We start from the raw sequence: 121896 nt of genomic DNA on the forward strand, positions 1-121896 counted from the left end.
GAGCCTGTTTCCGATTCTGTGTCTCCCTCTCTCTCTCTGCCCCTCCCCCGTTCATGCTCTGTCTCTCTCTGTCCCAAAAATAAATAAAAAACGTTGAAAAAAAAATTAAAAAAAAAAAAAAAACAGAAAGCTTTCCCCAACAATTTCAATCTTAATCCAAAGGTCATCTTTTCCTTTTGCCTACCAACACCACCATGAGTACATTTGGTTATGAGAAAGATGAGGGGGCATTATTTGCTGAGTCCTGTTAAAGATACTGGAATAAGACAAAATAGCACATTAGTTACCAATTTCATTCTTTTGATTTGATTAGCCATAATTATATTCAAATACTTTCATTTTCAGCTAGAAACCTAAAGTAACATTTGGAAAATATCTTTTCAAAAAAAATTTAATCATTTATTTTTGAGAGAGAGAGAGAGAGACCAGGAGAGGGGAAGAGAGAGAGGGAGACACAGAATCCGAAGCAGGCTCCAGGCTCCACGCTGTCAGCACAGAGTCCAACGCGGGGCTCAAACACATGAACTGCTCATGAGTCAAGTCAGATGCTCAACCGACTGAGTCACCCAGGTGCCCTACATTTGGAAAATATCTTGATGGAAATTGTTTGAAATGTTTCACTCAAGTGTCCCCTGCAGTGGAGAAGGCATGTAACATTGAGAATTAACTCCTCACACTAAATTAATTCCATGTCCTATGTTTTATGTGCACTGTGTGTTCTCATCAATAACTTCTCTGTGTAATTTCGATAGAAAATAATGCTTAAGGGATTTCTGGGTGGCTCAGTCAGTTGAGCGTCCAATTTCAGCTCAGGTGATGATCTCACAGTTTGTGGGTTTGAGCCTTGAGTCAGGCTCTGTGCTGACGGCTCAGAGCCTGAAGCCTGCTTCAGATTCTGTCTCTCCTTCTCTATGCCCCTCACCCACTTTCTCTGTCTCTGTCTCTGTCTCTAAAAATAAATAAACGTTAAGAAATAATACTTAAAATTATTCACTGCCTAAATTCTGATGGAAATATTCCTTAAGAATATTGATGTTCTCTTTATATATGCCTAGCATGATGCTACATACTCAATTTGGGAGGAAAATGGTCTTGATAAGAATTATCTTCATTTTTTTCCCAAACTGTTGTAAAAAGGCCACAATAAGGTGAACCATTAGCTATTAAATCAAAAATTAAAAATTTAAAAGTGTCATTTATCTGAGAAATCTATTATTATAATATGAGAAATTCTTAGTATAGCATTTGGGAAACAGATGCTTTTCACACCTGGATTTCCTTGCACGTTGCTGTGAATTTGATACCCTTACTGCTTTCCCAGCAGACTCAAATCAGGTGTCTCTTCTCTTCCATGAGAAAGTCCTAGATTATAATCTTGCCCTTTAAATTTACCTAACCAGCTGCTATATTTATTTTTTTTAATTTTTAAAATGTTTATTTATTTTTAAGAGACAGAGTGCATGCAAGCAGGGAAGGGGCATAAAGAGAGGGAGATGCAGAATCCAAAGTGGGCTCCAGGCTCCGAACTGTCACATTGGGGAACAGAGCCTGATGCGGGGCTTGAACTCATGAACTGTGAGATCATGACCTGAGCTGAAGTTGGATGCTTAACCGACTGAGCCACCCAGGTGCCCCAACTGCTATATTTCTTTAATTTCTGCAATTTGATAGGTAACCTATCCAATGCATATGTCCCTCATATTATGTCATGGATGTTCTTCAAAAGAAAAATCCTACCCTAAACAAATGTATACTCCTCCTGTGATATTATGATTTATAATAAGAAATATATGTTTGGGCTTCTTCCTTGTTTCTAGCACAGAGCTCCTAAAACTGTTGGGATTTGTTAAGTGATAAGAATGATGAAGGTGTTGGGATGCCTGTGTGCCTCAATTGATTGAGCGTCCAATTCTTGATTTCAGCTTAGGTCATGATCCCAGGGTTGTGGGATCGAGCCCCACATCAGGCTCCACACTCAGTGGGAGCTTAGGATTCTCTCTCTCTCTCTCTCTCTCTCTCCCCTCCCCCTCTGCCCTTCACCCTGGCTCATGACCTCATGTACTTTCTTTTTTAAAATTAAAAAAAAGAGAAGAATAATTAAGGTGTTTTGACATTCATAACAAGCCCCTTTCAACCACACCTGAATTTATGTTAATGAGGTGACTTTTGGACAACTACGAACAGGGCTGGTGACTCAGGGAACTGACCTTGTGATTAGAAAGTTGGAACTTTCAACCCCACCCCCTTGGTCCCTGACAAAGGGCATAGAGCTGAAGACTGAACCCATGGCTAATGATTTGATCAATCATGTCTATGTATTGAAACTTCCATAGAAACCCAAAATGACAGGGTTCAGAGCACTTTCAGCTTGATGTACCAAAATGCGTCCTTATGCTGCTTTCTTGGGCCCTAATCTCTATAGAGACACAAGTTCCTTAATTTGGACCTTGTCTTCTGTATTTCTTCTTCTCATTTTTGGTTTATATTCTCTAATATCCTTTATAATAAACTGGTAATCTAGTGAGTGAACTGATTTCCTGAGTTCTGTGAGACACTTTAGCAAATTAATCAAACTTAGGAAGTGGGTTGTGGGAACCTCTGATTTATAGCCAGTTGGTCAGAAACACAGATAACAACGTGGACTTGTGTTTGGCACCTGAGGTTGGGGCAGTCTTGTGGCACTGAGCCTTTAATTTGTGAAATCTGATGCTATCTCCAGATAGATAGTATCAGAATTGAATTATTAGACACCCATCTGGGTCAGAGAATTTCTTAGTGGGTTGTTGTTGTTGTTGTTTTGCTTGGTGGTTTGTTAAAAATGGACATATCAGAATTGGGTACAGAATTTTCCCTTCCTAAATACCTCTTATTCGTGGCCCTTCTTCTCCACTTTCATTGGTACTTCTCCATCACAACCAGCTCTTTGCATCAATGTCCTAACTGCTGTCTCAGTCCTCAGCATTCAAATCTATCTGCCATGTTGCTGAAAATCTAATCACACTATTCATTTACTTAAAATCCAGGTTCTTAAAACTACAGGAAATAATTTAGATTATTTATGGAATCATACACACCCCTCCATATTCTGGCTTTGCCTTCCACTCTTGTCTCCATTATTTTCATAGGTTGTATTTTTCATTCTGTTTTGTGAAATACCATGCTGCTCTCCCCACATGCTAAATGCACTAATTCCTCAAGTCTTAATTTCACTGACTCCTTCTCTTGCCTAGATAAACCCATCCTTATCCATTTCTCAGTAATATGTGTATTTCTTTTTTTTTAAACATTTGCTCTATATTTAGGTATTTTTAAAAATTTTAATACAAGTATAATTAATATACAGTGTGTTATATTAGTTCCAGGAGTACAATACATTGATTAAACAATTCTATACATACCAGTGCTTATCACAGTAAGTTTACTCTTTTTTTTTTTTTAATTTTTTTTTCAACGTTTTTAATTTATTTTTGGGACAGAGAGAGACAGAGCATGAACGGGGGAGGGGCAGAGAGAGAGGGAGACACAGAATCGGAAACAGGCTCCAGGCTCCGAGCCATCAGCCCAGAGCCTGACGCGGGGCTCGAACTCACGGACCGCGAGATCATGACCTGGCTGAAGTCGGACGCTTAACCGACTGCGCCACCCAGGCGCCCCAGTAAGTTTACTCTTAATCCCCTACCTGTTTCACCCCTTCTCCCCTCGGTAACCAGAAATTTGTTCTCTATAGTTAAGAGTTTGTTTTTCTGTTTGACTCCTTTTCTATTTTTTTCTCTCTTTTTTTTCGTTTATTAAATTCCACATTTGAGTGAAATCATATGATATTTGTCTTTCTCTGATTTATTTTACTTAGCATTATATCCTCTAGATCCATCCATGTTGCTGCAAATAGCAAGATTTCATTCTTTTTTATGGCTGAGTAATATTCCATTGTACATATATACCACATCTTCTTTATCCATTCATCTCTCGATGAATACTTGGATTGATTCCATAATTTGGCTATTATAAATAATGCAGCAATAAATGGAGCAATATCTATCTATCTATCTATATAGATATATCTATCTATATAGATAGATAGATAGATAGATAGATATCTTTTTGAATTCAGGTTTTTGTATTCTTTGGGTAAATACCCAATAGTGCTATTACTGATCATAGGATAGTTCTGTTATTTTTTTCTTTAGGTTAGATCTATTTCTAATTTTTTAAGTAATCTCCATGCTGCTTTCCACCAGTTCTCATTCCCACCAACAGTGCACAAGGGTTCCTTTTTCTCCACATGCTCACCAACACTTGTTTCTTGAGTTTTTGATTTTAGCCATTCTGACAGGTGTGAGGTGATATCTCATTGTAGTTTTGATTTGCATTTCCCTGATGGTGAATGATGTTGAGCATCTTTTCATGTGTCTGTTGGCCATCTGTATGTCTTCTTTGGAGAAATATCTGTTCATGTCTTCTGGCCATTTTTTAATTAGATTATTTGGGTTTTTTGGGGGGTCTTGAGTTATATAAATTCTTCGTATATTTTAGATACCAACCCTTTATCAGATAAGTTGTTGGCAAATATCTTCTCTCATTCTGTAGGTTACCTATTAGTTTTGTTGATTATTTCCTTCACTGTGCAGAAGTCTTTTATTTTGATATAGTCCCAATAGCTTGCTTTTGCTTTTGTTTCCCTTGCCTCAGGAGACATATCTAGAAGGATGTTGCTGAGACCAATACCACATATATTACTGCTTGTGCTTTCTTTTAGTATTTTTGTGGCTTTAGGTCTCATATTTAGGTCTTTAATCCATTTTGAGTTTAGTTTTGTGTATGGTGTAAGAAAATGGTCCAGTTTCATTCTTTTGCATGTAGCTGTTCAGTTTTCCCATCACCATTGGTTAAAGAGACAATCTTTTTCAGTACTTTGTGTATTTCTATTGAAGCATTATGTCATTATATACTAACAGACAATTCCTTAGTCATCTTTTGCTGCCAATACCTAGGATAGTGATTAGTGTATAATTTGTTTTTGCAGAGATAATACCTTAAACCAAATAATGATTATAATCATGGAAACTCCAGATTATATTCCAGGTGGGAAGGAAAATAAATATTTTTCAACTCTTCACTTGTGTTTATGGCAGTATTAATCATTGCTATTCAACTACCACATTTAGAAAACCTGACCACCTTTCGCTGATTCATTTTCTGGGTCCTGGCTCCCATAATGAGGCCATGTGGACATCTAAGAAAGAAAGAGGATGGAAGGAAAAGTTTTCAGGGAAGAATCGAGGAAGCTGCTACTTGGCTCCTATAACCTCATGCATAATGACTTCTGGAACTACAGACAGCTGGGCAGGGAAAGCACTGGCTCTCGAAGGAGATAAACAAATGCCAACCATTTTAATCCTTGCTGTGACTACGCAGGTAAAAAATACAATAGCAGTAACAATAAAAACCCCACATCTTAACAAAGAAGTAACATTGTTTCCTCTGAAGCAAGGAAATTTCAGCAGCCATGACAGCTACCTTTATCCCGCTATTGCTTTTCCTAAACACAAATATTAGACCATCCCAGGAATTCTTGGCAGCCTGAGGAGAGTGGCATCTAGGCTCACTGTCTACTCAAGCTAACCATCTGGAAATGGAATCTGCTTGCTAAGATGAGCCACCTTGTGTGTGTGACATCCAGACAGACTGGCACAGTAGTCCTGGCCCCAAACCAGGGTCCCCATATAGTAGGTCCAACTGTTAGAGCTACAGAAAGTGCTCTAAGTTTCTGGAATGAAGCCCTAATACCTGTGCACTGATAGACGACTGAATCTCATTTGTTAAAGGCACAAATTTAATTTCAAAAATGAAGCCATGATTGTTATTTCAAAATAATGTTAATTCAAACCATTAACAAGTATATAAATTATAAATCCTTTTTAATTTTTAAACATATTCCTTATATTTTTACATAAACCAAACTTCAAACATATTATCCACAATAAATCTACTTTTAAAAAACATAATTCTAGGGGCGCCTGGGTGGCTCAGTCAGTTAAGCGTCCGACTTCGGCTCAGGTCATGATCTCACGGTCCGTGAGTTCAAGCCCCGCGTCGGGCTCTGTGCTGACGGCTCAGAGCCTGGAACCTGTTTCAGATTCTGTGTCTCCCTCTCTCTCTGACCCTCCCCCGTTCATGCTCTGTCTCTCTCTCTGTCTGAAAAATAAATAAACATTAAAAAAAATTTAAAAAAACCATAATTCTATCTTACTAGATATCTTTTTATTTCTATTTTTATATATAGCAAAGTGATATACCTATAATATGATCAACAGTTCCATATATTAGAATAAAGAAGCAATGAAACTATTCTGCTAAGAGTTCTATTGTAATCTCCCCTCATGAGTATTTGAGGGAACAATGAAAAAAGACAAAATGTTATCCTAGATTCAGTGATTCCATTTCTCCTTTCCCATCCAGTATTCCAAGTGGCAACATTTCTAAAACATACTTCATACAAGATCTGAGAAAAATAAGAGGGGCATGAATATAATCCATATACATAAACAAAATAGAATATTACTTGATCTTTAAATTTTGCCTGTCATCATTTATAAGTTTGAAAATGAGTCTGTGCAGTTCTAAGAAACAAAATTTAGATTAGAATTACCAAAGTATTACCCAACAAAAATAGAACCAATGAAGGAATATGTTATCTAAAAATGACCTAGCTCTACTCCACTGGAAAGGAAAAGATCCATTGTTGGCTCTTGTCCTCAATATTTTATAGAACCTGCTTCCTTCCAAGAGTCTTCTCTATTTTTAAAATCTGGGGATTATATTACAATATTATATGGTAACTATATTTCCATTTTGTGTGAATAGCTTAGCATCTATACATAGTAGTCGAGCCACACTTTTCTTAATAAAGAAGGAAGAAAGGAAGGGGATGTTTTGTTTGAGGCAAATTATGCTCACACACTGAGATTGTCTTTGCCAATAATTTATTTAACACAGGGTCACTGTGGGAATTGTAATTTAAACAATAATATTTTACAAGCCAATAGCATAGAGAATAATATCTCTAATAAGCCAATAGCATAGAGGACAGCAGAGAATCTATTGCTACAGAGATCAAGGGACTAAAAATAGTCATGAGGAGCTAAAATATGCTATAAATGAGGTACAGAATAAAATGGAGGTGGTCACAGCACAAATTGAAGAGGCAGAGGAGAAAATAGGTGAATTATGGAAAAAGAGGAAGCTGAGAGAAAGAGAGATTAAAAAAATCCAGGAGTATGAGGGGAGAATTAGAGAACTAAGTGATGCAGTCAAATGGAACAATATCTGTATCATAGGAATTCCAGAAGAAGAGAGAGAGAAAAGAGCTGAAGGCGTATTTGAAAAATCATAGCTGAGAACTTCCCTGATCTGGGGAAGGAAACAGGTATTGAAATCCAAGAGGCACAGAGAACTCCCTTCAGACGTAACTTGAATCGATCTTCTGCACAACATATCATAGTGAAACTGGCAAAACACAAGGATAAAGAGAAAATTCTGAAAGCAGCTAGGGATAAACATGCTCTAACTTACAAAGGTAGACACATAAGTAGTGGCAGACCTATCTACTGAAACTTGGCAGGCCAGAAAGGAATGGCAGAATTCTTCAATGTGATGAACAGAAAAAATTGCAGCCGAGAATCCTTTATCCAACAAGTCTGTCATTCAGAATACAAGGAGAGATAAAGGTCTTCCCAAACAAAAACTGAAGGCATTCATCACCACTAAACCAGCCCTGCAAGAGATTCTAAGGGGGATTCTGTGAGTGAAATGTTGCAAGGACCACAAAGTACCAGAGACATCACTACAAGCATGAAACCTAAAGACATCACAATGACTCTAAACCCATATCATTCTATAATAGCATTGAATGTCAATGGACTAAATGCTCCAACCAAAAGACATAGGGTATCAGGATGGATAAAAAACAAGACCCGTCTATTTGGTGTCTATAAGGACTCATTTTAGACCTGAGGACACCTTCAGATTAAAAGTGAGGGGATGGAGAACTATCTATCATGCTACTGGAAGTCAAAAGAAAGCTGGAGTAGCCATATTTATATCAGACAAACTAGACTTTAAATTAAAGGTTGTAACAAGAGATGAAGAAGGGCATTATATAATAATTACAGGGTCTATCCATCAGGAAGAGCTAACAATTACAAATGTCTATGCGCTGAATATGGGAGCTCCCAAATATATAAAACAATCACAAACATAAGCAACCTTATTGATAAGAATGTGATAATTGCAGGGGACTTTAATACCCCACTTACAACAATGGATAGATCATCTAGACACAGAATAAATAAATAAACAAGGGCCCTGAATGATACATTGGATCAGATGGACTTGACAGATATATTTAGAACTCTGTGTCCCAAAGCAACAGAATATACTTTCTTCTCGAGTGCACATGGAACATTCTCCAAGATAGATCACATACTGGGTCACAAAACAGTCCTTCATAAGTGTAGAAGAATTGAGATCATACCATGCATACTTTCAGACCACAAAGCTATGAAACTTGAAATCAACCACAGGAAAAAGTCTGGAAAACCTCCAAAAGCATGGAGGTTAAAGAATACCCTACTAAAGAGTGAATGGGTCAACCAGTCAATTAGAGAAGAAGTTAAAAAATATATGTAAACAAACGAAAATGAAAATACAACAGTCCAAACCCTTGGGATGCAGCGAAGGCAGACCTGAGAGGAAAATACATTGCAATCCAGGCCTATCTCCAGAAACAAGAAAAATCCCAACTACAAAATCTAACAGCACACCTAAAGGAGGTAGAAGCAGAATAGCAAAGACACCCAAACCCAGCAGAAGAAAAATAATAAAGATCAGAGCAGAAATAAACAGTATAGAATCTAAAAACACTGAAGAGCAGATCAACGAAAACAAGTGTTGGTTTTTTGAAAAAATAAACAAAATTGATAAACCTCTAGCCAGGCGTCTCAAAAAAGAAAAGGGAGATGACCCAAATAGATAAAATCATGAATGAAAATGGAATTATTACAACCAATCCCTCAGAAATACAAGCAATTATCAGGGAATACTATTGAAAAGTTATATGCCAACAAACTGGACAACGTGGAAGGAATGGACAAATTCCTAAACACCCATGCACTCCCAAAACTCTAACAGGAAGAAATAGAAAACTTGAACAGACCCATAACCAGCGAAGAAATTGAATCAGTTGTCAAAAATCTACCAACAAATAAGAGTCCAGGACCAGATGGCTTACCTGGGGAATTCTACCAGACATTTAAAGCAGAGATAATACCTATCCTTCTCAAGCTATTCCAAAAAATAGAAAGGGAAGGAAAACTTCCAGACTCATTCTATGAAGCCATCATTACTTTGATTCCTAAACCAGACAGAGACCCAGGAAAAAAAAGAGAACTACAGGCCAATATCCCTGATGAATATGGATGCAAAAATTCTCAATAAGATACTAGCAAATCGAATTCAACAGCATAGAAAAAGAATTATTCACCATGATCAAGTGGGATTCATTCCTGGGATGCAGGGCGGGTTCAACATTCACAAATCAATCAATGTGATACATCACATTAATAAACGAAAAGAAAAGAACCATATGATCCTGTCAATCAATGCAGAAAAATTATTTGGCAAAATTCAGCATCCTTTCTTAATAAAAGCCCTCGAGAAAGTCAGGATAGGAGGAACATACTTAACCATCATAAAAGCCACTTATGAAAAGCCCACAGCTAATATCATCCTCAATGGGGAAAAACTGAGAGTTTCCCCGCAAGATCAAGAACAGGACAGGGATGTCAACTCTCACTGCTGTTGTTTAACATAGTGTTGGAAGTTCTAGCATCAGCAATCAGACAACCAAAGGAAATCAAAGGCATCAAAATTGGCAAAGATGAAGTCAAGCTTTCACTTTTTGCAGATGACATGATATTATACATGGAAAACCTGATAGACTCCACCAAAAGTCTGCTAGAACTGATACATGAATTCAGCCAGGTCACAGGATATAAAATCAATGTACAGAAATCAGTTACATTCTTATACACTAATAATAGGTAACAGAAAAAAAAATAAACTGATTCCATTCACAATTGCACCAAGGATGATAAAATACCTAGGAATAAACCTAACCAAAGATGTAAAAGATCTGTATGCTGAAAAGTATAGAAAACTTATGAAGGAAATTGAAGAAGATACAAAGAAATGAAAAACCATTCCGTGCTCATGGATTGGAAGAATAAATATTGTTAAAATGTCAATACTACCCAAAGCTATCTACACATTCAATGCAATCCCAATCAAAATTGCACCAGCTTTCTTCTTGAAGCTAGAACAAGCAATCCTAAAATTTGTATGGAACCACAAAAAGACCCCGAATAGCCAAAGTAATATTGAAGAAGAAGGCATCAAAATCCCAGTGGGAGGTGTCAAAATCCCAGACTTTAGCCTCTACTACAAAGCTGTAATCATTCAGACAGCATGATATTGGCACAAAAACAGACACATGGACCAATGGAATAGAATAGAGACTCCAGAACTGGACCCACAGAAGTATGGCCAACTAATCTTTGACAAAGCAGGAAAGAACATCCAATGGAAAAAAGACAGTCTCTTTAACAAATGGTGCTGGGAGAACTGGACAGCAACATGCAGAAGAATGAAACTAGACCACTTTCTTACACCATTCACAAAAATAAACTCAAAATAGATAAAGGACCTGAATGTGAGACAGGAAACCATCAAAACCCTAGAGGAGAAAGCAGGAAAAGACCTCTCTAACCTCAGCCGTAGCAATTTCTTACTTGACACATCCCCAAAGGCAAGGGAATTGAAAGCAAAAATGAACTACTGGGACCTCATGAAGATAAAAAGCTTCTGCACTGTAAAGGAAACAATCAACAAAACTAAAAATCAAATGATGGAATGGGAAAAGATATTTGCAAACAACATATCGGACAAAGGGCTAGTATCCAAAATCTGTAAAGAACTCACCAAATTCCACACATGAAAAAAGAAATAATCCAATGAAGAAGTGGGCAGAAAACATGAATAGACACTTCTCCAAAGAAGACATCCGGATGGCCAACAGGCACATGAAAAGATGCTCACCGTCACTCCTCATCAGGGAAATACAAATCAAAACCACACTGAGATACTGCCTCTTGCCAGTCAGAGTGGCTAAAATAAACAAATCAGGAGACTATAGATGCTGGCGAGGATGTGGAGAAACGGGAACCCTCTTGCACTGTTGGTGGGAATGCAAACTGGTACAGCCACTCTAGAAAAGAGTGTGGAGTTTCCTCAAAATTTAAAAATAGATCTACCCTATGACCCAGCAATAGAACTGCTAGGAATTTACCCAAGGGATACAGGAGTGCTGATGCATAGGGGCACTTGTACCCTAATGTTTATAGCAGCACTTTCAACAATAGTCAAATTATAGAAAGAGCCTAAATGTCCATCAACTGATGATTGGATAAAGAAATTGTGGTTTATCTATACAATGGAATACTACTTGGCAATGAGAAAGAATGAAATATGGCCTTTTGTAGCAACGTGGATGGAACTGGAGAGTGCGATGCTAAGTGAAATAAGTCATACAGAGAAAGACAGATACCATATATTTTCACTCTTATGTAGATCCTGAGAAACTTGACAGAAGACCATGGGGGAGGGGAAGGGGAAAAAAATTTAGGAGAGGGAGGGAGGCAAACCATAAAGGACTCTTAAAGACTGAGAATAAACTGAGGATTGATGGGGGGTAGGAGGGAGGGGAGGGAGGGTGAAGGGCATTGAGGAGGGCACCTGTTGGGATGAGCACTGGGTGTTGTATGGAAACCAATTTGACAATAAATTTCATATCAAAAATAAAAAAATTAATAATAAGCCAGTAAAGAAATAACATACTTCAAACCAATGATGGATCAATCACACTGTTGTTTGAGCAAAGGGGAAATGAAAGATCTAAAATCCAAATTTAGTTGAGGTGTACCTTTCTACTAGTTGATAATCAGTAGATATGGCCCTTCCGATGACTAAACTCTGGGGATCTGCTACTGGCGTAGGACCCTCCCTGCTAGGGTACTTAGTCAGCGGGGGGTGGCACTGGAGCTGACAGGCAAAGTGGGCTGCTCTGAAGGTTATCACTCCAAGGACTGTCACACAGTTTGCACCACTGCCTACAAGGCGTAGCCTGGCCAGTCCACGAACAGATGTCCCTTCCCCTCCTGAGACTACTGCGTGGCTTAACACCACTGATGCACAGGAGCGTCTTGCCCCCTGCAGAAACAGGGTTGCAAGATCTTTGGAGACCTATTTAGATCAGCCAAAAGTAGACTGGTCCAGACTTAACACTGCCAGTAAGTCCTCACAAATTCTTGGTATTTAAAGTTTAAATGTCAATTACATAGTAGAAGCTCTTCCATTTATCATCGACAGGACTTCAGTGGTGCCCACTAAATCAACAGTTGGGCTACTGAGTGCTTATCAACAGCTAATGTCAGTGACAACATCTTGACACAGCTCCCTCAATGTAAACAAAGTCATCCTTAGATCAAAGCAATGTTGCTTAAGTCATAAACAAGGGGATTTGAAATCAACAAACCAAGAGACAACAGTGAGGGAGGAAGGAAGGAAAGAACGAAGGAAGGAAGAAAGGTAATTTAAATTTGAAACCGGAAAGGGATTTTTGCCATTGTGCTCCAAAGCCAAAGCCACAACATCATCTGTGGGCAATGGCACAAGTGTTCGTGTGGACAAGTCTAGTGTCGGCATTTGTGGTTTCTGTTGGTACCAGCCGCTTCAGCAGCTGCAGGAAGCAGTGGTGAAAGAGGTGATAGTAAGTGAGCAGTGGTGCTGACAGAGCTGATGAGGAAGTTTCTGATGGGTGACTCAGCAATGGAGGTCTCAGAATAGAGGACTTACATAAGAGCATTCAGGAAGGACTTCTTGGGGACTCTGCAGAAAAGTCTTTGAAGAAGATAAGGATACTCTGTTTCCAATGAAATAGTTTTACTTACTGGGAACATGGCACATTTTTTATACCTGGACGAGAGCAGCTAGAAGAAATGGAAGTTACGTTTGTTAACTTTTTTCCTGAAGAAACTGAAGCTGATAAAAATGAGATATATTTCCCAGAAGTGATTCCTTGGAACAATATTACGTTCAGGGAGGCCACAAAGCCCAAAGCCAAAAGAACTGATCTCTAATTTGAGATCTCATTCATTAGTAATCAGTGTAAGATATTTGCAAGAGATACAAAGACTCCTTGAGTACTCCTAAAATCAGTCTAAATTTTTCTCTGCCCTAACCCTTTAGTAAGTGTAATAGCCACATCAAGTCTACCAAAACAGCATTGCCTTTCCAGTTGACATTTTTTATAGACATTTTCCTTAGAGAACATGTATTCATTCTCCTTTTCAAAAAGTTTATAAGTAGTTGTAAGTTTATTAAATGAAAATCAAATCCTTCTTTCTTGAGAAATCTGATGGCACTGGTTAGAAGGAAACTGCACCCTCAAGAAGGGAGAAAGGACTGGTGAGAGCAGATGGAAACATTTTACCTTTTGTGAACTCATTTCACATCAGGTGAGTTTTATAGTAACTAAAAGCAATTTTATTTGAACTTCTCAGTGACCTTTATGAGATTAGGTATTGGCAGCTTGAGGCTACCTCCTAGAGGAACCTGGCCATATTTCAAAAGCACCAACCTAATTGGCACTCATTCCAATAACCTTTGGTGAGTCACAAGGTTAAGTGGAAACAGGGACGAAACCAAACATTCACAATGGTCTTTCTTGAACAAGGTGAAAGTCTTTTTCGTGGTGTGTGTGTGTGTGTGTGTGTGTGGTTGTTGTTTAGTTTTATCCTGTTTTGTGGTTGATTTTCATTACAGGGAGGTCTGTCTACAATTCTGCCAATCTAGAAACTTTTATAAATAGGGAGATAGAATAAAGTCAGCTGAACATTATATTTATTGCCTGTACTATTTACAATCACTGCAAGAGACACACAGATAAAAGTCAAAACCTGACCATAAAAATACCCACTTATGAAGTCTCTTCATAGTCAAAATACTATAGAATGCTATAGTTAAGTGCTGTACGTGAGAAAAATCACAACAGCTTTTTTTCTTTTCTCTTTTTCTGTGCTGGTAAATTGTACAAATGGTATGAAAGTCATAGAGTTGACAGTGTATCATTCTGTTCCTCCACAATTTGGTAATTAGTGGGATGTACCACAGTAAATTAATTGGAAGTATTTTTTTTTTTTTAATCCTAAGCATAGGGAAAGTTAAATTGCTCCTGCTTCTGGCCCAATGTGTTTTGCCATCTGGACTGCCACTAACTGCTGGAAGTGCCCCCTTCCTCCCAAAGAAAAAATAAAAGATAAATGCTTTTGAACACTACCTTATGCCTGTTTAAACATCAATTTCTGACTATACATAGTAGCTCCCTGTGTAGCTCCCTCCTCCCCTCCCCCTCATTCTCATTTTTCCTCCCTCCAACTATCCTGACAAGGAGAAAGAAAGGAGGAAATCTTACATGTAGAACATTTCCATTATGATCCCCAGTGTGGTGCCATTAAATAGTACCCTTTCTGAGTGGGTCTAATTGGCCAATATGTGGTGCTTTCTATTGATGCTTTTTAGTCACTACAGAGTTCGATTTACTTATAGGTATATAATTCATCACGTGAAGGTCACTTTCTTCACTCATTGTTCTGTTGTTTAAATTGTTATTCTATGTGGATTTCCACGTAATTAACTGGTTTGGTTGCAATTTCAAACACTTCAGAAAGACAAAGGGAAAACTGAAAAAAAAGCCACATTTGTGAATGGTTTACATTCAGAAGCGTTACTTGTCATTTCCCTAGACCACCAGATGTCAGCCTAAATTGAAGAATGGAAAAGAAACCGTGTATGGTGTGAGTTTCTAGTGTGCCAGATGGAGTTTTACACAGCCCTGCAGGAAGAGTTAGCCAGCAGCAGTTACAATTCAGTGTTAGAAACAGCACAGTGACCCTGCATGCACGGTAGCATTTTTTGATTATGGAACTTAATTATATCATAGATCACTGATAGCTTAATTTATGAGGATTGATTTTGTTAATTCAAGCAGTTCAAAAGTCACTGTTAAAGCTTCAGTCTGTTTAATTGTATCTGACTTAAGCTTTACTCATGCTACCAGAAGACAAATGGCTATACAGAGGTAATACATTTTTATTTTTCCTGCTGTTTGTCCATTTATTTCATTTATTTCTACAAGTATCATTGACTGCGATTTACATTTCGATGAGCAGTAGTTTTCTCTTTTTTTGCTTTTCACTGAGCAAAAGAAAATTCAAATATTAAACTATGTTAAAAGTGTATCACTTTTTATTTCACTACCACTGGAGTACCCACCACCTTAAGAAGTTAAGATTTTCCTCTCAATATTACCATCCATTTCAAATTGGGAGATTACAGATGTTACTTCTTAGGACCAAACTGTGCTTTGGGCTAATCTAACAGAAGTGGTTTGCTGTATTTTTTATTAATATATGCAACATTGAACATGTAGGGAAATTCTATTAAAGTATGCGGTAAGAATGGCAGTCAGGAATACATTTAGAATGATTTTACTTATCTTTTGAATTTAACATAGGAGGATGAGTAATATATTAAATTGAATAACAGAGGAGTGAATTTAAAAGATTGAGCCTGTGAGAGAAAAGAGAGAGAGCGAAAATGTATAATTTGCCCTGATAGTTTATTTAGGATTCAATCCTGCTCAAGCTAGCTCTCATTACTGATGTATCAATGAAACAGGGCTTTTCTCCCTGTCTCTTCACCTTCTCCTTGAATTTTAACCCTGACGTTTATTTGAACACCAGCAGCCAGGCTCTTATCTTTTTTCACCCCACAGAGCTATGAAAGCCAAATTCCCTTTGAAGCCAATGATAATGATAATAAAACCTCACATTTGCTTAACATTCTGAAAATAAAAGAGCTTAAAATACTCTGTGGACATGATCTTATTAACCTCATAATAAAGTCCTTTTTGACATAGTAAATGCGAATTTCAAAAAGGTTAAAGGCCTATTCCATGGTTGCGCAGCGTATCGACGGCAGAATCGAATCAAACTTCTTATTTTATCTCAACAGTAGCTTTGACATCTGAACTTCATTTTAAAATCAGATCAGCAGGAAAGAGGAACAAAATAAGAAGCTAGCTTTTTATTCAGTTTTTCCTAATCCTTAATAAGAAGTTCTTCTATAGTCACTTTGTAGAAAATAAAATCCGAAGATTTAGGTTTGATTATATCTTACATATTATGTTTGCATATTTTGAATCTCAAACATCTATATGGCTTTCAATGTTACCAAATATTGCAATACCCCAGAGCCTTATTAATCTCTAGCACATTACAAAACAGTTTATGATACAGATTTTGTATTATTTCCAAAATTAATAATCTTCAAATGGTAGAGATTCTGATATCCTAAAGAGGGGAGAATATTTTACTTTCCCAACATAACTGCACCATATGTTAAGGAAAAGTAAAGAATGGATTTGATTTGATATGTATAAATCCAGAAATAAATTGTGAAGAAAACTGAAGACATGATGCTTAATACAAGCACATTCAAATTATCTACACCAACAGATGTGGGAGTGACATAATGTGCTCTATCACCAGGGTTGTGTTTAGAGACTGAGTCTAGGGGCACCTGGGTGGCTCAGTTAAGTGTCCCACTTCAGCTCAGGTCATGATCTCATGGGTCGTGGGTTCAAGCCCCACATCGGGCTTTGTGCTGACAGTTTGGAGCCTGGAGCCTGCTACAGATTCTGTGTCTCCCTCTCTCTCTGCCCCTCCTGTACTTGCATGTGCATATGATCTCTCTCTCTCTCAAAAATAAAAATAAACATTAAAAATTTTTTGAAAAAAGACTGAGTCTGAACTTCTGCTTTCAGGCACAGAAATGTAACAGTACCCTCATACACAGTGGTTTTGTTTCTGGCGGGTGTTTCTGTTTTGTTTTTCTTGTACAAAGTGGTACAAGAAGGTTTGTTTGTTTTGGATTTTCCTTTGCCTGTCTATGCTCCAAAGTCTCAAGTTTAAATAACGAAATAACTAACTAACTAAATAAATAAATAAGAAAAAAAAAAAAAAAAAGAAAAGGTTCTTACTGTGTAGAAGCCACAAAAGAGTAGACAGTAGCAGTTGATGTATTCCAAGTTTCACCAAGTAATTGCTTATAGTTTAGGTCACAAAAAGCTTTGAGAATTTCCATGAGGACCTGTTTGCTACTCCACACAGCCTTGATGCAAATTGAAGCTAGGAATGTGGGGCCCCTCTGTCCCTTGAACTCAGATCAACAGCCCAAGTCCACCACAGGTAGAAAACGTGGGATGATTTCCCTCCCTCTCAATCTGCATTATAATCAAAGCTGTTTTTCTTCCAACTCTGTCAAGTCTCTCAGTCAAGCAAAATACTTCTCAGAATGGCATGCAGCCCCTTTGTTCTCTGCTCATGCACCTTCCCCATTATGTAGCTTTGAATATATAATCTGCAACTTTCTTCTTCCCCTTTCCATTCTCAGAGCTATTCAGCAAACGTGCTGTTAGGCACTGCAGACAGGATTCAAGGGGTCTTACTCTTCCTGCTGTGCACAGTCCGGCAGGCACAGCGGACACAGCGAACTTGGTGCTTTATCAGTGTGGTAAACCTGTGATCGAGGTGCTTAGCAAATGCAACAATCCGTTCTTCCCTAGATGCAAAGGTGGTGTTAGGAAAGACCCAGCCAAGTGGACTGGAAGCATGGGTAAGATGTGAGCAGTTTGAGAGAGGTTATTCTAGAAAGCAGAGGCACATTTACATAAAAATGCAGAGAATGTTTACAGAAAGGTGTGTGTAGAGTGTCCTGGGGGAATGGTATCCCTCAACACTAACTTCATCTAATTGTTTTACTTTAGCTCACAAACCTTCTTTTAAAATGCATTTATTCATTAGAACTCCTATTTAACACCTACTATAAGTGTTAGACTATGGGGGGCTACGTATAACCCACATATCGGAACTTTACAATTCTATTTTTTCCCCAATCCTTATAAACTTTACAACAGTCTGTTTATTACCTTCCACGTCATAGGGAAAGTTAGCAGCTCCAACCTTTAATGCCTATTAGAGTCACCAAAAGAGCTTTTTAAGATACCCATACCCAGAGACCTCTTTGGACAAATGAAAGCACATATTTCGGTGATTCTCATTGAGAACCTCTGGTATAGGTGATCTAAGGAGGTCTGGTCTTATGTGTTATTTATAAGCAGGGCCCCTGAAAAGAATTAGCCACACAGACCCTTCTACTGCTTCAGGGCTGTAAGTGTGCAACAGATTAGCCTCCCTCAATCTCTTGAAGTCCTAGTGCTTCTATTTTTCCTGAATATAATTCTTGGAATATCTTTCTTTGGGCCTCCATGGACTTCAGAATGAAGTTAAAATTCTTAACAGAGTATACAAGACCCTTCATTAATTGCTCATGAGATGCATGTTCAGTCTCATCTTCTGCCACGCACACATGCACGCATGCACACACACGTGTATGTGCACACTCACGCACACGCACACAGAGACACACACACATCCCTTTTTGCCCAGTAATATGACACACTTGACATTCTCAGCATATGTCAAGATCCCTCACAACTTCCAGCTTTGAACATATTTTTCCTTCTTATCCCAGGGTTATCCCCTCTTCCGCTTCATACCTGTGCAAGACTAACATTCTTTTAGACTTCATAAGCAAGTGTTCTTTAACCATGACCGCTTCACCAGGATGGATTAATTAGTCCTTTCTTCTCTCTACCCTCCATGCAGAGATCTGTTGCAGTACTTTTGTCACTATATTATAATTGCTAACTTTTCATTAGTCTTCTTACTAGAAGGCAAGCTCCTGCTGAGTAGGCAGGAGGTCATGTTTACTTCTGAAATCCTTAATATGTATGCTTGGCACAAAAAAGAGGCTCAAGTGTGTATTGGGAAAAAAGAATTATATGACTTCATTGAGACATGTTTCTCTTCCAAAATATTTCCAAATTTCTGCATTCTCACTGAATGGTTTTTAAACTCTTGGCGCATTGAAGAACCAAATTTGTGTAGCATATTTTAGCAAATGCTAGACATATGCATAACTTTCTGTGTATAAAACTCCTTAATTTAGGATTATGTTATTTGAAAGTTATTTGATACTTAAAAAAGACTGAAGGGGTCCTTGGGTGGCTCCATCATTTATGCGTCCAACTTCAGCTTAGGTCATAATCTCAAGGTCCGTGAGTTTGAGCCCCTTGTCGGGCTCTGTGCTAACAGCTCAGCCTGCTTTGGATTCTGTGTCTCCCTCATTCTCAAAAATAAATAAAATATATTTTTTTAAAAAACCTGAAAATGCAGACTCAGGAAATGCTAAAGAGTGTTGTGATTTCTTCTTTATATTAATAGCAATTACCAGAATATCTTTTCTTTATTTGGAGCAAAATTGCAAGATAAGAAGTAAAGATCTTTTCTTTGCACTTAATTCACTGTTTCTATTTCAGGCTTAATAGGATAAAGGAAACGTGAAAAATAAATTTATTTAACTTGGATAAGCATTGACAGATCAGTAAGAAAGAACCTGCCCTACAAAGATCCCTTTCCTTTGGGTTTTCCCCCATTAAAAGGGAAAAAGAACATTGAAATTGCATAAATAATGCTAATTAATATTTAATGAGTGATTGACCAAATGCCAGATGTAAACCTACCGTGACCAAACACAAGGAAATATCTTTTGATGGTTTCACAGCCAATGTCTTTTGGGAATCATTTTTGAAATAGGCTGTTAAAATATTCCTTGTTTTCATAATTAGGCATTTAACCTCTGCTGCTATATTTAGGCAAAGAGTAAGAATCTTTGGACTTGTATCAATGAACCAAAAATTGTCTCATGAAAATACAACATCGTGTACTTCAAAACTGCTGGAAGCACAAAATAATTTAAATCCCACTATGCCACTTTGACTACTATAGAGAAATATTCTTGTAGTAGAATGACACTTTTTAATACACATCATTTCCTTTCTTACTATTTTATCAGCATCAGTTGCTACTTGCTTTCCTGTTACCAGACTGATACTGCCAAGATGTTACAACTAAAATTTTCATTCTTAAGTGTTGCAAACCTTAATTATTCTGCTTCATACTCCCTCTCTTATCCTAAATTGTTTTTTTAGGTCTCTCCACACTAAGGTTTTCTCCATCCCTCTCCAACATCTTTATTTTACTTACTACATATTCCTAATAAGGCACTGTTGCATGTTGTGTTGTCCGGAAGCTGACTTTAAGATGAAAAATTCCATTTAGAAAGTTGATTAGAGAGTGGTCTTTGGAAGAACAACTATAGAAAAGAAAGGAGGAAAGCAGGGTTGAGGACAGGGAGGGATTGAACAGTAATATGATCAAAGCAAAGACTTCAGTTGAGACAGCTGGTCCCTCAGGGAGCACCAGGACTGAGGTGGCCTGTTAAAATCTCCTGCGTGTAAGTGAGTGGTTAGGCCTTTATATGTCTACTCAAACCAGTTATTAGTTCTGAGCTGCCCCTAGAATGGCAGCCTCACCCTGGCCAAGGAGATTCTCTATGACTGAGCCAATTCCAGGACCCACAGAGATATGACCAGTGGCTATGGAAGAAGTCCTTCTTGAAGGAGAATCTTGGTGGCACATCATAGTGCCCACTGCAAGATCAAACTGGCTGAACTACGCCTTTTGCCAAAGATCACTCAACCAAAGCTTCCTAAAGGAATTTAAAGACTTTTTCTGACCAACAACTTTAGATAATACAGTGATGCACAACACGAGAGGCCTCCCTTAGAAAACAATTAGAGGGACTGAATTAAGAAAACAAAACAGAGAAGATGTTGTGGAATGAGAAGAACTGAGTGAGGTAGTTTATGTATAGTCATTCCCTGGAATACAGTGCCAGTGAAAGCCACAAGTAGCATGATAGCCAGAAGAATCTTAAAGAATATGGTTGTCAGCGTCTATTTGGAAATGGTTGGTGTTGCTGCAGTGTAAATCTCCCTCCATTCCACCACTCCCACCAAAGTCTTTAATTAAGTTTACTTCAAGCATGGATCCTGAATGAATGATGGAATTTTAGTGAGGATTAACATACAATCTTGAGATTCACAAATGGGTTGACATAGCATGTGTGTAAATAAAACGCTGGAACTAGAACTGACCATTTAAATATAAACTCTTGAGAATTTTCTTGAATTGTAATAAATATTTTCAAATAAGTCTTTCATAAATCTTAGAGGGGTGCCTGAGTGGCTCAGTTTGTTGAGCGGCTGACTTTGGCTCAAGTCATGATCTTGCTCTCCGTGAGTTCGAGCCCCGTGTCGGGCTCTGTGCTGACAGCTCAGAGCCTGGAGCCTGCTTCAGATTCTGTGTCACCCTCTCTCTCTACCCCTCTCCCACTCATGCTCTCTCTCTCCCTCTCCCTCCCTCTCTCTCTCTCTCAAAAATAAATAAACATTAACAAATTTTCTTAACTCTTAGAAAATTATACATGTGCATAAAATGGGATTCAAGTTTATCTTAATAGGTTTGAAGGGGTGATGGTATACCAGGTAATAAATGCATTACACTTATGAAAACATATCTAGTACATTTAACATAGTAAGTGAAATACTGATAATTCAGAATTTAGCAAAGAAATGGCTTTTGAATTCATCTGTCTCTGAAATAGTGAAGATACACTAAATATATTAGTAAAAGACATTTTTATTAATTGTATGTTCAAGCCACACTTACACTTAGCCTAGAAGATGTTTTCCCCCACATAAGTTAGTACTGATAAAAACCCTACTGCAGCTACAATAGAAGGTATTTTGTGGGAGAAATATGTACCCAGTACTTGTCAATTGTGTGTACACACCTCACAGACCCTTGCTGCCAGAATTCCTCTTCTTACATGGATGTTAGGATTAACAATTTATTTAAGAAATAGAGCAATAAAAATCAGATTAGTAAAATCTGTTTGAGAAAGAAAATCATAGCAGGTTTGAGATTGAACCTAGAACAATTGGAGGGAGAAAAAAAATGAAAGAAAATAAATTTGCCATTTATCGAGTACTTATTCTGCACCAGACTCTGAGCAAGATGTCTCCAATCCTCAAGTGACTCTGAATGGTGAAGTCCCATTTTGTACTGAGGGGTCCACGGATTGAAGGGGTCATGTTACTTGTCCAAAGCCACAGAAACAAGATTTAAACTCAGGTTGGTCTGGCCAAAGATCCATGTTTTTCTCAATTGCTAAGTGGTTTTGGAATTTTCTCATCAATTCTGACAAAAGCAAATGACCAGTCTGACATTTTTCAGCAGAATCCTGTGTAGAATATAATTATCATGAATTCAAGGAACAAAAGCATCCTTACAGAACCGTCAATTGGGCTAAGGTGTCGTCAGGACTAAGTAAGAAGGTATTGGTGATTACCAAGAATTTAAATTGTAATTATACCTGCATAGTACTCAAATTTGTTATAAAACACTTATTCTGTTTAGTAAACTATAATCATCAATGAATGTCAACATTATTTTGTTGACCTTAAGAGAGGTGTCTGAATTCATGGGCCAAACATATCTGTAGTCATAAAACTGGTGTACCGTGGTGTGACCAGGCAAGGTGTGTTCTTTACCTAGTCTGAATTGAATCTGTCTATGCTTAGTTCTGCTATACCTTAAATTCACAGAGGTCAGAAATACCTTATTTTGAATGCATCTATTAATAGCTATAATAGAGTTAAACTAACTTTATGTGAATAGCTAGTCACACTACTTTATGGAATTGTTGTGACTTCATTGTGGACACGTTTTGTTTAAACCGGTTTATAAACAATGAATCCATGTAGTGTATAAATATAGGGTTCTATTTAAATTCTAAAGAATTAATGGTGGAGTTTCTGGAATTAGAAGATACCTCTTCAATTCTCATAACATTATTTTTCTAAAGAGGCAGATTAAATAGCTATTTGACACTCCTCATGCAAACTTCTTTTGACTCTAACATATTAATCATAACCTCCACATTAGTACAACTCTACAATACTTTTCCACCCTCTCTTCAAAGAACTATTCAGTCATTTTTTTTTTTTCTGTGTCCCTGGACTTTCTGTCTTTGTGACTTTATCTTGTTCATTCTGCACTCAAAAATGAGGTGAACAACTGTAACACTAGAATAGCTTCCTCCCACAAAGCCAGCTTCAGTGTCTTCACCAAAAGAAGATATTACCATACAGTTTAATGAGAACAGACATTTACCAATCAAATCAGGGCTGTCCCCTGTAGGTTCTAGTTCACAAAAGCTTGAATCTCCAATTACCCAGTGTCTGGTCTCAAATATGTTTTCCTTCTAGGCAGGTTTTCAGTAACAGATCCCATGCCCACAAGACTCTCCCTTGGGCAGAAGCAAGCACAAAGACACCATTGTCTTCTTCTTGAACGGGATTCAAGGCAACAGTCCCAGTTTCTTTGCTTGTGGGTTCTCCAAGCTGTTCAGTGTGACAGGAGGAAGTAGAGTTCTGCGGTCTTCCCACCTGCCACACCACTCCCAGTCAAATGGGAACAAAGCTTTGGGTGTCCACGTCATGCGTTTGAAGTCCAGCCCACAAGTCTTAACAGGACTCTTAAAGAAATAATCTTTCTTTTGGTTATGTTTATGATTTGCTTAGCACTATTTCTTCATAAGTACATCATAAAGACACATTATTCTGTCTCAGAGGAAGGACATATTTAAGAAATATCAATAAATACAAATTAATATGTTTTCCACAGGTTAGGAGAAAAAAATAAATAATTTTTTACTTTATGTATTACATACGTAAAAGTTCTACATAACATGCCATTCTTTAAGAACCAAAACGTATTGACTTTTCTTCCACAAGTGCACGGAAATGTGTAATGATGGGATGAAACCCCAAGCTTCACACAGGGAAGGCAGGTGTTCTATCAATGAACTACAGACTTTAGGAATTATTGCTTTGTTTGTATGCAACTTGGGTTTCCTTGCTTATTTCTGTTAAGTTAGACTTTATATCCTCTATCCTTCCAACTTAATTTGACAAAATTTGCCAAATGCTATATTTTCCCCTTTGTTATTTTCTGCATTTCTGTTTGCCGTGCATTTAATTTACCTTGTTCATCATGCTGTATGATCTATTTTACTTCTCTTTCTAATTCTGAGGCCAACTCATAATCTGTTTCTCTTTGGTGTGTCTATTTTTTATAATCTTTCAACCCTTATTTCTAGTTTTTAAAGATTTTAACCTGTGCTTAGTCACCTTCCCTCTTTATTTCCCTCTTTTTTCATTCTTGCTTTTGGGTTTACATTCCTAGACTGTGATCCCGCTGGGCCACCGCCTGTTACAAAACAGCACAGGAATCTCCCGGGAATAGCCTGTCAAAATTGTCTACTTGGTGATCGTTTACAATGCTTGGCAGGTGGTGTGTGACTGATCACTGCTTGAGCAGAAATGTATTAAACTGATATGTGGCCACATTAGAGTCACCTAAACAACCAATTCTAGATGATAAAGTAGCCATGGAGCAGAAAAATAAAATTCTATGAACAAAAAGCAACATTACCAACAAAATCAAATAAAATAATGGTAGAATGCCAAAAATGGGCCAAAATATCCATGTTTCTATTGTTCTGAGCCTTACATTTTCTTATGCCATGAAATAATTCTGTACACATATGTGAAACAGCATATAGTATGGATATAGCTGTGTAAACTGTGATTTTTAAAAACATTTTCCAATTCACATCTTTGTGTTTGTTCCCTGTTTTTTTTTTCTCAACATTCACTATAACTGACCTAGATACTCTACATGGAAAGCAGTTAGTAGAAAGGAAAACATATGGCATTATGGAAACAAAGGGGGAAGTGATAAAAACTACTAGGAATATTACCTGGGCCTCTAATGAATCCTGACATTCCATTTAAAGAAAGCAGGTCCCCACAGTATAATGATATGGTGTTCTACATTGGGCCTTAATAAAGCCAGAAACTATTCTTTTATATACAGTGAATGAAGAGGAGTAAGGAGTTCAATTTTGGAAAAATAGCAAAGCAACTATGTGAAAAAGAAAATTCATTTTTGAATAACTTCTTCCCTTATAAAACTAGTATTATATTTAATCACAGGAATGTTTGATTTAAAGACAGCCAGATGGAAAAATAACAGGTGTTGGTGAGGATATGGAGAAATTGGAACCCTCACACTTTGCTGGGGGGAATGTAAAATGGTGCAGCCACTGTGGTAAACAGTTTGGTGGTTCCTCCAAAAATTAAAAATAGAAATACCATATGACCCAGCAATCCCATTTTAGATGTATACCCTGGAAAATTGGAAACAAGTATTCAATAAAATATTTGTATATGAATGTTCAGAATGGTACTCTTTACAGTAACCCAAAGCGGAAACAGTCCAAATATTTCAACCAATGAACGGACAAACACATTGTGGTGTACACATTCAGTGGCACATTTTTAGTAATAAAAAGGAATGAAGTATTGATACATGCTACAGCAAGGATGAGCCCCAAAACATTATAGTGAATGAAGTAAGTCAGATGCAAAAACTCACATATTACATGATCTCACTTATATGAAATATCCAGAATAGATAAATCCACAGAGACAGAAAACAAATTAGTGGATGCCAGGGGCTGAGGAAAGAGGGTAGCAGAGAATGATGGCTTAGTGAGTACGGTTTTTCTTCTGGGATGATGAAAATATTTTGGAATTGGATACAGATAGGGATTACACAACATTGTGAATCTGGTAATAAATCCAACTGAATTATTCACTTTAAAGTATGTTTGCTGAATGTCACCTTAATTTAAAAAAAGAGAACCGAGTAAGTCTTTTTCTTGAGAACCAAGAGAAAGGTAAAAATTTTCCTAACAAAGTGTGGAAATATGTATTTTCACGAAATTTTAATAATTTTCTTATATTTAAATGAATGCAATGATAATTTTGTATCTTTTCTTGAGATTTTTCTCATAATTTATTTATTTAACAAATATTCATAGGGTCCTTAGTATGTTCTAGTTAATTTTGGTATTACTTGATTCCTCCTCTAGGGAACTTTTCTTTTTTTAAAAGCAATGTTTTATTAGTTTTGTGAATAAAAAGAAATAATCACATGCCAGTTAAAATCTATTTTCATGTTGTCCTAGACTTTAAGAATTGTCAATGAATATTTTACCTTGAGAAGGAATAAATTTGAGACTGGAATCCAGACGAACCTGTCTTCCTCCCTTCCTTTCATTTTTGCTTTCTTACTTCCTTTTTGTTTTAAGATACTAAATTAGGGGCGCCTGGGTGGCTCAGTCCGTTAAGGGTCTGACTTCTGCTCAGGTCGCCATCTCATGGTTCCTGGATCTGAGCCCCGCGTGGAGCACTGTGCTGACAGCTTGGAGCCTGGAGCCTGGAGCCTGGAGCCTGCTTTGGATTTTGGGTTTCCCTCTCTCTGCTCCTCTCCTGCTAACACTAGGTCTGTCTCTCTCTCTTTCAAAAACATTAAAAAACATTAAAAAATAAAGTTACTAAATAGACATATAAAAACAGTTTTTAAACTGTTTTTAAACTGTTTAATAATATTTAGTAAAATATTATTAAAATATTATGTTTATTGATATGTTATGTAGTATTTGAATGTAGCCATGTGGTATATTTTCAAGACATTTCATCTTTTCTATCATTAGAAGACCAATGATTTCCTAATTTACTGTAGAGCAGAATCCTGTTTTTTAAATTTAATACCATATAGAAGCTGAATGTAAAAACCAGTTAAAAATGGAGCTGATCTATTTGAACCTGCCTCTGCTTTGCTCTTCTGCGAGTGGCCTCTGACCTTGGAACACAGTTTGAAAACCACTACTTCAACCAGTTCAATACATTTAATGACATTTCTTCTTCCCCTATTTCTATGTAATTTGTTGGGCCTCTTACTACAAGAAAGGAATAAATTGCTTATTTTCAGTGATACATGGACTCAGGGATTCCTCCAGAATACATTTAGTAAATTACTCCTAGTGAAGTAAATTGTACTTTAGTGGCCTGAAAGAGATCATGAAATTTAGAAGAAAACAAATATCTATGTCTCATTCAATTCATTCTGTTAGGTTCCGGTCATTCTGGACAGTTTGGGTCTTTTAAGTTGTTTTGTTGTTGTTTGTTTGTTTGTTTGTTTGTTTCCCATTAGGACAGGTCAAGGATCACAGTCTCAGTCTCTCTGGTTTTTCACTGTTAACCTCACAGATCATCTGCCCACTGTATCTTCGTCTAAACACATAGGACTTCAAAACTCATTCTTGGGAAATGACCAGACATAGTTAATTGCATCAGGAAAAGACAGGGACTGCATTCATTGATCTAATTGCAGCCACCAAGAAGATTTAATTTTAGCAAGATTCATCTCCGTATGGGCTGGAGGAAGACAAAAAGTAAAGTTATCATAGCTGCTTGCATTATAATGTATTAAGGTATTCTACCAAGATAGCTATGTACTAATTAGCAATTCAGAAACTGACCAATGTTTACTCCTACAGAGTCCCAAGACATCTATCTTCCACAAGTATCAGAGACTGTTACTCTTTCCAAGCTGTTTTTCTTTCCAAAACTTAGTAGGGGCCAGGATATTACAAATGACATTCTTTGCTGCCCACCTGTTCTATGGTATAACCATAAATCCAATTAGTCAATATAGAACATGTAATTTTGGAAAGATCTAAGTCCCTCTGCCTTCCAATCTCTTCTCCCTCACCCCCCACCCCCAGCAGCATACTGCTTTGACTGGTAATTCTGGAAAGCTTGCATCCACATCATCCTTTGTGCTTCACATCCTCCGCTTCTGCTGCCCAGTTTTTTCTTGCCAACATTCATAGTCGTAATCTATTATCTTTTTGTTGTATTCTTTTGGCAAAATGACAATCCTAGATCCACTTAACTCCACCTTTCTTCTCCCACACAGGAGATACTGAATTGTCACAATTGTATAAATTGGTATGATAGCAAACTCACGGTGTCAAATCTTGATGGAACAGACTCCCAATGCTGACTGTTGGTCACTCTATGGTCCATTCTTTAGACGTTTATTAAGTCTTTATTATACATCAGGAGTCATTCTATGCTGTGTAGGCATAAAGATAACAAGAGAGGAGTTTCTTCTCTCATGACACATTACAATTCAGGAGACAGATTATAATCAAGTAACCAATATAAAAGATAATTTTAGTTACTGTGGAGTACAATAAATGGAGTCACCAGGATGATATGATAGAGATATAGGAAGAGTGTCACTTTTAGGTCGACGCTAGGAATGGCATCCTTCTTAGAGAAGGTGACATTTGAGTTGAGCCAACAAGACACAGAATACAGGAAGGCATCTCTATAGCAAATAACCAGATTTGCAATCGAACAAAGGTTTTCAAGCCAGGGAAGTAAAGCCAATGAGCTCAGAGCAGAGTATATAACAGCAAGAGTACAGCAAGCAGGACTTGTAACCCATGACAATAATATTATTATGAGTATAAAGGAAAGTCCTTTAAAGGTTTTCAGTATGTTTTTCACTATTAGCAAAAGGGGTTACAAATAAACAAAATCTAGAATGAAGCCTGTGATGTTGAATTAGGTTAGTACCAGTAGCAACTAATTAAAAATACAAACCTACAAATACATAGATGCATAAATAAATGGCAGTGTAGATGTGTGAGTAAGGGTTTAGTGTACCTGCAAAAATTTCCCAACTCCAACACTGAAAGAAGAGGATTGAAGCAGTCACTAGCTCAATTGCCCAAGAGAACATCTAGTGTCCAGGCATTGGTTTTTGAATGCATTCTCCAATAAGAGAAATAGAGAAACTGTCATTTCAGGGCTGTAGCAGAAAAAAAAATGCAGGAGGAGTTTAAAGCATTGTGTGGGACCAGAATGTACAAACATACTAAAAGAAGAAAAAAAAATATGGGGATCAGATGAAAGGGATACCAGATCCAGCCTGAAAGAGTTCCTTGTGGTCATATCTGGATCTATTTGGGAAGCAATATTAATAACCATAGTACTGGATTTTAATCCATAAGGATCAGGGCTGTATTCAGTACAAAGCAATCTAGCTTTGATGATTTTTTAGTCTGGCATGTGTTCAATGCTGATTTTCACTCCGGAACACTTTCATGAAGACTTGCATGATACGCATTTCACTTACATGGGTTATACACATCTGGCTGAGATCTTGTTACATCTTAACCCCACCTCTGTCCTTTTACGCCTATGACTCTTTGCCTTTGTTGGCCACCCTCTTGGGGAAGGTTCCTTCAAGATGACTCTGGCTCAGTGAAAATATTTATCCTCAGCCCTCACCAAAATTTGCATGCCTGCAGATATAGTTTAGTTTTTGTTTTCTAATAGAGCCACCTCAACTTATACTGCGGTCAGAGAAGCTAGCCATCCATAATAGTATCTCACCTTTATACTTTCCAGATGTTAATGGCATTGACTAAATACCTCCCAAAAACTCTGGATGACACAAGTTAAACTTGCTGAGTAGTCCTCTTGAGTACTTACTCTATAGGCTCATGGTAAAAGACCAATAACCTGATCTTCTCTTCCTTTGGGAGAAGGAAGAAGGGAGAAGGAGGGGGTGGGGGGTGAATGTGAAAGTACTTTATTAGCTTTTCTCAAAGAAACTCTCTCTCCTGTTCGTTCAACTTCAAACCTTTAGAACTCAAAGGGACGATGGTGTATGGGAAGATATACTCAATCAAGAATGAGGAAAGATATTTTAGTCACATAGGGTAACAAAGAATTATGTCTCTTGCACTCTTTCCAAGAGGCTGGAGAAAGTGATCCATTAAAATGAAGGACTAAACCTTGAAAGAGGAAAACAGAACAATTTCAATTTGGAAAGACATGAAGGGAATATCCACTATGAGAGTAAAAAGAGTCCCTGGCTAATAACTGACATCAGGCTGACAAGGCAATGAAAGTAGATTGGAGTAAAAAAATGAAATTGATGGAATGATTCATGGATATGATCATTTAGGAGAATGATTTAGACAATTGGCAAAGGGTTTAGGACTGGATTAATGATGAGTATAGAGAAAACTCAGCAAACAAAGATGATTATTAACTCCAGAGAAAACTCATCTGTGACTAGCATTTGCAAAATAATCATAACGTACACATAAAGTGTTAATCAAATAATTGAGCTATGTTGGGACGCTTGGTGGTGGGATGGATGTGTGTCTGTGGGACTTAGGAGAAGAAAGTAAATGCTCATCTTCCACAGCAGCAAATAATCAAATGATTTTTAAACCCGAAATATCCAGAAGTAGGAATACAAACATGTTCTTGGGAGCCATGAAATTAAAGACCACAGTCATCAGTTAGAAGAGGAAATTTTTTTTGTGATGGAGAAAGGGAATCAATTACAGCCAGTGCTGCTAGGGGGTGTGAAGTTAAAGAGAGGACAGAAATGCATCCCTTGTACTTGGCAGTAGGGAGGATATTAGTGACCTTGAGAAAAATAGTTTTGTCAGAATGGTGGAGGCAGCAGCCAGAGCTGAGCAGATTGAAGAGTGAGAAGGAGGTGAAGAATTAGACAACAGTGGAAAACAGAGAAAGAGTGAGTTCCTAAGAAGTATTTGTTGAGTGAATTGGGTATCCAAACAAACCAGCAGGTATCTCAGTAAATGTGAAATGTTGAGCAGGCCACAGAATGAATGGTAGGGTAGGAAATGACGATCGGGAGGGGCCCATATCATAAGGATCTAGAGTGTAAGTATCACAAACTGGCCATTAGGTCAGTTCCAGACTAACAACAAATGACTGGTTTTATTTTTCAAATAAAAAGCATTCACGTAAAGCTAACAAAATTCAAAGCCAATCTCTCTACCCCTCAGAGTCATAGACGTCAAGGAAGCTCTTAACTCCCAGTTGTACTTTAGAATTTTAATTAGCAAAAGTAAGTTGCTCTGAATGCCTACTGACTTTCACATCTTCAGTTTGTTTTTGTCAGTCATACAATTTTAAAGGATCCTGTCTTCATAGAAGGATCCTGTATTTCTTATGACTGCTGTAAACAAATGAATCACAAACTTGGTGGCTTTAAACACAGAAATTTATTTTCTCACAGTTCTGGAGATCAGAGGTCTATAATCAATATCATTAGTCAAAATAAGGTGTCAGTAGCAGGGCCATACTCCCTCCAGAGGCACCAAGGAAGGATCTGTTCCTTGCCTCTTCTGCTTCTTGTCACTCTGGTATTCCTTGGGTATGGCTGCCTCACTCCACAGTCACCTTGCCTTTTCCTCTTTTTTCAAATGTCTTTCTTCTCTCTCTTATAAAGAACGGTGGCTGCATGTAGGGCCCACGAGATAATCCAGGATCATCCCCACATCTCAGGATCCTTACCTTCCGTATTAGATAAACGTTACAGGTTCCAGGAATTATGTTTGAGGGAGAAGGGCATTATTTGGCCTACTCAAGTCCTCAGAGATCACCTAATGTAACATTTCTGATGAAGGAAAAAGATGCAGAGTTGAAACGATCTATTCAGTCCCATACTTAGTAACAAAACAGGGCTGAAGCCAGATGCCAGCCTCTTTGCTGCAGAAACCTCACATTAAATTAGAAGCTGGTGACGTGTTGTCCTGTTTTCTGAAACTGTTCTTGTACAGTCAAACGATACATGGAGACTGGGGATGAAAAATTTAAAAAGAAATCATAAATTGTGTGGTTCCATTTCAATGATAGCCTTAAAAACCATTTTTAACAGTTATATAGATAAAACTTCTCACTTATAGTACCAATTCATAATTTAAAGTGTTTTGTTAAATTAAGAGCTTAGTGTCTTCAATTAATGTTTATGAACTGGGATTTGTGGACAATTTTCTTGAGGGTTCTGGAAAATTTTCTTCTAAAGAAACAGTCTTTGGAAGCAGGGTGTAGATCCGTGTTTTAATGTATTAGTCATTCAGATAATTAAATATTATTTCCCCTCAATTACCTGGAGAAATAGAATTAAGCATTGTGTGGCCAAAATCTTCCCTTAGTGAGGGAGCCTGGAGAGTTAGCAGGTTTTTCATGCTTCCCAAAGCATTTTTACAGCCAGATCAGCACACTTTTCCATTTTATTTGTTTACACTCCACACATCAGATTTAAATGTGATGATTTAGATGATTAAATCCTACCACTTGAGGGTATTGGTATGGTACAATTACTGTTGTCAGTCATCATTGCAAATGTTTCCAAGTTTCACATCAGTCCTATTAGGTGAAAAACCATAAAATAAGAAAAAAAAAATTCAGATTGAAGTTGAATGTTCCAGTCACTCAAAGCTGTCATAGGGAAGGATGAGAAGATAAAATTGGCATATCTTGAAACTAATTGGGTCGGGCTTAATGCTATTTGAAACTGTCATATGTATCTCTTGAGGAAGCTTTCCCAAATGGTAGCATGTTCAACCCTATCACGCCACATTTGAAAGATGAGCTTTGACAAATACCGTGTTCTGATTCCTGTTTCTTGATTTTATACTCAGGAAAATTCTTGATTTCATTCCTTACCAATACTTGCTGTATTTGATCATTTTATTTTTAGCAATCCAGTGGTGTGTGCACTTATCTGGTTGCTCCTTCTTCTGCTTCTCTTTGCATTTCCTGATGTTGTGCCTCCTCTTAAATGTTCTGTGTGCATTTGAATATCTTTATTTTGTCAAGCTCCTGTGGAAGACTTATGTCCATTTCTCTCTTAAGCTGTTTTTTTCCTTGTTGATTTATAAGAGTTCTTTGTATGTTCCAAATATAAGTCCTTAATTGGATATAGGTATTGAAAATGATCTGCCATTCTGTAGGTTGCATTTTAGTTTCTTTTTTTTTTAAATTTTTTCAACGTTTTTTATTTATTTTTGGGACAGAGAGAGACAGAGCATGAACGGGGGAGGGGCAGAGAGAGAGGGAGACACAGAATCGGAAACAGGCTCCAGGCTCCGAGCCATCAGCCCAGAGCCTGACGCGGGGCACGAACCCACAGACCGCGAGATCGCGACCTGGCTGAAGTCGGATGCTTAACCGACTGCGCCACCCAGGCGCCCCAATTTTAGTTTCTTAATGTCAGTTTTGTATGTGGACCAATCGTTAATTTTAGTGTCAGATGAAATACCTATTTTTTTTTATTTTGATAGGATGTACACAACCTTCTTTAATGCTTGATATTAACCATGTGATCAACCAGCTTGAATGCATTTAAATAGCTATTTTGAAACACCTGGTTTACGGAATAACCTCAGCCTTAAAGTAATGAATCTTTAGGTGCAGAACCCAATTAGATTTAATTCCCAATTTTTTAAATGGGTATTATGTGTTAGTGTAGCCTAATAGAGAAGAGTGGATTTTGGCATCAGAAATGGTTCATATCCTCCCTCTAACATTCAGCACATAGTAGATAATCTAAACTTTATGAGTGTCTCAGTAACTTCTTTTCTAAAATAGGGATGACAATGTCTACATGGTAGACTCATTTTTAGTTTTAAATGTTATATATAAGATATCTTAATATGATGCTATTTATTTATTTACTTTTTGTTTGAGAGAACGAGTATGTGACGGGGAGATGGGCAGAGAGAGAGAATCTTAAGCAGGCTTCATGCTCAGCATGGAGTCCAATGTGGGGCTTAATCCCATGACCCTGGGACCATGACCTGAGTGAAAATCAAGAGTCAGACACTTAACTGACTAGCCACTTAGGTGCCCAAATATGATGATATTCTAAGATGCCACTTTTGTAAGCATTTTAAAAAATTAAAGTACCAAAATATCTTCAACCTAAACAATAGTAGGATCCAGTAAAATTTCTTACCGTCACTAAATGTACGAATCAAAATGTCCCTATAGCTGTGGAATAAATAAATAAAAGTGCCATTCAAGTGATGGATGGATGCTTACAATTTTACCTTACAAATGACACTCAGGCACTTAATCAATTTTTAAATTGCTTTTTGAGAGATGAAAAATAAACTCATATATCATAAACATAACAATGTCAATTGAAACTGCACTTCAGAATGATGGTCTTTTTTTTTTTTTTAATTTTTTTCAACGTTTTTTATTTATTTTTGGGACAGAGAGAGACAGAGCATGAACGGGGGAGGGGCAGAGAGAGAGGGAGACACAGAATCGGAAACAGGCTCCAGGCTCCGAGCCATCAGCCCAGAGCCTGACGCGGGGCTCGAACTCACGGACCGTGAGATCGTGACCTGGCTGAAGTCGGACGCTTAACCGACTGCGCCACCCAGGCGCCCCCAGAATGATGGTCTTAAAAGGAGAATATGACTTAGATTCAACAATTCCAAAACCACCTTTATTCAGCAATTAAATCCCACAGGTCTTAATGGTATGCTTAAAACAAATAGGAAAACGTTTAGCAATATGAGCAGTAAGGTGCTGTATATAATGCGTGAGTAAAGAATCAGGCTTATTTAAGGCCGTAACATATGCTATATAGGAATGTGTGGACCCGTGATCAAGTATGTCAAATATAATAGACAGGTCCAACAATGTAGAAGTTGACAGCATGCTGTTATCAGCATACCTGAGCAAATGATTGGTACAATACTCCAAGAGAGGCAGCCATCATGCTGTGGAAAGATCAAAACACAGATAGAAATTTCTCATTAAGGTTGTTAGGTTGGAGGCAATTGTATAAGTGTGTTGTCAGCACTTTTTAAAATGCTCTTGGCTGAAGAAGGCAAATTGCTTGGTGGCAAAGTAGAATTAAACTTCCCCTACAAGCTATCTATGAGAAATGATCTCTGCATTCTATTATTATTTTTTTTAATTCACAGTTAGTGTTTTTAACTATAGACAAATACTTATAAAAATTTGCTTGCTGACATAAATAAGTCATATAGAATTTAATATCTCCTCCTAGTGAATTCATCCAATTTGAACACTTAAAGGTATAGGTGATATGGCATAGATACAATGCTACCAATTTATGTTAACATAAATTAATGTTATATGTTAATATATGATATATATTACATGTTAATTTATGTGTCATTGCATATATTGTATATACTTAATACATGTATATATATGATTATATATAATATTACATATAATTATTTTATAATTACATACTATATATGTATTTGCTTGCTAGGGCTGTCGTAACAAAATTCCTTAGCCTAAGTGGCTTAAACAACAGAAATTTATTTTGTCTGGAAGCAAGAAATCCCAGATCAAGATGTTAGCAGGTTTAATTTCTTCTGAGGCCTCTCTCTTTGGTTTAGAGATGGCCATGTTTTCATTGTGCCTTTACATGGTCTTTCTTCTAAGAGTGCACCCTTCTAATTATAAGGACATAGGTCAAAGGATTAGGTCCACTCCAAAGACTAATTTTTAACTTAGTTACTCTTTTTTTTTTTTTGAGAGAGAGAGAGAGAGAGACCCCAATTTTGATCCCACAATCCTGGGATCATGACCCGAGCTGAAGTCAAGAGTTGGATGTTCAACCGACTGAGCAACCCAGGCATCCTTTCACTTAGTAACCTCTTAAATACAGTCACATTCTGAGGTACTGGCAGTTAGGATTTTAACATATGAATTTGGGGGGGGGTGCACAGTTCAGCCCATAGCAATATATTTTATATGAATTATGTGTACAATCTTATGATTCATAGAGTTTGGTTATATTAGCTAAATTTTACCATTAAGTTCAGTGTTTCATGTTCATTTATAGAAATACTCTAAATGATGTGAAATGGTTCTAGACTCATTTTAGATCTCAGCTGCCACACAAGTGGGGAAAGATGTCTATAGTCTTATCTCAAACGATCCTTGAGTGACACTTCCAGGGAAATTGGAAATGTTGAGGGGTGGACATTGGCAATCTCAGTGTCAAGAGCCTGATAACCCTGATAATTCCTGTTCTGAGTTTCCTCCCACATGACATTTGAATTGTTCCTTGGAATACAGCATTGCCTTCTGATGTGACACTCTGAAAGAAGCATTGAGGAACAATAGCAAGACCATGGAAATTATCTTCTATGTGACTCTATGTGTCAGACCTAAACTCACTTGTGACAATAATAGGAAATCTATTTTACCTTAATATTGAAAACAATATGTGTGCCTTAAAATAGAATGGACTTCTCATTATATAATAACCCCCACTGTCCAATAAAGTATTCAGAGGCAGGCTATCCCTAGACTGCCTTCCATGAAATACTCTTCTCTTTTAATTTCTACTGTTAGTGTAACTGGATTATTCGCATGTTATCTAAATTCTGTATGTAATTACTGATTTGTCTCCACCCACAGAAAAGACCACCCACAGAAAAGAAACCCGTGGATATGTACAAAGCTGCATAACCTTGGGGCGCCTGGGTGGCGCAGTCGGTTAAGGGTCCGACTTCAGCCAGGTCACGATCTCGCGGTCCGTGAGTTCGAGCCCCGCGTCAGGCTCTGGGCTGATGGCTCGGAGCCTGGAGCCTGTTTCCGATTCTATGTCTCCCTCTCTCTCTGCCCCTCCCCCGTTCATGCTCTCTCTCTGTCCCAAAAATAAATAAAAACGTTAAAAAAAAAAAATTAAAAAAAAAAAGCTGCATAACCTTTTAATATCTGAAAGCATTCAGGGTTTTTGGAAGGGCAAAGACTGAAATACAATAGGATAGTTATATTATTGTCCTTAATTTAATAACTTATTATTTATTTTTTAAGTTATTTATTCATTTTGAGACAGAGAGAACACGAGCAGGGAGGGGACAGAGAGAGAGGGAGAGGGAGAATTCCAAGCAGACTCCGCACTGTCAGCACAGAGCCTGACGCGGGGCTTGAACTCACAAACCGTTAGAGACCAAGAACCAAGAGTCAGACACTTAACCAGCTGAGCCACCCAGGCACCCCTAATAATTTATTATAAAATTATTGTTTGAAATAATTGATTATTAAGTTTATTATTAATTTATTACTATTATTAGTTTAATAATTTACAAATCAACATGAAAACTTCTTTTTAGTGACTTCTTTTTGCATGAAGCAGTTATGTTCTCTTCAATATAAAAGCCACTGTACACTGAGGCATTCTTTTTTTTCCTCAGAGAATTAAGTGTGCAGTCCATTGTGTGGCTTAAGAGCTATGATAAAAGAGCTATTTTATTACTATAAAATGCAAATGGATTTTTTGGGAATAATTTCAAAAATGTTGACCGCCCCTGATTGTGTGTCTACTCTCTGCATTGTCTCCTAATTCATGACAGATCAAATGACTAGACCAAATTGAGTGAAGAAATTTTTATTCTCAATGAGTTAGAAAAGCCATTGTGTGGGGGAGCTACTCTCCGAGAGAGAAGCAGGTGTAGGAAATAAGGAGATGGGGGATGAGGGTTGAGAAGTGTGATTGGATTATATCCCCAAGGGTATTGTGTTCCCTGCACAGGATCATGAAGTCAGGGGTTAGGTTTCACATGGGGGTGGAGGGAGCCGGTACTAGGAGGAAGGGAAACGGATTTGCCGCTGTTTGTGACAGACTGATACCTTCTACACCTGAAGAGTAACTTTGTCCCTTTTTCATACTGGATGTTCAGTTGAAATTTGTTCCCAATATTTTGTCACAGGCAAGTGAATACATATCATATAAAACGATAAAAAAATGTTACCATTGTGGTTTTTCTTAAAGTCAGGTATTTTTATATAATAAAAATAGTTTGAATCTATAATCATGTTGTAGTTAATGCCAGTGTTATTATTTTCAACTCCAAATGGAACAAAATATTTACTGTATACAACAGCATAAAGATAAGTGGGATTCTGAATTTTAGAAAATAATTTCCTATTACATTATTGTAATGTCTTGTCTGTGCTCTCATTTTAAATATCCAGCTTTTTCCTCCCAGATTGACTGTTTTACTAGAGATTAATGACACATTTACATTTCAGAACTAGATGGGACATCCAAACAAAATCGTTTTCTCTTGGTGTTTGTTTTCTCTTTCAGTATTTCAGTTTTTTTAGATGTACATGTATATATGTATTTATATATATGTGACCAAAACACCCCCATAATATCTGTTTTACTATGTTGTCACTTTTCACCTTGTTGCTTTTCTTTCTCTCTGCCAAATCAGTAATCTGACAGCGCAACTGAGTCAGTCTTAACCTAGTTAATTTTAACCCCATCTTGCTCTACCTAACTGCATTCATTCTCAGTGGGTGCAGGGTTGTTTTCATATGCTTATTCCTTCATCAAAGCTCCTTGACTCAGAATACATTTTTATAGTGGCCAACTACTATGATTTGTTTTTTATCTATACAGATACTTCTGACACCTAATGTGTGGGTTTTTCACACCAAGCAATTCTGTATTCTCTGAACACCAACTGGGACTCCTGCAACTTAATTCAATTCTGACACTAACTAATCAGGGTTAGTGTAGAGCGGCAGGGTAAGGGCTCAGTCCCACAAAACTGCCTTCCCACCTTTAGATGTCAATCACACATGATGGGTCCCCAGATTACCCACATTTCTATCCAACGGGGCTACAAACTGGGGGATCCCATGGCCTCCCCCTCAGGCTTGATAACTTGCGATAGTGGTTCACAGAACTCAGGAGAAAAACTCTACTTGCTATTATCAGGTTATTATAAAGGATAGAGATGAATAGCCAGATTTTGAGTTATATAGGGTGAGGACTGGAATGGTCCCAAGTGCAGGAGCTTCTGTTTCCATAAAGTTTGGGGTACACCATATTCCCACACGTAGATGTATTCATCACCCCCAGAAGCTCTTTGAACCACCTTTGTTTAAGCCTTTAATGGAGGTTTCCATTATCTAGACATGATTGATTTAATCACTGGCCTTTAATGATTAACTCAATCCTCAGCCCCTCTTCCTTCCTGGAGGTCCAGCAGGTGGAGCTGAAAGTTTCAACCCTTTAATAACATGGTTGGTGCCTCTGGCAACCAGCCCTCATCTTGAAGCTTTGTACAGTTCCAGCCACCAGTCATCTAATTAATATAAACTAGGCGTGGTTGAAATGTGTTGATGAATAACAAAAGACAATCCTCTCAACTGTATCACTCAAGAAATTACAAGGGTTTTAGGAACTCTGTGCCAGGAACCTGAGATAAAGACCAAATATATATTTCTTATTATATCACCCACGTCACATGTGGATTTAACCACTCTGTGAGATACCTAATCAGAACATTTCTGACCTTCTGCTTGAGTGACACATAACTAAGTCAAGCAAGCAGGAATCCAAGTGGATTAAGTTTGAAATCTGTGACTTACCTGTGCCATAGGGGAGGAAATTCATCAGCTAAAAGAAAGCTTTAGAAGGGCAACAGAGAGAGATGGAAATCATGAGTGGGAAATTCATTTTAGTATCTGAATGTTTCTGTTTTATATTGGCTCACTCTCAAGAGATCCTTTTTTTATTTAAAAAATTTTTTTTAATGTTTATTTTTGAGAAAGCGGCATAGAGAAAGAGAGAGACAGACAGAGAGAGAGAGAGAAAGAGAGAGAGAGAGAACATGAGTAGGGGAGGGACAGAGAGGGAAACACAGAATCTGAAGCAGACCCCAGGCTCTGAGCTCATGACCTGAGCTGAAGTCAGACACCCAACTGACTGAGCCACCCAGGCACCCCAGAGATTCTTTATAAAATATTTCCTATAACTTTGTTCTTATATTTGCTTTAGGCAAGATTTGGAGAATCTCAAAATATGTGTTTCAGGTAAAATCTTATTTTTTACTTTTATTTATTTTGAGAAAGAGAGATACAAAGCAAGCAGGGGAGGGGCAGAGAGAGGGAGGCAGAAAATCCCAGGCAGGCTGCACAGTGTCAGCACAGAGCCCAATGTGGGGCTTGAATTCACAAACCTGACCTGAGCCAAAATCAGGAGACCGATGCTTAACTGACTCAGCAACCCAGGCACCCTCAGGTGAAATCCTTTTGAAATTAGGAACTGATATTTTGTTAGGGAATAAATTGAACTGGATAGCTCTGAGCAACACTATACTGACACACAAGTTTGTACTACATTTTCTTAACTTCGAGGTTGTCAAATACTTGTTCCCATTATTATTATTATTATTATTATTATTATTTATATTAGAGAGAGAGAGAGCATGAGCTGGGGAGAGGGGAAGAGGGAGAGAGAGAGAATCCCAAGCAGACTCCATGTTCAGTGCAGAGCCTGACACGACGCTTGATTCCAGGACCTTGGGGTCATGACTTGAGCCAAAATCAAGAGTCTGATGTTCAACCGACTGAGCCACCCAGGCACCCCGCCATCATTTTTTTACATGAGGAATTCTAGAAACACTACTAGTGAGTACTCAAAGAGTACTTAGTATGTGCCAACCAGTATTCTAAATGTTGCCTATGATTTAGTTTAATCTCTGCACCAACCCTAAGAGTTAGATATTATCATTATTATTTATTTTACATACAATTAAATGAGGCTCAGAGAGAGTAAGTTAGTAACTAAAGGTCACACAACAAATAAGTGGCAGAGCCAGGTTTTGAGCTAAAGAATCTTGTGGCAATTATCCAATCTGCCTCTTAAATAATACCTTTTAGTTAATCTTTCTTTTTCATGTCTTTTCTAGTGTCCTAGAGTGGGGGATGAATATTTTTATCCAACATTCAAAAATTCTTATCTTAGTTCAATCAAGAAAGTACAGTGAACCATTTTACCAATACTGAACTAAACAACTTTAAAAAATTTATTTTTAATGTTTATTTATTTTTGAGAGACAGAGAGAAAGAGAAAGAGCACGTGCACACTTGATTGGGGGAGGGGCAGGAAGAGAGGGAGACAGAACCCAAAGCAGGCTCCAGGCTCTGAGCTATCAGCCCAACTTGGGCTCCAACTCACCAACCAGGAGATCATGACCTGAGCCAAAGTCAGACACTTAACCGACTGAGCCACCCAGGCACCCCATGAACTAAAGCAACTTTTAACAATATAAAATTATTTCCTTAATTTTCACGCAACATTGATGCATTAGAACAGCTTGTGAAGTTCCATTGCTTTAACTTCCTGTTCTATGTGATCTGTTATTTTTACATTTCTGATTCATATAATACCTAAAAGAATCTATGAAAACTATGATGAAACTGATTTTTTTTTATTTTTTATTTTTTATTTTTTATTTTTTTTTTAAATTTTTTTTTTTCAACGTTTTTTTTTTAATTTATTTTTGGGACAGAGAGAGACAGAGCATGAACGGGGGAGGGGCAGAGAGAGAGGGAGACACAGAATCAGAAACAGGCTCCAGGCTCCGAGCCGAGCCATCAGCCCAGAGCCTGACGCGGGGCTCGAACTCACGGACCGCGAGATCGTGACCTGGCTGAAGTCGGACGCTTAACCGACTGCGCCACCCAGGCGCCCCAAAACTGATTTTTTTTTTTAAATCAACAATCAAGCTAAAGGTAGATTTTAAAAATTTTCTTATGTGAACAATTTTATCTTGGCAATGATTTTTTTCATAGCCTTTTGTAGCTAACCTTTTTTTTTTTAACATCTCTGCAAAGTTAAAACGTGTTACTAAACATAAAGACAAATGAAGAATTAATGTAATTAATATAGCACCTGAAATTCAACAAGTAATTTTCTGTTGCATTTTCTTCTTCGTATATCTTCATTCCCTGTATCTCTTCCCTAAACATGGATGTGTTATGTTAGGCTATTTCATTTCAGAATTGTAACTGGGGCACGAGGGTACAAGAACACGTCGCTCTGGGGTGTGGGGGCAGACAGATCAGGTTCAGCCACTCACTACTGACAAAGCCGAAGGTAGACAGGAGTGGTGGAAAAACAAGAAAGGAATTTAACTCAGTGAGGCCAAAATGGGAAGATAGCAGACCAGCATCTCAAACACTGTCTCCCAAGTGCTGAAAATACTTCCAGGTTTATATTAAGAAAATGTGGGACAAAGATTGGTGGGTATGTGCAGGTGGGCTGTGGAGATCAAATCGATCACTGTCTTTGGGTCAATCACACGGGGGGGTTGGCTGAAGTCAGGGCTGTCCTCATTGCTTGAAGGGGTAGTTTCGCTTCCCATCACAGGATGCTTTGCCTGCCAGGTCTTTTGCCTGAGTCAAAAGATAAGCTGGAAAGAAGAACTTAATCAGTTAGAAAGTACAGACTGAGGTCGAAATGGAGATAGTTAAAGCCCGCTTTCAGATGTATGTAATCCAGTGTGTGCGAATATCTTATCTATTTTTTTTTTTTCCCTTCAGTTTCTCAGCCTGTCACATGATGCTTGTGCAAGTTTTTTCTGGTGACCTGATGTCTTTTGCCCTATTCATTTTCATGAGCTTTATTACTTTACTAATTCTGTTCATTTTGTTGCTTTTCTTTTTCTCTGTGAAAAGACTCCAACAGTAAAGCAGTTATTGAGACCTGGCTAATCGTCTCTTCTTTTCTGTGCATTCCCCTTCCCCTTCACAATCTTCTTTCTAGGGTGACAATGCTAGCCACTCATATATTTGCCAAGCGCCAGTCACTGCTTAATGCTTTACATGCATTGTCATCCACATAGGAATCTTAACAATAAGTAGAAACTATTTTTTATGTCTATTTACAAATAAAGAAAATGAGGCACAGGAAAGTTAAAGTCAAATGGCCTATGACTGAGGTTGGAACTCAGTCAATCCTTGCCCATCAGATCTCCCATCCTTTATAGATGGCCTCTCACACAAAATATGTGTGACCTTTGGGTCTGTCCAGCTGACAACTGATTTAATGCAGGCAGGCTGGTCTGAGTATCCAGAGTGGGAGGTCCCACAGGACCAGCCAAGAGGGTCCTTGGCTTTGCACAGTATGGAAATCAAACATGATCAGAGAGGAAGTGAGAGAAGAGTTTACTAAGGACATAAGAGTGCAGGTACAGACAGTGTCTGGGAGACTCAGAAAAGAAAGAAGGGCACACATATGGCTTAGTTGGTTAGGCGTCCCACTTCTCAGGTCGTGATCTCATGGTTCCTGGGTTCAAGCCCTGCATCAAGCTCTGTGCTGATAGCTCAGAGCCAGAAGCCTGCTTGGGATTCTGTGTCTGCCTCTCTCTTTGCCCCTTCTCCCCTCATGTTCTGTCTCTGTCACTCAAAAATGAATAAACATTAATTTTTTTAAGAAAAAAAGTAAAAAAGAAAGAAGAGTGAGCTGCATTCATCTTTGCTTGGAGTCTGGGGTTTTTACTGAGGATGGTGGTCTGGTGCACCTGTCCTCTCAGGCATCCAGGATCAAATACAAGTGTTTAGATGTTCTCCATAAGTCACTTATGCCCTGTAGCCAGGGGTTCTGATGAGTCACCCATCTTGGAAAACATTCATGCTGCCCCGTCACTCCTTAGATGTTATCTGTTGTTCTGGAGACTCCAAAGAGAACATTAAATCTTTCACCTTTACAACAAGGACATACATTATCTATTGTATAGCTATAGACATACATATCTATTGCATAAGGATTGTATAAGGCAGGGTTGTAGGACCTAGCAAGAATAGAAGCAGGGAAAGGGGCAAAAATACGTTTTTCATGGGGTCTTTTTAGTTTCCTTGTCTCATTTTCCAGCCTTGTTAATAAAGGAACACCTGATTATCTTGGCATCTAAATCTGTGATTACTTCTGGTCAGAATATTTGATATAAGGTAAAAAATAATGAAATAAAAACTTTTAGCAACATGCAAATAGTCGAACTGTAGTTTTTAAATGATTCGTATAGTCTTCTATTTGGATTTGGTTCAGTTCCATAGATTTAATTTGATTGTTATGCTGAACAGACAGAAGGTCGTAGGAACTGCAGTTATAGAAGAAAGATTGTTTTTTATACATATTTGATATGACTTTTAATATTTCACACACCTGTATATATAAATTATGCAATTATTTATGGCATCCTTCTGCTGAAGGAATTTTAGTTACTTTCTTAGGCAACATGATACATTTGTGCACAAGGAAAACATATGTCCTATGAATGTTTCACTCATATATTTATTTTTCAAGTCAGGCATTCAGTAAACAGATACTAAATAAATAAATGCCTGTTCTATGTTGGCCATGGGGCTGGACCTTGTGAATGTTGCAAATATCAAGGAAAACCAATGTTAAAGCCTTGTGAAATAGCTTTAAAATATATAACAAATAAGTAGGTATTTCTGCTTCTGGGATTCTTTTTCTTCCTTTTTTTTTTTTTTTTTTTAAATTTCTGCCATAGCTCTTCTTGAATATAAATACTAACTGCCAGTGTTTGTAACGAAAAGCAATATGTATAGGGTTTCAGAAATCTTCTCTTTTTAAAAATTTCCGTCATTTGCAAAGTAGGTTTGATTATTTAGAGAGGTCTATAAATTATCCTTTATTCAAAATGTCTATAATTTTAATCATGTTATTTTAATTGCAATAGGTTGTAAATTTGCAATAAAATAACAAGAAGGGAGGCTGTAACAGATGTTCTGTCAGCACATGTGATTTCGTCTGAGACAATCAAGCATTCATCATGCTTAATCTTCATCAATTGAAATGTACTGATTTTCAATAATGTGAGTTCTGTATACTCAAAAGGCTTCTGATACTTAGGAACAAATTTCTTGACGGGTACATATTTTTATATAATGGCTAATTTACCCTAAGGATTTCTTCAGCTGCTATTATAAATAATTTTATTTAGTGATGAATTATTTTCATATTACTTGATTATAAAGGTAGCTATTGTTCTTTATAGATAGTCTTTTTTTTTTTTTTGGTCATTCCATGTTTCTTTGCACATGGCAACTATTTCACCTACATAAGTAAAATATCATCTATGCTTAAACTGGATGCAATTTGTAAATAATGATGTTAAATTATTTCTTGGAGATATACTGCTCTGATGGCAGTTTAATTTATTTAGATAGCTGGAGAATCCTAAGAGTGGTACATTAGCAATAATACTTTCATAAAGAAAATACAATTAAGGTCCGCTTCAGTACTATGCACAATGAAATAAATTTCATTGAAAACATAGTACTTCCTAGGCAGTGTTTTGAATTATTGTTGGACCTTAGAAAATACAGGGTAAAAATAAAAGCGGGAAAATGAGGGGCGCCTGGGTGGCGCAGTCGGTTAAGCGTCCGACTTCAGCCAGGTCACGATCTCGCGGTCCGTGAGTTCGAGCCCCGCGTCAGGCTCTGGGCTGATGGCTCGGAGCCTGGAGCCTGTTTTCGATTCTGTGTCTCCCTCTCTCTCTGCCCCTCCCCCGTTCATGCTCTGTCTCTCTCTGTCCCAAAAAAAAAAAAAAAAAGCGGGAAAATGAACATCACGATTTTATAATCTGTACATTCTTTACACTGTGCTTTACAGGAAAGCGTGTAAGAAATGGAGAGTGGGAAGGAGAAAGGAAGAGGGAGGGAGCAGAAGAGAGACACAAAGAGAAAGAGGAATAGGAGATGAGCAGAGAAAATACAGGCCATTAGAAACAAGAAGAAAAAGGAGAAAGGAAAAGAGGAGGAAGAGGTGGAGTTGGGGAGGACAAGGGGAGAAGGTGAAAGAGAGGAAGGGAGTCACAAAAGGAGAAGCAGAATCATGCAAGTTAGAGACTAAAGCTTTTCCTTTCAGGGGCAAGGCCAGACATTCTCTGCAGACGTTCAGAGGCTCACGTAGAGAATCAAGCTGTTGGGTAATGGGAAGGTGATCTCCTGCCTTGAGGCTTGCTTTCATAGAAAAAGAGTGGAGGTGGGGGGAGAAATGAATAAAAGTTCCTGCCAAGGGGACCTGGGGAGAGGCAATTAGGTCTTGGCTAGTTCTCAGGTACTGCAAATGCCATTTGTCTGCACCTGGAAGCGTCTTGGTTGCTAGGGAAATGACAGTAGTTTGAGAGGCTCCCAGGGAAACCTGCCGAGTCGCTGAGAAACACAGGGAGTGACTCTGGAGGTCAATGTAAGATTTAAAATGGGCAGTAAAGGAACAGAGTTACTCTCATATCTTTGCCTTTTCCAACCAAACGCTTGGAAAACAAAACAGTGTAACTTCCAGAAAGTCTTTCCATTCATTCTGAAAAATTGTCACTTTAATCTTGCCTGGTGTTCTGTCTCAGGAAGGGAAGATCAGAAGAATGAGCCTCTGATATCTGTTTGGAGATTTCATAGAAACCTCCTCTTCCAAACTCCACCCCCACACTTATTTATTTTTATGTTTGTTTACCAGTATTCGCTCCTTTTCCAAAAGAGATGCAGGTGAAATCAATGAAATGGTATTTTTGGTGGAATTCTCTTATCTTTCGTCACGTGTTTTGGAGAGATTAATACATATTATTACAATCATTTTCTGATCAATTTTTATACAGAACATACTTTATATTAAAGGCAATCTGAATTCAGTACAGATTCACTTTAAAGCCACTACTCTAAGAAATTTTCTAAAAACTTCATAGCATTTTCTTCACTTTTGGAGCTCAAAAAAACATAAAAAGTGTAAGTTTGCTAACTTCTTACATTTATTCAGCAGCAATACCTGGGTAGAAACTTAGCAATTCCATTATTGGAGCTTAAGCTCTATTTATTAAAAAATGTGCCCACTTTCCCCATCCATACCTTTTATTTTAATGTACAGAGCTACCTCATAGGACTTCAAGAAGTATGAAGAACAGCACACTGATAATCATGTTATTAGGAAACAATTTTGGGATTCTATTGGAAGATATGTGGGGTGTTAAGTTTTTCTCTTGTTAGATGATTTGTCTGACAATCTGCCAAATTTTAAGAAATAGGGGAATAAAAAATAAGAGCACATTAACCACAAAGAATTTTTGGAGATAGTTATCCATGTTCCTTTCCTTCCTAGTTTTTGAGGCTAGTGTTAGAGTTATTCAGCAAATAGCATACCACAAAGTCCAAAGGGCAACGTATGTCTTAAAATTTTTTCAAGACAAATTCACAGGTTTTCAGGTAGCAGCTGGGGTGAGTAGAGACAGTAATAATTTCCCTATCATAAATATTCTCTGCTAATTTTTTATGTCATGTAGGCTAGAGAGAAGTTGATGAAGTGGTAGCAGTGCCTTACAACTCCACTGTTTTTCGCTCTTCTTCCTTGTCTCATCCTGTGTCTGGCCATACTCTCTTTCTCACCATTGACCAATTTAGCTCTTGTTTTTTGTGGTTTTTCTTCTTTTCCTTTTTCCTGCCTTCCTCCTCTCATTGACATCCACCACCTCCCACTCTTCTTCCTCTTCCTCCTCCTTATTTCTGATTTGCTCTTTTTCTACTTCTTCTTCCTCAAGTTTCTGCTGTCTATTTTCTGACAGCCACCAGAAGCCATAGATAAAGAAAATATACAGGCATTTTCTCCCTGAAGTTTGTGTTACTTTTGATTTTGTAATTGTAGGGGGAAATGATGTTATAACTTTTAAATGGTAGTGATATAAGGGAGATTATAACTTGGGGTTTTGTATACTTCAAAGAGAGAATGGCAAACCAAATTCTGCCTAATTCTTGAGAGCGATCACTTCCCTGAGGCGGTAACGGGCCCTATGGAAAATGGTTTTCCCACAAGGTCACTTGCCAAGATAATTTTTCCACTGATGTGAAGATGTATCTTGTTGGTAAAACTGCATGGATATATTAAGGTATATCTAGTGCATGCAGAAGCTGTTTGTTACAGCCCAGAATGGGAGCATTTTAAGAAAATCTGATGCTTCTCATAGACCTAAAACCTCTCCCTAACAAAGATAAGAACATTATCTAAGCATAGATACCACATTTAAATTTTCTAGATACAAAAAGTAAAGGGGTGCGTTGGTGGCTTTGTTTGTTGAGTGTCCGACTCTTGATTTCCGCTCAGATCATGATCCCAGGGTTGTGGGATCAACCCCAGGTAGGGCTCCCTGCACTGAGCATGGAGCCTGCTTTGGATTCTCTCTCTCTCTCTCTCTCTCTCTCTCTCTCTCTTTCCCTCTGCCTCCTCCATCACTTGCATACTCTTTCTTTCTAAAACAAAAAAAATTTTGAATAGTTTTGGAATTAATGATTATAAATTCAAGTCTGTCTCCATTTGTCTGAATAAAATGAATTCTCCTAGAAAATTTTCTAAATTTCTAAAATTTGATTAATTTAACACATTTAATTCTTTTCACACTCCCAGCATGTTCTATGCATTTAATAATCTCAATGACTCACCACTAGCTGCCATGCCAAGAACATTATTAATAAGCAACTGGTACCTGGCCTCATGGGATTCTCAGATGCTGTATAAGCATCCTAGTCTATTTTTCAAAATAGACTACAGAACCGGTTTTCAGATACCAATATTACTCATGATATCTATAATGTATTACTTAAATTTAAAAGGCTAGGTTTTTTTTTTTTTTATGATACTCACGAATGCCTTTAAGGTATATAGATGTTGTTTTCTCAAACATGTTCTACTTTGAGTATACAGCATGGGAAGAGAGAAGCCAAAATGTTACAGAAACTCAGTGATGGTCTTTGGTTATTGCTTCCATTCATTGCAGGGGGTAGAGTTCATAGTTTGCTGTTAATGTAGAGAGAGCTGTGCGAATGACTAAAACCTACTGATGACCTCTCAGTGTGCTGACCATTTAAAGGAAATAGAATTAGAGCTTATGAAATACAATCTTGATTCAAAAGATTTAATGACAAGATTCAGAAAGGGCAATGAAAGTCACATTAAAAAGACATGCATTCTCTGGAGTGTCTTTTAAATTTCATCTACAGAATAATTTCCACTATTTAGCTGCCTCCTCAGCAGGATTAAAGAGATCTAAATATGTTCGTTAAATAGCAAATCTGCAATGATGGGATAGGGAGTAAGGGATAGTAGGGAATTGAACGACGATTTGAGATGATGGGAGGCATCTCTGTGGGATATTCTTTGTTAACAGCAAGATAACTCCGTGACAAATCATGAAAATCAGTGCATGTGAATGTATCTAAGAAATCAAGATTAAAAAAGACATGTTCTTGGGGCGCCTGGGTGGTTCAGTAGGTTAAGCGTCCAACTCTTGCTTTCGGCTCAGGTCATAATCTCACGGTTCATGAGATAGAACCCCACACTTGGCTCCATGCTGACAGTGTGGAGACTGCTTGGGATTCTGTCTCTCCCTCTCTGTGCCCTCCACTGATTTCTCTCTCTCTCTCTCTCTCTCTCAAAATAAATGAAGAAACATTTTAAAAAGTACATGTCCTTGACATGTATTTGATGTATAAGTAGCCACTATCTTTGTCAAAGTTTGATATTTTTTCTTATTTATTATCCATCTAGCCAGCTCAAATCATTTTTGAAAATGGCTAGGTAATAAAAATAAATGAATTCTTTCTACACGTTTTCTAACAAATTACTGTCATCCTAATCCACAGACCTCATTATAGATAAAGAAATAGACATGTGGTCCTCTTTACGCAAACTATGCACAATCAAATGCTTTAGTGGTAATGATGGTGACAGCAAAGATACATGAGGGGAGTAAATTACAAAAAAATAAAATAAAAGTTTAGAGCTATCTGTAATCGTACCCTGGTAAGAAGAATCTAGTGAGTCATTTTGTTCATTAGTGGCTGCAGTAAGGAAAGTAGAATAGTATTTATAAGAACACCCACCCTTTGCACTGTGTCATGTAGTATTTTCACTCAACTTGAATGAATTTGATATAGTATTTATTTTAATCTGAAAAATAGGAAACTCAAATAAGTGTATGAATCCAAATCTTTGGATTTAGATTCAAATACAATGAAAAGACACTGAAAGAAAAAACGAACAAACCACTAACTCGTAGGTTGTATCAGATAACACTTTTACTGTGCTCTTCAGTGGGCTTGCTCTAAGTTTCTATTTGGATCTAATAGGAAAAATCACCTTACAACCAGGATCTGCTATAGACTGATATGTTTTCAACCATGATAGTAAGATTTTAAAATATTCTAAATATTACTACATTCAACACTTGGTAACCAGAAAATGTTTTGACTAAAGCCTTTGACAATTCACGAAGCAATCCATAAAAAAGAAAAGAAAAGAAAAGAAAAGAAAAGAAAAGAAAAGAAAAAGTAACAAAAACTCTAAAATTTGGACTCTTTCCGGAGTTTGGGATTGTTTAATTAGGATGTCAGGCCAGAGAAATGAATGCTACTTTGTTGTTGTTTTCTCTAAACACAAACGCGGTATAGCTCATTGAAAATTCTCACTGAGCTGTGGTAAAAGCTCTCAAGGGAAGGGATTTTAGAACCCTCCTCAGCTTGTTGATGAAATCCTGGGTTTGAAACCACTGGGGCAGCAAACATGTCTGCCTCCGACGGGGGAGATCAACGCCACACTCTAACGCGGGCGTGTTGATCATTCCTGCTTTAATGTGTCCTGCACGTGCCTTGCAAGGATAGAGGGTAGAGAGACGAACAGGTTTGAATAATACGGAAAATTTTGTTACATTAAAGATCGCCTTTAATGAAGACAAAGAATATTATTCAACTTGCTTCTAATATGAAAAAGTTGGCACTAAAAGCAATGTTTGTTTTTTTTTAAAGGTACCAAGTTGTCTGTACATTTTCTTTAGACTTGGATGAAAAGTATGTGATAAAAAACTTCAGTTTTATAAATATATATATTATAATTTATATGTTAGATGAAGATATATATTTATATTAGATATATATTAGATAAATGAAAATTTCAACTTTTTTATTATATAACTGAATGTATATATAATGTAAATATATACTATAAATAATATATTTACATATAATGTAATTGAACTTCTACAAATACAAATTCATTTGATTCAGTGAATTTAAATTTTGAAATAGATGAATAATAACAAAAAAATCCCCTCTAAGAAGATTAAATAGGCTAGTCAACCAAAAATCAACATGGCTTATTTTAATAAATTAAGCTTGTCACTTCTTAATGCTCAAATCTTATTAGTTCATTCTTCTAAAATAAGAGTTTTGACTTATGAAAGAGAATAAAGAAGAGTAATTTAGGCACACTTAGCTTTGAATCTGAACTTTCTCAGTTCTTGAGTGATCCAAAGGAGGTAATGGAAGCTTGGTCAGAGATGCAGAAAAAGAGGGGATGGTTATTAAATATACATTTCCCATTGTCACAGAGCTGCTCATGATTTTGTTGGTAGTAAATGCCAGCATGACTCTGGATAATGTATTTCATATGTAGCATCCGTCTGTACTGATTTATTTGGTATTTATTTTTATATTATTTAAAAATATCTATCCTGCCTTCATGAAGTAGGTATTTATTAAATAATCGGTGAATGAATGCATAGGACGTTGTCATGAGTAACTAGGGTCGTATTGTACTTCAGGAGCTTGCTGGGCAGGAAGGTCTGGTGACAGAGAAGGGCTCTGCAATTCAATGTACAAAATAATAGCCATGCAAGTTGCTGTCTCCATGGGAGAAATCAAGAAAACCCCAGTGCTGTATTTTTTATCCATGAGTAAGTTTGGTCATAACAATAACATAACATAACATACTAAATTAATTGTCTTACATTATACTGGCTGGATTAAAAAAAAATAGCCAAACAAGATTACAGCAACTTAAAAGTCACTACAATGACTCTTTGTCATTTATGTATTTCTAAAATATGTCTAAAAACAAAGGATTATATTAATAATTAAAATTCCAAACACCAAAGCATCATTTGATGCTAAATATTCTTAATTATCTAATTACAAACTTAATTAACCAAATTGTTCATGGCAATGAAAAATATTGTCAAATGATTTACTTCCTTCTGTTTTGCTACTATTAAAGTATGTTGAGATCATTAGAATCTATGTTGAAAGTGTCTCTGTAAGACAAAAATTGTATTTAATCTATGAGTACTTGAAAAAATAAAATGAAAAACAGTTTAGATTGTGATGCAATTTTAAGCAGGCACTAAAGAAACTATCAAAACATAATAAATATTTTTGAAAATGACCCATTTACACATAACAGAATTGTGAGTCACCAAGCCTCCACTTGTCAGTATCTAGCTCATACTCTTCCCTGACAGCCCGAGTCTATTACTGAGTGAGGCAAGGGTGTGAATCCCCAGCCATTTCAGCTCAACATGAGATTCTGATGGGCAATACTAAAGTTAACGATACTGGATTGTATATTTGAAAGTGGCTATGAGGGTAATTCTTAAGTGTTCTCATCACTAGGAAAAACTATTAGGTGAAGTGATGAATTTTTTTAAATGTTTATTTCTGAGAGGGAAAGAGAGACAGAGTGCGAGTGGGCGAAGGGCAGAGAGAGAGGGAGACACAGAATCCCAAGGAAGCAGTCTCCAGGCTCTGAGCTGTCAGCGCAGATACCGATGTAGGGCTTGAACTAAGGAATCGTGAGATCAAGACCTGAACTAAAGTGGGACGCTTAACCAACTGATCCACCCAGGCATCCCTGTGAAATGATGGATGTTAAGTAAACTCATTGTTGTAATCCTTTTGCAATATGTACATATGCCAATTCATCATACAGTATACCTAAAACCAATATGGTATTATATGTCAATTGTATCTCATTAAAAAAACCAAACAAACAACTCACTTTATACTTTCCTGCAGGGTTGGCCAAGTTTTATCAGGTTGCAGTTTGAAATCTTCTCCTACATTATTATTAGGAGTTTCATACATGTTGTTGCGTGTTCATTCCTTTTAATTGCTTGGCAGTCTACTGTATGGATATATAAGCGTGTGCTTAACCATTCATCTGTTGCTAGACATGTGGGCGGTACCTTGTTTTTGGCTATCACAAATAAAGCTCCCATGAACATTCATGTACAAGTCTTTGTATGGACATATGTTTTCAAGTTTTGGCCAATTTGAATTCTTCTCAAGTTTCTGCTATAAGAAAACATCATTTTCACTTTCAAGATTGGCAATATTTAAAAAATTGTGAATTTTGATGAGGGTGAAGAGGTGCTAAAGAATGCTGTTTTACATGAGCAAAAGGGGACTATGGATCAGCACAAATCTTTTCAAGGGCAATTTGATAGTACTTATCAAAATAAGAAAAATATGCTTGTCCTTTATTACAGAAATTTCCCATAGTTTGCTGTAGTTACCCTCTGTGAGCCTCAGTTTCTTAGCAGTAGAAAAAGGATGATAATACTTAATATGTATGTCATAGGTCTAATATGTATATATCATAGGATTCTAGTGAGCAATAAGTAAATTAATTCCTGAAGAATGTTTGCCAAGCCAGACTTTTTTTCATTATTATTTTTCTATTTACTTATAGGAACCTATTCTTCAGAAATACTTTATCAAACATGAAAAAATGCATATTTAACGGTGTCCACTACAATAACGGTGTTATAATAAAATACTCTAAACAAGCTAAAGAGGTCATCACGTAAATTGTGGTACATATATGGGAGGCAATAAAAACGAAGGGTGACTCTCCACTCTAGAGAAGACCCGGCCTGGTTCTAAATCCCGCCTCAGTCCTTGCTAGTTGTGGAGCTTGGTCCATCCTATAATCTCCCCGTGTCTGTTTCCTCAACTGTAAAAATGATAATAATAATACCCACTTTACAAGAGTTTTTGTGAGGAATCAAGGAGACATTCCATGTAAGTTCCTTAGAAGAGAATCAGGACAGAGCGAACATCACGTAAATCGTAGTATTACTCTGGAATCTTATGTCCCCTTTAAAAGAAGATGAGCAGGCCTGATTGCACTGCCTTGGAAGGATACTCATCAGAGGAAACTTTTATTTTTTTCCGTGTAGATATTGTATAATGGAGGCAGGTAAAAGAACCACTTATACATGCTTAGACATAGATGTAAATGTTCCACTATTTGTCAATTATTACTTTAACCTCTAAATTACAGAGAATGGTAGTTAAGCATATTTCAAGTTTCAAATACAACTTTCTTAAGTTTGATTACAAATGAAAATTTTAATATATAAAACTGATCAACCCAATAATGAAGAGTAAAAATCAAAGTTAAAAAGACAACAACAAAAAAACACTTCTCAGTCTTTCAGTAATTTATTTGAATTTTGAACTTAGGAAATGTATGTTATATATTTATATACATAGGGAATAACAAAAGCTAAGTATTTTATTGTAGAGACTACTGTGACTGACAAAATCGAGTGATTGCCATTTAATCATATTACATTATATTAAAACTACTTAACTGGAGAAGACAAAAATCATTATGTCAACAAATGCACTTCGTTTTCTGTGTCACTAAATCTCTTTACGAGCAAAACTTTTTCGTATACAGGTTATCCTAGAGATAGTGAAATAATTTTATGACATAAACAAACTTACAGGCTTACTCAGATTAAAAGAAAAGTTGATTTTCATTTCATGTAGAAAGCCAAAAACAGAGCAGATGTGCATGCAAAGATAAAGGAAAACTCTGGCTGCTTCTCAGTGAAGGTGATAGTCTGTCTTTCATACTAATTTATGTACGATATAACAAGTAACCACTAAATGTAGTAGCAGGGGGAAATTTGGCTGGAATTGTTCCTTTTACAAGTCGCAACCACACTTCCTGCCCATAATTTAATTCTAATAAGGCATCCCCAGTTAAAACCCTATCACAGCGTATTTCACTATTAATACTTTCAGATTCAAATGCCAGCTTGTCTCTTCCATCAACCACTAAAAATCCAGAGATATGGGCACTAAATGACTCAATGGTATACTTAAACACATACACCCCAAGATATGGAATTCTGAATTTTCCAGTTCTTGGAGTATACGAAGCTCCATAATTGACATCCAAATTATTAAATAAGATAGGACCAGGTGTAGTCATTCCATATGTGTGAGATGCAAAAAATGCCACCATCGGTGCATATCTGTAAGATCCTTTGGAAAAATCTGTTAGAGGAAAAAAAGTGGAGTCAGTTTTCATGTTTTTTTTAAATATTGTCTTTCCTCATTTCTTTATCATTTTATCTCAGTTATAAAAAGGGCTACCAGCAGGGAAAAGGTCATTCATCAGATTTAACAAGGGCATAGGCAGATATGCCTGCCTCTTGGCTGGCTTATCTCAAATCATTTGCACTCTGTGAGCCTCAGTTTCTCCATTCAGATCCGGCTAGAATGATAATAACGCTTAATACATCCCTCATAGAAATGCCTCAAAGATTAATTTGCGTGTTGCTTTGATCTCTCCAGAGATAAAGGAATTCAAAGCACTCTATGGTTCTTATGTTATGCGAGCATGTTTTAAAGCCCCTAGTAGGAATTGAAGCTGACATGATGTAGAAACAATTTTTCCAGCACCTTGTCAAACAGTTTCTAGAGGCTAAAACGGAAGCCAGACGAAGTCATATGCACTATAGAGAAGTAGACAAAAGCACATTTCTATGTAATTAATGCCAAATGTACTTACAAAGGCTGAGATTTAAAAATAGACTAAAACATTTACTCTTTGGCATGCAGCATATTATTGAAGAAAGCCTGAGTTAAAATATGTTTTTGCCATCATTAAAGAAAATATATTTTAAATGTTGCACATATTTTCTTTTATAAAAATCAGAAATGGTACACTCTTAATTTGTAACAAGCAATACTTACGAAGGTAAATGGACAAAAAAGGCATTTGGTTCTACTTAGTACGTCTGAGCATATTCTAAGTCTCATCCAGTCACAATGGCACTGTTAGCTTAACCTTCATAGAAGACATGCTGCTAATTACTTATTAAAGCTTCATTTAAATGACCATATCTGATATGAATCAAAGGTATATTTCTTTATCAACTTGTTTGAGAAGAAAGTTTATATCAATCAGGTATGTACGTCTATGTTTTCTTTTAAGATGTACAAGAAAAAGAAAGACTGCCTCTATTATATCAAAATTGAAAATTTCAACAAGGGTACATCAATATGGATTTACCTGACAGACATTTCCGCTTGTAAACTATGTATGTCATTCGGTAAATTTCAGAAGTAAAAGGAATTAATCCTCACAAGAGTCCAGATTAATCATTTGCGAATATTTTCAAACAATGTTTTTATGACATTGAGCGAATCCAAGGCTGCGTGCGCTTTCCTACCTGGAGCCAGAGCATTTTCGTCCACCAGCTTGACGGTGCAGTTACCACCAGTGAACGGATGTCGGCAGGCACAGATAGAGCTAGTCCTTCCGTTTATACATGTGCCTCCGTTCTGGCATGGGGACCTACTGCAGTCTGAATACCCCTCTGTTTCTGAAACAGAAAGAATCGAGATAAGAGAGGCTGAAAGTGACCTATTTTCTTGTTGATCTTAAATTATAGTTTGCAGCTGAATGGGAAAAACATTGAAGCAGAAATAAGAAAAATGGGTTTCCAGGCCCAGGTTGGCCGCCAGTATAGTCCCAGGACTTCATCAAACCTCTTAACTCTCTGAGCTCCTTTTACTGCTTCTTCGAAGTGAGAATCATTCTGTGATATTCAAAGTGGGGACAATCCATTGTGTGAAAATGTTAAGATTTTGCTTAACTGTAGAACAGAATAGGCTATCTGGACACAGATTTATATATATTGGAACTGATAAAGGTAGTACTTCAAATCATTGGAGAAGAAAAAACGTGGGTACATACATGATGCTAATACAAATTAAATATTCGTAAAAACGTACTTTCCACATACAAAAACACTAAACGTAAAAAAAATAAAAAATAAAAAAAACAAAAACAGGAACCCAAACAATCCATACAATGATATTACAATCAAGTGAAAAGAATATCTTTGTAGAACTGTAAGATTTTGGAGAACTCAAAGCAAAACAAAACAAAGATCCAGAAGCCATAAGAGAAAATCCTGACCTTTGACTACCCAAGAACAAAACACATTCGCAGTGAAAGTCAATCATCATCAGGTTCAAAGATGAGTGACAGATTAAGAGAAAATTTTTTTGACAAACACAAAGAACGAACGAACGATATCCATAAGATATGAAAAGCTCTGATCAATCCAAAGGATTGTGGGAAAAAAAGTGAAAAATGGACAAGTGATATGAACTGGCCAAATACTGAACAAAACCCACAAAAGTTCATTAACATTTTTAAAGCCTATTCAACTTCACTAATTAAGGAATAGTAAATTTTCACCACCATTTTTATATCAGGTTGCAACATTTAAGAAGACAGAAAATATTCAGTTATGGAAAAAATGGGCATTCTCATACAATGTTGGTTAGACCTTAAATTGTTAGAGCATTTGAGTGAACAATTTAACCATATTTATCAGAATTAAAAAGGCTCATGTGCTCAAAGCCAGAAATTTCTCCTGAAAGAATATAAAATCCAGAGACATTTGCCTATGTATACAAAGAGAATTGTTAAAAAAAATGTTCTCTGTGACATAATTTGCATTAGTGAAAAACTATAAGACACCTAAATGACCATTTCATTGTAAAATAAATTATAGGTATCTTTTCCCTAAGGAATATTAGACAGCAGTTAAAGAATGAGATAGATTTCTGACCCATTTGATTTACCGAAGGCAGAAAGTTCCAGTTCACTCATTAGATATAGAATAATTTCAATTATTTAGAAAACCTCAAATTATAAATATGGTTATAAAGGTAATTCATAATTATGTAAACACAGAGAAAAGGTTAGGGAATACATTACTGGCCACAGTTACCGCTATGGCGCCACCTTGTGACAAAAGTGTAAACAGCTTACAATTTACTCATTTCTAATCCTGATTGTTGATTTTTAAATTTAGGGTTATTTGCTTTGTTTAACCTTTTTCTCAAGAAGTGAGATCTGTAAATATCTTATATACATTATAATTCATATTGAAGTAATTCAAATTCACATATAATGTGACCAAACTACATGCCTGTATTATTAGAATTTTTTTGCAAAGAAAATATATATTACACAATTAAAAATAGGTTTAAATTATTTTGATATATTTTCTTCAATATTCCATAAACTGTTTTTCTCATTATGGAAAATGCTACATGTATGTATTATCTTTTTAAAAATGTCTCAAACTGGCCTACACTTTTTTTAACATCATTTCTCAACCAAGTGAATAGGTTATTAAACCCTTCCATTTACTGTTACCTATCATTCTAAAACCTAGCTCATTGCTTCCTAGCTTTAAAAACTTCAATGATTCTTCATTACCTATAGAAATGTGAATTCTATGTCAAAGCACTGGCTTCATCTGTTTTCATGTTCTCCGAATCTAGCCCAGTGATCGACTCACAGGGTAGTGTTTAATTACAGTGTAAAATTGTTCCTTTCAAATAAGGCTTATCCTTCCATTGCTCTAAAATTGCTTCATATGCTCCTTGCCAACAACTTAGAGAAGTGTATTTATTTGCTTGTATTAAGTTTCCAAACTCATTGTTCTAATTACTTATATTCTATCCATTGGTGGATAGATGGATGGAAATACTGTTTCTGACCATCTTTACTACTTTTCCTTCAAGTCATCAGTTTTTATTTTTGTTCTTCTTTTTAACTCACATCTGTTGTTCTTGATACTTTTTCTGGGATCTTTTTTCTCAGCCTTTCAAATATAGCTTTAAAACTCATTTAATCCTATCTGCTATCCTTCGCAAATGTATTCGCTCTGTCCCAGAAGACTTATTCTAACCTTGTCATTAAATTATCATTCACTTATCTTTTTTTTTTTTTAAATTAACACTTATTTACTTTTTGAGAGACAAGGACAGAGCATGAGCAGGTGAGGGACAGAGAGAGAGGGAGTCACAGATTCTGAAGCAGGCTCCAGGCTCTGAGATGTCAGCAAGAGCCCGACACAGGGCTCGAACTCACAAACCACAGGATCATGACCTGAGCCAAAGTCAGACACTTAACGGACTGAGCCACCCAGGAGCCCCTATCATTCACTTATCTTAAGACATGACCTAGGGAATTAAATGTTTCTATTTGATATCATCAACTGTTTTCACCTTTTTCTTAAAAGTCATAGCATTTAATCAAAAACAGTATTTAAAAAATGACAAATACATTAAAATGTGTTCAACACTATTAGTCATTAGGAAGATGCAAAATATAATCACAATTAGATACAACTACACACCTACTGAATGGTAAAATAAACAATATTGATGATACCAAGGGTTGGCAAGGTTGTGGAGAAATTCTTGTACATTACTAGTGGAAATGGCAAGTGGTTCGCCATTACTTATAAAAGTAAAACTATGCTTATTTTACAAGCAAGCTATGATTTTGCTATGTATTTATTCAAAAGAAATGAAAACTTGTGAGCACACAGGAACCTGTGCATGAATGTTTATAGCAGCTTTATTCATAATCACCTCACACTGGAAATAACCAAAATATCTTTCAACTGGGAAATGGATGAACAAACTGTGGTGCGTGCATGCAGCGGAATGCTGCTGGGAAATAAAAAGGCATGCATTCAACAACACGGATGAATCTCAAACCTAGTGTACTAAGTGGAAGAAGGCAGACTCAAAAGCCTACGTACATGCGTTTCATTTATGAAATATTCTGGAAAAGATAAAACTGTGAGGAAAGACAACAGACCACTTGTTGCCAGTGACTGGGAGTAGAGGTAGAGTCTGACTACAAAGGTACATAAGGAAATTTGGAGGGGGTGATGGGTGATGGACAGGTTCTCTGTCTTGATTGCTGTGGTGATCATATGACTGCATTTGTCAAAACTCACAGACTGTGCATCCTTCCACATCCCTATGTTTCTTTTTGTTTGTTTGTTTTCATTTTTTTTCTTAAAGATTGAGTTCTGTGATACATATACTTTCCTGATTATTATCACTCCTTCTCTTTTTTTTCCTTCATTGATCTCTCTCTTTCTCGCTTTCATCAAACATAGGATATCTCCATGTTTTTATCTTCTTTTCTTTTTCTTTAGCTTTCTAATTTACTTCTGTGTCCTTGAACATCACCTCTGTGCAAGTAATTTCCAACTTTTACCTGCAAACCAGTTTTTGATTTGAGGCTTACATTACTAATTAACTTATGAACTTTTGATAGAAATAGTAGATTTGTTTTAAGTTTATTTATTTATTTTGAGAGAGAGAGGGAGAGAGAGAGAGAGAGAGAGAGAGAGAGAGAGAGAGAGAGAGACAGGGAGCAGCAGAGTGAAAGGGAGAGAGAGAATCCCAAGTAGGCTCCACACTGTCAGCACAGAGCCTGATGCCAGGCTCCAACTCACAAACCATGAGACACGAGACCATGACCTGAGCTGAAATCAAGGGTTGGCCACTTAACTGATTGAACCACCCAGGCGCCGCTGCAGAAATAATTGATTTTTAAACTAATGTATCACAGGCTAAACTTCCCTTCTTGTATATATCTGTGCTTCCTCCTTAATGTTCCTATTTCCATTAGTGGAAATCTTTATGGGATTGATGCTTTATTCAAACTTTGCTGTTATTCTTCATTCTAAGTCTTTGTATTTTCAATTAGATAATTTCTACTAAATATATATTCACATTTAACCGATACTCCCAGCTTCCATTTTATTCCTGTCTTCATCTATTCATGCCAGAGCTGTTATAATGATTTTCTAACTGGTCTGTCTAAAGAACTCAAACTTAATAATGCACATACATGATTAGCCATATTCCTGCTTAAAAATCTTCAGGGTGCCTGGGTGGCTCAGTCTGTTAAGCATCCGACTTCAGCTCAGGTCATGAGCTCAGGTCATGATCTCATGATTCCTGAGTTCAAGCCCTGTGTCAGGCTCTGTGCTGAGGGTTCAAAGCCTGGAGCCTGCTTTGGATTCTGTGTCTCCCTCTCTCTCTGCTCCTCCCCAGCTTGTGCTGTATCTCTTTACGTCTCTCAAAAATAAATAAATGTTAAAAAAAAAAATCTTTGTTACCAAGAGAATGAATCTGAACATAGTATACTCAACACAGGATGTAAATGGTTGATTAATGAATGTTCAGCCCAAATCTCCCTCTTACATGAGATTTGCCCAAACACCCAGTTCTTAATAAGAAATGAAACCCTTATAATAATGAAAACATATAGCATTCATTTAGTGCTTAGTACATACTTTGGTATATTTCTTTCACATTCAAAATAGTTTTATAACTATGTAGTGTTCATCAGCATATGAAACATTTTAAAAATAATAAAAATACATAAAACATAACAACAACCAAATGCCACATTGCTCTCTAGGCACATCCTCTATGATCAACTTTTGTTAAAACAAAACTACAAAGTCTCTGAGCCAGAGTCTTGCTTTCAATTTATCTTTATATTCCCAGTTTCTTGCCGACTTCACTATTTTTCTATCAACTGAAGCCTATCCTATCATCTTATTTAATAATGTTGTAATCTGCTCCCAGCATATCCTGATGCATCCTGCAGTACACTGATTCCCTTACCTTCTCTGCTTTTCCTTTTATGCATAGCATTTATTACCTTTTAACATATAATGCAATTTATATTTTTATTAATTGTTTTTTCCTCTATCACTGCGAGAGTGTAAACTTCAGGAAGATAGCTTTTTTTGAAAAAAAAAAAAAAAACAACAACATTATGATGTGTCCAAAATACCTAGAACAGTACCTGATTCCACTTAGCACTCAGTTATATTTGTCGAATTGAATCGAACAGTTAGGAACTATTAGTATTTTCAAATAACAGTAATAATTCTAAAGATAGCTATTTGACCCTAAGAGAAAAACTGCTTAAATTAGTTTGAGCACAACACTTTGGGGTAATATAACACCGAATTATAAAAATTATCTGATGCTTTACCGCACCTTTAATCTAGGAAGGTATTTTTAAAGATCTAGAGGTAGATATGCAATTTGAGATTTTTAAGAACATTTCTTAGATTACAATAAAGTCACTGATTTTAGGCGATATTTGGAAAGTAGAGTTGATGCCATCTTATTAGTACCCAGATAACTATTTGGGTTACTTGGGTACTTTTCATAACTTCCAATAATACGGCAGTCTTGCAGAATCTTGCAAGAATCAGATGCTAACATCCACCTGAGGTATGCTTGTCCTACTTCTTGCTCTTTTCTCACTATTCTCTCCTCACTTCTCTTTCTCCACCACCCTTGGAGGATGTTGTTCCCCTGACTCTGCTCTATTTCCCATCTCTCTGTAGAATGCATACCTTCCCCTGGCTTATCCCACCCACACCCAGAGTTTCAAAACACTGTCTTTATGCTGATGCCTCTCAAATCTAAATATCCATACATATTTTAAAATTTAACACTTGCTTATGATTATAAAGTCTAGAAAAGAATTCTTAAAGGAGCATTGATTAACCATAAAAATGGCTTCCTTTTTTGGTAAAAGGTAGATGTATATTTTGGTTCCTCTATCATTCTGGCACAATGCCATGCAATAGCTTTCTTTCACTGATTTCTTTAATTCTCCATACACTGTGTAATGATATTATGGGTAATTTTTTGGAGGTGAAGAGTCTTGAGTTTAAATCGATCAATAATGTCGGGGCGCCTGAGTGGCTCAGTTGGTTGAGCATCCAACTTCGGCTCAGGTCATGATCTCACGGCCAGTGAGTTCGAGCCCCGCCTTGGGCTCTGTGCTGACAGCTCAGAGCCTGGAGCCTGTTTCAGATTTTGCATCTCACTCTCTCTCTGACCCTCCCCTGTTCATACTCTGTCTCTGTCTCTCTGTCTCAAAAATAAATAAACGTTAAAAAAATTAAAAAAAAATAAATCGATCAATAATGATATCAGTAAAGGTGACATGTCATATTTTCGCCCCCAAAGAATGGTATTCAACATAAACATATTTGAATAGTTCAAAGTAATCTTATAATAAAATACTTATTACTTCTTTTCAGGGTCACTTTTAAGCTATGTATAGTGAAATTGACAATTAAATGTTTCTCAAACTTCATGTGCAGTTAAAATTTGGTACAGCTATTATGTTTATGCTTCAATTTTTTGTCAAGATGTAACTATAATGTCTGCTCAGACAGTAGTTCACAATATGTGATTTAATAATCCCTACACTTTCCTTCTCGTGTTTGATAACTCATGTATGAAATCATACTATCATGTGCAATTTTCAATTTATAGTGTTTTTGATGCCAGTACAAAGACATCTATTCATTGTATTTAGTTATGGACCAGTTAATTTTTTTTTAATGTTTACTTATTTTTTACAGAGAGACAGAGCATGAGCAGGGGAGGGGCAGAGAGAGAGGGAGACCCAGAATCTGAAGCAGGCTCCAGGCTCTGAGCTGTCAGCACAGAGCCCGACTTGGGGCTCGAACTCAGGAACCGCGAGATCATGACCTGAGCCGAAGTCAGACGCTCAACCGACTGAGCCACCCAGGAGCCCTTAGTTATGGACCAGTTAATAATCAAATCTGTTTTCAGCTCTTGGGTGCCAAAGAATAGTCTATTGTAGAAATAGCTCCTGTGATTCAGGAGAAAGAACCTAAGCATGTTCGGTGTCTGTGTAAATGGGGACTTGGTATTCTGTCCCCTTTCCTTTTTTGTGTCAGACCATGTGTTACAAATTTTGGTTCAGATGTGAGTATCAAACACATGGGTTTCTGCCTGCTCACCTCAGATACCATGGACACTTTACTACAAGACAAGGTACAGGAAGGGCCTGTCAGTTTTGTCAGCATCCTCTCCTCAATTGTCATCCTTCCATCTGAAGGAGAATCACATGGAAACCTGGGGAGTCTTTTCTTCTCCCGGGATCCATGAACGAAAATAGTACATTTAATATTCTCTCCAACACTGGTATGTTTTATTGACACAAACTGGGGAGGCTATCCCCAGCAGACAGGCTTGCTAATCAATTCTGACATAATGAATATCTTTACGATCATGAACAGAAAAGAATTAATGGAGCAGGCCTGAGACTGCTAGCTTTAGAGAGGCCTGCTTGCAAGGTTTTGTCCTTAGCCCACATCTGGGCACTTGGCTTCTTGCCATTTCCTAATTGGTAAGCGTCATTCACCGTGCCCCGACTTTTTGTACAAATAATGTGGGTATCCTGAACATCTGTTTTCTTTCTGAGAGTCTGGAGTTGTGGTAGATGCTAGGCAGAGGGCGCCTACATGGCCAGTCCTGTTATAGATGGAATGTTTGTGTTGGCTAAGAATTCATACATTGAAATCCTGACCCCCACCCCCCAGTCTGATAGTATTGGTAGGTAGGGACTCTGGGGGTGGGGGGTGAGTAGGTCATGAGGGTGAAGTCCTCATGAATGGGATTAATGCCTTTTTTTTAAACAGACCCCAGAGAGCTCTGTCACTCCTTCCCTTTCTGCCATGGGAGAATATAAGACATGTACAGTCTGCAACCTGCAAGAGGGTTCTCTCCAGAACCCAACCATGATGCACCGATGTGAGACTTCCAGCTTCTAGAACTGTGAGGAATAAATTTCTATTGTTTATAAGCCACCTAATCTATCGTACTTTGTTACAGCAGCCTGAATTAACTAAGACAGCCCCAATAAAACCCTTGAGTGCTGACCATCTGAAGGACTTCTCTGGTAAGAAATATTGCACATACGTTACTGCATTTGTGTGTGTGGCGGGGGGGGGGGGCAAGGGGGACTAGAGAAAGAACACACACAAGCGTGCTCCTTTATAGGAGAGAGTGAGCATAAGAAAGCTGGTACAAGATTTCTCCAGACTCTGCCTGTATCATTTGCCCACTCTGATTCTATCAGGTATCTTCTCACTATAATAAACCTTAGCTCTGTGCATAACTATATGCCGAGTTCCATGAGTACTTCGGGCAGATCACCAAACTTGTGTGTGGTTTTGGAGACCTTATATATCATGAATTCTAAATTCAAGCACTTGTCCTTCAAAATTTAATTAGCTTACAGTTAACTATTTTGTACAGAAGTCAACATATTAGTTATCTTTTTTTTTTTTTTTTTTTTTTTTTTTTTTTTTTTTTTAGAGAGAGAGAGAGAGAGAGTACAATCCAGGGAGAGGGGCAGAGGGAGAGAGATGGAGAATTTTAGGCAGGCTCCACACTTAGAATGGAGCCTGACACAGGGCTCAATCCCAGGATCCTGGGATCATGATGTAAGCTGAAATCAAGAGTCAGATACTCAACCAACTGATCCACCTAGGTGCCCCAACTTATTCGTTATCTTGAGGTATATTTGAAAATGTTAATTTTTTTTATAATATGGAAAAACACATGAAGAGTACAAATTACCTTGGAAAAGACCATTATTAAACTTTTTGCAGGTATTTTTCAGCAATTGTTAACACAGATACATTTTTTTACACTTACACCTTTACATTTTGTATCCTATTCTTTTTGAGTTATCATTATATGATAGGCATTAACTCAGTTATAAACATATGTTGAAGTTATTTTAATATTTATTTATTTATTTTGAGAGAGAGAGAGAGAGAGAGAGCAAGCAGGGAAGGGATAGAGAGAGAAGGAAAGAAAGAATCCCAAGCAGGCTCCATGCTGTCACTGTAGAGCCCAATGTGGGCTCCAACCTCCTAACTATGAGAGTGAGAACATGACCTGTGTCATAATCAAGAGTCGGAAGCTCAAGCGACTGGGCCACCCAGGCACCCCCATATGTTGAATTTAAAATACAGTGACTTATAAAGATAGGGAATGATGGAATACCATGAGTCTGTAAATTATGTTGATATATGTAAGTGATTATATGTCAAGTGTTAATTGAAAATATTAGAGAAAAACCATAAACATCAGGTATGGCTAAAAAAATTGTGTCATATGGATGTAACTAATTTAATGAAGTATTGTATACAAGTTAGTTCCATGATCCTCAAAACAAACTTTTGAGGTAGATATATTATTCTATATTTTATAATAAGAAAGCAAGTTTTAGAAAAATAAATGACATGTTAGAAATAAATACATTGCCAGACAGGACCTGAATCTTGGTTTCCTGATTCCAAAATCAGTTCTCCATAGTCATCATAACTGTCTCAATGCACAGTCACAAAAATTAGATATGGTTATAAAGTGGTATAAAACAGTTAAATATCCAGGCTCCTATTTTTCTCTTCTAAATCACTTATATCCTCAGCAATAATTTTACGAAGTGTATTTAGTACACCAGCAAGTCTTATGTAGAATGTAATCTTTCTTAAGAGGAGTGGTTAAAGGGGCAATTATGGATAAAAGAAGTTTATGATGAGAGTTAAGTATATTTGGTAAGCACTGGGAAAGGGTCACAAAAAAAAGTCAGTGGTTTTATGAGGGCGTGCGCGTCCTCAGTGATGTTGCTGCTGACGTGTTGCAGCAGAATTCAGCTCCTCTTAGAAGGCAAGCAGCCAAACCCTCTCTGCAGGGACAAGTCTGCCAATTGCTGTACAAACAAATCTTCAAAGATGAAATAAAACCCTCTTGGTGTCTATGGGAATATTGTGTAGACACAATCAAATATTTAGTAATTCAACTGGAACAGCTTATCAGCACTGGCCTAGGAGGAATCATGATTAATGTAGGTGAATATGGGGATGGCTCACAAGGAAGTGATAGGGATGAGGACTCTGAATTTTGCCCTTCTATTGCATCAGTCAGAAAAAGATCTTGTGAATCACTGATGATGACTTTCAGTGACAACTGCCCACTGGCCATATCACAGAAAATCCAAACTGGAAAGTAGCACCTTTAATTCCTGGTAAGTGCAGGAATGGATGGCAATATTTGGATCTTCGAGAAAGGAAACTCTCTGTGAGTATCAATCCTGGCCATCTGGAATATTTAGGTATGGCCAGACACTGAGATAGATTTGATGCATTGAACAGAAGCAGAAGGAAGAGAAAGGCGGGTGAACGTTACTACACAATCTCTGGGCATAGTGGTTGAGGACTGAGCCCTGAGTCCAAGAGACCAGGGGCGAGGCTTCATCACGAACTAGTTGCACGAACTTAAGCAGAATAGGTCAGTTCATCTCTCTGAGGGTTAGTTTACTTATCGTCAACAATAACAACAATGACAGCTATTTCATAAGTATTGTTAAATGGGCTAATATATAGTATAATTTTTATAGTGCCTGTGATATACTGAGTGTTAATAAGTAGTATTCAATATTATATTATTATAATATTACTATTATTAGGCTTCAAAGGAAGTTATCAGTATGAAAATTAAGATTACATTTTTAAATGACATTTATATACAGTTTTTTCATTCTACTAACTGAACTTACTATTCTGCAAATACTGACTATAATCTGAATAATATTATTGTGACATTCATAAGATGATAAATTATCTTCTGATGTTGGTTAGGTAGGGGAACACTCTGGCTACATGGTATTTATAATAGAATAACAAAGGTCAAAGGACATACAGCCATATTTAGCCAGTGTGCCAGTCTGTCCCACCCCTAGTATGAAACAGGTTATGAAAAGGAGTAGTTAATTGCAATTGGTTTATTCTTATAGGAGAACTTAGCCTGAGTCCACTGGTTTTATCACCATGCGTAGACTTCACCTGCTCAGCCGTTCAGTGAATTCCATTGGTTTTATGGCCCATAGAAGCCGGCTTAATGAGCTTGCATATCTACGCATCCACTAAAAGAATCCTACGCGTTATGCTGCTGGTCCTACATAAAGTGAATATCTATCTACTCAGTTCACAAATTAGGCCAATATATCTTTATTGCCCTGACATTGTTATTGGCTATCTTTACTGAAATAAAATAAATAACTTTTAATTAATTATTAATTTTGGTAGATAAGCCTATAATTTTTTTTATTTCCAGTAAATAAAAGAACAGGAAGCAACTTTATCAAGGCATCATTGGAAAAAAGAGGATCAGAACTAAGTTAATTATTAGCCCATTAAGCCCAATACTGAGTCAGCTGCTATATAAATATCTAAATATAATTTTCCTAAGCTCCTAACATGCATTCTTTATACTATAAAAGTTTATAAGTTCTTAAGTTCTATTAAACATTTTACCTCAACTAATTTTGAAGCTATTCAAATTTTATACTTACTATATGGATCCAGGTATTTTTTGGTTTAAGAAAAAAAAAATGACATGGTTTGCCTGCTGTGTGATCACATGTACTATAGAGCTTAACTGAAACCCATTTGCAGTGTTCACAGGAAGACTGAAGATGGAAATAAAATGCAAAAAAGAACAACTAATTATTTTTTTAAAAATAATTATTATAGGTGTGCCTGGGTGGCTCAGTCGGTTGGGCGTCCGACTTCGTCTCAGTTCATGATGTCATGGTCCGTGGGTTCGAGCCCCACGTCGGGCTCTGTGCTGACAGCTCAGAGCCTGGAGCCTGCTTCAGATTCTGTGTCTCCCTCTCTCTCTGACCCTCCCCCGTTCATTCTCTGTCTCTGTCTCAAAAATAAATAAACATTAAAAAAATTTAAAATAATTATTATAAGAACATCTTGTAATGAAATACTACTACTTTTGCCTTGGAAACATGTAAGTCTGAATCGTTTATTCTATGATTGCACATGACCAGGTTAGTCTTCCTGGGTCAGACTAATTGGAAGGAAGTCATAAGTAAAATACAATAATTTAGGTAGTCAAGAAACAATTCGACTTTGTATTATTCTGTGATATTTAATATTATCAAAACATCCAGAGATTAAATATGAAGTCATATGATATTAGAATAATGATCACTCATAATTAGAAAGCTATAAAATAAAAAAATTCATCCAACTGGGCGTATAATTTAACAGCAGACTCATGTGAGAGGCACACTGGCATTTCTTTTAGTGAGAATCAGTAGCTATTCTTTTCACTGTGGAAAGATTATTTAATATTATTTATGTGCCAAACATATTCATAAAACACTTCTCTCAGAGAGACTATTAAGTAGTTTATATGCACTGCATTGAATTCCGCCTTCCTCCCAAATTTATGCTTCTCTATGGGTGTTTACAACTTTTATTAATGATATTGCTACCCTCTCATTTCCCAAATTCAAAACCTCAGAATATTCTAGGTTTCTCCCTCCCCAAGTGCCACGCATCCAGGCCGTAATTAGCTCACCTTTTTCACAATAATGCATTATGCAAATATTTCTACCAGTGAGCTCAACAAAACACCTAATGCCATCCCATCACTTAAAAAGAAGAAACAGGGACCCAGACAGGTGAACTTGAGTAAGGTTACAGAGAAACTTACTGAGACCACTAGGACTCGAGTCATGATTTGTTGCTGCCTTGGATCATCAATTTGTCCACTCTTCTGCTGTCTATTAATTTTATTTTTGCAACATGTCTCACATCTGTCCCCTCTGTTTCAACCACCTCTTTCTTAGATCTGGCTCTTATTGTTCTAATACTGTCCTAACTGGTATCTCTAGTTTCATGCTTTGCAGACATGTTGTATACTACTGCTAACTTCATGCTTCTGAGATACAGTTCTTACCACACCCAACCGATTGCTCCAAATTTTCAAAGACCACTTTTTACAAAATCGAGTCTAAATGCCTTAGTGTTGTGATCTGAATGTGTCTACCCAAAATTTATATGTTGACATTCTCAATCCCAAAGTTGATGATACTAGAAGGTGGAGACTTTGGGAGGTGGAGCTCTCATGAACAGGATTAGCATTCTTTTTTTTTTTTTTTTTAATTTTTTAACGTTTATCTTTAGTTTTGAGACAGAGAGAGACAGAGCATGAGCGGGGGAGAGGCAGAGAGAGAGGGAGACACAGAATCAGAAGGAGGCTCCAGGCTCTGAGCTATCAGCACAGAGCCTGACACGGGGCTCAAACTTGTCAGCTGTGAGATCATGACCTGAGCTGAAATCGGATGCTCAACCAACTGAACCACCCAGACGCCCCTAGCATTCTTTTAAAAGAGACTGCAGAGAGCTCTCTCATAACTTTCACCATGTAAGAACACAGCCAGAAATCCCCAGCTGTGAGCCAGGAAGAGGGCCCTCATCAGAATATGATCAGGCTGGGGCGCCTGGGTGGCGCAGTCGGTTAAGCGTCCGACTTCAGCCAGGTCACGATCTCGCGGTCTGTGAGTTCGAGCCCCGCGTCAGGCTCTGGGCTGATGGCTCGGAGCCTGGAGCCTGTTTCCGATTCTGTGTCTCCCTCTCTCTCTGCCCCTCCCCCGTTCATGCTCAGTCTCTCTCTGTCCCAAAAATAAAAAAAAAAAAAAAAATAAAAAAAAAAAGAATATGATCAGGCTGACACCCTGATCTTGGACTTCCCAGCCTCCAAAACATTTCTTGTTATTTGAGAAATACATTTCTTGTTATTTGAAAGCTACCCAGTCTGTGGTATTTTGTTATACCAGCCTAAATGAACTAAGATGCTTAGCTTGGCATTCATGGCTTTCTGTGATCTACCCAACTGAATTCCTGCTCACTTATGCAGTCATTCAATCAGACAGTCATTGAACAGATATTTACTGAGTTGCTATTGCATACCAGACATTTTGTCAGATGATGCCAAAATGAATAAGACTTAGTATGGTCACATTCATCCAGGAGCTCATTATCTAATAGGTTTCTTAATTACATATGCAAGTAAAAATGTCCTACAGGGGCAAATTTGATTGTATTATAGAGGTCTTGTCAGAAAAGAAGTTAAGAGGGGACCTGGGTGGCTCAGTCAGTTAAGCGTCTGACTTCAGCTCAGGTCATGATCTCATGGTTCGTGAGTTCAAGCCCCATGTTGGGCTCCGTGCTGACAGCTCAGAACCTGGACACTGCTTCAAATTCTATTTCTCCCTCTCTCTCTCTGCTCCTCCCATGCTAGTGCTCTCTCTCTCTCTCTCAAAAATAAACATTAAAAAAAAAGAAAAAAAAGAAAAGTTAAGAAACATGTAGACAAATATTTGCATTATAAACACTTGTTTTGTTTTGATGCTTAATTTACATCGGATGGAATCTCATTCAAATGGCACATCAGTGACCTTTGAATTACTTAACTATTTACCCAAGTTCAAGAAAGAGCCTTTTATATTTTATGGACTTGATAAACCACACAGATCTACTAAGTACCCTTTAAATTGAAAGAGATTAAAACTTATTTTTTCAGCAATAGCTTACCAGGAACTAGAACGTTGTCTGTGTTTCTTTGGGTCCGGCCTATCAGGACAGTGGTAAGATTCCCTGTTGGTTTTTTAAGTGAATTGGGTTTCTTCGGCAATAGTTTTATTTGCTTCTGAGACTTGACAATATTTGCAAGATTACCAGACAATGTTTGATTCACATACCAAGTTAAATTGGATATGGCAATTCGAGTTTTGATTTCAATTACTGATTCCACAAAGTCCTTCAGACCTTTCTGAAGAAGCTGAATATCTGGCAGGGAACCTTCTATCCACTTAGGTATGGTAGCATTCAGTTCTGATATACTTGTAGAAGCATTATGACACATCATTAAAACTTCATGCAGAGTTTTGTTAAGTAAAGAGAAATTAATTGAAAGGTGAATGGATTTTGCTTCCAGTGCCTTAAATCTGGAACTTAGTACCTGCAGTTGAATACCTTGGTCTCTCTCATTTGTAGCCGTATTGCCTTTTTTTAGTGAAACATAATAAGGTATGAGTGTCTTGGTCACTTTAGACTCAATTCCTTGCAACCTAGTTTCAAAATTTTGGGAAATCTTTGTGGCTGAGAGTATTTTCTCCTCTAAATGACTCATATTTTGCTGGTATTTTGTCACTTGGGAAGTGGTTTCATTGAACATTTGATAAATCTTTTGAAAGTTGGACTGACTTAGTTTCTCATCTTTAGTACTATCTGCAAGGACCTTGGCAACTTGCAAAACAAAGCTGTATCTCTGACTGTCATTGACCAACATCTGAATAGAATCATTCAAACGTTGGAATTGAGGAATAAATGTCAAAATAGTTTCCATATTTTGGGTGCATTTGTGATGGACCTCAGGATCATACTTTACGGTACTTAAAGTCTCTTTTAGCATGTAGTTATCTTGAATGAAATCAATGGCATTGTTTATAATAGTCATTGTCTTATTTAGGCCATCTTCCATTTCCAGGGCATATTCATTGATACGTCTGTCTAAGGCATCACTACGGCTCTGCACTTCATTCCTAAGTAAGTTGTGTCTTTTTGAAAGTTCTTTGATAAGAATATTTAGGGTGTTGACAGCAATAATCAGATTTTCCACTTTTTTCCTTGTAGCTACTGCTTCTTTTGGTTGCTCATATGTCGTTGTCTCTCTAAATGGTGCTCCCCGCTCAAGCAAGGGTTGAAGGATCTCCATATCGTAAGTCAAATCATTTAGCTGCTCATTCATTTTATCCACCTTATTGTCCATGGGAAAGAGAACCTCAGCCAATGTTTGGTTTAAAACTTGTAAATTCTCTTCTGTGTCCTTAATTTGAAATTTAAAATCATTTCTGCACTTGGATAACATGTCTTCACATTCACTTCTGACAGATTCTTTCTCTATCTCCAAAGCCATGGTGAGATTGTTAATCTTGCTGTCGTGGATGTGCAAATCATCAAACATTTGCAGCATCATCAAACCCTGCTTCTTCATATTCTCATGTAGAGCAGACATGTACTCAGTGACATTATTGCTAAGTGATTCAGCAGCTGGAACACCCTTCTGATCTGATACTTGTTCAGTTGATAAAAGCTGCTCGTGTACTTCCCTCATTTTAGAAAGAGTCTTGTTGAGGGATTCATAATACAGAACACTCCTTGAGTGTTCCTGTTCTAAAGCACCTTCTAAGTGAATTTGCTTTGCTTCTAATTCCTTAATAGGCTTTTCACATGTAAAAGTCATTTCTTGTCTTATATTCACAATGTGATTCTTTAGATCTAGTATATCAGTTAAACTGGGCCTGTTTTCTTGCATTAAAACAGACTTTTGCTGGACTGCTATTGAAACCACGGATTCATTAACTTGCCGAATTATTTGTCTGGTGTTTTCAAGGTCCTCTGATAGGCTGGATACAGTCTTGAAGAGCTGTGCTACAGTCTCTTGCATTTCATTTTGAAAAACTTTAAATTGTTCTCTTACTATATTCTTTACCAGATCACTAATGCTTTTGGATTTTAGACCTAAAGAAAGAAATATTAAAAAAACAATAAATGATACATGATTTTAATTATATAAACTTTAGATATCTCTAAACAGATACAGAGTTTGGGACTAAACCCTAATAACATATAATAATAAAAGTACTTTGCTACATTTACTTATGAAATTTTAAAAGTTACTATAGTTCATAGGAGATCACTTTCTTAATTGGTAAAACTGAAGGAAGAAATCAACTGTGGTGTAGAACGTACCAGAACCATAAACAAAAGATATGAAGAAACTGCTACTGATTTCAATTAATAGGCCCTTGTACCTTACTATTCTAACTCCAGGCTTAGTCTGGTATGAAAATAAATGGCTTTGGGCTTTCTGCCTCAGTAAATAATACCTGGTGTTATCTCATGACTATGTTATTAGGTTTCTAGTAATTAGGTTTCAGAGCTTGTGTTTTGAGCTCATAAAAACTAATAAACTGACTTCAGAGAAGAAATTTAATGACATTTCCAAATGAGGAACAATATCAAGTAACAGTCACAAGATTCAACGATAGCTTATAACAACAATATAATAATGAGGCGTTTGGGGATCACAAAACAAATCACATGAAAATAGGAATTCAAGATATCCCTCAATTGTCATAATATGACATTAATTCTTAACAAAAATAAGAGTAAACTTGCTACTACTGAAACACATATTAGTATATCCAGTATTAGAAAGCATGGACTGATCCTACATCAGAATTATGGACATCTCAAAGTGGTCTTAAAAAAAAAAGGAAAAGGAAAAGGGTCCTGAAGTACTCAGAACTCAGAACTATTCAGAATAGGAAATGAGTATTTAAAAATGTAAAAAACCAACCAACCAAACATGTTACATACAAAAACAGGGAAATGGGAAAAAATAAAACATATGCTTGTGGTTTACTTATGGTACGTAGCTAGGAAGCACATATAAATGGAAGATATCTCCACTCAAATTCACAATGTAGCAATGGCTGTAATGTAAAATATCGGCAACATACTACAAAGCATTTTGAACAGGAAGTGTACATAATTGTGAAATGTTATGGCTATCATAAAGCGTATTTAAGAAGGGTAATTATAAAATAAAAATATATAGTCTCTACATGTCTCTATTTTGTCAGCATGTTTTAAAAAGTATTTGAGATGCATAAGAGACTTATATAAAAAGTATGTGAAAGATCAATTATCGCAAATAGAATGATGTGTTGCTTAAGCATCTTGATATTAATCTGGCAAAAAGATAAAGCTGTAAATGTTGTTTACATTAATGAACATCTCCCTGGAAATCCTATACCCTAAAGGTCAATATTGCTAACTGATCTTTAGGGAATAGTATTTCTGCGGGGGGGGGGGGGGGGGAAGAAAAGAAAGTTATTTTACATTTCTAAACATAACAGAAACTGAAATACATTTAAGAGTCCAAAAAATATAAGTCATTGAAAATCGGTTTGTATGTAATTGAAAAATAAGTATTTTTATTTTCTAAATTTTACTTAGCATTTAACCAGTTGCCTACATATACAAAAAATCTACGTTGAGGATATTCTCTATGCTACACAGAAAATAAAATTTGGAAAGTTAGATTTCTCACACTAAAAATAGAATATATTAGCTTCATTGAGTGTAAGGTACTACTCAACAGTAAAGTTTTTTTTTTTTTTAATTTTTTTTTTTTTTCAACGTTTTTTTTAATTTATTTTTGGGACAGAGAGAGACAGAGCATGAACGGGGGAGGGGCAGAGAGAGAGGGAGACACAGAATCGGAAACAGGCTCCAGGCTCTGAGCCATCAGCCCAGAGCCTGACGCGGGGCTCGAACTCACGGACCGCGAGATCGTGACCTGGCTGAAGTCGGACGCTTAACCGACTGCGCCACCCAGGCGCCCCCAGTAAAGTTTTTTTTTTAATCGTACTTCCCACAATATCACTTAGTCATTTCCTGTTAGTTAAAATTGCCTTAAGTTTTCATGATGGCTTGATGAAATACAATAAAATATTTAAGGTTAGGGATCAGACATTCTTGGAATTTATAACCTTATCATTTGGCTTTAAAATATTTTTCAAGATTGAAAAGGTAAAATAAAACTGAAGTGTAAGTGAATTGATTAATTGTGGGCAGTAAAAACAGCTGTTTAAATTCAGTCAACAAAAACTATGTGATCTGAAAGTCAGGATAAGAAGAGTGAGAGGTAAAAACACTGAACAGGTAAAGTTTAGTTCAGAATCTTGATGAAGGTAACTAGGAAAAAAAAAGTGAATGATGAAAATGAAAATTGGGAGGTGCTTTAGCTATTATGTCTTAAATCTTTAATGGAAAAATATATTGGATTAAGGGCAAAATCAGAGCAGTGTCTGAAAAGAAATCAAATAGACTAATAGCTTAACAACAGATTATTGTTTCTAGAAAAGGAGCTTTAATATATCAAGAATTTGTTGCTAAAAATCATCTGTGTAAGAATCTGATTTTGTGAAAGTATGTCAAAGTGATTTATGTCAATATCTGAGTGGGAACATAGTTTTAACTCTATTTGATTCTGTTTCATGTGACTCATGTGCTTCTACCTCTTAAAAGAGGACATTGCGTTTGGTGACTTAACAGATAGATATGATATCAGACACCTTGGTTGCTCCTCTGTGGTTTTGAATGTATGGCCCATTCATAACATTCAGGTACCTCTTAAGGAACTGGGGCATTTGATGTTGAACATGTTCTATGGCTACTAGTAGATACACAGTGTTTCTCACCTTGGATGTAGAGTAAGCAAGAGAAGAGGATGTGGTCTTGTTAGGCAAGTGCAGTTCCGTGGGGGGGATTTAGTTTCTGTTGCCTAAATGACCATTCAATAACAACTAGCTCTCTGGTTTTCATAATCAATTGTGCTTAGTACACAGCTAATGCCTCCTATTGAGGGGAGTTTTTTTTTCCCTTTAATTATTATTTTTTATTTTTATTTATTTTTATTTTTTTCAATATATGAAATTTATTGTCAAATTGGTTTCCATACAACACCCAGTGCTCATCCCAAAAGGTGCCCTCCTCACTACCCATCACCCACCCTCCCTCCCACCCCCCATCAACCCTCAGTTTGTTCTCAGTTTTTAACAGTCTCTTATGCTTTGGCTCTCTCCCACTCTAACCTCTTTTTTATTCCTTCCCCTCCCCCATGGTTTCTGTTAAGTTTCTCAGGATCCACGTAAGAGTGAAAACATATGGTATCTGTCTTTCTCTGTATGGCTTATTTCACTTAGCATCACACTCTCCAGTTCCATCCACGTTGCTACAAAGGGCCATATTTCGTTCTTTCTCATTGCTACGTAGTACTCCATTGTGTATATAAACCACAATTTCTTTATCCATTCATCAGGTGATGGACATTTAGGCTCTTTACATAAATTGGCTATTGTTGAGAGTGCTGCTATAAACATTGGGGTACAAGTGCCCCTATGCATCAGTATTCCTGTATCCCTTGGGTAAATTCCTAGCAGTGCTATTGCTAGGTCATAGTGTAGGTCTATTTTTAATTTTTTTGAGGAACCTCCACACCGTTTTCCAGAGTGGCTGCACCAATTTGCATTCCCACCAACAGTGCAAGAGGGTTCCCATTTCTCCGCATCCCCTCCAGCATCTATAGTCTCCTGATTTGTTCATTTTGGCCACTCTGACTGGCGTGAGGTGATATCTGAGTGTGGTTTTGATTTGTATTTCCCTGATGAGGAGCGACGCTGAGCATCTTTCATGTGCCTGTTGGCCATCCAGATGTCTTCTTTAGAGAAGTGTCTGTTCATGCTTTCTGCCCATTTCTTCACTGGGTTATTTGTTTCTCGGGTGTGGAGTTTGGTGAGCTCTTTATAGATTTTGGATACTACCCCTTTGTCTGATATGTCATTTGCAAATATCTTTTCCCATTCCGTTGGTTGCCTTTTAGTTTTGTTGGTTGTTTCCTTTGCTGTGCAGAAGCTTTTTATCTTCATAAGGTCCCAGTAGTTCATTTTTCCTTTGAATTCCCTTGCCTTTGGGGATGTGTCAAGTAAGAAATTGCTACAACTGATGTCAGAGAGGTCTTTTCCTGCTTTCTCCTCTAGGGTTTTGATGATTTCCTGTCTCACATTCAGGTTCTTTATCTATTTTGAGTTTATTTTTGTGAATGGTGTGAGAGAGTGGTCTAGTTTCATTCTTCTGCATGTTGCTGTCCAGTTCTCCCAGCACCATTTGTTAAAGAGACTGTCTTTTTTCCATTGGATGTTCTTTCCTGCTTTGCCAAAGATTAGTTGGCCATACATTTGTGGGTCTAGTTCTGGGGTTTCTATTCTATTCCATTGGTCTATGTGTCTGTTTTTGTGCCAATATCATGCTGTCTTGATGATTACAGCTTTGTAGTAGAGGCTAAAGTCTGGGATTGTGATGCCTCCTGCTTTGGTCTTCTTCTTCAAAATTACTTTGGCTATTCGGGGCCTTTTATGGTTCCATATGAATTTTAGGATTGCTTGTTCTAGTTTCAAGAAGAAAGCTGGTGCAATTTTGATTGGGATTGCATTGACTGTGTAGATAGCTTTGGGTAGTATTGACATTTTGACAATATTTATTCTTCCAATCCATGAGCACAGAATGTTTTTCCATTTCTTTATATCTTCTTCAATTTCCTTCATAAGCTTTCTATAGTTTTCAGCATACAGATCTTTTACATCTTTGGTTAGATTTATTCCTAGGTATTTTATGCTTCTTGGTGCAATTGTGAATGGGATCAGTTTCTTTATTTGTCTTTCTGTTGCTTCATTGTTAGTGTATAAGAATGCAACTGATTTCTGTACATTGATTTTGTATCCTGCAACTTTGCTGAATTCATGTATCAGTTCTAGCAGACTTTTGGTGGAGTCTATCGGATTTTCCATGTATAGTATCATGTCATCTGCAAAAAGTGAAAGCTTGACTTCATCTTTGCCAATTTTGATGCCTTTGATTTCCTTTTGTTGTCTGATTGCTGATGCTAGAACTTCCAACACGATGTTAAACAACAGCAGTGAGAGTGGACATCCCTGTCGTGTTCCTGATCTCAGGGAAAAAGCTCTCAGTTTTTCCTCATTGAGGATGATGTTAGCTGTGGGCTTTTCATAAATGGCTTTTATGATGTTTAAGTATGTTCCTTCTATCCCGACTTTCTCAAGGGTTTTTATTAAGAAAGGTTGCTGAATTTTGTCAAAGACCTTTTCTGCATTGATTGACAGGATCACATGGTTCTTATCTTTTCTTTTATTAATGTGATGTATCACATTGATTGACTTGCGAATGTTGAACCAGCCCTGCATCCCAGGAATGAATCCCACTTAATCATGGTGAATAATTCTTTTTATATGCTGTTGAATTTGATTTGCTAGTATCTTATTGAGAATTTTTGCATCCATATTCATCAGGGATGTTGGCCTGTAGTTCTCTTTTTTTAATGGGTCTCTGTCTGGTTTAGGAATCAAAGTAATACCGGCTTCATAGAATGAGTCTGGAAGTTTTCCTTCCCTTTCTATTTCTTGGAATAGCTTGAGAAGGATAGATATTATCTCTGCTTTAAACATCTGGTAGAACTCCCCTGGGAAGCCATCTGGTCCTGGACTCTTATTTGTTGGGAGATTTTTGATAACCGATTCAATTTCTTCGCTGGTTGTGGGTCTGTTCAAGCTTTCTATTTCCTCCTGATTGAGTTTTGGAAGAGTGTGGGTGTTTAGGAATTTGTCCATTTCTTCCAGGTTGTCCAGTTTGTTGGCATATAATTTTTCATAGTATTCCCTGATAATTGCTTGTATCTCTGAGGGATTGGTTGTAATAATTCCATTTTCATTCATGATTTTATCTATTTGGGTCATCTCCCTTTTCTTTTTGAGAAGCCTGGCTAGAGGTTTGTCAATTTTGTTTATTTTTTCAAAAAACCAACTCTTGGTTTCGTAGATCTGCTCTACCGATTTTTTAGATTCTATATTGTTTATTTCTGCTCTGATCTTTATTATTTCTCTTCTTCTGCTGGGTTTAGGCTGCCTTTGCTGTTCTGCTTCTATTTCCTTTAGGTGTGCTGTTAGATTTTGTATTTGGGATTTTTCTTGTTTCCGGAGATAGGCCTGGATTGCAATGTATTTTCCTCTCAGAACTGCCTTCACTGCATCCCAAAGCGTTTGGATTGTTGTATTTTCATTTTCGTTTGTTTCCATATTTGAGGGGAGAATTTTGCTGTTTATGTTGTTATGAGTGTATGATATTTTCCATGTCATTGCCAGAAATTTTGTTAGTAGTTTCACAAAGAGCTGTTGACAGGCCTAATTCTTTAATTCTCTTTGGTTATGATAACCAAATTTTGTTAAACAAATTTCATTATGGTGGTTATAGTCAATTGTATACTGTTTCTATTTGTTTTCTTTCACATGCTATCACTTCAGGGAAAGTATATTCCTCTCTCATGCTTGCTATTGGTTTAAGTTTAGCCAACGAGGATATGCCAGAAATGTAGGGCGGGGTCTTTCTTTCAGGGGCTTTATAGCACTAATTGTTTATATAATTAAAAAAAAATCATGGTTGCTGCTATACTGGCAAATGTTACAGAAACCTCCACCTTATCTCTTTTGCCTGCAAACCACATGTGAAAAATAAAGAAAAACTAACATGTGATATGGGATTGGACAGTGAGGATGTTTTTATGTATAAAATAAAGTGAAAGGACCAGTAATCTTGAAGTTTGGAAACATACAATACACCCAGAGAAGTGAGACATTCCTAGTGATCAAATTACTTAAACCCCTTTGCCTAATTAATTCCTCTTGATCCATAGCTTATTTGTTGAGATAGTTTCTTTTTGTAGAAGCCTTCACTGGTGCCCTTAGACTCGATTTGTTGAAACTATCAAATGGTCCCATAGTGCCCTATGCATAAACTACCATAGCAATTATTCACTATCTATAGATTCCTGTGGTAGGCAGAATAATGCTGTTTCACTCAAAGTGTCCACACCTGAACTTATGAATATGTTACCTCACCTGGCAAAAGGGCCTTGGGAGATATGATTAAGGTTTAAGACCTTGAGATGAGAATATTCTGGATTACCCAGGTGTGTTCAGTGCAATCACTGAGCCCTTCAAAGGGGAAAAGGAAGGTAGAAGAGTGGGTTTGACACATGCCATGAGGACTCAACAGTCTTGCTGGCTTTTGAAGACAGAGGAAGAAAGCCATAAGCCAAGAAATGTAGTTGTGTCTAAAAGCTGGCAACAAGCTTCAGTTTACAGCTATCAAGAAAACAGGACCTCCGTCCTACAACTGCAAGAAAATGAATTTTGGCAACTGGAATTAACAGGATTTGGATTATCCTGTAAAGCCTCCAGAAAGGAACACAGCATGCTGTTTTAAGAGCACAAAACTTGGGCAAAACTAATTCACATTTATAAAGAAATTATTATTTCCATCATCTGAGATGTTTTAGGATATATTTTATTGATTATACTCCATAAACTAGATAATTTCTAGGATAATTATGTATTTTTGATTTATCTTCAATATCTTCATCAATATTATTGAGACAACCATATATCTAGTCCTTGATAATCATTTCTTAGCCTCATCTTTGTCTTGAACTGGAAACCATGATGGAAGTAAATTAAATACAGTTCATTTTACAAGTTAAGATGTAACCAGTACATAATGAAAATAAATTAGATAAAATATTCAGTAAAAGATTTGACTATACAGCAACAAAAAATTTAGATGTTTCAAATTATTTCAGAGATTGATTTACAAATATCTTATTCCAAAATCATAAGCCTTAGAGACTTACACACCCAATCTTAAGAAAAAATTCCAAAGCGATATGAGAAAAGATAAATGAGTCATTTACCTTTTGTCTTAACTCAATGAATAATGTATTTGACTTTACTTGTACCTTTTAGAAAAGATTGAAATTCTCTGCCTTTATCTTCATTGATTTTCCCTTCTAGGGAGGAGTATGTGTTTCTTACATCACTAACAGCCAAAGAAATATTGTCAATCTTCTTTTGCAGAAGGGTCAGTTTCATTGCCTGCTGGTTCATCTGCTCAGTCATCTTTTGTGTCACTGCTGCATGGAGAAGAAAGGAATATTGGAAGAATTTAAAAAATGAATATATATATATATATATATATACACATAATATTCAAATATTGTGATAGGTTTAAAGTATTTCAAATAAATCATGTTCATATTATATATTTGAAAACAGACTACCATATGTGCACTTAGCAAATGGCAGCCTGAACTTTACACTAAGGGTGAAAATTTATAATATATAAATATAAAATACATATAAATGTATACGTTTATAATATATTATATTTCTAAAATATTCTAACTTTGCTCAGAGTTTTCAGTCTTTTTTGTTTTGTTTTTAAACCTCAAAGAGTTCTTGTTACATTCTTAAGAGGTGACAAAACTGAGGTACAGAAAACCAAAGTAACTTGCTAAAGGTTGCAGAGCTAATCCCTTATCTTCTGTTTATTTATTTATTAATTTTTATATTAGAGAGACAGGTACGAGCCAGGGAGAGGGGCAGAGGGAGAGAGAGAATCTTAAACTCACGCTCATCATGGAGCCTGACTCTGGGCTCATTCCCACGACCCTGGGATCCCGACCTGAGCCGAAATCAAGAATTGGACGATTAACTGACTGAGCCACCCAGGTGCCCCTCATCTTCTGCTTCCAAATCCAGTGTTACAGAATTAAATATGTGTGGCTATATACACATATGTATGTAGTCATATCTATAGTCTAAGGATTTTATACTTTACTGAGCTTTTCTTTCATGAGTGCTAAAGATTCAGATTTACTTTGAATCATTTAACATAACTATGATAGTTTCCATACTTCTACACATGCACTTCACTAATTCAAGGAGGATTTTATAGTATTTTATGAAGATACTGAATTCTAATCCCCTTTAAAAAAGTACAGTTTCTATGATATATTCATCTTTATTCCTAAAAAGATCCCCTTAAGTCTCTTTATTCCTAAAGAGATCCCCTTAAGTCACATTTCTCAAGTTGAGTGCCCTAGTTTGTATGACTAGATCTATGGAAAACACATAGAGGTTTTCAGCAGTAACCAACCTCCTATTTCTAAGAAATAAAGTTAGTCCTAAAAGAAATGGTAAGGGGAGCCTGGGTGGCTCAGTCAGTTGAGCGTCAGACTTTGGCTCAGGTCATGAACTCTTAGTTCGTGAGTTCAAACCCCATGTCAGGCTCTGTGCTGATAGTTCAGACCCTGGAGCCTGTTGTGGATTCTGTGTCTCCTTCTCTCTCTGTTCGTCCCCTGCTCGCACTCTGTCTCTGTCTCTGTCTCTCAAAAATAAGTAAAGATTTAAAAAAAAAATTAAGAAATAAACAAAAATAAAAGAAATGGTAAAATACTTATGATTAGAAAGATGAGAAAATATGGGGCTTCCCAACATTGGATCAACATGAGGTTCTCAATTAGGCACAATGATTTTCCTGAGTCAGTGATCAATATCCTTGGTGATCCCTTGTCAATCAAAGGAAGGGAGGCTTCTTACTTCCTTCAAATGCTCACATCATTCCTTCCACATCAAGATACTTCCATGATTGCACTCTTTGGAGGACAAAAGTTTGACCTTACTTTGGAAGCCTGTGATTTCCTTACAACCTCGTATAACAGCATTTTTAATCGCCTTCTGTGTTTGCACACAGAGCTTTGAAATTATATGTGGTCCCTTCAGGCTGGGAACCTACAGCTCATCCATGGTTTCTCCCAACGTGGGGCACCAATAGAAAAGGATTGAGAGGTATGTTAATGTGGCACCATGAGACATTTGACAGACAAGGGATTTCCTGTTTCAAAGTTGTTATAAATAGTGTTGACAATAATTGGGTTAGGGATGTTAGTAATTACAATCTGTGACCTGGGTCACCACAGTCTTTCTGCTGCTCCTGCTTGGCTGTCTCTTTGCCAACAGCTGTGTGACTCTCAGCCTGGTTGCTGTGTATCAAGTGCTGCTGTTCCTGGGCTGGACAGACACAAAAAGAAGAGAGAGAGTTAAGCTTTGGGACTGCCTCATTTTTTCCAACCCCGAGCAGTGCCGTGGCTGCCGTTCATTTTCCCGTGTACAGGAGCATGATGGTCTGCGATGATTGCAGAGTGAGCTGCTCGCCCCCATCCGGGGCGGGGGGAGGGCAACGTGCGTCCACTTTGGGCTGGAAGCGCAGGGCTCTAAATCTGGCAAAAATAAAATTATTCAGGTCTCCTTTTAGGCACAAATGGATGGTACTTTGTGGCAGCTGTGCGAACCGGGGGACGTAACGTGCCTGCATGATTGAGGGACTTGAAAATCAGCTGTGTGAAAAGCTACAGTGGCTGTATAAATGGACTGCCACAAAGCTGCTTGTTTAACAGCGCGGTTTCCAACTGGTGTCTCTGGAAGTAAGGGGGAGCTACAGGTTCCTTAATGAAAGAATATCTGTAAATAAATGGGCAATTCCCAGATTTTTAGGAAATACAGAGACTCAGCATATAGGGAATACAAGTAAAGTAACTATTACATGACATGTCTCGAGGGGATAGACCTGTAAAATCAGTGAAATTTCAGAAGAATAGAAATGCTTATAAAATAAATCTACTCTGTTAAAGCATTGATTCCTCTTTCCCACGAATCAATATTTTTGATGGAAATATAGTTTTTCACTGAAGAAAATTTAGAGAGAAAATTTACTAGAAATATTGAACACATCAAGTAATGTAGATCTGTAATTTGCAGATCTTTAACCGCAGATTACTTTTACTTTTAATGAACGAATGTATTCATTGAAGTCTGCATTATCAGACATGAGAAAACAAGGGTTTGGTATCTGTGCTTCTAACTACGTGAAATTATGTACCACTGAAACCGCGCCTCTGGCACATGTTAATTATGCTCCTAAGGCATATGTGGCTGTGACAATAATGCTAAAGGATCTCTACTCCATAGTAAGAATAATATATTTGTCATTAATGTGAGTTAGTCTCTGTTGTTTGACTGAATTTTCCATTGTTTTTCTTCAGGACATCAAGCTAAACTAACAAATTTCCATTCATGTTCAAGGTTTTTGTTTTGATATTGTTTCTTTTTTTCTCTCCACTGTATTATAGACAGTCCTGTATAATTGATGATTTATTTGGAAGAAAACAATCTGCAGCTTGGGGAGATTATACTTATTTCCAGGCTGTAGTAAGTGGCAACAAGTTCTAATTTTCTGTTAGGTCCTAGCAATAAGGTTCTTAAAGCCTAAATTCAAATGAATTCATACAAATATATCTATTGAATAATTGCATAGATTTTTATCAATTTTCCTCCTTAGATGATGTAAGAAAGCATTTTTCTGGCAGCTAGAATCTAAGTCTACCCATGAGAGTAACTAGAAAGTGAAGTGATGGTTCTCAAACCGGGGTCACTAGATCAGCAGTATCAGCACCCCCTGGAACCTTTTTTTTTTTTTTCCACCTGCAAATTTTTGAAAGTAACAACTTCTAGGCCCCATCCCAGACCTACTAATTTTTAGAAAGTCTGGAGTGGGGCAATAATTTGTGTTTTAACAAGCGTGGCTGCTGTCTCCAATGCACACTGAAGTTTGAGAACCACTGAAGAAAGCATCAAGACCTATCTTCCTTAGCAACTGCCCACCTCACAGTCTTCCCGATTTCTCTTAGCAATGGAAGATGGTTCAGGATACAGATGTGCAAGTATTTATAGCAAAAGGAGCATGTGGCTTCAACAGGAGGAACAAATGCTCTTTTCATTTTCTTACTGCTTACCTTTTCGATCAAATCACTCACAAGAAAAGAAAACAAGACAAAACAATCATAGGAAAACAAAAAGAGCTGGTACATTTAAAGGTATTTCCATAATATGATAGGCAGAGGATAGTTTGTTATGAAGTAATGAAAAACAGAAGCTCCTGTAAATTCTGAAACACTAAAAGTGTCCGTGTGCTTTCCATTCCCTCACCTGAAGATTCTGATTCAGATCTGTTCTGGGGAATTGAGCATGTGTGTATATATATGTGTTTATATATGTATAAATATATATGTGTTATATATATGTGTGTCATATATATGTGTGTGTGTGTGTGTATATAATTTTAAACTCTATTAAGTGATTTTATAAGTACTGATTTATAACAAAATTTCTAATTCTAATATCTCATTGTTATAAGGCAGAAAATTGCAGATATTTTCATATTAAAATTGTAATCCAGAAATTTATCTTCAGAGATTTTTAATCACACCTGCCTGTTGATACCAAAAACTTGTTAAATACCTGATTTATTAAGACTCCAATACATGACAACATTGAGTCTCCTTTTATTCCATAGAGAAGTGGACCTTTATAAGGAGGAAGTAATTTTGATAAAAATAACTGAACAATTTATAGTAAATTATTAAAAACACTAGATAAGAGACAAAAGTTTAAATTTTAGAAGTACTTCTTATGAGTGTGATTTTTTTTAAAAAGAAAATCATAGAAATTTTATCAATAATGAAATTATTCCTGCATTATCTAATGATATAGTGCAAATCTGGAATGCCTTTTTATATGTAAAATATCAAAGTAAAAATGTCAAATTGATATAAAAAATTAATTAATATAAAACAATATTTCTGGAATGAAAATCAACTTGATTTGGTTTTCAATAAAAATTAGTGGATTTTACTTGCTGTATAAATGTTTGATTCAAATAATGCTCTAAACTTGTGTCATTTAAAATTAATATTAAAATTACTTAATTTATTTTTCATAATGACATTCAATTTCTGTTCAATTTCAGTTATAATCAAGAGAAAAATATTAAAGAACCTTATGAAATTAGTTTCATAAGTTTTTGAAATGAAAAGTTTCAAGTAAAGCAAAATTTTTGAAATAAAAAATTCCAAAATACTTTATCAAATAGTGTTATTAAAAAAATCAGTAAAAGAAAATGTTTAAAAGATAAAATTAGAATTTTAACATTATATAATTGAAATGGCAGAACATTTGAGAAAATAAAATATTATAGAACATACCTAAAATAATTCTGATATAGGCATATCATTAAGAATCAGTTTTAGGGCGCCTGGGTGGCTCAGTCGGTTAAGCGTCCAACTTCAACTCAGGTCACGATCTCGCGGTCCGTGAGTTCGAGCCCCGCGTCGGGCTCTGGGCTGATGGCTCAGAGCCTGGAGCCTGCTTCCGATTCTGTGTCTCCCTCTCTCTCTGACCCTCCCCCGTTCATGCTCTGTCTCTGTCTCAAAAATAAATAAACGTTAAAAAAAAAATTAAAAAAAAAAAGAATCAGTTTTAGGTTTAGCATTTGGAAAATGAGCCTTTTTAAAAAAATGGAGATGACATTCTAATAGAGATGTCAATGATTTTTTTAACTCTATAGGGGAAAAAATATTCACCTTGCTAAACTGGAGATAATTTGAAAACTTAAAGACATTTTAGATATGAAAAAAGTACATATACTATTTGAAACAAAAATTAATAAGAGATGAATTACATGAGAAACATCAATTTTTCTAATTATACAAAATTACATTTACACAACAAAACTCAAAAATATAATAAACGTTTACATTCCTGGATTTATGGTGCCACGAATTTGGCCAAATAATGTTTGCAAAACTCTATGAATTAAATAGGACATCCTTACAGGAATTTTCATGATTTAGTTAGTAACAAATATATCGAATATTTTAAAATGCACTTAGTTTTTAGGGGCTGGAAAGATTTGAATGCAATCATTCTTAATTCAGTAAACACTAATAGATAATTCAGCAGGATGGCACTATCATTTATGTTAATAGAAATTATCAACTTGCTGAGACCTGATATCACCCATTGACTCTAAATCTGATGGAGAATTCTTTTTTTTTTTTTTTAACATTTATTTATTATTGAGAGACAGAGACAGACAGAGCGTGACCATGGGAGGGGCAGAGAGACAGGGAGACACAGAATCTGAAGCAGGCTCCAGGCTCTGAGCTGTCAGCACAGAGCCTGACACTGGGCTCCAACTCACAAACCGTGAAATCATGACCTGAGCCTGAGTTGGATGCTTTACCGACTGAGCCACCCAGGTGCCCTGATGGAGAATTCTTTAAAGGAGGTTGAGGCAGGACTCTGTTTTAAATCATATACCTGATAGACACATCATTTAGCTGGTGTCATCCATGTCAAAAAAAGGAACACACCAGTAAGTTGTAGAAATTAATACATTATTTAGAAATTACTAGAATAATGAGATGAATGGTTTGTGTTATGGTTTCCATTATTTGGTATGCTTCATAATATATGTTATATTTATAAATATAGATTTATAAGTGTTCTCTTAAATTATTAAATATATTAAATATTTAATTATGTAAATAATCACAATATTTACACTTATGAAATACATTTATACATGAAAATATGTGCATTAACTTAAAAGTAATACATTTTTAACCATTGATTTGCATATTGATTTATATTTTAATTGATGTTATTAAATGAGTTATCTGTTTGAATATGGCCCTGCACCTTCATCCATCCTCAGAATCAAGAGACAGATTGGTTTGGTGCTCATGATCCTGGAGTGGGGTCACTGCAATAAAAATCACAAAGGCATTTGATAAACAGTTCATTTCTAGGGGTTCAAAATCTTTGCTAAAGGTTAATTATAAATAGTAAAGTGTTATTTTAAATTGTTTTATTACATTCTAATGAAGTCAGCTTTATCTCCATGGGTATTACATGTGACATATTTAATGTGGAGATTATAGCATTACTTCACCCAGTATCCTTCCTCATTTGAGAAGGATTGGTAAATTAGAAAATCACACTCACACACACACACACACACACACTCACTTCTACAGGAGGAAGTAGAGGGCATTTTAAGTCTTCTAGGGTCATATCTGACTGGAGTTTCTTCATTAAATCATAGCTCTCTCTGTGCCGCCTGGTCCAGGCAAGATCCTAAACGTGCAAGAAATAAAAACAATTCTGGATAAAAGATAAAGGGAGAAAGAATAGAAAGGAGGTAAATGAAAAGCACTCATGTCTGATTTTCTATTGTCTTTAGGGTCAAAAGTATTTCAGATAAACATCATTCATGCAATCTGGAAAAATGCTATTAATTCCATTGTAAGTAAGGAAATAGAAAGTGACAACTAGAGAAAGTCAGCAGATTAGAAATAAAAACTAAAGATTCAAGAAAAAAAAAAACTCCAGAATCAGTGACAAATAGAAGAGAAAGCAAATAAAACTGTCAGAGAGAGAGAGAGAAAAAGAAAGCTATTGAAAGGGACAGAGAATAATACACAGAAGTATCAAGTGAAAGTCTTTAGTTCTCTTGCATACTGATCTTTGGTAATTCACCCCCCATTATATGAAAACATATGTGAAATAAGAAAAATTAAACGTTCTCCATATATTTGAGAAGTTTTAAGAAGGCTGATTGGAAAGAATATGTAATTGGAAAAATACTTTAAATATTAAATGACAAAAACTAATGTGATTGTGTGTGTGAGTATGCATGTGAAACTTTCCATTTGCTTTCAGCTATAATTATTTTTAAATTAATTGCTTAAGAGGAACTAGGTGAGGAAATTGTACTCATAAAAGAAACAACTATTAACCATTGCACAAAGATCCTTGAGATCTGATTGTCATATGAACCTCTTTTCTCTGGAGTTCATTGGATAGGGTCCCTGCCAAGGCTGTTAAAAACTTGAAATGCCTGTTTAACAAATTCAGTGCTTTATGTTATCTTTTCCTAGCTCTGTTTGTTGACTGGAGTTCAATGCCTGCATTCATCCCAGTTGATTTCATAGGTTTTAGCCCAGGGAGAACGCTGATAGGGTCTCTCGCAAGTGGAATCAGTTACTTTCCTGTGATTGATGCTCTTTTATTTTTCCATGTAGCAATCTTTCTGTCTTCCCAAATGTATTCCCTACCACAAGGATTGCTATGAATTCTAGGTTTCCCAGGCAATCTTATCTTATCTTGCACTTCAGCACAGACCTTTGCTTTGTTCTATAGGGTGGATTTCTAAGTCTCTTTTTCTTGGTCCTTTCTGAGAGATAGGTGCTAGGACAGAAGGACATTTATTTAAGTCAAACAACTTTTAAAGAGCTTTATCACTTCAGATTAAAAAAAAAAAAGCAATATGGGGGCATCTGGGTGGCTCAGTAAGTTAAGCTTCTGACTTCGGTTCAGATCATGATCTCACATTTTGTGGGTTCGAGCCCCACATTGGGCTCTGTGCTGACAGCTCAGAGCCTGGAGCATGCTTTGGATTCTGTGTATCCCTCTCTCTCTGCCCCTCCCCCTCTTGTGCTCTCTCTTGCTGTCTCTCAAAAATAAATAAACATTTAAAAATAAATAAATTAATGAAAATTCAATATATTTAAGAAATCAGATTCCTTTTTTCCCCTTCCTTTCCCTTCCCTTTCCTTTCCTTTCCATTCTCCTCTGATTCCCCCACTCCTCTTCCTCCTTCTATTAGACAGGTGTTATCTATATTTTGTTTTTCTTCCAGACCTTTGAGGCTTATGGAGGAAGTCATTAATGGCAATTCAGTAATGAGGAAGCTTGCTCTTAGTACCAGAAAGCTTCCTATGTGACAAGACCAGTTTCTGGCTGATCCTGTGACATCACATAAATGCTTATTTGGTGATATTCAATACATATATAAAGATTTACTGACATTTGGTAGTTAAATCAAAGAAAGCAATTGGTGCAACAAAGACTTAAGGTACATGGTGACTTTTGACTAAATGTATCATAATTGAGCAAGATGCTTATAGGAGATAATGTTCTTTCTTAAAGGGGAAAGAATTAATCCCCACTGGGATGAATTAGATATGCAAGTATATAAGAAATATAGGGACTTTTTTCTGTTTAAGTATTTATATTAATTGAAGTAATATTTTAAAATAGTTTTACTGGAGAAGTCCCTTATTTAAAATGCTGGTTATAATAGCTTATAAAATTTATTGAACTATCTCACAACATTTATAAAATGAAATATTTTTATATATTCATAACAAATAGCAGAGGTCAATTTATTTCAATAACTGCATAATTGTATTTTTCAGCATTCGTAATATCTGTGGTACGTATTATAAAACATAATTTTATAAAATACCTTTTTCCTACATAAAGGATCTGACTAGAGCTGACTGGATTTTTTCTTAAACAGATTTACAAAGAAGCTTTTCTTTCCTCCGCTCTAATCTAACATTATTTGAACTTAAATTCCCGTCTTTTGTGTCATTAGAGCAAGCCACAATTTCCTTGTTCTACTTCAGAACATTTTAGAGACATCTACTGGAAAAGCACATTATTGCAAATTTATATAAATGGTTTAAAAACTATATTGTTGCTGACATTCTGAAAAAATGTCTTGGATCCCATCACAAAATTAGGTCCCTTTCTGAAGACAAACTCTTTGATCCTCAAAAAAGTATAACAAATGTAAAATAAATCAAAACTATTGCCTTGCTCTTTGACTTAATGCATCTACCTTTTTTCCCTAAAAATTTCTATTCATTTACACTTTTAAAAAATTGTTTTCCTCTTGATAGTATGACTAATATTATTAATAATCTAAACTAGAACTTTTTTTTTTACCAGATTTTTGATTATCGAAATTGTAGCAAAATGAGCATGTACAGAGGCTTAGTCATATTATAGGCAGCATATTGTAGAATAAGACAACGGGAAGAATTGCCTCATTGATTTTGAATCACAGCATCCCTTTCTTTTTTTCAAACATTTTTAATGTGGGGCGCCTGGGTGGCTCAGTCGGTTGAGTGTCCAACTTCAGCTCAGATCATGATCTTGCACTCTGTGGGTTCGGGCCCCGTGTTGGGCTCTGTGCTGGCAGCTGGGAGCCTAGAGCCTGCTTCGAATTCTGGGTCTCCCTCTCTCTCTGCCCCTCCCCTACTCATGCTCTGTCTCTGTCTCTGTCTGTCTGTCTGTCTCTCTCTCTCTGTCAAAAATAAATACACATTAAAAAAATTAAAAAAAAATTTTTTGATGTGTATTTATTTTTTGAGAGAGAGGGAGGGATTGAACCCACCTATGGCAAGATCATGACCTGAGCTGAAGTCAGATGCTTAACTGACTGAGCCACCCAGGCACCCCACAATACCCCTTTCTAAGAGGTTGGAAGTGAAGCTATAAAGGGGTAGGAGGAGAAAGAAAAAGAGAAAAAGGTATAGAAGTGGAGGAGGAGAAATAAAAGAGAGTACAGTTGCTAGCTGTTCCATTTTATTCCTGACTGATGGATCTTCCCTATATATTTAAAAATATCTCCCTACTGCAATCTAAATGAAAAAGAAATTGTTTTTGTATTATGAAGTTTATTTTATTTGTGGGGATGAAACTTTTGGGGAAGTAGGGGTTTGTAAAATTTACGTATTTTCTATGGATAGAATAATCTGATGTGAAGGGCTAGCACTGAAGTAATTATCACAGTAGCTACACGGGAAGGTTATTCTAAACCCTTGCAGGCTCTGAAGACATTTAAAGAATGGATGAGCCACACTGATTATTCTTGCCATATTTGGGGCTGCTTGTTAAATGAGATAGCGTGGAGAGTGTTGTCAAAGGAAACCTGACAATTTTTTCTTCCGTATAAGAATAAGAGACTATTAGCACATACATAAAGTGTGATAAGAAGAGGGAGAGTTGGAATGTAGTGGGGGAGAAATCAGAAGGGAAAAATGTGTTTAAAAAAAAAAAGGAAACAAAGAAAAGACAGGAAGGAAGGAAGAAACCCAGGATAGATGAGATAATGAAGATTGATTCAAGGGACAAAGGGACACAGTAGTTCTTGATACTATCAGTGCATCAACTGCACTAATAAAAAATTGAACTGCTTTTGTATACTGCAATACAAGTGAACAGAAGGATGGTCAGAGTATCATAGGGAGCAAGAGTAGGGGTTTTTGGAATCACAGTCAGATTGAATTGATTGTATGACATGACACAATGGGCATATCCACCATCGGAAAATTATTCCTATCATAGATTTCAATAGAAAGATGACCTTTCCACAACAGCTTAATCAGCAGATGCTTGAACTATGAGTAATTCTAATTATAGTATTGTAACAGAAGGTCATAGTCACGTCTGTTCTGGGACATTTTTGTTAATGAGGATTCAAGATAACAATTTGTAAGTCTAGTATTAAAAATATCCACAGGTGGCTTCCAGTTAGAACATGAGATGTCATTAAACAATCAAAGCAACAACAGTTCTTATCAGCTGCAGCCCATGACATTCTTTGACATAAAGACTTTGCTTTCTGTCACATATCGATATTCAGTCCCCTATGTGCAATAGGGTGTGTAATGACATTCTAAATTTCTAGAGAGGTATAATGTGAACTAACCCTTGAATCTCTAAGAAATAATAATGGAATTGACATTCCTAAGATACCCTTCTTCACTGAAGAAGAGAAATGTAAAAACTACTGTTAGACTTTAGAAATATAATTCTAAATATTGTTCAGAACTTTTAACCATCTGCCATTTATAGATTAAAAACAAATATGTTTTACCATATTTGTGCACCTCGCAGAAATCAGGGATCATTTGAAAGCAGCATGATATTTGGACTTCTTTAGAATATGCTAAATTGCCTCGTTTTTAAATACGTTTTGTATAGATGATGTTTTATTTAAAAGTTTATTTTACTTGATTATAAATGAAGTACATATCCATATTATACCCTGAAAATGTATTAAATTTTTATATCATCTCTGAAATTCAGGCCAGACCCAGAACAAATAGCCTTATAGTCAGATTCGCCTACAGATTCTCACCGGGTGGGCTGGAAAAACCATACATAATATCCCTAGCAAAACTGCAAGTTTCCTAGGCCTTTTTGTATTACAACTTCCTTTTTTCAAAATGTGAATCATAATGGTTTCTCCACACTTACATTAATTTTTAATCACAGTCTCTCATGCTGCTGATTGAATTCCTCACCATTGCTAATGGTCTTTCTCGTAATATTTATTCATTTAAAATACATATGCTGATGCCGTATCTTATTTTTCAAGGCTTTTGGCTGTTTTAAAGCCAAAAGCAAAATAATAGCCACATGGATGTTAGGCCACGGCAGGTTACCATGTGTTTGATTAGCCTTGCCACCAGAAAATCCTTAAAATTAAAGTTGATAAAATGGCTCTATGAGGATTTAAGGGGAAAAAACCCACAATTATTCATGCCTATTTGTATATTCTTTAAAACTGAATTTCATTCATAGACATTATTTCAAATAATTGAACTAGAACAAAACTAGAAATTAGTTTTATTATCACATAGGGTCCCTTCTAATGATTATTTAAAAGTATAAAATTAGGATTTCCGATATTTAAATAAGGCATGTCTCCACAGCATACAGTTAAGAAAAAGTGAATAATCAGATCTCCACTTACTCATGCCATAAAACTACCGTAACAATATAAGAATATATAAGATATCTCGTTAAGAGATTTAGGGTGCTAAACTCAGTACTAAGGAAGCCCTAGAGAGGTAACAGTTTTAATGATTTGGCTACATGTTAATTAACTTTGGTTCAAAAGGGAAAATACAACTCTTCACTGGAATCAGTTGCTTATTCTTCAGAAGTTTTATGCTTCTAATTGGTATTATAAAATTACTATTAGAATATACCTTTTAGCTGACATTTTGCTCCACTGAATCCAGGACAGCACTTCCATTCCAATGAGGTAACGATTTTATGTTGCATCCTGTAGACGGGATTTGGGATCTTCTGAGATCTGTAGAGGAGAGGAAGTATTTGTCTCTCATTAAATTATCAGTTGGGATTGTTAAAGTATTGGAGACATTGCCCCAAATATAATAAGCATTCAATAAATGGTATCTGTTATTGTTAATACTGTAATCCTCATCATCAATATTATTGTTAAACTTAGATTTGTTTACATTCTAAAAAGTATTAAGACTTCTGCTGTTGGGGATTTTAAGTTTATACCTATCGTTACATCTTCTACACATAGTAGAACATTTCCCTTGATAATTCTTTTAACTAAAGCAATGTTAAAACTTATTTAATTTTTTTTTAACGTTTATTTATTTTTGAGAGAGAGACAAACAGAGTGTGAGCAGGGGAGGGGCAAAGAGACAAGGAGACACAGAATCCCAAGCAGGCTCCAGGCTCTGAGCTGTCAGCACAGAGCCCGATGCGAGGCTCGAACCCACAACCCTGCAAGATCGTGACCTGAAACAGTCAGAAGCTCAACTGACTGAGCCACCCAGGTGTCCCTTAAACTTATTTTAAGGAGTGCCTGGGTGGCTCAGTACGTTAAACGCGGGACTCCTGGTTTTGGCTCAGGTCATGATCTCATGGTTTCATGGGTTTGAGTCCCTCATCCGGCTCTACGCTGGCAGCACGGAGCCTGCTTGGGATTCTCTGTCTCCCTTTCTCTCTACGCCTCCCCCACTCGCACTGTCTCTGTCTCTCTCAAAAATAAAATAAACTTAAAAAAATATTTTAATTCTAATTTTTAAACAGCTTATGAGGATAATTTATTTTATTTCAATTCTTATTATTCCTTATATCATTATAGTTAAAAGGACTTGTGTTTTCTCAGATCAACATCAAACAACTTAAACCGTGTATCAATGATCTAACTGAAATTATAGTAACCACTATGATTTTTAACCTGCACTTTCTCTTTTCTCAAGTTTTAAAAGCTTAATTTTTATTATTTCTCTCATATGGTATTTATCTCAGAGAGAGAGATGGGGTAAAGAGAAGGAGAGAAAGAGAGGGGGAGAGACAGGGAACATGAGAAAATATTTTGGAAAAGAAACTGCGCAAGGGAAATCAAGAAGTTATAACATTTTAACACGGCAATCAATAGAAATGGTGAATGGTCCTGAACTGTAGGCGCTATATATGTAAATGTCAATCATAAATACAATTTTGTCATATTTATTCTTACCACACGATCTTAATATTTAACTAATACTTATCAAGCAGGTCTATAAAATGGGTATATATTATCTTGTTTAATTTTATCCTATTTGGAAAATATTATTCTGACGTGCTGAGGAGCCTGAGGAAGAGAGAGATGAAAAAACTTGCTCAAAGTCTTGTATGTAAAAGTGATCCAGGTGGGATTTTACTCCATGCTGCATGGGTTAGCCTCCACTGTTATTATCTAGAGTTTGTCCCATGCAGCTTTGTGGAGACAATGGTCAATTTCATGGGTAAACCCTGATCATGTGGAAGAAAATGTATTGTAAACTGGGCTTTAGGAAACTTGCTGTGATGTGAAGGGTAATTCACTATGTGTGAGGTTGTTCCTCAATTTTAAAATGAGCTGTAAGATTCTTTCCATCTCAAAAAGATTGGCTAATCATTTGTCTGTGTTTATTCCAGTGAATTATATTCAGTAAATAAAACTCTGTCCAGTGAACTATCTCCAGTCCAATAGCTAAAGCCAAATAGAAAGGACAGCTGTTTGGAAAAGGACTCTTTAGAGTCTATTAGGATGAATCCACACAGTTGGTTGCATTATTATAGGAGTAAATGTCCCTGCTTTAGCAAACTGGATCCCTGGTATATGTGGCTCAGGCATAATAAAAGAAAAGTAACAAACATTGCATATATACTGAAATAGTGAATGAATGGAGAGACTCATTCAAAGGTAAAGAAAGATAAGAGATGAGAATAAAGATATTCATTTCTGGTTTGTTTAAAGAGAGAGAGAGAGAAAAAAAAACTCACCTTGAACTCAGAAGGGCAGTATAATAGGGGTTACTGTGGTAATATTTTCATTACTGAAGAATTAACAATGCATTCTTTGTTTCTCATGTCGGCAAGGAAATTGCCACAAAGGGAGTAAACTGAAAGCAGAACTGGAGCTCAGCTCTCCTAAATCCCTAAGATGTGCTTAGCTCTCTGGACCATGAACCTTAGCTATTCCTCTGGGGAGTAAGAAACACCTTGATTTTACAATCCTTACTGTGCACTGTTCCAGATTGCCAATGTGTCAGATTCATTGCCTGAGTTATTTGTATGACAATTTGCATAACATGAGCCATCATGGCCTGAATAATAATTTTAGTTTTTATTTCAGGCTCTTCCGAAACACTCTCAGATAAGCTACTGTGACTGTGTGAATTCAGAGCACTTATCAATTACTCAGCCCCACATTTGAGGACAATTTTTTAATGTCCTAAATAGATCTTTTAAAAAATTGAAAATTAAATAACATGAATCATTAAAATATACATGTAAAGAAAGGCCCTCCTTAGCCATTTTATTGTGCATAATCTCAATTAGTGGCTTGCCAAATTACAGACTTCTCTCTGACCTGGTAGGAAAGGGAAATTATCAATAAAATTTTAGAACTGTATGTGAATTTCATAAGAATTAAAAGACAGGATTATTGGTCAGGTTATAGAATAAAAATAATAGTAATAGTAAAAATGGAAATAAGCATGAGAATTAACATTTATTGAAGACTCTGTCAGTAGGCTAAGGTTATTACTGCATTGTCTCAGACATTCTAAAAACTCCCAATGAGGCATGTATTATTAGTATCTGCATTTTAATTTACCCAAGATCATGCGTCTCATTTAATGTAATGACCCTACTCTGACCTTATACGTATGTACCTGGGATGATTAGCTTTCTCTACATATTCCAGGACATACATGAATATAGCACAAGCAGTGGCTATTTTCAAACAATATCACATACCTCTGAGGACAGGATCTCCCGGTTGAGCCACAAGGCCCTCTCCCATTTGGAAGATAAGTGACTTGGTTGTCCAGTATCACTGTGGGTGATAATCTGGTATGTACATAAGCACACCAATTCCTAAGGAAGAGAGAATTTTTGTTAGAAAAAAATCATTGTCAAAAAGAATTCTGTTCCTTAAAATTATTTTCACAGACCTCTGTCTACGGCTGCAAGTATTATGGAGTAGATACTTTGTACATATGAAAAGTAAAGAAACACTACAAGATCAAAGTAAATTGAGAATAAATAAGACTTAAAACCAGAATCTGTATGTTCAGTTGTAAGCTAAGTCAAAATAGAAGATTGCCCTTATGTCAAATACCAATATTTTTTTTAATGTTTATTTATTTTTGAGACAGGAGAGACAGAGCATGAGCAGGGGAGAGGCAGAGAGAGACTGAGAGGGAGACACAGAATCAGAAGAAGTTTCCAGGCTCTGAGCTGTTAGTACAGAGCCTGATGCGGGGCTCGAACTCACAAGCTGTGAGATCATGACCTGGGCTGAAGTCCGATGCTCAACCAACTGAGCCATCCAGGCACCCCTGTCAAATATCAATATTAGTACTTAGATTGGAGACTCAGACCTAGGCCCATTACCTCTGATGAACAATGTGCAGTAAGACAAAAGCAAAAAAATACATGCTGTAATAATCAAAAAGAGGGAAAAAAACCTGTTACTAGGAGCAGATGATATGATTGTGAATAAAGAGAATATGAGTCTAGATGCAAATGATTATAAGAGTTCAGCTATGTAGTTAAAATTCATATAAATTTTTTATAACTAATAAAAAGTATGGCCACATAGTTGAGATCAGTTACAGACAGTTCAATGTACCAAAAAAAATTTTAAAAAGATACTATTTACAACAGCAAAACTACTATTATTTTTATTAAATCCAACAAAAGAAGTGTAAGACTAAATATATATAACTTTTAAGCTTTATTGAAAGGCCTGAAAGAAAATCCAATAAATACTATTAATGGATGGGAAGAGTCAATTTAAATATATCGATTCTCCTCAAGTTAATCTACAGATTTAGGGCACTTTTAAATCAAACCTTAATTTGATACAAGTTTAATAAGCTTATTCTATTGTTTATGTAATAAACTAAAAGTATGAATTTTAGAAATTTCTGGCTCTGGCCATAACAGAGCATCAGATGTACTTTCCCTTGGTAAAAAAAAAAAATCTATAAAGCTGGACAAGCTATATAAAGCAATAATTTTTAGAAGTTGAACAACAGACAACTCAGTGATATTATTTTTTGAGAAAAGGGGACAACATGATGTGAATTCCATACCGACTCTAATTTTCTGCCTGCAAACAATTTTCAAACTGCATCACAAAGGGGTGGGCCCCAAAGACAGAGAAAGCACTGGGTGAATGAAACAGAGATCTGAGTTTGGGGCTGCTGAGATGGTTAGAATATGTGGATAAAGTGAATAAAATGAGGATGATGACAGAGATGCCATTTTTTTGTGTGTTTTGTTTTGTTTTTCTCTTTATTTTTATTTTTTTAATATGAAATTTATTGTCACATTGGTTTCCATACAACATTCAGTGCTCATCCCAACAGGTGCCTCCTCAATGACCATCACCCACCCTCCCATCCTTCCCACCCCCCATCAACCCTCAGTTTATTCTCAGTTTTTAAGAGTCTCTTATGGTTTGGCTCTCTCCCTAACTTTTTTTTTCCTTCCCTTCCCCTCCCCCATGGTCTTCAGTTGAGTTTCTCAGGATCCACATATGAGTGAAAACATATGGTATCTGTCTTTCTCTGCCTGACTTATTTCACTTAGCATAGCACTCTCCAGTTCCGTCCACGTTGCTACAAATGGCCAGATTTCATTCTTTCTCATTGCCAAGTAGCATTCCATTGTATATATAAAACACATCTTTTTTATCCACTTGCAGTTGATGGGCATTTAGGCTCTTTCCGTAATTCAGCTATTGTTGAAAGTGCTGCTATAAACATTGGGGTACAAGTGCCCCTATGCATCAGCACTCCTGTATCCCTTGAGCAAATTCCTGGCAGGGCTATTCCTGGGTCATAGGGTAGATCTGTTTTTGATTTTCCGACGAACCTTCACACTGTTTTCCAGAGTGGCTGCACCAGTCTGCATTCCCACCAACAGTGCAAAAGGGTTCCTGTTTCTCCTATCCTCTCCAGCGTCTATAGTCTCATGATTTGTTCATTTTAGCCACTCTGACTGGCATGAGGTGATATCTCAGTGTGGTTTTGATTTGTATTTCCCTGATGAGGAGTGATGTTGAGCATCTTTTCATGTGCCTGTTGGCCATCTGGATGTCTTCTTTAGAGAAGTGTCTATTCATGTTTTCTGCCCATTTCTTCACTGGATTCTTTGTTTTCCGGGTGTGGAATTGGTGAGTTCTTTATAGATTTTGGATACTAGCCCTTTGTCTGATATGTCATTTGCAAATATCTTTTCCCATCCCGTTGGTTGCCATTTAGTTTTGTTGATTGTTTCCTTTGCAGTGCAGAAACTTTTTATCTTCATGAGGTCCCAATAGTTCATTTTTGCTTTTAATTCCCTTGCCGTTGGAGATGTGTCAAGTAAGAAATTGCTGCAGCTGAGATCAGAGAGGTCTTTTCCTGCTTTCTCCTCTAGGGTTTTGATGATTTCCTGTCTCACATTCAGGTCCTTTATCTATTTTGAGTTTATTTTTGTGAATGGTGTAAGAAAGTGGTCTAGTTTCATTCTTCTGCGTGTTGCTGTCCAATTCTCCCAGCACCATTTGTTAAAGAGACTGTCTTTTTTCCATTGGATATTCTTTCCTGCTTTGTCAAAGATTGGTTGGCCATACTTTTTTGGGTCCAGTTCTGGAGTCTCTATTCTATTCCATTGTTCTATGTATCTGTTTTTGTGCCAATACCATGCTGTCTTAATGATTTGTAGTAGAGGCTAAAGTCTGGGATTGTGATGCCTTCCACTTTGGTCTTCTTATTCAATATTACTTTGGCTATTCGGGGTCTTTTGTGGTTCCATACAAATTTTAGGATTGCTTGTTCTAGCTTCGAGAAGAAAGCTGGTGCAATTTTGGTTGGGATTGCATTGAATGTGTAGATTGCTTTGGGTAGTATTGACATTTTAACAATATTTATTCTTCCAATCCATGAGCATGGAATGTTTTTCCATTTCTTTGTATCTTCTTCAATTTCCTTCATACACTTTCTATAGTTTTCAACATACATATCTTTTACATCTTTGGTTAGGTTTATTCCTAGGTATTTTATGCCTCTTGATGCAATTGTGAATGGGATCAGTTTCTTTACTTGTATTTCTGTTGCTTCATTATTAGTGTATAAGAACGCGACTGATTTCTGTACATTAATTTTGTATCCTGCGACTTGGCTGAACTCATGTATCAGCTCTAGCAGACTTTTGGTGGAGTCTATCAGGTTTTTCATGTATAGTATCATGTCATCTGCAAAAAGTGAAAGGTTGGCTTCATCTTTGTCAATTTTGATGTCTTTGATTTCCTTTTGTTGTCTGGTTGCTGATGCTAGCACTTCCAACACTATGTTAAACAACAGCAGTGAGAATGGACATCCCTGTTGTATTCCTGATCTCAGGAGGAAAGCTCTCAGTTTTTCCTCATTGAGGATGATATTAGCTGTGGGCTCTTCAGAAATGGCTTTTATGATGGTTAAGTATGTTCCTTCTATCCCGACTTTCTCGAGGGTTTTTATTAAGAAAGAATGCTGAATTTTGTCAGATGCTTTTGCTGCATCGATTGACAGGATCATATGGTTCTTTTATTTTCTTTCATTAATGTGATGTATCACATTGATTATTTTGCGATGTTGAACCAGCCCTGCATCCCAGGAATGAATCCCACTTGATCAGGGTGAATAATTCTTTTTATATGCTGTTGAATTCGATTTGCTAGTATCTTATTGAGAATTTTTGCATCCATAGTCATCAGGGATATTGGCCTGTAGTTCTCTTTTTCTACTGGGTCTCTGGTCTAGGTATCAAAGTAATACTGGCTTCATAGAATGAGTCTGGAAGTTTTCCTTCCCTTTCTATTTTTTAGAACAGCTTGAGAAGGATAGGTATTAACTCTGCTTTAAATGTCTGGTAGAATTCTCCTGGGAAGCCATCTGGCCCAGGACTCTTATTTGTTGGGAGTTTTTTGATAACTGATTCAATTTCTTTGCTGGTTATGGGTCTGTTCAAATTTCCTATTTCTTCCTGTTTGGGTTTTGGAAGTGTGTGGATGTTTAGGAATTTGTCCATTCCTTCCACGTTGTCCAGTTTGTTGGCATATAATCTTTCATAGTATTCCCTGATATTTGCCTGTATTTCTGAGGAATTGTTTGTAACAATTCCATTTTCATTCATGATTTTATCTATTCCGGTCCTCTCCCTTTTCTTTTGAGAAGCCTGGCTAGAGGTTTATCAATTTTGTTTATTTTTTCTTTTTTTTTTTTTTTTTTTTTTTTTTTAATTTATTTTTGGGACAGAGAGAGACAGAGCATGAACGGGGGAGGGGCAGAGAGAGAGGGAGACACAGAATCGGAAACAGGCTCCAGGCTCTGAGCCATCAGCCCAGAGCCTGACGCGGGGCTCGAACTCACGGACCGCGAGATCGTGACCTGGCTGAAGTCGGACGCTTAACCGACTGCGCCACCCAGGCGCCCCCATTGTTTATTTTTTCAAAAAACCGACTCTTGGTTTTGTTGATCTGCTCTACAGTTTTTTTAGATTCTATATTTTTTATTTCTGCTCTGATCCTTATTATTTCTCTTCTTCTGCTGGGGTTGGGGTGTCTTTGCTGTTCTGCTTCTATTTCCTTTAGGTGTGCTGTTAGATTTTGTATTTGGGATTTTTCTTGTTTCTTGAGATAGGCCTGGATTGCAATGTATTTTCCTCTCAGGACTGCCTTCGCTGCCTCCCAAAGTGTTTGGATGGTTGTATTTTCATTTTCATTTGTTTCCATATATTTTTTAATTTCTTCTCTAATTGCCTGGTTGACCCATTCGTTCTTTAGTAGGGTGTTCTTTAACCTCCTTTGAAGGTTTCCAGACTTGTTCCTGTGGCTGATTTCAAGTTTCATAGCATTGTGGTCTGAAAATGCATGGTATGATCTCAATTCTTGTATACTTATGAAGGGCTGTTTTGTGACCCAGTATGTGATCTATCTTGGAGAATGTTCCATGTGCACTCGAGAAGAAAGTATATTCTGTTGCTTTGGGATGCAGAGTTCTAAATATATCTGTCAAGTCCATCTGATCCAATGTATCATTCAGGGCCCTTGTTTATTTATTTATTCTGTGTCTAGATGATCTATCCATTGTTGTAAGTGGGGTATTAAAGTCCCCTGCAATTACCATATTCTTATCAATAAGGTTACTTATGTTTGTGATTGTTTTATATATTTGGGGGCTCACGTATTTGACACATAGACATTTATAACTGTTAGGTCTTCCTGATGTATAGACCCTATAATTATTATATAAAGCCCTTCATCTCTTGTTACAGCCTTTAATTTAAAGTCTAGTTTGTCTGATATAAATATGGCTACTCCAGCTTTCTTTTGACTTCCAGTAGCATGATAGATAGTTCTCCATCCCCTCACTTTCAATCTGAAGGTGTCCTCAGGTCTAAAGTGAGTCTCTTGTAGACACCAAATAGACGGGTCTTGTTTTTTTATCCATTCTGATACCCTATGTCTTTTGGTTGGGGCATTTAGTCCATTGACATTCAATGTTATTATAGAAAGATATGGGTTTAGAGTCATTGTGATGTCTGTAGGTTTCATGCTTGTAATGATGTCTCTGGTACTTTGTGGTCCTTGCAACATTTCACTCACAGAATCCTCCTTAGGATCTCTTGTAGCGCTGGTTTAGTGGTGATGAATTCCTTCAGTTTTTGTTTGTTTGGGAAGACCTGTATCTCTCCTTCTATTCTGAATGACAGACTTGCTGGATAAAGGATTCTCGGCTGCATATTTTTTCTGTTCATCACATTGAAGAAATCTGCCATTCCTTTCTGGCCTGCAAGTTTCAGTAGATAGGTCTGCCACTAGTCCTGTGGGTCTCCCTTTATAAGTTAGAGTGTGTTTATTCCTAGCTGCTTACAGAATTTTCTCTTTATCCTTGTATTTTGCCAGTTTCACTATGATATGTCATACAGAAGATTGATTTAAGTTACGTCTGAATGGAGTTCTCTGTGCCTCTTGGATTTCAATACCTGTTTCCTTCCCCAGATCAGGGAAGTTCTCAGCTATGATTTTTTCAAGTACATCTTCAGCCCCTTTCTATGTCTCTTCTTCTGAAATCCCTATGATACAAATATCATTCTGTTTGATTGCATCACTTAGTTCTGTGGATTTAGTTCTCTTAGTACTCCTGGATTTTTTTTATCTGTCTTTTTCTTAGCTTCCTCTTTTTCTATAATTGTATCTTCTAATTCACCTATTCTCTCCTCTGCCTCTTCAATCTGTCTATGGCCACCTACATTTTATTTTGCACCTCATTTATAGCATTTTTAGCTCCTCATGACTTTTTCTTAGTCCCTTGATCTCTGTAGCAATTGATTCCCTGCTGTCCTCTATGCTTTTTCAAGCCCAGCAATTAATTTTATGACTATTATTGTAAATTCTTGTTCCGTTATATTGTAAATCGTTTTTGATCAATTTGTTAGCTGTTGCTACTTCCTGGAGTTTCTTTTGAGGAGAATTCTTCCGTTTCATCATTTGGGGTATTCTCTGAGGTGGCTCCAAACTGCAGGACACTTCCTCTGTGCTGTGCAGAGTAACTTGTGTTGGTGAGTGGGGCCACAACCAGACCCGATGTCTGCCTCCAGCCCACCACTAGGGCCACAGTCAGACTGGTGTGTACCTTATCTTCCCCTCTCCCAGGGGCAGGACTCACTGTGGAGTGGTGTGGCCCTTGTCTGGGCTACTTACACACTGCCAGGCTTGTGGTGCTGCTTCGATGGGATCTGGCATATTAGCCAGGGTGGATCTTCAAGGTGCACGGGGGCAAGAGGGGCAGACTCAGCTCACTTTGATGTCGGCGTCCCCTGCAGGAGGGGCCCTGCAGCATCAGGATGGAGGCAGGCCGGTCGGAGAGATGGATCCACAGAAGTACAGCATTGGGCGTTTGCACAGTATAAGCAAGTTCGTTGAGGAAAACTGGTTCCCTTTGGAGTTTCGGCGCCCCTCAGCCCTTCCTACCCTCTTCCGTGGGCCTCTTGTCTACGCTTGGCTCCAGAGAGTCCTCTGCTAGTCTTCTGGCAGTTTTCTGGGTTTTAGGCAGATGTGGGTGGAATCTAAACAATCAGCAGGAGGAGGTGAACCCAGCATCCTGCTATGCCGCCATCTTCCCCTCCTCTCCCAGAGATGCCATTTTAAACGTCAGCATAGGGTTTCTCTTAAATCTTGGGTTGAATACCACGCAGTGCTTGCAAAGCATAGTTTTTTCAAGGCCACCAGTGAACAACTATTAGAAAGCTTCATGAGCTGAACAGAGATTCCAGATTTTACCCAGTTGTGGAGAATTCTGACCAGCCAAAGAGAATAGTTCTCATTAAACATCTGAGCATTTGTCTGAACCTAACAAAGACTACATCCAGGAGAGTAAGGATAATCTAGACACACTCTCACAAAGCCTTAAAAAAAAATCCTTGATATAAATAACTCCTTGTCAGAACAGAGGTCAATGCTCTTTAATGGAAGACAACAAAATCTGTTCATAACATATCAGCCCAGCATAAAAAAATGAACAACAAGAAAAACTAGGCATCTAGGACCAATATGTGAGTAAAAATCCAATGAACAAAGACAATAAAACAGAGATGACATAGATGTTGAATTAGCAACCAGTGACTAAAATAGCTATTTAAATCTATTCGAGATTGTAAAAGACAAAATGACCATAGTGAATAAATTCATTGCAAATCTCAAAAAACCCACTAAATAGAACAAAAATACACAAGATATGAATAAAAATGAACTAGATTGGGTTTAACAGACATTGGGACCCTAGACATTAACATCAATGTACTTGGAGGCAGAACACAGGAAACCATCCAAACTGAAGTACAGAGGGAAAAATATTAAAACATAAATGACCAGAAACTCAAGTGGTCTAAAATATATGTGGTTAGATTTCTTATGCAAATCCACTGACTATCCTAAATACAGAGAATGACCAAATTCAACAGAAGCAGTTAAATAGTCTGTCAAATAAGCACTGGCTGCACGATGGTTGAGGATTGTGTGTATGAGGCAGGAAAAAAGTACCATCATCTATACATACTCCGGGCTTTGGAAAAAAAATGGTAGATAGATAGATAAATAACAGATAGGTAGTAGATACATACATAGATAATAGATAGATGATAGATATAGATATCGCTTATGAGGATAAATCACAGCGTTGCCTGCAGAGATCTTTTAAATTTCTAAACAGTAAAGCAATCTCATGACTAAAAGAGTTGAGCAGGCAAAAAGCAGACCAGCAGATTGCTCATGGCCCAGAAATCTTTGATCCAGTATAAACTGAAAGAACTATCCACAGCAAAAGAGCCCCTGGTGTGACTCATAATTAGGTTTATGCTACTGATGAAATAAGCTTATTAAGGGATGTTAAAAATGTAAATTGAAACTTTAAAACAAAATTATTGGCAAACATAAGTTTAAAACTAGAAAATTAAGCAAGATAAAATAGTGACGGGCAGTATAAAGGCAAAAGTAATGATCCCAGACAAATATTTGGCTTAAATCTAGAAGTCTTTTTACCTTTCCAGACTGATTATAGTGGATGGAGAGCAGTTACTTTGAAGTGTTTAGCTTTCCATGGGGTCGTAACCCTACAAATAGAAGACTGCATTTGGGATTCTCTTTAAGGGTAATAACACCGTTTCTTTTGTGCTGCAACATGTACTGAAAAAAGCTTGTATTGATTCTTTGGGTTTTCTTTTTCTTTTTTTTTTTCTTTTTAATTTTTTTTAAAGTTTATTCATTTTTGAGAGACAGAGAGAGACAGAGCATGAGTGGGGAAAGGGGCAGAGAGAGAAGGAGACACAGAATCCAAAACAGGCTCCAGGCTCCGAGCTGTCAGCACAGAACCCGATGCAGGGCTCGAACTCACAAACCACGAGATCATAACCTGAGCCGAAGTCGGACACTCAACAGACTGAGCCACCCAGGTGCCCCAGTTCTTTGGATTTTCCAGTTAATAGGTAAAGGTTTCTTCTAGGGAAAAGCAGGCAGCTTTGGTTATTTATGAACACCAGCCTAGCTTGCAGACCACACAGACTAGAAGGTAGAGAAAGGATTCTAGTTTGACTTACACAACTTGAAATCTTGTGGGTAAAGAATTAAGAGAAACATTGTAAATAAACAATTTATTGTACTTTTGATTGGAATTTTTTAGAAACCTAGTCTTTCAAGGAGCTAGTAAACAGACAAAATTAAAAAAAAATGTTTTTCATTAACTCGTGATTTGCCATTTGAAGCATATCCTGACCAAACCATGACTCGATCACATCCATTCTTATCCTGAACCAAGAGTGGACTGAAGCAAAAAAAGGATTTATTTAAATAATGACCACAATGAATATTTTCTTTAATAAATAAAAGACAACAATCTATCAGTTAACATTGTCCATTTATACTAGTCTTTAAAACTCAGGTTAATAAATTGCTTTCCATCCTATTCATAAAAGGTTGAATGTTTAAACTTGTATACTGATAATCTGTGGCTTGAGTTGACACAATAGCATGAAAATAATAGGTCCTGAGGATATTCACGAGACATCAATAAAGCCCCCACCATAAAGTTGCCAATGGTATGTAATTTTTTCTAAGAAGTTGGAGAAGATTTATGTTTGGGGAGACTTTCTGAACGGAGGGGCCTTTATGATTTTGTTTTCTGTCATCTCCTTATTGAGATGAATTTAAGAATTCAAAGAAGAACAAGAGGAAAATGAAACCAAGCAAGACAGACATGGCTACCTCTGAAAATTAAAACATTCTCAAAGAAAGAGGATTGTTTTGTAATTCTCATATCAGCTTCCCACACCTCACCTAACATCCACCTATGCCCCCCTGACTTGAGAATCATTCTTTACCTTGTGACTAAAGATGACTAAAAATTACATATGATAAAAATATATACATGTATGAATGAACTCATAAATGCTTCAGGGAAAGGGCTAAGTTGCCCATGGGATTTAACTTATAGATAAAAATATTAATTAATCTTCACAAGAGAATAATTCATTCATTCTGCCACTGATTTATCTTATGAAGAACACGTTTGTTTTAATTATAGGATGATGATTGTATGGAAATACATCCCAACAAAAACCTACCTGAACTGAGTGTGACCATTACTAACAGCAAAATTATGAATTGATGTACATCATTGAACGACACTAAACCCCTCAAATACATAACAATTAAATCCCCACCAAATTCAGTGATAAGTGAAATAGACATATTCTAAATATATCAAAAGTAGTCATGTGTTTTTAATGGCAAGTATTTGCTACTTTTGTAAATCCAACCTGCTCATTTCTCCACTCAATAACATATGTGGTCAACTCCTTCTCTTTCTATCTCTTTCTGTCATATAAATTAGTAAAAAGGAATTTATTTTAAAGGCAAGAATATATCCTAACAAGCCTAAAATTTTTGGTGTCAATAATTAGGAAGGAAAATATCAAATAAAGCCTTATTTAGTTCAATAGTCTAATTACTAAGTTCCAGAGGATAAATATGTGTTTCTAAGTTTGTAAGAAGAGGACAGATTTCAGATAACACCACTAGTCAGGGGAAATGTTCTCCCTAGTGCATTATCCTAATTTAAGAACATCGTTAAAATATCATGAATAACAATAGCCAAAAGGTGGAAACAATCAAAGGGCCTACAGACAGATGAATGGAAAAACAAAATGTGGTATATATGTATCTATCTATCATCTGTCTATCTACAATGGAATATTATTCAGCCTTAAAAAGGAAGGGGATTCTGTCACATGCTACAATATGAATGGATGAAAAGGGAAGAGAAGGGAAAGAAAGCATTTCTATCAGCTTCACAGCCATCATAAACACATGCTTTTCCCACCCCTGTAAGTCAGATTTGGAAGGTCATTTCTGATGATGAAGGGTGGCCTCCTGAACAATATTTTCATTCTCTTTTACTCCACAAATGCAGGCAAAGGAAGAGAATATTGAATTTCCTTTTTTTTTTTTTTTAAGTTTATGTACTATTTTTAGAGAGAGGGGGGTGGGCAGAGAGAGAGAGGGAGAGGGAGAGTCCCAAGCAGGCTCTTTGTGCTGTCAGTATGGAGCCAGATGCTGGACTCGACCCCACAAACAGCAGGATCATGACCTGACCAAATTCCAGAGTCAGACGCTTAATTGACTAAGCCACCCAGGTGTCCTGAAGGAGATTGCATTTCTGTGTCCAGAGTTTTGTTTCTGTGTTTTCCCTGAAGGAAGTGGAAGGGGAAGAGCAGTGGCTGGGCTACCTACATAATGAAACAAAATAATAAGGAAAAAATTTTCCTGAATAGAGAGGCATGTTATGTAATTGTTGACTTATGCTGAAGCCAGACTGCCTCCTTATACATTTTGACTCTACAACTATTAGTCATTACCTTGTTCATGAAATGTGCCGTCTTCATATATACAATAAATATAATAATATTACCTATCTTACAGGATGGTTGTGAGACCAAATGAATTAACCCTTGCTGCAGCTGCTGATTAAATGAGTCAGAGAGTTAGTAGGATTTTTTTATGAAGGGAATAGATATCTGTATATCTATTTATATATTTATGTATCTTCCAATTTTGCCTTATATAGAGAGACATGGCTCCTTTTTCACTTCTTTAATGACCTGATAAATTTATCTTAGCCACATATATATATATATATATGTATATGTATATATATATATATATGTATATGTATATGTATATATCTGTATATATAATTACGTATGTATAATGGGTCAAAATAATTTCCAGAAAGCCATTACAGAACATTATCATCATCATTTATATCCATTTCATATGATGAAGCTTAGCTCTTAGATTATATATCTATATATACTGATATCTATTAGTAAAGTATATACCTATATATACTGATACATAGATATATATATATATATAGATAGATATATATCTGTTCAAAATGTTTCTACAGTCTTAAAAATTATAACATAAATACTTCCCAAATGTTATTGTCTTTATTTTTTTAATCGAACTATAACAAGAACACCATTATGAGATTATTAATATGAGAGGCTAGAATTTACATGAGAACACCAGTCATCAATGAGAAAGTTCTCCAAAGGAAATGTACACAATATGAAAGAAGAAATATTAGAAATTGAAGGTAAGTATTTAGATTTAGTAAAAAGATTCTTTATATGTAAAACACACACGAATAAATCATTAAACTTTTGTATTTAGTTTTGGCTATTAATCCAAAGGTAAGTTCATCTAGATAATAATCTCCTTAAGAAAATAACTTATTTTCAAACAAACAAAATTTATGTTTGTGATTCATTTTATTTTAGTGGAAGTACCTTTATATAGTCCATCTTTTTCAAAATTCTACATAATATTTAAACTTGGATAGAAGTATTAGTTTTATTAAAATACCATGAAAACAAATTTTGAAAGGCAATCATACAAAGCTCAGATCATGGGGAATTTCTGATATTCTGATACTTTAATTTTCTGGTTAATTTAGGTTTTAAAAAGAAACTTTTCTTTATATGCCAATGTTTGCAATTAGAGCCTTTTGTCAGGCATCATCAATTTGCCTTCTACAGTGGACACATTACGATAAATATAATTGAGTTTTTGATGATAGATTATGGTACAGGGCCTCGGAGTCACAAATTATTGTATATATACAATATTTTCAGTGTAAAATTTTAGGAGAATGAACTGAATATGTCCCCATTCCAGGGACTGTATATGGGTTTGCTTTTTGATCCAACCTACTTTTTAACTTTGAAAGCTAATGATAGTAAATTTTTAAGAGATACGTTGAGTTAGAAATGTACAACATATATACATATATAAGTAACAATTCTTAAAAGTACTTAAATATAACCTTTTTTCATAAATTTGTTTTATTTTATCTCATTTTGTTTTATTTTTTGTTTCTTTTCCCCACACTGTGACTTCAGGCCATTCAGGGACATTGTCAACTGCTTCTATTCCAGTAGGTGTCAGGCTCTCCCAGTGTGCACACCAGAAGGCCTCAGAAAAGGCAGGCAAACAGAAACTATGATGCTCTATTCCATACTTAATCCAGTTGCTTTTGTAAACGGACTCTTGTAGCATTTCCTCTTAAATAATGTTTAAAATAATATTTTCATACTGAAAAAACTAAAATGTGTGGAAATACAAAAATTTCTCATTTAATCACCTAGACTATATAAGCAGTTGTTAAATTCCAGCATGTATAATTCGATATGTATTTATATATTCAGTAGTAATTTAGTGAGGAAAATATCAAAGAAATGATAAAAAGGAGATGATTAATTAGAAAAAATTAAGACAAAGAATATATTGAGTATCAGTTTTCACTGGCAGTAATCTAGGAGATGCATTAATTTCCCAAGGAACTTTTAAAAATATTCTTTAACATATGGTGTGTTTCTCTTGAGAATTTTACAGCTTGTGAGAATAATTTCCTTTGGATGCTGTTAGGTTGGATAATAAGTTTGCAAAATTCACACGACATCGATTGAATGTTTGTGTCTCCCTCAAATTTATATGTTGAAATCCAAATGCCCAATATGATAATATTGGGACTGGGGCCGTTGGGCGATGACAGTGTCCTCTTGATGGGATTATTGCCCTTATTAAAGAGGCCCAAAATCGAAATCTGGAAACCCAGAAAAGGGCTCTCACTTGCTTGTGCTGGCAACCTGATCTCAGATGCCCAGTTTTCAGAACTATGAGAAGTAAATTTCTGTTGTTTATAAACCACCCAGTCCGTGTTATTTTGGTATAGCAGTCTCAATGAACTGAGACAACATACAAATTTAATTGATCAGACTTTTCATATCCAGAACCTACTCGTAATTCAAAGAAATAAGCAGAAAAATGCATATTATGATAGAATTAATTTAATGGTTAGTTTTTGTAATTTTAAACATCACTTTTTAAAGTGTGGTGTTTAAAATTTTTATTTACAAGTGGTCTAGAGAAAGATTTGTAGAACTTACCATTTTAGACATTATATTAGAAATCATAACTCATTTAAAGTAAGCTACCTATTTGTACATCAAACAAATTACATAGCTTATATAAAAAAAATAAGTTCTAAAAGACACCTCATTAAACTCAGCAAATAAAATGTTCCTCTTGTTCAGTATTCAATTTTTTTTTCCTGTATGCCACCTTTCATTAACATTTTACCATATTTATGACCATTATGTATATAAAATAAGATAAAATAACAAAAAATGTAGAAAACTCTCTGACTAGCCCTGGTTTCTGCTTTGTTCTCTCCTCCCTTTCAATAAAACAAACAAACAAAAACACCCAAAAGGAAACAAACAAAAACACAAAAACTCTCCTCAGTCAAGTGTCCATATTTCTGTATTTTCCAGATTTATATCTCTAGTCTTAATCTCTGCCCTTAACTCAAAATCCATCCAATAATTAGCTGTTGCACAGAGTTTTGTTGAGCTCTCTTTCTAGGTGCCTGGCACTGTTGTGGGCAGTAAATACAATAGTAAATAAGAAAGGCAAAGTTTCTATTTTCATGGGATGTATGTTCTTTTATGAAAAGATAGAGAATACATAACTGCCTACAGAAATTAATCAAGTCATTTCAGGTAAATGCCATAAAAAAAATAAGGGTGAAAAAATAAGGATGGTAAATTTATACTAGATAATCAGAGTTCTCATTGAGGAGGGACATTAAAGATGAAGTTGCAGGAGGAAAAGAAATCTTTCTATACTGAAAGGAGAGCATTCTAGCACAAGCAAACAGGAAGTTTCCTTGAGATGCAAATTGACTTGACAAGTTCAGTACCCACACAGAAGGCCAATGCGACGGGAAGAAATGATGTTGAATGAACTTGGAGTGTGCTGAAAGATGAGATCATAGAGATAGGGGGAGTATCAAGCAAGACCTTGTGGGCTATGGTAAGGATTTAGGAGTTTATTCTAAATGGAATGGAAAGCTACTGAGTAATCTTCAGCATGTGAGCAAAATGCTAAATATCACAGATTTTAAGACAGTATCTCTGAAATCAAGAACATATTTTAAAGTCATGGGGCACCTGGGTGGCTCAGTCAGTTGAGCATCCAGCTCTTGGTTTCAGCTCAGGTCATGATCCCAGGGTCATGGGATTAAGCCACTCATCAGGCTCTACACTGAGCCTATGGGGCCTACTTAAGATTCTCTCTCTCTTTCTCTCTCTCTCTCTCTCTCTCTCTTTCTCTTTCCTTCTGCCCCCTCTCTAAAATAAAAAATAATAAAATAATAAAATAAAAGCAATGGCATCATTCAGTCACTATTGTAAGACAGTGGTTTTTGCCATTGCCTTGGAAATACCTTAACCAATTTCATTTACATTTTCATTTTCAGTATGCAATATATATATATATATATATATGTAACATATATATATGTCATATATATGACATATATATATGTTACATATATATGACATATATATGAAACATATATATGATAAATAAACCTAAACATTCTAAGAAATAATGTCATACTTTTCTTTCTTATTACTATGTAAAATAATGTGTCACAAAAGATGAAGTCTTACATCAAATGAAAGACATTAACCCAATTTAAAAGTTTAAACACCTTAAATATACACAATGACATATGTCAAATTTATTTATTTATTTATTTATTTATTTTAACGTTTTGTTTATTTTCGAGACAGAGAGAGACAGAGCATGAACGGGGAAGGGGCAGAGAGAGAGGGAGATACAGAATCGGAAGCAGGCTCCAGTCTCTGAGCCATCAGCCCAGAGCCCTACGCGGGGCTCGAACTCATGGACCGCGAGATCGTGACCTGAGCTGAAGTCGGATGCCTAACCGACTGAGCCACCCAGGCGCCCCCCCACCTTTTTTTTTTAACGTTTTATTTAGTCAAATTTATTTTTTAAAAAGTTATAGGATCCCTCACTTGTGTGGGACATGGATTACAGGAGGTGAGAGAGGTAACGTGGACAAGGTAGCAGTCTGGGGTAGATAATGGTTGCTAGCAAAGGATGGTGTAGTAAAGGTAGAGAGGGATTTGGGATATACTGGAGGGAGTACTAGGAAGACTTTGTGATAGGTTAGATAAAAGCTAGGAGGGAAAGAAAGGTGTCAAGGAGGCATCAAGGGTTTCTAGTTATGGAACAAAGCATTTACTGAGATGGTGAAGATTCATGCACATGTGTGCAGGAGTTGGGATTGTGGGAGATGGTAAGTAGGCAATCGATGTCTATCAGTACCTCATTTCAATTTCACCTAATATCCTCCTTTCAGGGATGGCTTACTGGCCTTCAGAGTAGTCCATTCACTCTGTTACATATTCTCAAAAGCTTCATGTAGAATGTTTATCACCATTTGGATTCTCCATCAGCATTTGTAATTCACTGTTTTACCTCCCCATGTCCTTCCCACTGAACTGGAGACTCCGTGGGGGCAGAACAGGTGGGAGGTTTCATTCACTATTTTACCCTCAGCACAAGCACACTGCTGAGTACAGTTTACGTCCTCAGCAAATATTTGCTCAATGCACAAATATGTTAATTCTAATTTCTTCTTTTTATCCTGCCTATTTCAAAGTGCTTGGTCACTGACCAACAACCACTCTGCCAGATAGGAAACCACAGCTTTGGTGTACCCAGGAGTTTCTACAGCACTAGGACAAGAGGAAGTACAAAATGAGACAAAAATATGCCAGAAAAATCCTGTAGAAAGAGGTGGTATTCCTTTTACTTAGAATCACTATAAAATTGCAAGAGCAGTAAGGAAAAAACAAACAAACAAACAAACAAACAAACAAAAAACCCAAACACAATAACAACAAAAACCTAAAATGAATCAGCCAGATTTCATCATAGAGAAATAAGAATATGTCTTTGGGAAAGATTCTTCTTTATATTCACATATTAATCTATAAATTTTACATTCAGTTTGTTAAATATTTATTATGTACCTAATATAAGTCAGAGACTTTGCCAGCACTCAAAATACATCTCTGTAAGAAAGGAGATTGCAAAGTTCACTCTAATTGTAATATACTATTATAAGTGCAGTGAAAGAAGAATTCAAGGAGAGCTCTCTCAAAGTTAGAAGGGCCACCTACCAGCCTGAGAGGGCTTCCTGAGAAGCCCTGAGAGGGCTATTACTATTGGGGGTAAAGGAAATAGATGGTGAGAAAAGAAGAAGATGTTATCCAAAGGGACGATCAGGGAACAAAGACAGGTTTAGCAAACAGCATACTGTGGACCCAAGAGCTACAAATTTTACTCGCCAGGAAGTCACACAAGATGAGGCTGGGGAGGTAGGCAGAAGCCAGATCAAGGATGGCATTGTATGACCAACTGAGTAAGGATCTGGGCTGTATTCTGGAAACAAAGGATAGCCTCTAAATGCTCATAGGCATGGATATAAACTGGTCACTCTCATTTACCCACTTAGGAGAACAGACTGCACTGGCTGAAGAAATATCATGTAGGGGTAGATGGCCATGTCGCTGCAGCCACCCAACCTGGGTTTGAATCTTTGCCCTAAGATTTACTTTTAGGTGAACTTGGTTAAATTATTTAACTTCTCTGGAAAGAAAAAAAAATAACAGAATCTTCTTCATGGAGTTATGGTAGTGATTCAATGATAGGAGATATATATATATATGTATGTGTGTGTGTGTGTGTGTGTGTGTGTATTCACTCAGAGCAGTAGAGTAGGAACAAATGTCATAAAGTGTTTGCTATTATTATTTGCTGATCAAATGAAAATATGTAAGACATTATCAAGGCTTCTTTGCATCAGCATTGTGTCCATAGGGGATGGAACTGTTTTCTTTACTACCATTATCAATTACATAACATAAGGAGTAAGAAGGTTTGAACTTGATGGAAAGGATTAGCAAAAGAAAGCCTCAGGCTTTCTAGGACCCCGAGCTGTAGAATCTCAAAGTACAGTGGATACTTTTCTCTAGGAATAATTTAAGATTATTTTCACTGGAAAATCCATGGGATGAAGTTCTGTTCACATCCCAACTGTATTGTTCTTTTTTCTTTCATGTGATGGGTGTAGTTCTGAGCACCACCAACATACCCTTGAGTTGAATTAACAATAACAGCTAACAGTCACTGGAGTTACACTGTTAGTGAATAACTCCAGTAAAAAACCCTTTATAAGTGACTTTGACCACTTCAATTAAAACAAAATTGCTGCATTTTTTTGTTCATCTTTTCTCCATTACATAAAGTATTGTTTGATTTACCTTATCTAATTGGAATGTGATTGAATTTTATCTTGACCATGAAAACATTTTCTGACAGTGAGACAGTGGACTTTATAGTTAGGGAGAAGAAAAAAAAGAAAATGTTTCTTACTTTCCTCTAGTTGTTTCAAAGCTTGATTTTTGATTGTTGGTTTTCTGGCTTCCACTGCTGTCACCTCTGCTGAGGTACGTTTCCCGTGGGGATCGATTTCCCACACCGCCTGCAACAGAGTCGGGAGAGATTGCCTGTTGGTTCGACTTTCTGGCAAAGCTCTGAAGAAATTTCAGTGTAGAGTTGGAAAGGACCACTGACTCTTCTCTTGGACTGAACTTGAGGCTAGGTTTGGTTGGGAGGGCAAGCGTCTGTAACTTCAGCACCCCTTCTGTCTTCCCTGTGGGTGTGAGAGTTTGGTTTCTTACACCCTCAGGAGGTGTGCCTGTCTCTGAGGGAGGCACTGTTGATTTTAGAAGACTATCTTGAGAGGTTCTTGTCTCAGGAATTGTGGCTATCTCAGCAGACGTGATCTGAGGGATTGGCAGCACTTTATTTAGAGGAATTGTAGCAGAGGCCATATTCTCCTGGGAGCTTGCATCCTCTGATGTAGTCCAAGTATACGTGGTGTTGGTAAGACCAAAGCCCCCAATCCATAAACTTGAAAGCAGGACAAATAGCCCTGCTCCCTTCATCTCAGTAGTTTGAAGGAAGAAAGCTCAGGTGAAATTAGGAGACACAGTCCTTCTAGTCTTTTCGACAGCTGCTCCACACTGAATCCACTTTCAGAGCTTTGCCAATTTGAGATATGTAGAGGAAATAAGTGTCTGTGTTTTGTAGTGGACTCAGGAAGTTTGATTTCCTGTTTCTGTAGATTTTGTGTGATCCGTGATCTCTGTAGGATGTGTCTATGGAGGTGGTGAAGGGTGTCTGACGAAGCTAAGGGTAAATGGGAAAACACAGGCAATTATTATCAGGAAAACCCATGAGAAAAACATGAAGTAAATTTCCTTTCCTAGGTCCACTCCTGTTTCATCTGTTGCTGATACTGAAGAGTAATTTTACAATGATAATGGGCAGCATGGAATTTTGTTTGGATAGGCTGAATCAAGGAACTTAACATTTTGTTCTACTACACAAGGACATTGAGAAAAAAAATGGTGACACTTCTTTTCCACTGTGCCCCATCCAGAGAATCACATTTTGTTCAAGTGCTTATATCCATGCACATACACAAACACAAACTCACTAACAGGGTCTCTGCCCTTTTACACATCAGAGGCTGAATTATGAAAAAAATAATATAAATACCCCTATTCTTATAAATATGCTTCAGCCAAAGCATTACTTGAAGTCACTCTTGAGGATAAGTAACAACAAAAAAGAAAAGTATAAATTATTGAATTATACAGATATACAAGGAACTCACTTTAAACTTTGCTCTCAAAACTTCTACCAGAACCAGTTAATGGAATGAATAATCAGAATTTTGGATAATAATGGATGAAAAAACAGTGAAGTTACACAAAAATAAATTAAAATGGGATCATATATAATGTTTTTTTTTTTTACTTTGTGGTGCAAAAATATATTTGCTTCAGGTAATAGAGAATTAAATTGGTCTAATTTAGTATGGCTGTTTTCCTAGTAGAAATGCTTCATGGGATTTATGATTTCATTACTACAGTAAATCTCTGATTCTCAGGCTTCAGTTAAGCTCTCTCATCTGTAAAAAGTTCCACAGCAGACCCATTGGACATATAAATAATATAACAGTTCATCCATTCATTCATTCTTTCAGTAATTACCCAAACCTTCAGTCAGCTTCACAGCAAGGTGCTCTCTTAGGTGCTGAGATTATAAAGCAAGAATATTCTTGGCTCTCTATTTGCTTATGGTTTATTCTATTATCTGAAGGCCAGATATACGTGTAATTAATCTTTCTGCCAATTTTTGTGCCAGGCATTATGTTCTTGCTGAATATTCAGCTATAGAATTATTTTTTTTTTCAGAATTGGATAACCAGAAACCTTGTGCCTGTTGGGTTATGTAGTATTGTAGATGCACACTACTGTCCCAAATCCTGGATACAGAACACCAGGATTTGAAAGAAGGTCTAATTTGCTCTGAACTACTACCTACTTGGCCTTAATACTTTTTTCCCCTTAATTTTTGTCACTCACTTCTGCAAGTATATTAACATATTAGAGATATATAATATGAGATTATTTAAACTAAGACACATAGTAATCAGTATCAACTCTAATTAACTTTGATATGAAGTACAAAGCATCTGTTTCTTAGATATACCACAGAATAATCCCACAAGCCTTGCATTAGTAAAAGAGAAAATAGGTGCAGCACAGACAATCCAGACAGCAATTCGTCACTAAACAGAGCAATGAAACTGCATAATTTTCACAGGACAAACATGGTTTTCAGTACTAAAAAAAAAGACATTACAGCATCTTTTTCTGTAAAATATACAAACTACCTGGGGCTTAAAGCAGACTAGTAATTCTGAAAAGCCCAAGTAAAATTTTTCTTATAGTGTAAAATTTTAAATCCATTTTCTTAGATTTAGTAAAAGTAGATGAACAAACTTTCCTGAAAGTATAAGAAACAACCAGAATAATGGCACACATAGATTAGTTTGTTTCTATGGTTTGTGAAAAACATCTTGATCTTGTTCAGGACAAGTGAACTTTTGTGGTAAAGGGTCACTCACTGGATCTATAACTGGTAACAAATAGCTCTCAAATGGTAATAAAAACTGAACTGAGCTAAGCAATTCATTTTGCTCTTGTAAGGTATTGACCAATAACGACTTTTGGTTATCCCCATCCTAGCTTACAAATGACCCTGTGATCAAAAAGCTAAAGGTTCTGTACCTCATTATCAGTTCACCAAGGCATCTTTTGATGTAACTCCCCAGAGAATCCCAAGCTCATTTGAAGGCTTTAGATGTATGGATCATCCCTTAATTGGAGACATAAAATATCTGTACTCCAGAAACTGTCAGAGGCCTAACCTCAGATTTTGCTTTCTAAGGCTTGTTAATACTTATCAAATAACAATTAACAAAAATAATATTCCTGTGATTGCTGCCTAAAGGCTACTCCATCCATTCTTCTAGTTACTTGAAATACTATCTGTGGATTAGACTATACCATCAGAGTTTTATATACATATATCCCATCATTGTGCTACAGCCTTCATTGCCCACTAGATTGTTTATATTAGGGTTTACCCTATTACCATTTATTCACTTTAAGTAGTTTTATAAGAAAGAAACTAAGAAACTCATCATATTATGTGCTATCAGGAGGTTTTTATGTCATTTTTCATTGTATCATAAACATAGGATTGAATTACATATCGCAAAATGAGTTCTCTCTAGGTAATGAGATAATGGATTCATTGTATTTTTCCCTTATAATATGCATGAATCAATTTTCTAATCACTAGAAAAAAAAGATTAATAAGTTGAAATAAACATATAAGTGAGTTAAAAGAGAATCTTAGATTAAGGATTTCATTGTTTATAGATGGTGCCATCTATTATTTAAAGCCACATTTATGACTGTGAAAGTATTATCTGTGTAGAATAACTTCCACTAGATTAGTAGGATTTCTTAGCAGCTTCTTTATTTCCTCTTAACACGAGAAATTCTTATTTTTAAAAATAGTTTAAAACATTTAAAATAATATTTCATTATCACCCTCCTCCATAAATTGTCACTGTCAAAAAATAATTACAGAAAACAAAGTTCTAAGCATTTTTCAATTTTATGTTGCTTGAAAGTATTGGAAAACTTTGAATGTATATATAGACAAAGGGAATTATAACCATACATTAATAGGGCTAGGGGAAGGAGAAAAATAGATTTAAGTGAGATTTTGATAAAGCAAACAGTTAAATTTGGCATATTATTTAATTCTCCCAGGTAAGTATTCTACCCTCATTTTGCTGATAAAAAATTAGGTTGAAAGAAGTTAAATAATTTCAAGGGGTAACACACTGTTAATTGACAGAACAGATATTTATATCTTATTCTGATTCTTTCCACCATCTAATAATGCACTCCCAAAAAGAATTGATAACTTCTAAATTCACAGAAATTTAAGGAAAAGAATTGTCATATTGTCTTAAATTCATTTTTTCAGTGGTTTTTAACTTCCTTACTTGTTGCTTTATCTCACAGCTAAAACATATGTTGAGGCACACTAATGAGTTAATGATTTCTATTAGTTTGAATTTATGGAATTAGAAGGGAAGATCTGTATTTTTATAAGTTTGCTTTTAGTGTAATCTTTTCTGATTTTTTTTCCTCTTTGGTTGGGTGCCTTCTTCAATTTCTGTACAGTATTGTAAGGGATGACAGTGTCTTATTTTTGACAGCCCAACAATAATTTTCTTTCATTTGTTAAATGGAACCTCCAGGACAGCAGAAGACTGCTATATCCTCAGCATCTAGAACAGTGTTTGGTGAGCATTCAATAAATATTTGTTGAATAAACAAATGAGTGGTTGAAACTGAATGTACTGAGTATATTCCAACTCATAGCTACACACACACACACACACACAATCTAAATAAACATAATATACTTACTGAATACAGCTTCAGAAGTCTCCTAGAATATCCATCCCTTCAGCCAGATTGTCTCTTGTAAATCTTTCCTAAATAAATTTTAGGAAGCCCACTGTTTTAAACTCACCTGTTTTCAAAATACATTTTAGATAGTTTATTTTGAAGCCATAATTAAAGCAAAGACTAACAGCTATGTAATAAGGATCATGAAGCAGTAAGAATGCCAGAGAAAAAACCAAGGTATCAAACAAATTAAAATTAAGAACAAAATTTAGGTCTTAGTGGGCTGGTAGGAAAGAGAATATGGAAGTATAGTGAATTATGTAATTCTTAATATTAAGTGAGAGAAGCATATTAGTTTCTCAGGAAACAAAAATACAACATAGCTTGTCTTAATGTTAAATTTTTAATTTTAAAATTAAGAACATTAAGAACACATTGATAAGACAAGACAAAATATCCCTTATTAGTGAATGTATATTGATAGTTTGTAAAATCATCCTAGTGTGTAATTTATATTTCCCATTTAAATAAAACAGTACACTTCAAATGAAAGAGATAATTTTAAAATTCTTTAAGACCAATTTCTTTTGAAAATTTTGGAAATAATAATATGTCACTTACCAATTTATGTCTGGCTATTGAGTGACTTCTCCAGGAAATATGGAATACATACAATTTTCCCTTATTCCTCCCGCCAAGTACATATTAAAATCCAGGACACTATATGTAAAACAAATATAAGAAGACTCTGAAAGGTGGAGAAAAAAAGGCAGACTGGCTAGGAGGACCCAAAGAAGAACACAAGATTGAGTTCTATGGATTTTCTTTTTTTCTCATCTTCCAGTGCTGGAGAATTTAGCAAACTAGAAACACCAATGGCACAAACAATAAAAGTTGCGAGAAAGGCCAAAAGAACTAAAAAATGGTCAGCTTAGAAAGACAGGAATCTATTTAGACAAAAACTTCACTATTCCCACCAACCACTACAGAAAAAAAAAATGTGATACTATCCCCACACTTGCCAGCAAAGGCTGAATGGAGAGCCTTAGATTTCCACCCTCACAAAATTGTAACAAGGTGTCAGCCCCCATTCTCCCCCTGGGTGTCAGAAAAGGCCAATAGGGAAGCCAGAAATTTCATTATCAAGAGAGCTCCACTCACTGTGATAACCGTCCAAAGGCTGGGGAAAGGGCAAGAGAACTTAAAGACATAATGGCTTTGAGTCATGCCAGGTCTTCACCGAGTACACTGCAATGGTCCCCTCCGAAAGCTGGAGATAAGGAAAAGTTTGAAGAAATTGGTGTAGAAATTCACAGATAGGTCTGGAAAAATAAGAGAACTCACCAGAAATTTTTAAGAAATGATTTCTTACTGTGATTTTGGAGGTCTTCCCTAGTGTTTTAATCTTCCTCTTCACCCCACTGATGAGGGAGAATTCCCACCCTAGGGTTATGGGGATACTGAACATGTGATACTTGCCACTGGATGAATGAGACTGGCAGCAGTCCATACATATATTCACACTGGGGAGGACAACATCTCATACCACACTGGTCGCACAGAGGTAGCATGTAGGAACAGAGTGAACAACCAGGGGCTACACGAACCAGGCTTTGTAATAACGAGAGGGTGGGCTGCCTCCTGGCTCCCATGGGAGGATGCAATTGGCTTGTTTAAATAATTCTACAGGCTGGCAGGGAATCGAAACCCATGACTTAGAGACAAGGAGGAACTGAGCCTGGTCCCTTTGATAAGGAGGACTGTTTGACTAAGGGACCTTATCCACCAGAGCAGAGTGTGGAAGGCAACTTGTGGTTAGGCCATCTAAGCCTCCTGGGTTTCACATGTCAAGGCAGCACATAATATTGCACTTTTTTTTTTTTTTACATAATATTGCACTTTAACGTTAGATCTTATGCTGCACAAAGTTCAGAGAGCCTTTTTCTGTGTGGTAAAG

At 36.5% G+C, this 121896-nt stretch overlaps 1 protein-coding gene across 3 annotated transcripts; it reads right to left on the reverse strand.

Annotated features, from left to right (window-relative positions):
• Nucleotides 1-54093: 54093 nt before the first annotated feature.
• MMRN1 (multimerin 1) lies at nt 54094-121482 on the reverse strand. Of its 3 annotated transcripts, XM_058721906.1 has the most exons (10): nt 121101-121118; nt 119958-120063; nt 115462-116280; nt 96813-96932; nt 93752-93858; nt 82968-83072; nt 80960-81133; nt 71059-73047; nt 56140-56292; nt 54094-54958 (listed from the first exon to the last, which is right to left on the reverse strand). In XM_058721906.1, the coding sequence occupies exons 3-10, from the start codon at nt 116034-116036 to the stop codon at nt 54537-54539; spliced, it is 3645 nt and encodes a 1214-aa protein (XP_058577889.1). In that variant the 5' UTR covers nt 116037-116280; nt 119958-120063; nt 121101-121118; the 3' UTR covers nt 54094-54536. The 3 variants fall into 3 exon arrangements, with proteins under 3 accessions (XP_058577889.1, XP_058577890.1, XP_058577891.1); XM_058721907.1 differs by lacking the exons at nt 119958-120063; nt 121101-121118 and adding an exon at nt 121284-121482; XM_058721908.1 differs by lacking the exon at nt 82968-83072 and having other exon boundaries at nt 121101-121125.
• Between the last annotated feature and the right edge of the window lie 414 nt (nt 121483-121896).

Source organism: Neofelis nebulosa, chromosome 3 (genome assembly GCF_028018385.1).
Source record: "Neofelis nebulosa isolate mNeoNeb1 chromosome 3, mNeoNeb1.pri, whole genome shotgun sequence".
NCBI lineage: Eukaryota > Metazoa > Chordata > Mammalia > Carnivora > Felidae > Neofelis > Neofelis nebulosa.

What these genes read in the sequence shown, in the direction of transcription:
- MMRN1 (XM_058721907.1), bottom strand. Translation starts at nt 116,036, where the DNA reads ATGAAGGGAGCAGGGCTATTTGTCCTGCTTTCAAGTTTATGGATTGGG. An exon ending in TTTGAAACAACTAGAGGAAA is followed by an intron (nt 96,933 to 115,461) that starts GTAAGAAACATT and finishes TCTCTTCCTTAG; the next exon opens with GAATTGGTGTGCTTATGTAC. An exon ending in GAAAGACTGTGGTGACCCAG is followed by an intron (nt 81,134 to 82,967) that starts GTCACAGATTGT and finishes TTCTCCATGCAG; the next exon opens with CAGTGACACAAAAGATGACT.